The sequence below is a fragment of the Pseudorca crassidens genome, chromosome 14, assembly GCF_039906515.1.
Source record: "Pseudorca crassidens isolate mPseCra1 chromosome 14, mPseCra1.hap1, whole genome shotgun sequence".
NCBI lineage: Eukaryota > Metazoa > Chordata > Mammalia > Artiodactyla > Delphinidae > Pseudorca > Pseudorca crassidens.
In genome coordinates, this window is record NC_090309.1 from 36,599,020 (window position 1) to 36,725,322 (window position 126,303).

Genomic DNA, 126,303 nt, shown 5'->3' on the forward strand with positions numbered 1-126,303 from the left:
CAGGACCAGGTACCAGCCAACACTGTAACCTCCAGTGGCATGAGGAGACCACATCAGTTTCCAGTTAATAGGAGCCATTGCTGTAAGGCTCTGGTGAAAGTATTGCACTTGAATATTTAAATCAGCTGATTTGAGTAAAAGGGAAGCATGAATTTGGGAGGCGAATCATTAGGTATAATCTGAGAGGTGCCACACCCACTTTCACCAGTGAACCAGTTGGTTCACTGACATTTGCATTCTGCTGAGGAAGAAAACTCTATTCGTCCTTGGTTCGGAACATACACTTCACCTAGCAGGACAGTACTACAAACTCTCAGAGTACTGTCTCCTGGCTGGCACTTGAACTGATCTTTTTTTGAAATTACATTCTTATGTTATTAAAGTAATATATGCACGTATTCTTTTTAGAAATCATGTAATACTAGAAGATTAATAAGACAAAGGAGTCCACTGCCCATTCCGCCCCCTTAGTCTCCTTTACTAGAGGCTTTCATTTTCAAAATTTTAGCTTTCTCTATTATCTTCATATTTATAAATAACATACTCATTGTGTTATTATTGATTTATGAATTTGATACCCGATCTGTTGACTTTTTGTTATATGAGAATTTAGCCCTTTCCCATTTTCTCTCATCCACCTTTTGCTATATCACAATCTTTATAATTTAAGATAGACACCATTTGAATAGACACCACTTATATCATTATGACTTTGTAAATATTGTTTACTGCTGAGCCAAGTTCTATACCATAGTTATATTTTATCTTAAAACTTTTATTTTCCCTGGAGTTAATGATTTTTTCCCTGCAGAGATTTCATTGTATCTCTACTTATTTTTTCCATCAACTGTGTCATATTTCTACCATTGTTTTAAAATGCTCACACTCATCACATATTCTTCCATGGCCATTTTCCCCTAGAGATTTTCTTCCTAAGAAATCTTCCTCTCTTCCTTGCTTGCTTGTTTACTTCCAACCTCTTGCTCCAACCTTGACCTATTATTTTACCTTAGGCCTCCTATACTGTAATCTCCCCTCACTAGAAAAACTTGTTATTTCTGGTTCATGAAGATCCAAGACTTTCTGAAATAAACAGAAAACAGCAAACACCATCCATATAAATCAACTATAAGAAGAAAATAACAACCCTTTTCAGCTAATGAAAATACAACCAAAAAATAGGGGGAAACTGCAACACAGCACTCAACATGAATTAAATATCATTTGGTAAGCAACTGCAGCTACAAAGAACATAAAAAATCATACACTGAAAAGCTCAAGATAGAAATGGACACAAAACAGAAAGCTGAGAAATGAGGATTGACTGATTCAGAAAAGAAAAAGAAGAACAAAATAATAATCTTGGGCTTCCCTGGTGGTGCAGTGGTTGAGAGTCCGCCTGCCGATGCAGGGGACATGGGTTTGTACCCCGGTCCAGGAAGATCCCACATGCCACGGAGTGGCTGGGCCCATGAGCCATGGCCGCTGAGCCTGCGCGTCCAGAGCCTGTGCTCTGCAACGGGAGAGGCCACAACAGTGAGAGGCTCGCATACCGCAAAAAATAAATAAATAAATAAATAAATAAATAAATAATAATCTTGAGATATGAAAACTAAATTATATGGTGTCTAAGGACAAATGGGTTAGACTAAGAATTCAGTAAGGAACATTGAGAAAAAAAATTAACACAGGAGAACCAAAAATAAATTTGGAAAAGAAGTAAACAATCAGAGAAAAAGTGAGAAACACAGAAGATAGACAAAGAAGAGCCAACATATGTATCATCAGGGTCCCCAAAAAAGAAAAACAAACAAACAAAAACACCCATGAAACTATAATACAAGACAATTTTCTGGAAATAAAATAAGACATGAATTCCTCCAAGGGACCAAAGGGACCTGGGGAAAAAATGGACTCAATATCATTAGCCTCAGGGAAATGCAAACCAAAATCACAATGAAATATCATTTCACATCCACTAGGTTGGCTATAATAAAAAAGGCAGGTAATAACAAGTGTTGGTGAGGATGTGAAAAAATGGAACTCTCATACACTGCTAGTAGAAATGTAAAATGGTGCAGCCACTTGGGAAAACAGTCTGGCAGCTCCTCAAAAGGTTAAACATAGATTTACCATATGATCCAGCTGTTCCATTCTTAGGTATGTTCCCAAGAGAGCTTACAATATGTTCACATAAACACTTGTACATGAATGTTCATCGCAGCGTTATCCATAATAGTCAAAAAGTGGAAACAACTCAAATGTCCATCAACTGATGAGTGGGTAAATAAAATGTGGTATATCCGTAAGATGGAATGTTATCTGGCAAGAAAAAGAATGAAGTACTGATGTATGCTGCACAACATGGATGAACCCTGAAAACATAGTTGGAAGAAGCCAGTCACAAAAAAACCCACATATTATATGATTCCGTTCATATGACATGCTCAGAATAGGCAAATCTATAGAGGCAGAGAATAGATTAATAGTTGCCTAGGGCTAAGGAACTTGGGGAGAATTAGAAGTGACCACTAATGGGTAACAAGTTTCTTTGTGGAGTGGTGAAATATTCTAAAAGTCATTGTGGTGATGATTGCACAACTCTGTGAATAAACTAAAAACCATGGAATTGTACATTGTAAATGGGTGAGCTGTATGGTAGGTGAATTACATCTCAGTAAAGCTTTAAAAAAAAATGGATACAGGAGTCAGCTTCAAAGAGTTTGTCATTGGCCAAATTTGGAACAATTTGCACATGAAAAAGAATAACGTTAACCAATTATAATAATTTAAAAAATACGTCCATTGTAATTCTTGAACAAACAAAACATAAGAAAAAGGGGAAGAAAAAGAAAAGTTCACCTTTACAAAGTGGTAATTGTACAAGGAATAAGAAAATAGACAATCACCATTTGCAACCCCAAATGTAATAATTAACCAAGTCAAGGATTATTAATGAATGCTAAAACTATTGGGAAAAGTTGTTGGGGAACAGGATATTCACACAGACTCCAAGCATCACCCCACAGATTACTTATTAATTACAAGAGGAAAGTTATGCATTCATAAAGGATAAATCAAGCAGTCATCACCATACCCAAGTGACCAAAATCACTAACAATGGGACTACCAAATTTGTGCCTCCTAAGAAGTATTTTTTCCAAAAATATTTAACCTAACTTCCCACTACAGGAAATACAGTGGATACTTGGACAAGTTTAATACCACCATAAGGAAATAATTGTCTCCAGAATATGGGATGTTCTACAAAACAATTGGCCTAGACTCTCCAGAAATGTCAAAGGTATGAAAAAATAGAAACAGATGGTATCGGGATGAACTGTTCTAGATTAAAAGAGACTAAATAGATTAAACAACCAAAAAACATATGGGAACCTCAACTGAAAACTGGAGCAAAATGAAAAAAGAGCTATAAAAGATTTTAGGGGGAAAGTTGGAGAGAGTTGAATTTGGGCTGATAGTAGATTATATTATAGCACTATTATTAAGATTGTAGTTATATAGGAAAATGTCCTCCTTGTTAGGAGACACATGTTGAAGTAATTAGAGGTAAATGTCTTGATGTCTATAACTTATTTTTGGTTAGCAAAAAAAGTATATGTGTGTACCTATAGCTATATAAAAATAGCAACTGTTAACAATCAATGAATCTGTGGTTGGCAGCCTTTTAGATGGCATGCAATGAATCCTGTCCTTCCCCCGTGAAATTCACACCCTGTGTAATCTCTTTCCTTGAGTATGAGCTAGAGTTAGTGATTGGCTTCTGCATGTGGCAGAAATGATAGGATGTCACTTCTATGCTTGGGTCACAAAAAGACTGCGGCTTCTGTCTTGGACATTCTCTCTCCCTCACTGGCTCGGATTGAAGCTGGCTGCCATGCTGTGAACCACTCCATGGAGAAGTCCACGTGACAAGGAACTTAGGGAGGCCTCCAGCCAACAGCCAGTGAGGACCTGCGACCCTCAGTCCAACAGCCCATGAGGAACAGAATCCGACCAACAACCACATGAGTGAGCTTGAATACAGACCTTTCCCCAGACCAGCCTTCATGGGAGTCTGAAGACCTTGACTGCAGCCTCATGAGAGACCCTGAGCCAGTGACACCCAGCTAAGCAGTGCCTGGGGCCCTGACTCACAGAAACTGTGACATGATAAATATTTGTTCCTTTAAGTAGCTGTTTTGGAGTAATTTGTTTCACAGTGACAGAGAACTAATTCACTAAGTAAAGGATACACCTATTGTACTCTTTTAATATTTCTGAGCATTTGCAGTTTTTCTCACCACAGGGACACTCTGGCCTGCACACTGCTGTTGGCACCATGGCCCTGCATACTGAATCCAGCCACTGCTGACATTTGATGTTCCTACGGTAAATTATTTCTCAACGGATTCACTAGCAGGATCGTCCTGTGCCCAAGCTCAAGCTTCCAGGTGTAGGGCCAGAAACGACCTGGCTTTCTCGGCTTCCACAGTGGGAACTGTGTTCCTGCCTTCTGCCAGGACTCATACAATGGGGGATTCCTCTCAGATGGGAAAGTTATTCAGATGCTGGGTAGACCAAAAAATAATAATGACGGGGAGGTGGAGGAAAAAAAGGGGAAAAGAAAGAAAAGGAGAAAGGAGGGAAAAAAGAAGATAGGTGGGGGGGAGGAGAGAGAGAGGAGAAGAGAAAACACCTCCTGTACTTTCTTCTGCTCCCCAACTGTCTGGAAAGCTTAACTGGAGGTCAGGGCTGGAGGTGAAGATGGGATAATTGATCATATACACATGTAAAAATTAATAAGCAGAAACCTCAATTAAATAATTTGGAGACCAGAATGGGGAGCTCTCACACCCTGCAACCATAGCGGAGCCCAACAGGAAGAAGAAAGACTCCTCTTCTTTCCTGGGAAGGAAAAGCCATGGACTCTGTTTACTACAGCTCTCCCCACTTCCTTTTCCCTTCTATAAAAGTGTTCTCCTTCCCTCGCCGTGGGAAACTTGCACGGCAGGTTTGCAGACCCTGACTTGCAAATTTTGACTGATCCTGAATAAACCCATCTTTGCTGGAGAAAAATCTGGCAGTCTATTTGTTTTAGATCAACAGACGTGATATAGCAAAAGCTACAGACAGGAAAGAGACTTCCACAGGCGTGGAAGAGATTAGAAAGCTGGAAATGCAGAGGGCCACTGCTGTAATAATATCTATTCCTTCAACCATTTTTACCTCTTCCCCTTCCTCAAGCAGGTAGCAGGCTCTGTGTTTACTTTCCTCAGGGGAGGTTTGTGGTGAGATGAAAGAAGTTGCCTAGGAAACATTCCATTCCTGGCTTTGTTTTCAAAAGTCTAGCCCCCCTGAGGTGATTTAGTGCACAGTGGGGAGAGGAGACAGGAAGTGGCTTTACGGGAGCAGAGGCACTGGTGAGGTTTCTTGGGCTTCCCTGTTGGCGCAGTGGTTGAGGGTCCGCCTGCCGATGCAGGGTTCGTGTCCCGGTCCGGGAAGATCCCACATGCCGCGGAGCGGCTGGGCCCGTGAGCCATGGCCTCTGGGCCTGCGCGTCCGGAGCCTGTGCTCCGCAACGGGAGAGGCCACAACAGTGAGAGGCCCGCGTACCGCAAAAAAAAAAAAAAAAAAGATGTCCTCTGGCTGGGGGAAGGGTCCAGGCTCCTGCGACAGCCAGGACCTGTGCCCTGCTCCCTGACAACACCCCAGGGGCTGGGTGACCTCGGAGGGAACAGTGAGGGGTTTCCAACCTCACCAAATCTCCACATGCGCCCAGGGTGACATGTAAGCTAGTGGCTCCTCGAACTGAGGGAACCAGGTAAACTGAGACTGGGGGCCTTGGCAGTGACGAGGGATGACCCATAATGGCAGGGTGTTCCAAGGGCCTCCCAAGGATGGCCTGAGACAGACCTTCCTGTTGTTTGGAGGTGAAATTAACTTGATTTAGATAATTTATTCCATAATGGAGTTTTTAAAAACTTGGAGGGGATTAATGCACTACCTCAATAATACTGCCCTGACCATCTCTGTGCACTTAGTTTTTTCTATCTATGGGATGCTTTTTGAAAGGTAGATTCACAGAAGTAGAAGAATTACTGATTGAAAGGGTATCGACATTTTTAAGGCTCTTGATACATATGACCTAAATGTCCTCCGGAATCTTTGTGACTTTTCAGATTTAGATTTTAAAACTAGGACCTCTCCTCAGTGAGGTTGGGTGGGAAGGGATGGGAAACCTGTTGGGAGGCTCTTGCAGTATTTCATATGAGACATGAGGAAGGGCCAAAGTAATATTATGGCAGTGGGGAAAGAGGAAGGGACAAATTCCAGTGCCATTTAGGAGGTGATGTCAGTAAACCATCTCCGCCTATCGGTGAAGGAGAGAGAGTAATCAAGAGCAACTTACTAATTTCCAGTTTCAAAACTGGGTAGATGAAAATCCTATCAATCAGGAAGCAGTGAGCTTTGGTGGAAAGAGCCTGTGTCATGGATCTAATGGACCTAGCTCAAATCCCAGCCCTCCACCCCCCACTAATTAGCTGTGTGGCCTTGGGCAAGTTACTGAAACTCTCTAAGCCCACACGCCTAGATGTCCTCACTTGTGAAGTGGCCATAGTAACATGTTAGTCTCCTGGGTTACTGTAAGGATTAGATATGAAAATGTTTTTAAAGCGCCTGGCCTATTGTCGCTTTGAAGAAATGAAAGAAAACCTATTATATGGATAGAAGAGGATATAATCACTTGGAGAATAAAGAATATATGTGGTTTGAGAGGAATTGTGTTTAAGATGTCTGCAGGAGGTTCCATGCAGTAGAGTTTATCTTGGTATACTATTTTAAGAGACCCACGTGTATGAGAAGGACTAGAAAAGAGGGGGTGGTGATCCTGCTACCCTTGGGCAATGGTGCAGTTCTCAAGTATGACCACAAGGTGAAGGCCCTTTTGTGCAAAAAGCTCCTTAGACTGTTGACTGGTGGGGTGGGAGCGCCATATTCATCTGCCAAACATCCATGGAGATGTTCTCTGTACTGGGCTCTGCCTTCCAGAAGCTTCCTGACTTGTATAGTGGGGGCTTCAGCTTGGTGGGAGGACAGTGAGTTTCTCTTTTTACCACTGTAGGCTTTTAGACCTTTACCTAATCAGGGAAATTTTCCTTCCAGGTTGGTCACTGATATATCTGACCAGGTGTAGAGTGAACTGCAAAACTGAGTTCCCTAAGCCTGAAGTCCTTTTTTGTTTCTGACAATGCACTTAGAAAAAAGATAACATTTAACAGAACTCAAGAGATTTCCTGGGGCTTTCTACCAAAGCTCTTCCCTACCTTCCAGTCCTTTAAAAAAAAAAAAAAAAAAAAAAAAAAAAAAAAAACTCAGGACACTGACCCATTTGAAAAGTGCAAATCTGACCAAAGGCACAGATCTTCCCTGTAGAGAGTGTTGGGGGACAGTAAACCTCTCCTATCTAGAGAAAATAAAATGCCTTATTAATAGGAAGTACAGTGTTATCAGCATTATTAGTCTAACTGTATGTTGAAGAAGATGGATTTATGAGTTGTAATCCAAACAGCAACTTTAGTTTTAAATCCCATTATCCCTTTTGGGAGTGGGGTGTAAGTAATTTTCCCCCTTCATCTGCATTAAACCCTGCAATCCCCAGTATTATCCTAGTTACTTTAAGTAAAAAGAGGTCATCACTCTACATCATAAACAGGCTCAGTTTAGCCATTGAGATGTCAGTCCTAAAGAATCAGAACTCCAAACATTGTTTTAAGCCTTCTCCCCTCTCCCTACAAGGGCGCGCTATGCAGTGTGTATCGGGGACGGAGGCGTCTGTCTCCTCCTGTCCCCAGCTCCAGGCAAACCCCCTCCACCCCAACTTTCTAACTCTGCTTTTGGACCCTCAGGATTACAGGAGGTGGGAGGGGGCCAGGTACATTTTTACTCAACTGGTACTATAGTAGGATGGCTTCCTGCTCTTCAGGTCTGGAGGTGTTTAAAGCTGATTTTCTCAGGCGGTTCTCTTTCAAGAATCCCAACACTGCTGGTTTCACCTGAGTTCTCTTGACCTGGGAATTCAGCAGTTTCTTTGCTCCCTTCACTGTCCCTAAGAATCCACTTCAGTCTTCTTTTGGCTGAGGTTGCAATGTTCCTCTAGACGGCCCCATTGGTGGTGGTCTAAGACAACCCCAGTGGCTCGCTTTCTCTCTGCTACCATCAGGTCCATGAGACACACTCTCACTCTACGTGGCCTGAGAAACTGGGCATGCAGGTCCATCCCAGGGCAGAGGCAACTCTTCTTCATTCTCCTCCCAAAGCAGCTCGTCAGCCCACCTCTTGCCTCTAGATTTCCTGAGTGCGGGCGAGACACTCATCCGCTCTGCCTCCGTAGCTGCAGGGCACACGGATCCGGGTTTCTAAGGGCTCTGGTTGAAGCCCCTGTCGCTTAGCCTGGGCAAAGGCAGGCACTGCCCTACCCCATCAGTCAGGGTCCAGTCAGGATCAGAAACCACATCTGTTATTTTAATCGAGAGAATTTAACGTGAAGAATTGTTAACGAGGTATTGAAGAACCGAAAAAGCAAAAGAGCGTGAAGATATCATGGAGGTGGCAACGACAGGAAGCCTAAGGCTGGAAGCACAGAGAAGCCGTTGGAATTATTTACCAGGAGAAGCTTGTTGGAGGGGCCAGCAGAGCTGAAACTCAGACCTCTGAGGACGGGGTGCCAGCCAGCTGGTGCTGCATGCCCAAGGGGGTGTGATTAGCTGGATCAGAGGTGGAAAAACTGTACGTTGGAACCAACTGCTGCTACTGGAACGAACTGCTGCTGCCAAGGTGAAGAAGCATCGTTAGGGTGATGGCAACAGAAACAATAAGCAGACGGAGGGGAAGAGCCCTTCCTCCCGCTCCAGCCTTGCGAGCTCCTCTAACGCCCCTATTGGCAGAACCTAAAAGGAGCAGCTGGCAAAGGAGAGTCCCCACCAGGAATCACAAAGCCTAGTGCAGAGGGTGGGTCTGAAGCTGAGAGACCCTAGCTTAAACACTGCCACATCCTTTCTTTGTTACTCTAAAGAAATGCTCCAGAAATTATTCTCATTTCCAACCACCAGTACTCTCTGATACACTTGATCTGGGTAATTTGTCTAATAGATCTCAGTCCTCTACTTTGAAAATCCTACAGATTATTCTAACTCACAACACACATTAGTATCCAAAATCTATTGTATCTTGGTGCCTCCACTGAAACTTCTAATTTAATGTCCATTACAATAATACTAGCTAACATTTCATAGGCATCTACAAGGTACCAAGCAGCACTAAGGAATTTACATATTAATAAATCTCATTTAATCACCAACAGTTTTACTATTATCATTAAATACTATTATTGATCTTCATGTACTTTTTCATCCCCATGTTATAGATGAAGAAACTGAGGCACACAGAGATTAAGTAACGTGCCTAAGACCATACAATAAGTAAGTGATGGAGCCAAGGTTCAAACCCAAGCAACCTGGTTCCACAACCTGCAGTCTTAGTCACTATGTTAATTGTGTTGTAGACTGAATGTATCTGTTCCCCCACCCCCAATTCATATGTTGAAGCCCCACCCCTCAGTGTGGCTGTACTTGGTGAAAGAAAGTGATAACAGTTGAATGGGATAATAAGGATGATCTGATAGGATTAGTGTCCTTATAAGAAGAGACACTGGAGAGTTCTCTCTCTCCCTCTCTCCCTCTCTCCTTCCCTCCCTCCCTCTCTCCCTCCCTCCCTCCCTCCCTCTCTCTCTCTCTCTCTCTCTGGATGCACTAAGGAAGGACCAGATGAGCACACAACAAGAAGGCGACTGTCTACAAGCCAGAAAGAGAACACTTACCAGAAATCAAATTGACCAGTACCTTGATCTTGGACTTCCCAGCCTCCATAATCAGGAAAGTAAATTTCTGTTATTTAAGCCACCCAGTCTGTGCTATTTTGTTATAGCAGCCTGAGGAGACTAACATGGACTGATAGTTTTATTATGTAACTTGAGTTTATTGGTTTCCAAGGGAATAAATGTATTCAAAATAAGGCATCATTAGTAGTCCCCAGCTAATTTCACGTCCCTCATATTTTGATGGTCAGACTGTTTCCTTCCACTCCTGGAATAGCTGAGTCACTGCCAGGAGAAAGGGAGTGTGAGATGAGGTTATGTCCAGACTTCTATGACAGTCTGTTAGGAGCATACAGCTTCCTCAGCACACGGAGTAGCACTCGGATGTGCTGCTGACTGTTGCAGTGATTATTACAGCCAGGTGGGCAACCATTCATGGGAGGACACCGTAAGTGGGAACGGCTTAACCTGGGCAGGAGAGGGGCTTAGCAGGGTGCAGGATCAGATTCCACGGCAGCCACAGAGCCCTCAGCCTACTTCTGCAGGTGAGTCCCATCTAGCCTTTCTCCTGCCTTGTGGTGACTGATCTTTCAAGCTATCAAGTTAATCACAATGACATGTACCAGCCTCAGTGCCCGCCTCTCCACAGCACCCCAAAGAAACCATAAAGAAAATTATTATTATAAGCACATTTCAACTTTTCATGCCTCACCATTGCCAATTGCAGGAGCTCCCAGACCCTTGACCTGGAAGTTCTAGGGCTTTCACTCTATAATCCCAACTGACCTTTCCAGTATCTTCTCCTAATACTTTTCTACTCGACCTCTAGGTTCTAGCCAACTGCCTACCCAAACATAGATCCCTAAACATGTTCCTCATTTTCCTACCTTTGTCTTGCTTATCCTGTTCCCTATTTCTGGAAAGTTCTTTTCCCATGTCTGCTTGTTGAAATCTCAATCATATTCAAAGACTCATTACATCTGGGAGGGCTCTTTATGTTTCAGGTGACACTCAAACAATAAAGGGAATCTATTGGCTCATACAACTGAGAAACACAGAGGTATACGGCTTCAGGTGATGCCTGATCCAGCAACTCAGCACCACAAGTGACGTGGTTTTGCTCTATCCTTCTTTTCTGCCTCTTGCAGGATCAGCTTGTCTTCACACACCCTCTCTTCCCTGTTGGCTCCCCTCTCCCCTCTCCTAGTGGTGGTAGGTGTCCTCCATGTCTTTGGAGGCTGACCTGGATTACATTAGTGGGCTCCTGTGTTCTCTGCCTCCCACTTGGGCTTGGCCAGTGTAGAGCACCAGCAAGGGCTCAGAAGATGGTTGGGGTGTTTATCACACCTCTGTCTTTCATGGGGCACATCCCTCCCTGATGAGGTGACGGTCTCTATACAGTACTCGCTGTCTCTGCATTCCAGTAACCATCCTCTGTGGGTCTAGAGTAGTAACGGCCCCAAGATACTTTACTATTCCTTGAGTTTTCCCTGCACTTTGCTCCTACCTTTGTAAATAGGCCATTAATTAATTGCTTCTCAAACTGCCCCACGGAGTGTGCCTTCTATTTCCTGCTGGGATCTTGACTGATATAGCAGGCTTTCCCCTTCCATGGTAGCAAAATGATTTGCAGCAGTCCCACATCATACATCTTCACCCTGCATGGTTCAAGGGAGGGAGCAGTTCTCGTTTAGCTGCTTCCATAAAAGGAAGATGAAGCTTCTTGCCTGGAAGCCCAGCACATATCTTCATATTCTTTGGCTTCCACTGTACACTCATCCACTCATGAACCAATCACTGTGGTGGTGGTGGTGATGGTGATGAGAACGGAAATGTGCTGATCCAGCTAAACGAATAAGAGTCTTCCCTGGTGCTGAGGTTGGGGTCATTTCAACCCAAACCCTGTGCCTGAAATAGATGAGGGGTGATGCCCTCAAGACAAAACAAAGGTGCGGCTGTCCTACATGGAAAGAGGAGGGGATGCAGCACACTCGCCCCAATGCCATCTCTTTCTTTGAAGCCTGTGATGGTAAAATTTACACGTCAACTTGACTGGGCTGAGGGATGCCCAGAGAGCTGGTAAAGCATTATTTCTGGGTGTGTGTCTAGGAGGGTGTTTATGGAAGAGACCAGCATTTGAATAGGTAGACTGAGTAATACACATTCTATTATCTCCTATTGGTTCTGTTTCTCTGGAGAACTCTGACGAATACAAAGTCTGTCCTTATTTCCCCAAGAGGATATGATGTAATGGCCAGCACGATAGGTGTGGTTCTTGCCCTCATGGAGCTTACAGTGTAGTTAGGGAGACAATTTACATTATGCTAAGTGCCAGAAAGGAAACAAATGAGGTGCTGAGAGAAGAAAAATATTGATGACCTACTTTAGGTGGTGTGGTCAGGGAAAGCTCCTCGGAGGAGGTGACATTAGCCGAGCTGGAGAGTTGAGGAGCCAGCAAGGGCAGGGGGAAGGCAGGAATTCCAGGCATCCTGATGTGCACAGGCTTGTGAGTGGGTAAGTGCCAGGTGCGTGAGGAAACTACACAAGGCCAGGTGGCTGGAGTGAGGTGGGCAAAGGGCACAGCTGCCTGGATGAGACAGGAGAGGTAGCAGGGCTTCCTGAATCAGGGTGTGGATTCCATTCTGGGTGCAGAGAGGAGCCACCGAAGGATTTGAAGCAGGGGTGGGCCTTACTCCAATTCACATCTTAAGATCACTCGAGAAAAAGGGGCACTAATTTGGAACTTGCTGCAATTGTCCAGGTGAAAGATGGCAGAGACCCAGACAGGTGCCAACCGTGGGATGGAGAAACCGAGCGAATCTGAGACCTATTTTAGAGGTAGAATCAGCAATGATCGATTTACCGATGGGTGGGAAGCGGGTGAGTAGGAGGTGAGAGAAGAAGAAAAGTAGAGGGACTCCTCAGTTGCTGGCCTGAATACTGAGTTGTGGTGATGGGGGTGAGAATCAGGAGTGTCCAGCAAAGGCCGCTCCACATCTCAGGTCCTAACCACAAAGTCTGGCAAGAGTCTGATTGGCTCCCTTTGGGTCAAGTGCCCCGCCCTGGTCCACTAGCTACGCTGAGATGGGGGAAGGTATACGGGAATGAGTGTATGAGGGACTGCTTAAATTTGCTAACAATTTTTCCAAAAGGTGAAAATAAGCATACAAATAACTAGGATACAAAGCATTGTAAGGCCTGAGACAGATACCATGTGGGGTATCTTTGCACCCCACCAGCCATTCATTCCCCTTTCTCTACAGTCTGGCCCACCTGCCCTTGGGTAGAGGCCAACTACAGCTGATGGCAGAAAGAGACTCTCCTATGAGAAAACAAAGAACAACAGTAAAATGAAGAACGAGGTGCAGCATGTCTGTAGACACATCTCTGGTTTTGTGTCCAAAGAATTGACAGTTCCAAGATGACTTTTGTCTACTTTGATTTCTCGCTGATTCCAAGTTACCTCATTATTTATATATATATTAATCTACACAGTAGGCTGCTCTTTTTCACATGCCAGGATAACTTTAAAAAATGATTTTCAAGTTATTTTATGGGTCTATTTAAATTTTCTGCCTGCTTTCTGCTCTGCATCCATGGAAACTTCTCCATGAATCCTTGTTTACAAACGATTCAGGACTCCTGAGTATTCTGGGGCACTGATGTCTACCAATTCACTGGTATAAATGGTTTCTCTAACTCTATGTTTTACTAGAGAGAAAGAAATACATGTATAATGTAGGCCTAAAATTTACCCATTTCCTGTTTCTATCTTAAAAGATTATTCACCGCTTTTCAGCTGGGTGACCTTGGACAAATCACTTAACCTTCAATTTTTTGTTTGTAAAATGGCAATAGTGCCAAACTCACTGGGCTGTTCTGAGGATTAAATGGGATAATCTGTGTAAGCCACTTAGCACAGTGCCTGGCACATGGTAAACTAAGCACTCAGTCACAGTTGACAGCTCTCCACATGAAAGGAATAAAGAATATCTCTAAATGCTACCATGGTGTGGTCTCCAGCATGTATTGTGAAGTGAGAAGCAAGGTAGAGAAAAGTGTACAACCGTATTAAATATATAAAATATTAAATATATATACCTATAATTATGCATATACTTATATTTAAAAACCAAATAATGGGAGAATAATCAATAAAATTAAAAAATGGTTACCTATGGGGACAGAGGGAACAGGGTCATGTGGGAGGAGAAAGACAGAGAAGCCAGGCTTCTCTGAACATAACTTCATTTGTAGATATGACTTTGGAGCCATGTAAATAACTTACATAAATATAAAATAACATTCTAAAATTTTAAAGTCATCCCTAAAAGTAAAAACTAAATCAGTTTTGGGGATAACTACCCAGAGAAGGAACTCTACTAAGTTGGCAGGTGGATTCTTTTCTTAAGCTTACTGCAAAACACAGTAAGCTTAAGTGTATATCCCCGGTCCAATATACCCTGAGGACAAAAAAGAACGGCCAAAATGGAAGTATTAAGATGTGTAAAGCAATCATGTTTTTGCTAGCAGAAGTATTTTTCTGATTGTTGTGTTTGTTGCGGTATGATAAAGCAATACAATATGTGACACTGCAATTCTGTCACTCCCAGAGTAAATGAGAGCCAGAATTCTCAGTGTGGGAGAAAGGTGATATGGGTATAAGGCAGAAGAGGTCAAGTAAAATCCCTGTGGTCCTGAATTTGAATAGGAACTATTGGGATGAATTCAGAATGTATTTCTTAGCTCTGTCCATGGAAAAGACCTAGAAATAATGACCAACCCATACCAATAATGAGAACTCCTAGCCTCCAGATTGTGGCATCATGTGTTAAAATGTACCCATTTTATATTAATATTATGATATTATATTAATATTAGGATATTAATTTATGGAGGTGACTGAGCGATGACACAGAGAGGTAATGCCATTGAAAGAATTTATTACTAACATTTTCCAAGAGAGGAGCATGCTACACCACACTGGGCCATGTGGGGAAGCACCAGGTTTCGACAGAAGGCATAAGGAGTGAGGAGACAGCAAGGTCCAGAGCCTTTACTGTGTTTTCTGTGCGAAAGGCCAGGCAGAGCAGGATAAACAGTTTAGGACTGAATAGTCTGCATGATGTTGGTGGGCTCTGGGATGGTCTCTAGCTGTCCGGTACCTGGCCCTGGGTTGATTTGGAGCCAGGGAAATATTGGCTTGGTGTGTGAGAGTTAGATAAAGGCTGTGGTTGGGAGTATGGACTAAGGGTTTGTTGGTTTGCGTATGAAAGGTGCAGTGCAGGTGAGTTGTTTTTTAGGAATTGGCTAGCTCTGCGAGAGTCAGTCTCCTTCCAGTCAGCAAGGCTCCCCAAGATGTCAAAACATCATAGGGGCTTCCCTGGTGGCGCAGTGGTTGAGAATCTGCCTGCCAATGCAGGGGACATGGGTTCGAGCCCTGGTCTGGGAAGATCCCACATGCCGCGGAGCATCTAGGCCCGTGAGCCACAATTACTGAGCCTGCGCATCTGGAGCCTGTGCTCCGAAACGAGAGAGGCCGCAACAGTGAGAGGCCCGCACAGCGCGATGAAGAGTGTGCCCCGCTCACCACAACTAGAGAAAGCCCACGCACAGAAACGAAGACCAAACACAGCCAAAAATAAATAAAAAAATAAAATTTAAAAAAACACACATAAATTTAAAACATGATTAATACATCTCAAAATACCATTTCCCCCTGAAAGGAACCAGTCGCCCTTGGAGAAATTGTTGGCTCCAGGAAATATATGAGATGAGCCTGGAAGGTCTTGTCATACCAGAAAGTAAGGAAGCTTTCAAAGATGACTTGAGTCATCCCAAAAGGACTCAATAGCCAACTTGAGGTGCCTCCCACTGGCCGAAGATGGGATGATTTCAGCCTCAATAAAGATAAAAACTGCAATGGATTAAAACACGTCAAATATATTTAAAGCTACAAGTAACAATGCTACTAAAAAGAAGTATATTGTTCCTGATTGGAGGATGCTAGGAAGTCAACTCAGTGTTTTGAAACCAGTAAATAAAGAAAAAGAATCAAGCATTTATCCTGTTTTTCTGAACTGTGCCACTGGGTAACCAAATAGTAAATGAAGGGTGTTTTCTTTGTTTCAGTGCTATATAAGGAATGGTGGAATTAGACTATCACCATTTGATAAGCCCTAATATATTAAAGGATCTAAGTATTGAGTGTCAACACCTCTTGTCAGAACAAAAAGAGACAGCCAGACAGCCTCCTGCTAGAATATACTACTACTTAGGAAGCCGTTTTACAAAAACATTGAACCTGAATCTGAACGAGCCTACAACCAATTTATAAGAAATTCAAAGGCGAGTGAAACACAATATATGATGCCACCTCAGAGCTGTAATCAGCAAAATCCAGACTATGGGAAATTCTCCAGGCCAAAAGCCCTGTTGTATTCAACAAATTCATTTCAATGAAAAAGTATTAAATGGGGCAGAGGCGAGGGGCGTGAGGATACCTATCAATCGGTATCAGTGCAGACCTGATACAGATCCTAATTCAAATAAACCTTTTAAAAGTTATAATTTTATAAAGTGATTGGAAATTTGATCTCTGACTAGAAATTTGATTACATTAAAGAATTATTGTTAATTTTTTAGATACAGTAATAGAATTTGGGGGACTTTTTTCAGAGTCCTTACTTGTTAGAAATATATACTGAAACATTTATGGCTAATTATATGATGTCTCGTATTTGCTTCAAAATAATGCAGGAAGGAGATGTGGATGGGTATAGATAAAATGGAATTGGTCAGTGGGTAATGAGCACATGAAGGTTCTTTATGCTATTCTGTTACTTTTGTGTGTATTTAAAAATTTCCATAATAAAAAGGCTTTAAAGGAAAGAACACAAGGTGACAACAACAAGTTAGCGATTACCCTCTCTATTCCCAGACCTACACCTCTGGCTAGCCTGTAGCCCATTAATGTGAAAAGATCCAAAGACTAGCCATCTATTGATATTTGGCCAGTCAAGATTTCAGTTTTCAAATTTTTCCTTAATAGAACTTTCCAGGCACATTTGTAATAACATCTTATTAATTCTTTTTTTTGTAATAAATTATTTATTTATTTATTTTTGGCTGCGTTGGGTCTTTGCTGCTGCGCTCGGGCTTTTCTCTAGTTGCGGTGAGGGGGGGCTACTCTTCGTTGTGCTGCATGGGCTTCTCATTGGGGTAGTTTCTCTCGTTGCAGAGCACGGGCTCTAGGTGTGTGGGCTTCAGTAGTTGCAGCATGTGGGCTCAGCAGTTGCGGTGCACGGGCTTAGTTGCTCTGCGGCATGTGGGATCTTCCTGGACCAGGGCTCGAACCCTTGTCCCCTGCATTGGCAGGTGGATTCTTTTTTTTTTTTTTTTTTTTTTTTTGCAGTACGGGGGCCTCTCACTGTTGTGGCCTCTCTCGTTGCAGAACACAGGCTCCGGATGCGCAGGCCCAGCTGCCATGGCTCACGGGCCCAGCTGCTCCGCGGCATGTGGGATCCTCCCGGATCGGGGCACGAACCCGTGTCCCCTGCATCGGCAGGCGGACTCTCAACCACTGTGCCACCAGGGAAGCCCCCCTATTGATTCTTATGAAAGCTAGATAGATTTTGTTAATCATTCAGGCGACTAAAAAATAACCCCTTTATGTTAAATGCTAATTATTTTGATTATACTTTTTTTAATGTCTTGTATCACTGCCTGTCATAGGAAATTGAGTCACTAACAACTTTTTAAAATACATTTTATGACTCAGAATCATTGTTAGGAAACCTCAGGCACTGAGCTGGCTGTAATCTAGCCTAAGGGGCTATGTAATTACCTGCTGTTATTAGTGTTAATTCAAAAGCCCTGAGACTTTGCTTCTCTTCTAGACGGTGATCTTCCGTTTCCTCCTCCTTGCTGCAGTCAGCATATCTGCTCCCCACGTCCCCACCTTGTAACTGTAGTCTGTTCTCTATCCCTCTTACACTCCTCATAGCAGCCTAATAGGGGGCCCTGCTCACAGTAAGCACCCAATAACCATTTACCGAATTGGATTAAACCTGGGAAGAATGGAAGTGTGCCAAAGGAAATCAAATGATTAAGCTTACTAAATCACTAACTTTAATTTTAGACACATCCCTTAAGCCGCTGAGTGAGGTTTGGGAATTCATACCTGAGTTCCAAATGGTTGAGGTAGCCAGGAGTCTGGCTATGGAACTAAATGGGGGATGCGGCTCTAGTATGCATCAAAATGTATGTTTGCGGGTACACGTAACTGCTGCTGATTTGTACCGCAGGAAGAACAACAGTAGCAAATTGATAAAGGAGTTCTAGTTCCACTTCTAATATGAAGAACAGCCCTTGATTACCTTAAGTACAGCCCCTACCTTCATTGTAGATACCAGTGTACGAAAGTATTGTCTGAAATTCCAGGCTACTTGTTGAAATTAAAACACTTTTTTATAAAAGATGATGAAATATTTTGACTAAAACAAAGAATTAGGTAAATTGTATGGAAGGAAAAACCATAATCTCCAGTTTGTCTTTCCTCCTAAAACGTTTGATCTTTAACTATGAGATATATCTTAAGTGTATCTTTAGTAGGCACCTTATTTCTCACTAAACATAGTTTTGTTCAGGCACAAAACCTTAGAGTCATCCTAGATTTCCCTTGGTCTCATCTCACATCCAATCCATCTGTAAATCCTGCTGACCCTACCTTCAAAATCCATCCAGGGTTGAGCTGACACCTCTGCCACTACACCCCAGTCCAGGTCACCTCCTCTCTCCCTCTCCTGAGTTTTGTTTTAGCTCCTTATCTGTCCCCTACTTCCACCACTGTCTGTTCTCTATCTATACCTGGAGTGATTGTTTATGAGAAGACAGTCTTATCCTGTCTCTTCCCGGCTCTGTACTCTCCAGTGGCTCCCATGACACACCACGTCTCATCATGGTCGACTGTCTACACAGCCAGCCCCTGCCTGCCTCTCCAAACTCATTTCTTCCACTCTCCCTGTTGGCGGCTCTGCTCCCATCACATGAGCTTTCTTGCTGCTCTTTAAACATGCAATAAATCTGTGTTGAATGAATGAAATCCAATAGTTGCTGAATGCATGAATTAGTGAATTAAATTCTATAATAATTGTAATCAATATAACAATTAGTACAAGCTGTTACGCTAGCCCGGCCCAGGGAGATGCTTTTTTTTAATCCAACTGGTCTAAACTGGTGGTTCTCAGACTTTACCTGGCATCAGAATCACCTGAAGGGCTTGTTAAAACTCAGGGGATTGGCTCCACCCCTAGAGGGGTTTCAGATTCAGTAGATCTGGGGTGGGTCTAAAAATCTGCATTTCTAATAACTTCCCAGGTGATGCTGATGATTCCGACCCAGGCACATACTTGGGCTTAAATATTCCAGCCTGGAAGGTCAATTGAACATTCTGAGCAGAATTTTGGCAAATTTTGTCCTGGTGTTTGGGCGTGGGGAAAAAAAAACCCGGACCTCATTTTTTTTAATACTAAGCCACAAGGTGGCCCCCTAGCTCCGGTAATGACTCCACTGGCCCCCAATTAAACCAGCTTTTGTTATCTGGAGAAGTTCCCAACCATTTCTTTTGTTTCTTTTCCTTCCTTCCTTCCTCCCTCCCTCCCTCCCTTCCTTCCTCCCTCCCTTCCTTTTTTTTTTGGTGAATTTAGCTGTAGGGCCAGTCGTCTGCTGTTCACAAAAGGCTGTCTCATGGGGGGCGTGCTGGTGGCCTCCTCAGCAATGTAAGCCTCTGTGCTCTGTTAGAAATCACCACTGTCCTTCACATGGAAATGACACAGGGGAAAATAGGTGTGTAAGTGTGAGAAGACACTGTATCAGAAAATGAAAGGAGATTTCACTGGAGCCTACAAGGAAGGAAACACACACAGGACAGACGTCCAGCTCTGTGTAGCCCAAGGCGCCCTGCACACAGTAGACGCCGCATAGGCTGATCAGCCTCTCAACCCCTCACACCCCTCCACCTACCTCCTTACTGTGGGTGAGGAGGGCGCCTTTCCTTCAGCGGCCACCTGCCCTTCCCCGGCGTCTTCACTTCACTCCCAGCCAGCCAAGGGGGCCCTGGACCAGCAGGAGTCGGAGAAAAGGACGGAGGATTGAGAACAGGGCTTATCGCTTTCCTGGGTGAGGTCTTGGTACCAGCGGAGGGGCTGGGCTGGCAGCTGATGGGCCAAAGTGGAGAGTGCTGGGCGGGGCAGCATGCAAGGACTCAGTGTACGGCTCTCCCTCTTCTCCCGTGCACACCTGTTCTCTTGCTTCTCTTTCTTTGTAGACTGAAACATACATACATTTCATACATTCATGGAGCCTGGAAAATGCAGCCAAGTGATAATGTGCAAAAGTTAAAAACAGCCTTCCTGACATAGATAAACTAATATGTATAAAATGGGTAACTAATAAGAATCTGCTGTATAAAAAAATTAAATTACAAAAACTTATAATTAAATAACTTATTTTTTATAAATTAATTTTTATGTATAATATCTAGTTTAGAATTATACAGTATTATCTAAATAAATACTCAGAACTCCAAAAAAACCCCGCAAAACCAAAAACAGCCTTCCACATTACAAGGGGGTTTCCATTCCCAGAAAGGATGTGTTCTTTATATGTTGATCTTTTTGTCACATAAAAGGGTCTCACTGAGGCTACAGGTGGACCTCTTTGGGGACTCCTGGTAATCTTTAGTCTTTGTTTCAGTTTTATTAAATTTATGAGAACTTTGTTTCTTACCACAAATATCATTACTCTCATATCTCTGTTTTCTACTCATTTGAGAGAAAAAAGAACAAGGGGAAGTAAAGTTTCAAATAGCTGTAAAACAGATATTGCTGAACGAAGATGGTGACACCACAGAGACAGACCCACTGGCTAGTGGGCAGCAGCATCACGAGAGGGTTTGCGGTATTTGTTCACTTATGGAGATCTGCAGGCGTCATAATGCAGGCATTTAGGGGAATCCAGACCTTGTCTGGAGTAGCGAGATATATCCTGTAAATGGGAGCTGTAGCAGACCCAGCCGACTGGCCCCTCAAGTCTCAATGTAACTCCCTCAGGAGTAAAGCCTGAAAACCTAGAAACCCCTTTCCCAGACTCCTTCGAAGCTCTGCCGAGCAGAGGCCCCTGTGTGAAACTTAAAAGGTGCACCTGGGAAGGTGCAAGTGAGGAATACAGGGTAGAGCTATACGGGGACGTCGAGATGCAGTAGCTGGGGATGGGGTTCTACTGCCTGGTTCCTTGTATCCAAGGTGTGGGGCAGTGGGCAGTGCCAGCAATGGAACTTCTGTTAGAACAGTTCTTCTAGAACTCAGAACTCTTAGCTGCATTGTTCCTGGCTACTGGCTATTAGTAACCTGTTTCCCTATTATTCTCAGAAATTCTGCTTCTTACTCATACCCGGTAATCGATGCTTCTCGTAACTAGAGTGGATTCTGTTGTCTGTAACTCGGAACTCTTACCAATAGGTTCCTCTGTCTAAATCAAAGCTATTCAGACTGGCTCAAGGAAATGTGACATCATTCTCTTTAAATCCCCTGAAGTTGTAACAAATCTCCTGTTACCCTTTCTTCTAGTTCCTGTTCACAGTTTGGATCTCTTCCTCCCATGCGCTCTGATGCGTATCAGTCAGGGAGGTTCTAGCACTCCCTACCTGACTGCAGATTCTGCTGTTTCCTCATCCAGTTCCCTGAAGGTGTTCATTTTGAAAACCAGCTGACACTCTTCCTTGGCACTTTTGTGGCACCTCCAGCACTGTCACTTGGATGTTTTTTGACAGCTGTTACCATGAGAACATAAACACCACGGAGAAGTGAACACATTGACTTTCATGACTCAAAATGAAGAAACACGGCAAAGTGCTCATCGATCAGGGCTTACAGTACAGGATGCCATGACAGCTCTCGGCCGAGGGCGTATAATACTCCATCTACTTGCTAATGGGTATTGTTAACAAATATATAGATGTTAACCCTAGTCTTCAAAACTGTAATTCCTCATGTGAATGGCACTATCAGCTTTGCATAGAACAATGCTAAACGTAGTATACTTTTATTGTACAAAAAGACACACGGCAGGAAAGTCGAATATAGGGACTGAAGGCCGCCTAGAGATGTTTCATGTCAATAGCACTGACTAGACACTGAGAGAAGGCACCTGTGCTAAGAAAGGACTAAAGTGGCTAGCTCCAACTCTAACAACAAATCCCAGTGTGCAGGTGGGAGGGGGGGTGGGTTTCTCACACCACCAATCAATTCTCCAACACCATCTGGGTGTCCTAAAATTCAGCTCAATTCTGACACTAGCCACCAGGAGAGCACATCAGATTCCACAGGTTAAGGGCTCACTCCCACAAGACTGCCCCCACTTCAGGTGCCAATCGCAAGTCCAGGTTGTCACCTGTGCTTCTGACTGACTGGTTATAAATCAGGGGTTCCCTTTGTCCCCTCTTTGGGTTTGATTAATTTGCTAGGGCTCACAGAAAATACTTACCAGATTACAGGTTTATTATAAAAGGATATAATTCAGCAACAGCCAGATGAAAGAGATGCATAGAGCAAGATATGTGGGAAGGGGCGTGGAGCTTCTGTGCTCTCTGAATGTGCCATTCTCCCCCCAAATCTCCATGTGTTCACCAATCCGGAGGCTCTCCGAACACTGTCCTTTTGGGTTTTCATAGAGGCTTCATCACATACTACCTTGCCAGATATGATTTTTGTAGAGGAAGACGTTTAGATTTCATTAACACCTTTACTGTGATACTGACATACAACAAATGGCATTTATTTAAAGAAAAATGATTAAATCATTGGCCACTGGTGATCAATTCAACCTCCAGCCCGTCTCCCCTCCTTGAAGTTAGGGGGTGGGATTGAAATTTCCAACCTCTGATACCGGTTGATTCCCCGGGCAACCAGCTCCCATCCTTAGGTGCTTTCCAAAAGTCACCTCATTAACATAAACCAAGTTGTAGAAAGGGGCTGGTTATGAACAACAGGACGTTCATTTCACCCTTATGGCTCTGAAGCAACTTCAGGAACTGAGCACAAGAGATCAAATACTGTGACAAAAGATGCTGCCGTGCTCCTAGCACTCAGGGAATTCCAAGCATTTGGGGAGCTGTGAGCCAGGAACTGCGGATGAAGACCAACTCTATATGAGAAGTAGATTTTGGTCACCTGAATGACCAAATCTGTATTTATTATAAATCACTAGCTCAGCAGTTCACAGCCTTGGCTGCACATCAGAATCACCTGGGACTTAAAAAATGAAAATTATTCAGGTCCAAACCTAGACCAATCGAATCAGACTCTTTGAGGGTGGGGCTTAAGCAGCTATTAAGCTCAGGTGATTCTAATGAGAACCCCTGGGTAGGACTTTCTACTTCGCCTCATTTATCCTCATGAATGTGGCTTTTTTCTCCTCTCACTATAGGCATCTGAGGATTTAAGTTTTTCTAGTGAGTAGCACTTGTGGTTGTAGGCCAACTTACGGTTAGAAGACTCGTTCGCAGAGGAGGCCTGCTTGGTGTGGATGGGAGCTCCACCAGGGCATGAAACTCGCAGACAGGGACTGCTGGGGGCCGTCTTGGAGTGTCCCGGAGATACGTGCCTTTGTCTGTCTTCCAGCTAGTAAAACCTGCAACCAGCCAACCAACAAGCCTCAGGCCATTGTCCTAGGGTTGGGGTGGCTGGGCCCTCTTTCCTGGGCTGAACACTACAGCACAGTTTACATGACTTTCCAATTTTCACCAAACCATACCAGTGGCAAATCGGTCAGGAGAGAGGGAACATATTTTCCTCAGAGCAGGGGTTGACAAACTTTTTCCATAAAGGACCAGATGGTAAGTTATTTAGGCTTTCTGGGAGAAAAGCCAAATAGAGGATATAGTGCAGGTTCTTATAGAACAGAAGAGAAAATTCCTGCCCTGCTCCATCCTACGCCATTTGCCTGGGGTGGGCCATTCCCAGGAGTGGATACCTTGACGCCCAGGTGGCATCATCTTGGAGACGTTTTCAGGACAGAGAGCCACTGGCCTGATGGGGAGAGGCTTGATAGATGGGGCGGGAGGCTGGGCTGCCACAGTCTGTTTCATTCTGCCAGTGTCACCTGAGCCTTAGAGCATAAGTCCAGTCATCTCAGCTTGGGCCACTGGCCAGAGGGAGGCAGTTTGCCAAGCTGCCAACACCTGGACTGGGCTTCTACTGCCTGGTCCCCAGCATTTGCCAACAGTGAAGTCCCCAACATGCAGGTGGTGACCAGTGTGGACCCTGGGCAGGGGTAAGATGCAGCCACCAACCAGGGATGCTGGTGCTGGGAGTGGAGGGAGGAACGGGGAGCAGGGCCACACATGCCTTTCTGTCACATGGACCCTTCCACCATAAGCACGTATTAAAGATTATATTTTAGAGCTGTGATTATATTTTATAAACACAAATATAATCCAGGATGGGCTATATGCTTTCCTTCTGATTTTAAAATAAATTATCTTTGTGGGCTCCTACACATATTGTGGGCCCTAGGCCCTGTGTGTACTGTGCCTAATGGGTGAGTTGGCCCCGACCCAGTGGATGGGGCCACTCAAGCTTGGTCTCCACGGCTCACAATGCTTGTCTGTTGGAGCAGTGCCTGAGGGCCACGTGAAAGCAAGAAGCAGGCTGGATTTGACGTGGGGGCCGGTTGGCTGAACCCCTGCTCTAGATGACCAAGATGCAATTAGCTGAGAGCATTTCCCGTGGGCCACAGGACAGCTAAGAAAAGACATGGTCACCCAAAGTAACTGGGACCCCCTACAGAGAGCTGGATCTCCTGTTGGGTCCTGCTACCCACCCCTATTCTTTTTCCTAATGAAGTATTACTCACTTATGGAAAAGTATATAAAATATATGGGGTCAACTTAATTCATTATCACAGAGCAAACACCCGTCCAGATCAAGAACATAGCCAGCACTTCTGGAGGCCTCGTTAGTCCCCCTCTAATCACCACCCCCTCTCTCCACCTGAACAGGCTACTCAACCGACTTCTAACTCTGTAGGTCAGTTTTGTTGGTGTAAATGGAATAACACCACACAGAGCATTGCACGCTTTGGTGTCTGGCCTCTTTCAGTCCTGGCCATTGTTGCTCTTGTGTTTCTGGAAGGACGGAGTGGAGTGGGCCACCACTCACAAGATCCTTTTGTCACGAGATTGCTTCTCTTACATGGGCTTGGCTGGAGGTCAGGAGGGCCTGTGAGCAGCCCAGCCAACCAGCCCAGGGTGCTCTGGCCTAGAGATAAAATGTACATTCATGCTACAAAGTAGCTGGCAACAAACCCTTGTGACAGGCACGCTAACAGGAAAACCAACCTGACCAGGGAAGTTGATTAAGGATGTTCCTCTTAACTTCAGCCTCTTTGCCTCTGAGACTCATTAACCACTACTTATTAAAAGGAAAAAAAAATATTTTTACAGGGCAGACATATTCCACATGCTTTATGTTTGAGCGTGAGTCAAATCTTTTAACTGCAACTCACCTCCCGAGTTCAGGGCTGCCATGTGTAACCATGAAGTCTGCACACTGCATAACTCCAGGGGGCATCGCTGACAAAGAATATGATGTGCCTGGGCATGGAACCACACAGTGCAGGGAGCAGAATGTTAGCAGACTCAGTTGCCTGGATCCAGACCACATTGTAACTTAACATGTGGTCTGGGTACCTAGACCTTTATCAGTTACACATTTGGGGAAAAGTTCTTCAAATTAGTTGTGTTCTGGTTAATCCATTATTATTAATTAATTAATTACTTTATTTATTTTTGGCTGTGTTGGGTCTTCTTTGCTGTGTGCAGGTTTTCTCTAGTTGTGGCGAGCAGGGGCTACTCTTTGTTGCGGTGCACGGGCTTCTCATTGCGGTGGCTTCTCTTGTTGCAGAGCACGGGCTCTAGGCGCGCGGGCTCAGCAGTTGTGGCGCGCGGGCTCAGGAGTTGCGGCGCACGGGCTTAGTGGCTCCGCGGCATGTGGGATCTTCCCAGACCAGGGCTTGAACCCATGTCGAGCATTGGCAGGCTGATTCTTAACGACTGTGCCACCAGGGAAGTCCGTTAATCCATTATTAATCCAGGAATCCACCCCCCACTTTTTTTTTTGCCCCAATAGGCTCAAATGACTGAATCTGTATTTGATGATTAACAAGATCTTACAGGCTCTCCTGTGGGTGTGTGGGGGGAGAGTGGAAATAGTGGGAAGGTGGGCAGTGTTTACATTTTGAGCACCAATTCCCTTTATCTGGGATGTATCTATAAAAGAAGCATTTTGTATCTGCATATACAAAATGTCCAGAGTAGGCAAATCCAGAGACAGAAAGTAGGTAAGTGGCTGTCAGAGGTCCTGGGTTTAGTTTCTGGGCTGATGAAAATCTGGAATTAGATTGTTGATGGTTATACAGCTCTGTGAATATACTAAAAACCACTGAATTGTATACTTTGAAGGGGTGAATTTTATGGTGTGTGGATTATATCTCAATAAAGGTATTATTTTTTTCGAAAGTGAAGAGACACTGAATCTCTACCGACCTCAGGACACTAGCTGAAAAAATTTTTTCAAAGAAGGAACACTTCTGAGGTTGATGTATGGTTTTCTTTTCCCTCTAAAGGTGGAGCTATATTATATGAAGGGCTGCAAATGTCCAGGTAAGACCAGAGATCTCTTCCTTCAGAAGCCCCAGGGTCTGGAAACTAAGGCTGCTAGTGGGAGCTTGTAGGATAATCGTATTATAAGAGGTTTCTAAGTTCCCTAATTGTGCTGGAATGCGGTGTCACTGAAAATGAGATGATATGAAAGAATGGGCTGGGTGTGGTGGCAAGGATGGTAGGCATGGGCAACTGTTTTAGGCAGGGACTTTCTCAGTAATTCTACAGACTGGGGCATTCTTTCAGCTTGGCTCTAGGCTTACAGTAGATGGTCAATTAAGGCCTGTTGACCTACTTGTCCTAACGAGACTTGACTATGGAGGTATGTCGCAAAACCACTCACTGTTTCAAGATCCCTGCTAGTGCTGAGTGGGAGGTGCCCAGGAGCCTGGACGCTCACCACCGCAAGTCACATCAGTGACTGTCCTGCAGCAGCTCTGACACCTGAGTGGCCCGCTAGGCCTCAGGGGGTCGTGCTGGCTAAACGCTACTAGAAAAAATAATCAATTCAGTCACCCCCAGGCCCTCCCCTAGAAGAGCTCCACCAGTAAATACCACTTCAAAACACAAGGGAGGAATAAAGGAACATGCAGATCCTAGTAGAAAGGCTGTATTCATTTCTGAGGACTGCTATGTTTTAAGGCAAGTGTCACACATACAAAACAGTCAGAGATGAACAGTATTTACGACAACATGTTAGAAGCGCAGGGGAGACATCTTCAGACAATGAGAAAGTGGCATTTTCCCCAGCCAGGTCACTCCTGGTCTGATTCTTGTTGCAGACAGAAAAACAGGGAGAAAGCCAAGGGAAGGGGAGCAATCACCATCTGGATTTTACAAGGAAGCACCCTGCCCCAGGCACGGCGCTCCCCTCACCGCAATCCCAGGTCCAGGATAGAGGATGCGCAGTCCCTGAGTCTGATTGTCCAGCTCTACTGTCCATGTTTTGTAAAATTCACCTTTAGAAACAGGAAAATCAGGATGCCAAAGACATGCAACTTGCAGTTAGTCCACCTCTGTCCAAATTCAAACTCGCCTGGACTGGAGCTAAAATATACACACACACATACATATAGATGTTACCCGCATGTATTGCCTCCCACATACATGCTGCATATATGTATGTGTACATACATAGCCATGTATATATGTGGAAGAAGGAAAGATGAGATCTAATGACACCTGAAAGATAGTGAATGTTTGGGATTTGCAGTTTGGGATCCATCAGTGTGATTATTTCCCCTTTGAAAACAGAAGGCATCAGCAACAAGCCAGAGGGTCGAGGCTTCCAGGCTCCTCTCAGCCCAGCTCCTGGTCACCCCTGCTTCACAGGAGACGGGAGTGACTTAGCTGGTTTAAAGAGGGCTGAAGGGAAAAGGGCCAGGTCTGCTCTGTGCCCCTTGGTTCTTCCCCGCCCATTCCGCTCAGGCCCATGCCCCACAATCTTAGTACAGGGGAGCTTCACTCTCTGTCCCCCCTTCCCCCCATTCCAGTTGTGACAAGGGAATGAGCGAGGCTGAAAGTTTGGGAGTTTTAATGGCCAGTGTGCGGTGGCAGAAATGGTGCCTGGGTCTGGGAGTCGCGGGGAGGTCAGGTACCCAGAAGTGTGCTGGGAGGTGGGGTAGTTAATTCACAAAAAGATGAAGGACATCAGGAAGAGGCTGCATTTGATGCTAACAAGAAACTACTAAGAGAACAAGTGACGTGATAACAGTTGCTCCTGCACACAGAACAAAGCCCTGCTCGTAAAAGCTGTCCTCCCCAGAAGAAGGAGCCTCCTGGAGAACTTAGGTATCACTTAGGTAACAGTAAGGAGGGTACGGGGGTGTTAGCACTTGATATCCAAGAAGCAAAATGCGAAATGGTCGTTTTTCGCGGATTCACTCAGTTTGCCTCACCAAATCCCTCTGAGGTAGGTAAGAGGCAGGTGACATCAGCCCCATTGTACTAATGGGGTAAAGTGAGGCTCCAGGACTTGCTGCAGGTTACCCCACAGATACACACCAACAGCCACAGAGAAATAGCAGTCTAGTGCCTTTTAGGTTTTCCTTCCCTATCCCGGGCAATGCTTGTTCTCTCCATAAAGCCCCCTCCCCTAGGCTCAGCTCAAGTCAGTAAGTATCAGGTGGACCATTTAGCTTATAATTTTAAACTGATGTCCTGGAGGGAAAGGAAACCAAGTCTATGGAAATCAGCCAAAGCTAGGGCATCTGGGAACAGTGGTACCTCACTCCAATGAAGGGGTGGGTTTGTGGGGTTTTTAAAATTTTGTTTTTGCTGCAATGCAGCATTTTAGGGAGGGTCTAGTTGGATTAAAATCTGTTGCTAGACCAGCCAGGGCCCTGAATGTGATGACCACATGACACCTCCCCAGAGGAGGGGGGCCCCTCTCTGGCCTGTTGCCAAATCAGAGTAGCTGGGTATAGAGCCACAGTGTTGACATAGGCCCAGGTCATGAAAGCAGAAAACCTCCCCAGGGCTGGGGCCAGAATGGGGACATTAGTGTGTGTGTGTGTGTGTGTATGTCCTGGCCTGATCAGGCTGCTTCCCTTCCCCCTGCAGCCTGTACTCCCCCTCCTTTCTTTGACTTCAGAATGTAATTGTTTACTTAGTGCCACTGACCAGAGACCCTAGCAGTGCTAACACCATGGAGTATTTCTAACTCGACAACGTGCAGCGCCTCCAGCCTAGTGACCCAGAAGCCAGTCAGGCCGATGTGTAGACTCTCGACACCTGAGGCCCAGCTCAGTGAATTCCAGCCGCGGCTATGAATTTGGGAATTCTTCCAATTACTATGGCTCACGAGGCAATGCGACAGATGGCTGCCACCCGTCCAGGTCTGCCCGGAAAGCACCCAAGGCTGAGCTTTCCTGGGTGCAGTGAAGCAACATGTGCATTTTCCAGGCTTTAACCACCAGGTCCTGTGAGCCTGTTACTCCCCCCGCCCGGCAGCTCGAGGGTGTGTTTCCAAACAGAGCTGGGGTGTACACAGTTGCACCTACACATGGTAAGCCAAATGGCAGAGTGTCCTGGTCCTTGGGAACCAGGTCCCGCTGGGAAGCCCAATGCCTGTGCTGAGAAGTAATCCTCAAACCAGTGACTGGGCCAAAGCATTGCACGGGAGGCTAGAAGTCAGTGAAGGCGGTGCCCGGGTCTGCCGACCGGACCGATGGGGCGGGCATCCCCCGCAGGCAAGCTGGAAGCCCAGCCCCCTCACAGAACTGACTCCTTGGACTCGGGGGTGCTGGCCGCAAGGCCGGTGGGGTTTGGGTGTGTCACCAGGGGTGACGTCTCCTCCTCCGACTTGCAGTTGGGGACGGCCTCCACTTTGACCTCACTCAGCTCCTGCTCGCCTCTCTTCGTCGCCTTCTGATTCAGGTGGTGGAGGATGCCTGCACCCAGGGCATCGCCCTCCACGTTCACCACGGTGGTGGTGCGGTCCCTGGGGGGAAGAGAACAGGCAGGCATTACAGCCACCAGGGGGCGGATGTCACCTTGGGCTGAGCCACCAGGAAGCTGTGACACTGAGGGAGAGCAAGCTAGTAAGGGCACAGGGCCTCACTTGATGCTAAAGTGATTTTCTCCAAATACTTTTTATGAAACTAACAGATCCTCAAGAAAACTTGGGAAAAAGAAAAGTACAAAGGAGAAAACAAAAGTCACCCCGCCCCCCCATACTCCGCAACCCTGAGTGAACCAGTATTGACCTCTGGATCTGTTTCCTTCCAGAAATCTTTCAATGTATGCATTTCACGTGTGAGACACCATCGTATAAAAGTTACAGACAGCTGGGATGATCGCACAGATTCCGTCCTGGGTCCAGCTTCTCTCCCACTCACGGTTGCGCTGTGGGAACCTGCCTTCTTGCTCTCACTTTGACACTGCATCTCTACTGAATTGTAACCTCCACATGCTTTCCCTGGCTGGTGGCAAACACCATCTCACAGAGAACAGCACTGTCCCTTCCAGAAGCTTGTCTTCCCAGACCCCCATAACCATCCCCCATCCCTGGGGCTCAGAGGAAGTATTGTGCCCATTCTGAAGAAAGGGGGAAAATGTGACCTTGCCCGCGGCACTGGAGAAGCTGAGGGCTGTGGAATCAGAGGTCGCGGTGGTACAGGGCTCCTGTGACTGCAGGTCTCGCCTGGGCAGCCCGCTTGGCGCCCTGCGTCCCTCGTCCTGGCTAAGTGCCCCTTCGTGCCTGCACTCCCCACGTAGAGGAAACAGCGGGGTGAGGAAGGAGGCAGGGCCTCTGACACGCAGCTCTGGTCCCGTCCAGCTCACCGCAACGTACCATCGCAGGGACTGAGTTCCCTCCCAAGTGCTCTCTAGACAAGGCGGGTCTCCAAGGCACATGTCACATTTCACCCCCGAGGAGCTGTAGGGATTCTGAGAAGCCCCTTCAAGTCTCCAGGGCTTGAAGATTTCCAAACACAAGATTTCCAACCACCATGGGTTGAGCCACGAGCCCAGGGCCAGGCTCCAGTGTTTAGGGTATCCCATGCCCAGCTCTGACTAGCCTGGCCAGGGGCGTCTTTCTTCCCCAGTGTTGACCGAATGCTCCTCCTGCATGTGCCTAGAACCCTTCTACGTGCTGTGCACGTGTTAACGCATTTAGTCTCCACCATAACTCTGGTGTAGGTTCTGTTCTTATCCCCATTTGACGGATGGGCAGACCAAAGCACAGATGGTTCATATCATACAACTAGTAAATGGCAAAGCTGGGATTTGAGCCCAGGTACCTGGGCTCCAGTGTTCATTTTCTTATTCACATGCTCTACTGTCCAACATCAGTACCTCAGCGGACCTTCCCTATAAAACAGGTATTGTTTGTATCTGAGAAAGGTATCATGGGACTCAAGGAAGCAACACTCAGAAACTGTTCTGTGTCTTTATGGGAGCCCAGGTAATGGTCATCTGGATCACAGCTCCTTCCGAACTCCGCTCCTGAGCCCAAGCCATGACATTCGCATTAGCTGGGCTCATCTTTCCTCCCCTTGCAGAAATCACTCCTTGGACATTCCAGGCCAAGGATGATCATTCCCGAAGGCTCGCTGCTCCAATGGCTATGACCCCTATGCAGCCACCAATCTCCATAGACCCTTGGGCCCCTGGCTTTCCTGAATGTCCTGAGCAAGTTCTCAGTAATGACATGTTTTAAGTTTCTCTGCATGCCCCAGGCCAGAGTAGTGCCAAGCTTCTAGGGAGCTCATTACAGACCTTCTTTTATTCGGTGCCCTTAGGACTTGCTACTTACACAATCCAGTCCACAGCCAGGATCAGAGAGAGGTCATGAGTGGGCAGCCCGATGGCCTCCAGGATAATGGCGATGGTGAGGACCCCTCCAGCTGGCACGCCTGCTGCTCCCACACTGGATGCTGTGGCTGTCACTCTAGGGGATGGGACAGCAGGATCAGCCATTAGCCCAGAGGATGAGGGGGCACAGAAACATGCAGAACATGGCAGCCATGGCTTGGAAACTGAAGACCACACAACCCTAGAGTCTGTCAGCTGTGCCCTTCACAGAGGTTCCACTCTCTTCAAGTAATGAATTCACGCTGTTCTCAGTTTACAAATGAGACACCCGAACCATGGTGAGATTGGTATTCATGAAGTTTTTCAAAGGAAATCACAAGAAAAAGACCTCACGTTTTGTACCAGACCTGATGATGAAGGAAAGACTACAGAACTTACAGAATGGTGAAAATCTGGCCTGCTTTCAGCTCCACATTGTTGAGCTGGGCAATGAACACTGCGGCCACACACTGGAAGATGGCTGCGCCGTCCATGTTCACCGTGGCCCCGATGGGGAGGATGAACCTGCCGATCCTCTTGTCTACACCGTTGTTTTCTTCGATGCACTTAATCATAGAGGGAAGGGTTGCAGAGCTGGAAACGCAAACAACCAACCATGAGAATAGTCCTTGCTGCCCAGGCTAACACAGTACTCAGCTCAGACCTGGGAACAGAGCAGTTGGCACCATCCTAGTTTATGGCACTCTCCCCTTGAAATAAGAGAAATATCAGAATTGTTGCAAAGTTTCTGTCACACGTGGGGTTTTGTTAACTCCCAAAGTATTCAAAATTGGACTTCTTAGATTTACCTGTTTTTTTTTTTTACCTGGATACCCCTGTTCCAAATTTCTCAAGAACCACACCTTGTCTCATGGTACAAAATGTGCGTCTCCTCTCTTGAATATTTTTCCTCCCAAAAAGTAAAAGGCAAACTATGATTTTTTTTTTTTTTTCTCTTAGACCAAGAAGCCGAGATGGCTCTGAGAGTTTGGAAAGAGTAACTGTATTCCTAGATTACAAAGAATAAGACCCGCTCTCTCCAGTGGGCTCTGCAGCTTCTGCAGGGTGTGGCTGGCACAGCCAAGAGTAGGCTTGTTTCTGCCTAAGCTGGAGAAACTTACCTCCTTCATTCTTTCCCCCCACGACCTTGTCATATACATAGCCAGTCAGGATGGGAGGAAACATGCAGCAGGGAGGCAAAAACTAAATGTGTGAGTGAAACGATGTGCTGCCATCCTTTGAAAGTTTCCTTTAGTGTATTTGGAAAGCCCAATTTTTTTGTGAAGGATTTCTAATAATGACAAGGTGAGATAATCCCACAATACTGTGGACTCCTAGAGAGCTGAGCATGCATCCCTCACCAAGATGACTTGGTCTTATTTAGGAAATAATTCACCCATCCAAAGGGAGAAAGAATTGGGCAGGTATCATTCTAGAAACTTCCCTGCAATGAGTTTTTCTTTTTTTAAACATCTTTATTGGAGTATAATTGCTTTACAATGGCGTGTTAGTTTCTGCTTTATAACAAAGTGCATCAGTTATACATATACATATGTCCCCATATCTCTTCCCTCTTGCATCTCCCTCCCTCCCACCCTGCCTATCCCACCCCTCTAGGTGGTCACAAAGCATCGAGCTGATCTCCCTGTGCTATGCGGCTGCTTCCCACTAGCTATCTATTTTACGTTTGGTAGTGTATATATGTCCATGCCACTCTCTCTCACTTTGTCACAGCTTACCCTTCCCACTCCCCGTGTCCTCAAGTCCATTCTCTAGTAGGTCTGCATCTTTATTCCCATGCAATGTGTTTTAAGTAGCTGCTTTCTTTCACTTAGGCAGAGGTCTAATTAGGGTGAAGACCCACAGTTGGACTAAGTAATGGTCCAGTTGACCTCTAAGCAGCAAGAAGAAGGGAACGAGGCAATCCCTCATTCTGGCAATCCTAAAAATCCACTTCCAAAGAGCTGTGGGGCTGGTAGTACAAAAAAATCAGATGACACCAATTTAGAGTCTTCAAGAAATTAAAATATGTCAAGGTGATGGTTGTGCCTCCACCACAGGCTCATCTGGTTCCATATTAATACAGCTCAGGGCAGCCAAGGGCACCTGAAACCCACTCACCTGGAGCAGGTGGCAAATGCTGTTGCAAATGGTGTGAGGAGGCCCAGGAGGAACCTGAACGGGTTTTTTCTCGTGAAGACAAAATAAATAAGTGGCAGAACAATTCCTCCGTGAATAAAATGGCCCAATATGGATGTGAAGATATATTTCCCCAGGCTGGTCACCAGCACGATGATGTCCTTCATTTCCACAATCTTGCTTCCAACCAGGAACATGATGCCCACAGGTACGTACCTAGGACATGAGCAAAGGGCACTGGTCAGTAAGGGTGGTGATGCTGGGGCTGAGAGATGTAGGCCTTTCCTGTCACAGAACGCAGGGACTCTCAACTAGGTGGTCTTCACCTCTCCCTAGGATGACCCTAAGGAACAGAAAAGGATGGGGGTATACCGTGCCCATTTTACAGGCCGTGAAACTGAGTAAAATTAACATGATTGCTCATTGTGGGTGACGGAGTCAGGACTAGGACACAGACTTCTTTCCCCTTGGATATTGTATGTTCTTAACAGCTGGATGCAACCAACCATATGGGCTCCCAAGTGGAAAGGCAAGGAACTCTTCAAGAGCAAAGCCTCTGGGGCTGTGAGCTTGACTTTCAGCTTTGCTCAGGATTGTTCTCAGAACTTAGAAACACAAAAGACACCTATTTTGCAGAATTGCTGTGATACAGAATTGAGCCAAAGCTGGGCCTTTTGTGAAGTTTTAAATTCTTTGTGGTTTGGAAAACATGATTCTGTGGGAAAAAGTCATTAACAATGACCCTCTGGGAACACTCTTGGAGCGTGAAGATTTTTTTAATGGCAGGATGGCAGGAAGAAGGAAGGGAAGAAATGAACTATGGGCGCTACAAAGAACAAAAGTCTGCTGTTTTGCATTTAATATAAATTGAGGAAGAATTTTTATAACTATCAACTTTGTTTGTAAATTTTAATTATATACATAATAATGTCACATGGTTCAAATTTTAAAGGGTACAAAAGGGTGAAGTCTGCCTCCCACCTCTGTACCCAAGCACCCATCTTCCTTCCAAGGAGACAGCCAATGTCACTGGTTTCTTGAGTTTTCTTCCCAGAGATATTCTAAGCAGTATTATTATTTTAAAATCCCATAGTAATACATGAAAACATTCTCCTTTCAAAAGAATTAAAACATTATAGATTAGGCCAAAATCCTTAGGGACCATCCTCAAGCCAGCCCCATCCTCTGATAACCACTCCTACTTCCTATGCCTGCATAGGCACTTTTTAGGCAACAGATCTCTCACTGCGGTTAAGACACTCAGCTGGGTCTGCCCTTCCAAATATCTGCTTCTGTAACTAATACATCACATTGAAGGAATGACTGTAAATTGGTTTCCAGATTGAAAACAAATGTCTTAACATATGAACGTCACTTTCTTCCACAGTTTCCTTTAATCCAACCTTTGGGAGGATTTTAGACTAAAAAAATAAGCCAGGAAAAGAACTCGATGTGATGAAAACATGTTTTCCTTTCTGAAAATATTTTTCTCCCTTGAACAACAGCAGTCATATGAAGTGTCATGTTTACAATATAGAGTCAGACTCTGGAATTTTGGGGTGAGCAAGAAAATTTGGTTAAGCAAGATAAACATCACCAGGGGAGGCTCCGAACTTGGCTTCCCACCGAATCTCAAACTTTCTTACCAAATGCCAGGCTTCTCTCCTAAAATCAGTGCAGCTGCCATCCCAATGCCATCTAAGAGAGAGACGTTCTGGGATATTTAAGGGTTGACAATAAGGAAGATGCTTTGTGCACAAAAGGAGAAACTAGTTTCTCAGCAACGAATGGGTAGAAGCTAAAACCCACAAAGTTTGGCTTGAGTAAAACAGCAGGATAAAGCTTACGAGGCATTGGCACTGAAATCGGTATGATTTCTGAGAAGTTACTTTGAGAGATCTTGTCAACTTTTCCCTTGTTAGCCAGAAATCAATCTGATGGTTTTTATTAAACAATTGCCCTTGCATTGATATTACATAAAGAAACATTCACATAAAGGAGAGACCATTCCAAGTTCACATATATGTAATGGAGTGAAGATGGATTTTCCCTCCATGTTGTAAAATACTATAGGAAGGGGCCCTTCTGAAGCTTGAAGTCTATCCTTTAAAGTGAAATGAGCCTTATTTTATACAGCAGATAGCAAATTTATGGAATCCGTTGCCCCACAAGATGATATGGGCATCTCATGGGATATGGGATGGTGGTGGGACTCATAGATAAATCCCCAATGATAAAACCCAGGGGTCATTGTGGGTGATGAGGAAGTGATTGGTAACCATGACACATGCCTGTTTCTCTGAGGTCCTTCACCCCTTGTACCAAGACTGGCCTGTGGTACATCAACCACATGCAGAGCACGGGTCCAGGTGGTCCCATAGGGGTGACCTAGAACAGCTAAGTCAGGTTCTTTTCTGGATGGCAGGAGAAATGAGAGAGAGAGCAGGTGGCAGGGTGACACTCACCACATAATCCACGACACCAGCACCATCGTCGCCTCATTGAGGGCATTGAAAAAACGAATGAGCTCTTCTCCTTCAGAGCCGAGTTTCTTCAGGGCCACTCCTAACACCAGGGCAAAAAGGACCAATCCTAAAATGTTCATACCTTCAATTTCGGTGCCAATGGGGATCTGTAGGATCAGAGGGGACAAAGGGTCTAAGTTTACAACAGATGAGTGAGAATTAAAGAATGCATTTGCTCCGTTGTCTCTGCCAGACTGAAACACTGTGCCCGGAAGGAGGAAAGGCTCAGATTTTCTTTAACCCGCAGTGATTTCACAAATCAAGGGGCAGGAAACTCAAGGGGAGATGGAGTCTGAGGATATGGAAGTCAACAAACAAAATCTTCACCTAGTTGTTAACTCTGAAAGCTGTTCAAAACGGGCATAGGTTGAAGCAGAAAGTAGCGAGCTCATCATCACTGGATAAATTCAGCTAGAGGCTGGACAATCACTTCAAAGGGTTGCTTTTAGAAGAAGAGCTGATTGGTGAAAAGGTCCTTCAGATCAAGAGTCAGTGATTGGAACTCTGCCTCCTAAATGTCAACAAATTCTTTGTTGCTAGGCTCTTACCATAGTCTCCTCACTGACGAATTTCAAAAAAGATGTTCAGAATCAACGTGGGTATTTTCAGGATATTCTTTCTTAAATCACTGACTTAAAATGTACAGGTATAACGTATTCTTTTTTTCCAGCAGTGCTGAATCTCACTACTCTAAGCATATGTTAGAGGAACATTTTATCCCATCACAACACATTATGAAACTCTGAACAGGAAACATGTCAGCGTGGTAAAAACCGAAAGAGCATTTTTACCACTGTTCTAGTCTGAACCCTAGTCCCAGCTCTGATACTGAATAACTTCTCTGAGCTTCAGGTGCTTCATCTGCAGGATGAAGTGAAATGGACTAAACTAATAGCTTTTGACTTTTTTTTAAAAAGTAGGACTTTTCCTTCAATCAAAGAAAGGCTGGTAGGGCTTCCCTGGTGGCGCAGTGGTTGAGAGTCCGCCTGCCGATGCAGGGGACACGGGTTCGTGCCCCGGTCCGGGAAGATCCCACTTGCCGCGGAGCAGCTGGGTCCGTGAGCCATGGCTGCTGAGCCTGCGCGTCCAGAGCCTGTGCTCTGCAACGGGAGAGGCCACAACAGTGAGAGGCCCGTGTACCGCAAAAAAAAAAAAAAAAAAAAAGCCCTAAGGAGGTGTACTAGGGGGTGGGGAAGGGCAAAGTCCCTCCTTCTCCCCATGGCAGCTCCATGGCTGGACTGAATAATTCTTGAGGTCCCTTGTCCCTTCCAGCTATATAGCATGAAGGCTGGGACCTAGCTCAGTGTCTGGTAAACAACAGGTACTCAAAAATACTTGTGAATGAATGATGGTTATAGTGAGTTAAACCCCCAAGACCAATTCTATGTGCAGGGGTAGGTTAAATCACCTATTAATTATATTTCAGAATAGCAGAAGGGGTGTTATAAAATTATTTTTTCTAAGAAAGGGGGCAGTAGTTCCAATTCAATGAAATGGATCCACTAAACATGGTAAATGGCCAAAGGAGCAAACCTAACCCGTGTGTTTCAAACAGCCCATTCAAACCCCAAAGTCTTCAGTCCGGCTGAGAAAAACACGCATCGTGTATGCTCCTTCAGTTATGAAGCATTATTTGTGTTATAAGTATTCGCCACAAGTGATCTCACAAGAAGTTTTACCTTTTCACGGGTTATGTTTCCAGTGCTTGTGTTGTGGGTCACCTCTCTATAGTCGGTTGCATACTGTGAACAAGAGAAAGCAAAACTCCCGTCAGTTCACAGCTGAAGACCACCTGGGGGAACCGAGAGGACTGCTGGGCCTCTGGCTACTCTGTTCTTCATTCCAGGTCTTCTGGGCACTCCTCACTTGGCTGGCCTGACAAGGGCCTCTGAGGACTGTACAAAAGTTACTTAAGACCAAGGCAGCATGCACTCCAGACTTCTGGTTTTTTAGGAAGCCAAGGAAATGGGGAGAATTTCCTATGTCCCCTGGTCGCTGGTTTGGAGAAGGTCTGCACACTTTCAAGCTGATGGTTTGATATCTCCAACAGCTCAGAGTTCACCTTATTTGGGGAAACTTGGAATTCGTTCCACGATGCCGAAGTACACTTTTCGATGTGTTATTTTAGGTTCATTCATTTATTTATGCTCCACTATGTTCCAGAACTTATTTGAGCCTGACTGCTTTTCAGCATCTGTTTCTAATCTGCCTTCAGCCTCCACTCCCCAGAGCAAAGGCTGGAAGGCAAGACAGCATTTTCGGTCTGAGTCTTCTGGGAGACCACTCATCAGAGGTGAAACGTCCCTCCAACTTTGGTCCTGCCAGTTGACTTCACACACTTCTGCCCAACGCACACAGTTGTCTCCCTGGGGCAGTATGCATTATCGTTGAGGGGACTCTGTTATAAGACACCCTTCCTGACCCTTCTAAGGACACCTGGCTTCTGAACTGTTAAGAGGAGCCCCTTAGAGGGTTCAGACCCAGAGGCTTGCTTTGAACCGGCCTTTAAAGAGCTCTGGTCTCTCTCAGCTTTGATTATCAAGCTTTCAGACAGGCAGAGATGTTCAGCTGTCCCATGATTAAGGATGGCAGGGCAAACAAAACCCACCCCACACCTTCTGTGCCAGGCACTGAAAGCCCCGCAAACCTTGTATTTTTCTCCTAGCTCACGTTATACATACAAGCCACAGCTATGTTTATATGCAGGGTTTTTTTTTGTTGTTGTTTGTTTGTTTGTATGTTTGTTTTAAAGAGAGGCTGTAAGTAGAAACAGAATAGTCTTGGCTTGAAAAAGGCAATCAGTTTAGTCCATCTATCTAGACCTTTATATTCTTTCTCTATATAAAGCATGGCTGCAGGGGAGTTACTTGAAGAATTGCTAAAATTAGGGAAAAACTGGAAACCACCATCAACAAGGGACTGGTTGAGTAAAATTATGATACTCTCATACAGTGGAATACAGCCAATAACTTATGCAGAAGGATATTTACCAACATGAGAAAATGTTAACAATAAGAGCAGGTTACAGAACAATATGTGTAGCACGGGTACATACTAACAATGTTATGTAGTATAATTATTTTAAAATCATGTGAGTGTGCACATGTATAGAAAAAACATACTGGAAGGATGTATACCAAAATGTTAATGGGTAGCTCTAGGTAGTGATTATGGGTGATTTTTATTTTCTTCTACTTTTTTCCACTTTATTTTTTGCAAGGAGCATACGTTATCCTTATAATCAGAAAAAAAGATTAAAATGTATTTTTTAAAAATTCTAGGGAATTCCTTGGTAGTCCAGTGGTTAGGATTTGGTGCTTCCACTGCAGGGGGCACAAGTTCAATCCCTGGTCAAGGATCTAAGGTCCCACAAGCCACACAGTACAGCCAAAAAAAAAAAAACCTAAAATATTTAAAAGCTCCCAAAAATGTGATTTGAGGGTATTAGGTGATATGAAAAGATACTGGAACTAGTGGGATATTTCGGAAAAATTTTTGGTTTCTTGTTGTTTTGTTTGTTTTCGCTCCAGGGGTATATCTATAAATTTTAGGCCAATGATACTAAGTGTTGTTAACAACACAACCCTCCCTGTTCCACCTTACCTAACTCTATAGCAGTAATTTATACGTAACCCACCCCTCCCCAAAGTTTCATATTTTTAGCAAAGCATCAAGCTTACCGTACGGAAAGCTGCAACCACAAGATTTGAGGGAAACAGGTTTCTGTTGGAAAAGAAAGCATTTTGTCAGTATTCTTAAAATTCAGCATTCAAAGTGTCCACTTTAAGATGCCCATTCCTGACAGCCTGACACACAGGGTTCCCTCTTTCCCCACGTCCAGCATTTACTGCCATCTTCTGCTTGATCCAAGCACCCAACTGTGCTTCGGCTGCGGGGCCCCAATAGATACTTTGAGTGCACTGATCTTTATCCTCATCTCCCTCGTGGTGCCCCTGGATATTGAGGTAAGCTGTGTCCAAGGAAACCGGAATAATTGCATCACTTTCCTTTCCCCTAGAGGCTAAGCCCTAGTGCAGTGGTTTTCAACGGGGAGTGGCACTGCCCACTAGTGAAATCCAAAGGAGTGTTTTGTTGTTGTAATAACTGGGGGGCATTCCTGGAACTGGGGGAGTGTGTTCAGGGAGAAGTGCCAGGGCCCAGCCATTTGTTCTGCTAAATGTCTGAATGTAAAGCTGTCCCATTAATGGTGACTCTAAACTCGGAAGCAAGCACCTAACCATTTTGGTTTAGAGCATTCACATCCTGACATTATTTTTATTATAAATTACTCTCCTTTAGTATTTTTTCTTTTTTAAAATCTTATAGCATACTTACATTTTTATTTCTATTTTTAAAAATATATAATATCCCCTTCTACTTATTTCTCCCACTCTCCACCCCCGCCTCTGGCAACCACCAAGCTGGTGGGTTTTTATATTACAGTCAAGTCATATTGATGTTTGAAATTATGTGTGTAGGTAAATTCTATTTATGGATTTCATTTCAGGATGAAGGATAGTACAAAATATTTGTTATAAAAGGAGAGCAGTGGAACTGATCCAGTTAAGCTAGATTTTGAAACCAAAATCTATTCACGCACAGTTTTTATTGAGGGCCTCCTTTGGGTCATATATTGTACAGATGCTGGTCATGATATACAAGAAAATCCCACTGATAATCCGTTTGTTCTACCCACTTCCTATAAGAATAAGTCTAGAAGAGTAAAAGACCATCTTTTACAATTTGTGCCAATCTTATCCACTCATTCTTACTTCTGTGGTTGAGTTGTTCATAGCACTAGAATCTCTAGGCAACTATTTGTATGCATTCGGTTTCAGAGGTAGGCAGGTCTGACTGTAGCCCAGCTTGGCAAGCAGAGTCTAAGAGGCCTCCTGGTAGTCACACCTTTGTGTAATACCCTCCCCTTCAGTGTGTGTGTCATGGGGGTGGGGGATGGGTATGACTTGCTTCTAGCCAACAGAATACACCAAAGGTGATGGGATGTCACTTTTGTGATTTGGTTACATAAACTTGTGGCTTCCATCTTGCTAGAAGACTCTTTATTGCTTTCTGGGCTTGCATATTTGATGAAACAAGCTGCCATATTGGAAAGACCTGTATGACAAGACATGGAGGGTGGCCTCTGGCCAACAGCCAACTAGGAACTGAGGCTCCCAGTCTGAACCTCAAGGAACTGAATTCTGCCAACAACCACGAGTCCTCAGAAGTGACTCCTTCCCCAGTCAAGCCTTCAGATGAGACCCTAGCTGCAGCCAACACTTTGACTGCAGCCTGATAAGAGACTCTGAAGCAGAAGACCCAGCTAAGCCGTGCCAGGATTCCTGATACCACAGATACTATGGGATAATAAATATGTGTGATTTTAAGCTGCTAAATTGGTGGTAATTTGTTATACAACAATAGATAATGAACACACCCACCAAAAGGGTTAATGAGACACAAAAATGACTTCATTAGAACACTCAGGAAGCTTCCATAGACAGCCAGCATCTAGAGACTGCAACTCAGCCTTTCCCATCTTGCTTGTCTATGAAACCTGAATTGCTTTTAACATACTTAGAGAATACCCAAAAGTACACGTCTCTATTTAAACAGACAAAATGTGATCTTCTGTTGAATTAACCATTGCAAAATGGTGATCTGAAGTTTGATTCCTATTACAAGCATATTTACATTAAAAGAAAGGCAGAAACAGACTAGGCATTTGTATTGACTATTCTTTAGTGTGTAGATGAATAGCAACTTACATTTGCCTCTTATTTCCATTACAAAGCACCCTTCTCAGTCTTGTAGGAGTACGTTTGGTATCTCATTTCCATTTGCTACACTAGTTAGAAGCAGAAACAGGCCCTGAGCCAAGGTTTCGCCCATTCTGCATCTACCACAGTAGTTCTCAGACTGAGCTGGCCACCTGCTTCTCCCCCTAAGAAGACAGGGAAGTTAAGGAAAGAGCTGGGTTAGAAGCCCTCTGTCTTCTCCATGGGGGACGATTTCCCCTGCAAATACTTCGTATCCTTCAGGAATGAGCTGTTGACCTGCCTGGTGTCTTTAGCATAAGCAATAACCCAATACTGTCTCACCCAGAACGGACCCTAACCCAGAACTTCTAGACCAAACGGCCACCGTTTGGTCAACCTGTTTTCAGACAGTCTACAATATCTAGTCTACAAAATCCAATGGGAACAGAGGGGTATATTCAATACTAGAGTCAAAACAGTGACTCCTGCCAAAAAATCAAGTTCCTAAGATCATGATGTGTTCTGACAGTTTCTTATAAAGTTAAACATACACTTACCATATGAACCAGCAATTCTACTCCTAGACATTTACCCAAGAGAAATGAAAATATATGTCTGCAAAAAGGACCTGTATGAATAACAGCATTATTCATAATAGCTCAAAACTGAATTGTCCATCAACTGATGAGTGGACAAATAACATTATGATAAATCCATACAATGGAATCCTACCTGGCAATAAAAAGGAATCAACCGCTAATATATACAACGTGGATTATCTCAACATCATCGTGCTGAGCAAAAGAAGCCAGACAAAGAAAAGTACATGCTGAGTGATTCCATCACTATGAAACTCTAGAAAAAGCAAAACTAATCCATAGTGATAGAAAGCAAAACTTTCTATCCAAAACCGCCTGAGGCCAGGGATGAAGAGTGGGAATTGCTGAGAAGGGTCATGGGAGACAAAAATGTTCAGTGTCTGGATTGTGGTAGTGATTAAATGGTTTATCTATTTGTCAGAACTCATTGAACTGTACCCCTGAAATGGATGCATCTTTTGTATGTAAATCATATCTCAAAATTGCTTAAAAAGTTAGGACAAAAGATACAGTGCTAACTGCAAAGGAGATCTGACAACCAAAAAAAATACGTACATTCAATGGGATGACTGAACTCTTTTTAGATTACATAACTCAGCTCTCAAATATTGATCCTTTGGAAGGAATCGCCTGCAGGCAGTGAGTTGAACCCACAGAATCATACTCCTTTCCTTCAGTTCCCCTGGTTGCCACAGGCCAGGAGCAGGGGCAGGAACATGCCCCTGCCCCCACCAAGGGGCAAGGATGCGAGGCTGCAGGAGTAAGGCAAAACATTTTTCTCTATTCTTCATGGTTTGTGCCTTTGGTGTTGTATTTAAAAAGTCATTGCCATACCAGAGGTCATTTTATGTTATCTTTCAGGAGTTTTACAGTTTTGTGTGTTACATTTAGATCTTTGATCCACTTTTTTTTCTTTTTTAAGAAGTATTTTTTTTAATTTATTATTTTTGGCTGCATTGGGTCTTCGTTGCTGCGCGGGGGCTTTCTCTAGTTGCGGCAAGCAGGCTTTCTGAGTTGCGGTGCGCAGGCTTCTCACTGCGGTGGCTTCTCTTGTTGCTGAGCATGGGTTCTAGGCGCGCAGGCTCAGTAGTTGTGGTGCATGGGCTTAGTTGCTCCGTGGCATGTGGGATCTTCCCAGACCAGGGATCGAACCCGTGTCCCCTGCATTGGCAGGCGGATTCTCAACCACTGCGCCCCCAGGGAAGCCCTGATCTGTGATCTATTTTGAGTTAATTTCTGTGAATGGTGCAAGGGCTGGGTCTAGATTCATTTTTTTTTTACGTGTGGATGTCCAGCTGTTCCAACACCATTTGTTGAAAAGATTATTCTTGTGCCACTGTATCACCTTTGTTCTTTTGTCAAAGATCAGTTGACCATATTGACGTGGGTCTATTTCTGGGCTCTCTTCTGTTTCGTTGACGTATTTGTCTATTCTTTTGACAACACCACACTGTCTTGATTACTGCAGCTTTGTGGCAAGTCTCACAGTCAGGTGTGTCAGTCCTCTGACTTTGTTCTCTCTGCGTTCTTCTTATCCCTCTTTCCTTTGACTTTTAAACAAGATGCTGCTGTGAATCGGACTTTTTCTTACTCCTGAGCTCTCCTGTATTCAGGGATGAGCTGCTCGTCATGCAAGCAGTTTTGCTCCTCCAGAGCTCTGTCTCCAGGCACTTTTCCCAGCTCCTCACATTGACAGAGCAACCATCTGGGCTTTCAAAATGAGGGACATTTGAGCTGGAAGGGATCTTGGAAGTGATCAAATTCAACCCCTCATTTAGTGCCCAGAGACATCAATTTGCTATATCTCCCATTCATGTTCCATACAGACCAGCACTCTCCAACAGAACTTTCTATATTTATGCTGTCCAATACGGTAGTTGTGTGGCTTTTGAGCACTTGAGATATGGCTAGTGCTACTGAGGGTCTGAATTTTTTTGCCGGGGGGTGGGCCGTGTTGGGTCTTTGTTGCGGTGCGCAGGCTTCTCATTGCAGTGGCTTCTCTTATTGTGGAGCACGGGCTCTAGGCGTGTGGGCTTCAGTAGTTGTGGCACACGGGCTCAGCGGTTGTGGCTCTTGGGCTCTAGAGCGCAGGCTCAGTAGTTGTGGCACATGGGCTTCGTTGCTCCGTGGCATGTGGCATTTTCCCAGACCAGGGATCCAACCCATGCCCCCTGCACTGGCAGGCGGATTCTCATCCACTGCACCACCGGGGAAGTCCCTGAATTTTTAATTTTATTTACATTTAAACTAGTTAAATTTAAACAGCCACTTGTGGCTCGTGTCTATCATATTAGATAGTAGAGATCTGGAGTTGTGAGATCCACAGTCTGGAAATCAGAAGGATCAAATGGTCTTCTCAAGCTTACCTCTGCACAGCACTCAATTTCACTGGGTATTAGGCTGCTTCTAACCATTGAGGCTCTTCATTTTATTTAAATTCTCAAATATGTCATTTTTCTGTTATTTGACCCCGAGAAATTTCCTTGAATTACATAATACCAGGTATACATTAGACCAAAGTTTTTCAAACATTAGTTGGCCATGGAATCAATTTCCTGGCTCTAACCAGCATTTTATAAAAGATGTAATACATTAGACAGAGTAGAAAAGATCAGCATGTATCACACTTAAAATGTTGTTTTGTAGGACTTGTGTTTCAGATTGTATATGTGGGAGTGAAGGTGTCTGTATGTGGATATGCCATTATTTAAAATGTATTTCTCATAGTGGGTCTAAGTCAAAAACGTTTGCAAAAAATGCCAAGACTGTACTACTAAATCCAGAGACCCAAGTCAGACCAAATTGGGAGAGAATGAATGGACGAGCCTTTCCGGTGCTTTAGGAACCTTTGGACACATTACTTAAAGCAAGCAGAAAAACTGGTATGACAGAGTGAAGTAAGTCAGAAAGAGAGAGACAAATACCGTATGCTAACACATATATATGGAATTTAAGAAAAAAAAAATGTCATGAAAAACCTAGGGGTGAAACAGGAATAAAGACACAGACTTACTAGAGAATGGACTTGAGGCTATGGGGAGGGGGAAGGGTAAACGGTGACAAAGCGATAAAGAGGCATGGACACATATACACTACCAAACGTAAGGTAGATAGCTAGTGGGAAGCAGCCGCATAGCACAGGGAGATCAGCTCGGTGCTTTGTGACCGCCTGGAGGGGTGGGATAGGGAGGGTGGGAGGGAGGGAGACGCAAGCGGGAAGAGATATGGGAACATATGTATATATATAACTGATAAAAAAAAAAAAAAAAAAAACTGGTATGAGCTCAGGCTGAAGTTTTGAAATCAGAACTTCTGTTAGTAGTACTGTACAGATTCGTGCAGCTCACACCATGAAAAACTTCAGAAATGTTCCTTCTTCATACATCTGGTGCTATTTGTTCTTCTGATCCTATTGTCAAGGGTGGTATGCATTTCCCTGTTCCATATGAGAAGACTGTAAAACAATTTACTTTGGCTTGGTATATTTTTTCTGTTCCAAAAGTATTTCCTTTCATTTAAGTTCAAAAATTCTTTACCGAATTTATGAAAATTTCAAAGACCCTTCGGAAAAGGATACGACACTCTATGTACACCTGATAAATATTTATTATCCCTAGTGCTTATTGTTACAGGTTCAGTTAACAGGGATGTGCCCCTTCAGATCTTGGTACCCCCTACAAGGCTGGGAGCGGAGGAAGGGCTGGGGGTGACGGGCTCACACTATGGAGACAGTGGGGGGTAGGGGAGTAACCTATCCTCTTTCTGAGGCCCACATCCAGTTTTAGATTCCAGCCTGAAAGGCTAAGGCTGGGACCCTGGGGTGGGGGACGTTTGAGGAAATAAGGCTACGAGCAGTACTCATTCTCTGTATCAAGTAGCCCTCAGCTGTCCGTGAGAGGCTGGGACACACTAGAATATGAGCAACACACTCAAATATTAACTCAGTTAATCCTCGTAACAAGTCTAGGTAGTAGCTACACTATTATTAACCTCATTTTACAGATAAGGCAACTGAGGTACAGAGAGGCTACATGACTTGTCCATACAACTAGTAAGTGGTAGAGCTGGATTCAAAACCGGGCAGCTGATTTCAGTGTCTGTTCTTCATCACTATCCACACTACCTCTCTGGGTTTATGTTCTTTTCCGAACTATTCAGGCATGGTGTCGAGCTAAAGAATTTTTTTTTTAATATCCTAAGCTGCCATTGTTAGTGACTAGTTAGGCTGAGAAACCTCCATTAATTTGGATCCACGTTAGATTCGCTAAGAGTCTTCATCTTGCCTACAGGTTTCTTTGCACCGACTGAAGAAATGTGTTCTTTGCAGCCTGAGACGCGTCATATTCACCCAGTTCTCGGGAAGGAAGGTAAGTCCCTAGCACCACCCTGTGTGAAAGGAAAGGCTCCAAGCACTGTCCACTGTTGAGAAAGTGAGCGCAAGAAAAGCAATAAAGCCTAGAAAACTGGGCGACAGGCAAAATCTCAATTGCCTTTACCAGGCACGTGGTAGCCCCTTCTGCAAGACAGTGGCCCAGGATCATTTTTCTGGCTGCTAGGGCAGACAGTGTCCCGGGCCCAGGAGCTACCTGCCTCGTTGGCAGATAAGCCTCTGGTTTTCCATTTGAAAACCACAAATATTATCACTCAGAGGAATGTCTGAGGTCAGTCGCCTGAATCCTTTCCATTGACAGGTGAAGAAAACCGAGGTCAACTTTGGAGACCAGACACGTGTCATGCAGGGGAAAAAGAAACTGAGATGTTGGGGAGAATATGTGAGGATTTCTGCCCCATTTCAGAATGGAAGGCTCTTCTGTGTTTAGTTTTGATTTTCTCCGTTTTCCAAATCTCCTACAGTGTTGATTATATTAGTCCAAAACATAGTCACTGTTCACCTTTTCTCCAGGCTCCATGTGATTCCCAATATACCTAAAGGCTACACTAGCTTCAAGTCATCTTGAGGTCCCAAACATCCTTTTCTTCCCACTCACTCTCATTTATTTCAGACTATGAAGAGAGAGCCATCCCCATTAACTCACGTGAACCAAAAAAACACAGTTGTTCTGTAACCTTGCCCCATTTATAACACGAGCAAGCCTCTATTGGGTCAGCCCTATTCTTAGATCTTTACAGACATAACTCATTTAACGCTCACCACGATCCTGGGAGGCAGGCACTCTCATGATCCCCATTATAAAGATGAGGAAGCCAAGGCACAGAAAGGTATGGACATGTCCTAGGACCCACAGTCAGTAAACATTGTTAGGGACCAAGAAGTTCCACAATGACTGGGTTCCTGAAGACCTGCTTAGAAGTCACTTTGGGTCACACCCAGTACTGAGTCCCGTACTCTTCCAGGTTCCAAAGCATGGCGCTTGGGCTGCTCAAGAGGAGACCATGACTTTCCCACCTGCCAGCTGCTGTCCACTGTCCTTTCTCAGCTCTCAAAGGGCCTGCTCTAGCCTCACCCCCATGCCCCAGTCTGCTATGCTATTTCTAATACATTGTGTTGGGAGATCAAACCACTTGGTAACGGCATTCTGAATTTCCTAAAAGGCATAATCAGTGTCTATTAGCTTCATTTCTCTCTGACTTGTAGTTCCATCTTGAAAAACTAAATTAGAAAACATGGCAGAGAGATGCAGTGGGAGTTTGGGGGCACTCCACGGTCTGGAAAGGTCGTGGACTTGAGCAAAGCCTTGGCGGCAGCTGCAATCAGTCACCTGAGACTTTCCCCACTCCTTCCAGGCGTTTAGGTTCTAGGCAGTTACCAGGGGCAGGCCTGCGGGATCATCAAGGTGTTTGCCCACAGAATCTCATATTCACTCACTTGCCCACAGGCAGAAAGGACTGCGCCCTGCCTCTGCCAGGGAACATGCCTGGAGTCACATAAAACTGGCATCCGTAAAATTGAAAATTGGCATCCATAAAATTTTATGAAACCATAAAATTGGTTTCTTCGACGGAAGCAATTTTAAAATGTTTACCCAGAGAGTCCCCAGACTCAGGAAGCATTTCCACATGGCTCAGGACTCCATTTCCCCTCAAAAGCTGCTCAGTGTGAGTCCAATCCAACCTGCACGTTCGCTTTCCTTCACTGAAGAGGCTCAACTCCTCTGCTTACAAGAAGTGAGCGTCTGCCCCGAGCCGACTATACCCTTACCTGGTACACTTACATGCGCATCAGAACAAACACTTCTGAGATGGGACTAGGCCGCCAGCATGGCCTCATTTCTATGGCATGTTGACTTGGGGAAGGGAAGAGTGGGAGAAATAGAGCCCTGAACCAGGGGGCATGAGACCCATAGTTCTTCTAATCTCTCTTTTGACAAACCACTCTGTGTCCTTGAGCAAATCACTTAATCTCTGTCTCAGTTTCCTCATACCACCTGCCCTACCTTTATCCATGACCTGCTGGATTAAATAAGTTTGGCTTTTGGAAGCATTATGAAACACTACCTACCCCCAACAAGCTACGACAAATGTTCTCTGGGTCCTTCCCTTCTCGGTGGCCCGAGTCACCGAAAGTCTGTACTTACACTGACTGCTAAGCCATAAGGATGGGTCATTCACTTCAGAAGCAGCAGCTGAAGGGGCTTGTATCTAAAACTAGAAAACCATGATCAGGAAATAAGTCCCTTCTGGGGCTGGTGGAATAAGGTAACCCCTCCTTCACCCCCACCCCCTGCCCCCTGTTTCTTGGCCATTGCCCCTCTCTCGGAGATAAAAGAATGCTACTAGACTCTCTATGGGGTACCACCAGCAGGTCAGAGCATCCACACTCCGAGCCACTAATCCCTGCAAAAAAGACTCCCTTAACCCCACCACCTCCCTCCCTGACTGATACGCTGAAGGCAATAAGCCAAAGGTACTCTCACCCTCAGTAGACTTTTTCAGTACCCACTTAAAAGTTAGTCCTCCAACCTTAAGGATCTTTAAAGACTCCAAATATCAAGCTGCTAAGACACTAGACAAACACTGTAGCTCATCAAAGTTCTAATAGGCCACCTCCACATGCCATTTTGGTAAGAAGTTTTGGTAAGAACTTTTTGGTCCCCCTCATCAGAGAGGTTTGGCTTTTTGATTTTTTCAGTGTAAATTCCTTTGGGTTTTTTGTTGTTGTTGTTGTTGTAATTTTATTTATTTATTTATTTAGCTGCACCACACAGCATATGGGATCTTAGTTCCCTGACCAGGAATTGAACCCGTGCCCCCTGCAGTGGAAGCGCACAGCCCTAACCACTGGACTGCCAGGGAATTCCTGTTGTAATTAAATGAACACTCGCAATCTTAAGTGGCAGACAGTCATCACATTTTCCAGAAGGAGAAATAGAAACAGCAGGGAGTCAAGTCACTTTGCCCAGAGTTTGCTGTTTTTCACAGCCTCAACAATGAGGAGCTTTGCTTCGGTGACTCAAGACAAAACATATGTCCAAGGCTCTGAATCCAGAATTATTGGAAATCTGGAGGGGGAGCCAGCTGAGGTCCTCACTCAGCTGAACCTGGCCATGTCAGTAAATGCCTCTACGCTGCAGTTTTCCCATCTGTGAACTCTGGGCTAATGGAGAAACCAAAAGAGGCTGAGGCTTTGGCCAATCCACAAAGACTACACTACAACTCAAGGGATGAAATGCAACTTCTAAGAGTCACAAAAAGCAGGCAAAGCTAAGTGAAGATGCTTCTTTCTCTCTCCTCTCTAGAATTCACATCTTCCCACAAATAAAGCCCCTTAAAACTCATAATACTCTACAATGTTCCTGACTATGGGGATTGACAGCAATCCGTCCCAAGTTCCCAGGAGAGGCATGTTTCTGGGCAATGAGCCCTGCACAACTATCTCCAGCCTTGTTATCCTTGGGTCCACTGACAACTCTTCAAAAAATTGCCATCTTCCTACCAGCCAAAGGGCTGAAACAGAGGCCACAGATTACAGGCGAGAATGGTCCAACAGGCAAAATTTAACCAATGCTCCCAGAAGCTTTTGGGCACCGTTGGCGGAGAAAATTGGGTGAGGATATTGGGGCGTGGTTGGAACGTTTTCCCTAGTGTGGGCAGCCAGAGAGTGTAAGGAGTAAAGTACAGGTGAGACCGCTGCCTCTTCCCTAACACACTCCCACCTAATGGTAGGACTGGTTCTTCCTAAAAGATGCAGTACCGATCCTTGAGAATGTCAGGTGTGCCCCCCGCTGACGTCTGCAAAGGTGTGGTCAATATGCAAAGCCTCCAGACGTTATTTTGATATTTAAAAAATGTTAAGAGCCACGAGCAGCCAATTAAGAATGAACTCTTAGGAGTATATGAGGGTGTATGAGTATGAACTAGAGTGCATTAGAGAGCTGGAGTCTCCCACTGAGCACTCGGCGAGGTGTTGACTGGCGGGGAAGGGAGGACGTTACCTGGCCAGGTCGAGGAATGAGTCAACTGTCTCTTTGGGGACCGGTGGGGGCCCCGTCTCCTCCAGACCCAGGTCGCTGGACTGAAGGGTCTGCGCGCCAGATCCAGGCTTGATGATGAACGCCAAAGCGACTGCGAGAGCCGAGGCGCCTAGTGTGGTGAGGCCGAAGTAGGCTATGGCGATGCCGCCCAGGCGCCCGAGAGAGCTGGCATCAAGGGAGGCGGCGCCCGATACCAGGCTGCAGACCACCAGCGGCAGGATGATCATGCGCAGCATGCGGAGCAGCATCTCTCCAGGAAAGGCCAGGTAGATGACCTGTGTGCGGTTCAGCTTGAGCCCACGCAGCGCCGCGCCCAGGCCGGCGCCCGCCACCACTCCGGACACTGTGAGCAGCACCAGCGCGTGGCGCCGTAGGAAGCCAGCGCAGCGCCGCGCGCGTCCGGCCGTGCTCCCCCGCGCGCCAGGCCCCGCTGCAGGCCCCGCCTGGGCGCTGTCTAGGTAGCCGTTGGTCTCGTTGCTCTTCTCCATGGCGCTACCCGCGGCTCCGAGCTGGAGGAGGCGGGGGACTGAGGCTCCGGGAAAATACGCGGCTCTCAATGAATGGATCAGGCGGAGCTGCCGAGGTCCGCTAGCTGTGCCTAGCGGGTTCTGGGAGCTAGCCCGCGGGGCTCTCCCGGTCTTGGCCCTGGAGCAGGTGCGGGGAGGGCCAGGAGAGACGCGGGAGAGCGGGCTGGAGCCCCGGGGTGAGTGGATCGCGCCGCGCCCAGTCCTGCACGGCGTCTCCGGTCCGAAGATGATGTAATGAGGGAGCTCGCAGTTGCGGAGGAGAGGGGGAGCTCTGAGAGACCTGGGCCGGCCCCCTTCACACCCACCGCCCCGCCCCCTCGGCTCTGGCCAATCAGCGCCCGAGAGTCTCCTCCGCGAGCCCCTCGCCCGGCTCCTGGCCACCGGCGCGGGGGGAGGGGCGGCCCGGCCCGGGACGCCTACTGAGGCTGCTGGGGTGCGGGTGTAGCCGGCCAGTCCCGGCGCCCGCAGCCTAGGAGGCCCCACTAACCGAGGCCCGCTCCCGGCGACCGCGGGGGTGGCGGGGCCTGATGGACAGCCAGGGCTCGTTGGCACCTGCCGGGGCCGCTCGGGCCGGCCGGGGTCTGGGCCCTCGGGGTCAGAGGGTCGGGGAGAATGTGGAACGCGGTGACGTTCCTTGTCCTGGGGGTTGGGGGAGGGGAGGGGTTGCCAACAAGGTTGGTGCTGTCGCCCCCGCGCGGCCCGTTTTCCGCCGGAGAGCCCGCCCGCCTCTCCTAGGAAGGGTCCTCGCGTGAGGGGATCCTGGGCGCGCTCCTAGGCGCGTGGCTTGGGGCCGCCGGGATAGGCCCTGGGTCGCCAGACAGCTGTCAGCGGTATGTGAGCTGAAGACCAAAACTCTTCGAGAAGAAACAGAGCTCTTACCACCACCACTTCCAGTCGCGTTTCTACTTTGTAACCTCAGCTGAAACACACAAGCCACTGGGTTTTAACCTTTTCCATCCCCTGGGCCCCAGCCATCGTATGAAAATAGTGCAGACAGCAGTTTAGCCAGGCTGAACAGATGGTTCCTTAGAAAATTCCCTGATGGTCCAGTGGTTAGGACTCCGAGCTTTCACTGCTGAGGGCTTGGGTTTGGTCGGGGAGCTAAGATCCCACAAGCCGCGTGTCTTGGCCAAAAAAAGAAAAAAAAAAGTTCCTTAATGTTCACATTAGATTCGTTTACTTTTTATTTCAAATTGTATTTATTTTAACATCTGTTCTGGTCACAGCAGATATGAGAGAAACCTCTGCAGAGTCGTTTTACTGTCACATTTATTAGATTTTCATATTTTTTTCATTCTGCTTTTGAAAGGAATTGTTCTTTTAAGACTTTTGTGAAAGGGAAGGCTTCTTATGTGTGGCCAACCGGAATTAAGGAGGAAGACAATTTACTATAGATCTCTTGCTGAAAAGGAGTCATCTTAAAACATGCCAGCACAGATATTTATGCAAATCAATACGCCTTAGTAAAGAACTTTAAGGAGATGTCCACATTTTGAGACAGTGAGGATTTCATGGCTTGAAGCCAGCCAGCCAGCTGCTGACTGGAGTTTGTAGGGTTTTTTTTGAGGGAGGGGGTACAAATCAGGTGAAGAGCTTACATATTTTTATCTGGTTTTGCAGAGCAAAAGTTTATTTCTTTGTGCACTGAAGAAAGAGGAATTTCTACAGACACACTCTGTGTTTTGCCAACCAGCCCCTCCCTTCATTTTGACTACCACTTTTATGCAAAGGATTTGCCATTTCCAACTGCCTGCTTTACATCTCCACCTGGGTATCCTGCAGGCGTCCCAACTCAACATGTGCAAGACTGAACTCCTGGGGGCCTTCCTCATGCCTGCTCATCCTGCTGATTCCCCTATTTTTGTTACCAGCATCATTGACTTCCCAGTCAACTCTGCTTGAAACCTCAGAATGACCTTTGATTCTTCCTGGTGTCTCCTCTCACCTGACCAATTCCCAAGTCCCACAGACACTCCTTGCGCAATATTTATCCCATACTCCCCTCCCATCCGTTCCCAAAGCTGCCATACTGGCTCAGTTCTTATTTCCACACTTCTTACCTCAACTGTCAAGATCTTCCCACCTCCAGTGCTCATCCTATATTTTGCCTTGCCCCAGGCCTATCTTCCTAATGAATAATATGCTTGTTAGGATTAGGTTGGGCTTCCATCCAGCAGGAAAAAAAAAAAGGCGCAATGCCTTCTCCCTTTGAGAACACTTCTTAAAAGTGGCACACACTATTTCCTTTCTATTTCATTCACCAGAATTCAGTCACATGACCACACCTAGCTGCAAGAGAAGTTAGGAAAGCTAATCTTAATTTGCACAGGCATGAACCCGGTTAAAAACTGGGGCTTCTGTTACCACAGAAGTAGGAAAGAATGATATTGGAGGACAGCTTCAGATCACTTCTTTTTTTAAAAAATTAATTAATTAATTAATTAATTTTTGGCTGTGTTGGGTCTTTGTTGATTGGCTCGGGCTTTCTTTAGTTGCTGTGAGCGGGGGCTACTGTTTGTTGCGGTGCACGGGCTTCTCATTGCGGTGGCTTCTCTTGTTGCGGAGCTCGGGCTCTAGGTGCATGGGCTTCAGTAGTTGTGGCTCGCAGCCTTTAGTAGTTGTGCCTCGCGGGCTCTAGAGCGCAGGCTCAGTAGTTGTGGCGCACGGGCTTAGTTGCTCTGCGGCCTGTGGGATCTTCCAGCACCAGGGCTCGAACCTGTGTCCCCTGCACTGGCAAGCGGATTCTCAACCACTGCGCCACCAGGGAAGCCCCAGATTACTTCTTGTTCAAAAGTTCTCAGGGTTCCCACTGAACTAAAAATATGCTCTTCAACCTGGCATTCAAGATTTACCATGATCAGCTCACTCTCCAGCCTTGTGCCCTCTATACATGCAACAAAAATGAGACTGTGCTGCTTCCACATTTTCTGGCCTCTGCATCCAGTTCCAGTTCAGATACTACTTCTCTCCCAAAGCCTTTCTTAACGCCTCTTTGCTCTAACTCTGCCTGCTGCCCATAGCTTTTTGGGCTGGTCCCACACACTTCACAGCTGCGTTAATAGTTAACCCTCAACTGGGAGTAGGGAACTCCCTGCACTGCTGGTGCTTTCATTGGCTATAAGTATGGTGCTGAGTGGGAGAGCAGTGTTTGGAGGTGCCTTATGCCATGCCAGATGCATCTGTCATTGAATTAGCAAAACCTCTCCTTAAGGAGGAGCTGGTCTCTTGGGACTTCTTTCAGGGACTGGCTGCCCTGTAGCAGTTCCGCCTACATATGAGGCAAACCAAGAAACAGGTGTCTGCTCCTGGCCTCCCCAACAGCTGGTAAAGGGTTTCATTTTCTGCCTTCTTTTTCTCTTTCTTTTTTTTAATCCCTCTCCTTTTGTTCTATTACATTTTCTTTGTCTTTTCATAATTTTACATGCCTCCTGCTTGTAGGGATTTAGTATCAATAAATCATATAAACTGACAAATAATATTTATATTATTAATAGAAACATTATTTATAACATAATAAATAAAATAAATAATTATTGATTCCTATATTTAGACACCTTCCCCCACTACACTCACAAGTGTTCTCTCTGGGTTCTAGATGTATAAGTACCAAATTACAGAAATACCTTAAAACTGGGCCAGTCTGACACCACTCACTATCACCACCACCATCATCTGATGCTTGAATCTCTCAATAGGTTGGAGTACTGTTCAGCGAGTATCTCCTTTCTTCTTCCTCCCATTTGGATGGGCGTGTACTTACCCCTTTGACTTTGAGCTTGACCATGTGACCTACCTGGCCAATAAAATAAGCAGAGGAGTAAAATGTTTTTGCAGAGTTGCACTTGGATTCCTGAATATCCATCACCCAGCGTGCCCCAGGTAGATGCTCCACCTTCATCCTGGCACCAGAACAGAGAGGAGTGTGTCTCAGACCAGCCCACAGAGGTTTGCCTTGCCCAGCCCCCTCACACCCCAGACAATGCACAGCCCCATGAGTCAGAAAAATAAATACTGTTGTTGAAACCCACTGAGTTTTGGAGTCATGCATTATTGTGGCAATAGCCGAGTAATACAAGTCCTCTCTTCAACATCTATCCCAGTTATCTATTACCATAACAAACCACTCCAAATGTTGTGGCATAAAATAACAACCAGTTTCTTATGATCATATATATATTTTAAATTTAATTAATTAATTATTTTTTGGGTGTATTGGGTCTTCGTTGCTACGTGCGGGCTTTCTCTAGTTGCGGTGAGCGGGGCCTACTCTTTGTTGCGGTGCGCGGGCTTCTCGTTGCAGTGTCTTCTTCTTGTTGCAGAGCACGGGCTCTGGGCGCGCGAGCTTCGGTAGTTGTGGCTCGTGGTCTCTAGAGCGCAGGCTCAGTAGTTGTGGCACATGGGCTTAGTTGCTCTGTAGCATGTGGGATCTTCCTGGACCCGGGCTTGAACCCATGTCCCCTGCATTGGCAGGTGGATCCCTAACCACTGTGCCACCAGGGAAGCCCTGTGATCATAATTTTGTAGGCCAGAAATTCAGAGAGAACACAGCAGAGGTCCCCATCTCTGCTGCATGCTGCCTGCAGCCTCAGCTGGGGTGGCTTAATGCCTGGAGGTGCCTGGGATGGCTCAACTGGGGCCATATTCACTGTGATCCTTGGTTCTTTTACACATTGCAACTAATGAGGCTGGACTGTCCAAAATGACTCATTCACACTCCTGGCACCTAGGCTAGTGTGGTTAGAACAGCTGGGGCTGGCTGGATATCTCATTCATCGTGAAGAAGAATCAGTTTCCCTCATTAAAGCAATGATATGGATTTTTTACTTACGCGGTGATAAGAATGGTGTTTTTCCTACCTTGTCAAAGTGACTGTTTATCACTCCCAATATACTTGTGTATCGATGGATATTATACATGAAACCGAGCAGGACCCTGTGAGGCTCCTGGGCAAAAAAGCCTTTCTGTGTCCCCCATTTCTTGATAACAGGAAATAGGCTTCCTTCAGCCTCCATGACCTTCCCTGTGTTCCAAAGGGCAGGTTTAAACAGTTGCTAATTAGGGAAGGGAGGGGATGTGGAGACAAGGGAGGAATAGTCAAGAAACTATAGAGTAGCCTTGGGGCAGGGTCCCGGTTCCCCCTCAAGGGATACACGTAACAATATCTTTGAGCTGCTTTACAGATACTGAAACCTCCACCAGGTGGGAAAAGTTAACAGTATGCTGCCCACAAGCAGGTAGACTCCAGACTGGTTGGAACCAGAAGGTTGATGTTGCCTGACTCCCACTTACCTCACCACCAACCAATCAGAATGTCCACGAGCTGATCACGCCCTCTTTGAGCCATTACTATAAAACTCCTCACTACCCCCTCCAGGTCAGGACTCAGAGTTTTGAGGGCGTTAGCCTGCTGCGGCCCCCTTTGCCTGGCAAAGTAATAAACCTATTCTTTTCTACTTCGCCCAAAACTCTGTCTCCAAGATTTAACTCAGTGTTGGGGTACAGAGGTTGGATTCGGCATCATACACACATGCTGGCTTCTTCTGGTAAAGAGATTATCTCTGTTCTAACTTTATATCTGATGACAGTTTCGTATTTTCCACATTATTTCACTAGAATTGCTAGTGGCATCAAGCATCTGGCAGGAATTATTTTCCGCCAATGAATGGGCTGAAAAAGGAAAATTGTGTCCTTCATCACAGGCAAATTTGGATTCTAGAGTGCTTCTTTACCTTGACTAAGAGACACCAGATATTTTAACTAACGACTATATTAAAAAGGTTAAACTTCAGCTTAACTCTTTCCATGTTAGCAAAACACAGCTTTGCAGAAAATGCAATGTGATTTTCAAAAAAAGAATATTTGCTTTTCACATAGATTACCTAGCAGAGCAAGCAAGGTGAAATTCCAAAATAATAAACAGGTTCTTTTTCTCCCATGATGGACAACTTAGTTCAAAGTGGCATACTGGAATCGAAGTGTGGGTGACTTTACAATCTGTAATCCTCTGGGCTCCCCTCCATATCATCTCTACCCACCAAAAAGAAAAAAGAAAAAAGGGGCCATAAAGATGTCACTAGAACCGAAAGGTCAGGCACAGACTCAGATAAACAATTTGAGTCAACACTAAAAGGGAATTTGGTCAGAGTGGGAGTAAAAGGCAGTGTGAGGCAGAAATAAGATGCCTGTTTCTATGGTTTTAGAGAAAAGCTAAGGCTCTGTGAAGGACATTTTCTACTGAGAGAATTGGTCAAATAGGAGCATTGAAAGAGATGAGTTAAAAGACGGGAAGAAAAGTTCTTTTGCTGTCTGTTTTGTGGGCAAGGGTTCTATAAGCATAGAGGTTTATTTCAATGACATTAACCAGAGGCTTACTGAGTTGCTTACTAAGAGTAAATCACCCTGAAAGGCCCTTAGAATGAAATACAAAAAAAGGGAGTACGGACTACTTAGGGAGCTGACTAAAATGCACATTCCTGAGCCCAGAGGAGGGCCTAGAAATCTGGATTTCAACAAGCCAATCCTTCCCTCCCACATCCCCCTACCCCCACCCCAGATTATTCAATTCAAAAGTATTTATGAGGTCATTGAATTAACAGAATTTGGAATTAAAGGGAAGTCCAAGATAAAGTCTAGGACTGGGCCTTCAAAACCTGCCACTCAAGTTCTTCTGAGTATAATGTTAAGGGGTAAGAAGCAGGTGGGATTAGAGGGGAGGGGCAATGGTTAGGGTACAATTAGAATGAGTTATAGTTCTCCCAGCAATTTATTACTCCTGGCACAAGAATTCCCTGAAATCTGTTTGGGAAAACAGCCATAGACAGGTGAAAAGATAATTAACCTTCCAGGTAGAACTCAGTGATCCCCAAACGTGACTCTCATCAGAGTCATCAGAAAGAGTTTTAAAAGGATAGATTCCTGGGCTCCAACCCTGGAAATTCTGTTTTTTGTAGCTCTAGGGTAAGACCCAGGCATCTATTTTTTATTCTTCCTGTTAATAGATTAATGAGATATAACAACTAAATGCAATGGGATCTGGATTAAAAGATAATTTTCAGACAGTTAGGCAAATTTCATGTAAACTGTATGTTGAACTTAATGTTGAGTTTGTCAGGTGTGACAACAGTGTTCTCAATACTAGGACAATGGCCTCCTTCTTGGGAAAGGATGGAGAATTATTTAGGGGTGAAGTGCCAGGGTGCCTGCCCACCACTCTTGGATGGCTTGGTAGAGGGGAAATGTGTATATAAAGAGAGAATGTATCGATAGTGTGGGAGGCAAGAGGTTAACAGCTGGTAAAACTAGGTGAGGAGCATACGGGTGCTCACTGTTTTGTTCCTGAAACTTTTCTGTAGGCTCAAATTTTTTTCAAATTTACGAAACGTTAATTTTTTTTTTTTTTTTTGCAAGAGAGAATAAACAATGGAAAGGAAAGCCTCCATCCTTCACTTTGTTGCACAACAGATTGAGCAACCTTAGTAGGAAGGCATGGGTTACAGGGGCTTGGAGCAGAGAGGTCACTGTGGGCTAGCACTGTGGTTCTCCACTCATTCTCTGCGGCCACATACATGACAAGTGATGCTTACACACAATGCCCACAGCCACAGGTGCACCTCGACTTTGACGTAGTTCCTGGCTACCAACTTGTAACACAACAGATTTTCCTACTTAAGAAAGAATGCAAGTAAGTGATATTATCCTAGGGATAATTTTGAATTACTCAAATTTATTTTAAAAATAATGTCTGAACTTCTCTACTTTTGTGTGGAAGGTGTTTGAAAATTCAATAAATCACTCTGAAGTACAAAGAAAATGTAGGTTATTTGCTATCTATAACTGATCTAATCTTTGTCATGGGCAGTCACAGCATTGGGTCATTGCAGGGAGGAGAAAATGGCTTTAACTTGACAGTGAATGTAATGGAAATCTTAACCAGTTTAAATAGCCTTGTGTGGATAACTCAGTCTTTTGGTAAATACTCAGAAATGTCAGGCTTCCTTTCTACCAGTAAGTGACTCTACCATGATGTGATTATTTTAAGAGGGGTTACAATTTTAAAAAAAAACTGAAGAGTGGTACTTCATTAATAAGAAAAATGCATGGACACTGTGGTAGATTACAAAAATAGTCCCATTCTTCACCTCTCCTTGTATCCCGACCCTTTGTCACGTTACTTTTCAGGGTTGTACAACTCCATCTGGGCTCAACTACATGATTTTCTTTAACCAGTGGGTATAGCTGACCCTAGGCAAGCACAAATTTGAAATAGGTTTATACATTGGGCTTTTCTCTTGTGCCTGCGCCCTTGCCATCAGAACACACCTGGGCTAGCCTGCTGGAGGATGAGAGATGTGTGGAGTCCAGCTGAGTCCCAAGTCATCTTAGGGGAGGTCATCCTAGATCAACAACCAGCCCGTCAACCCCGGATATGGGAGCAAGCCCAGCCAAGGTCAGCAGAGCCGTCTGGTTAGCAGCCCCGAACCCTGCCCCCAGAAGCACAAACAATAAACTCCTACTGTTGTGTGCCATGGGGGTTTTGTGGTTCTTTGCTACTATGTTACTCCAAGTCCTCTAAGACGCATATGCCAAGCTAGGATAAAATGTACAAGGATTTTATTGTGGAGACACTTCTGAGAGAAAACAGAGAGGGAGCGGAACTAGCAGAGCTGTCAGAGGGCAATGCAAGTCTGACCCCAAGTGAAGGAAAGAGGGAAGGAAGGTTGGGTGGAAACATCCTAGCCTCTCGTGCAGCCAAGAAAGGTCAGCAAGGCTACCAGGGAACCTCAAGGCAAAGTCAGCTGTCAGAGGAGTCTCAAGCCTTCCAGGAACAGGTTGGCCTTAGTATCCCACTGTGCCCAGCCATTGGCTGGAGAAACCTGTGGGACACATGGCCTTGGCATAAACTTGGCAGTGGATTTCAGAGCACACTAATTGGCCAAATAGTCCAATAAGTCTGCAAGGTTTTTTTCCTTGTGCTTGCCACGGTTACACAGCTTTACTGGTTAAGACTTTAATAGAGACACAGAGACTCTAGTTACTTATAGAGCAGCAGTTCTTTTTTTTTTTTTTAACATCTTTATTGGAGTATAATTGCTTTACAATGGTGTGTTAGTTTCTGCTTTATAACAAAGTGAATCAACTATACATATACATATATCTCCATATCTCCTCCCTCTTGCGTCTCCCTCCCAGCCTCCCAATCCCACCCCTCTAGGTGGTCACAAAGCACCGAGCTGATCTCCCTGTGCTATGCAGCTGCTTCCCACTAGCTATCTATTTTACATTTGGTAGTGTATATATGTCCATGCCACTCTCTCACTTTGTCCCAGCTTATCCTTCCCCCTCCCCGGTCCATTCTCTATGTCTGCATCTTTATTCCTGTCCTGCCCCTAGGTTCTTCTGAACCTTTTTTTTTTTTTTTAGATTCCATATATATGTGTTAGCATACGGTATTTGTTTTACTCTTTCTGACTTCACTCTGTATGACAGTCTCTAGGTCCATCCACCTCACTACAAATAACTCAATTTCGTTTCTTTTTATGGCTGAGTAATATTCCATTGTATACATGTGCCACATCTTCATTATCCATTCATCTGTCGATGGACACCTAAGTTAGAGCAGCAGTTCTTAATGTGTGTGGTGCTGCCTCCTAGAGGACATTTAGGAAATGTCTAGGGGCATTCCTTGACTGTCCTCATGACTGAGCAGGTACTACTGGCATTTAGTGGCATGGGATAAAGATGCTAGATGTCTTGCAAATCACTGGATCATCCTGCATGAAAAATCATCCCGTGTGTTCTTCACCAATTTCAATGCTCTATATGGGGAATAATCTGTTTAAAATGATCTGAGCCGGGGCTTCCCTGGTGGCGCAGTGGTTGAGAATCCGCCTGCCAATGCAGGGGACACGGGTTTGAGCCCTGGTCCGGGAAGATCCTACATGCCGCAGAGCAACTGGGCCCGTGCGCCACAACTGCTGAGCCTGTGCTTGAGAGGCCACGAGCCACAACTGCTGGGCCCCGCACGCCCGGAGCCCATACTCTGCAACGGGAGAGGTCACCGCAATGAGAAGCCCGCGCGCCGCAATGAAGAAAAACCCCACTCGCTGCAACTAGAGAAAGCCCATGTGCAGCAACAAAGACCCAATGCGGCCAAAAATAAATAAAATAAATTAACACCCCCCCAAAAAAATGAATAAAAGGAAAAATATTTTTTAAAAAAGATCTGAGCCAAGAACCTAATTCTGTTTTACACAGAAACATCAAGTATTCTTTGTCCAACATAAATATGCACTGCCTTTCTAAGATTACAATTGCCATGACATTGAAAAAAGTTGCTTTGTTTCAAACTTTACTGTGTTGGTTACCCATATTATGAAATCATGCCACCAAGCAACGCTACTTGTGGTATTCAAATCTCCAATGCCATGCTCCTGAGACATTGAACGTTCGTGGCTGTGTCCACCGCGAGCAACGTGCAAACATATGACTATTTTGTTATGTGCTCTGTGTGACTGTTCTCAGGTATTTACTCACAATGAAATAGATACTTTATTATATTGATTTTCCTGAAATTATCTGGTAGACAGGCTATATTACTTATGAACTTCATTTTAGAATGAGAGAAAGTGCTAGGTCTGGCATGTTAAGAGCCACTCATATAGAATGAGGGTCTATAAAAAGATTACAAAAGAGGAGGGAAACGTACACCCATGTTCATAGCAGTATTACTCACAATAGCCAAAAAGGAGGAAGCGACCGATGTCCATTGACAAATGAATGGATAAACAAAATGCTGTGGGTGTGTATACATATATATATAACAGAATATTAGAAAGCCTTAAAAAGGAAGGAAATTCTGACCTGTGCTACGACATGGATGAACGCTGAAGACATTATGCTAAGTGAAATAAGCCATTCACAAAAGGACAAATATTGTATGATTCCACTTCTATGAGGCACCTACGGTAGGCAAATTTGGAAAGACAGAAAGTAGAAGGGTGGTTTCCAGGGGCTGGGAGGAGGGGGGATTGTGAAATATTGTTTAGAGAGTACAGAGTTTCAGTTTTGCAAGCTGAAAAGAGTTCTGGAGATTGGTTGCACAACAGTGCGAATATACCTAACACTATTGAAGTGTACACTTAAAAATGGGGCTTCCCTGGCGGCGCAGTGATTGAGAGTCCGCCTGCCGATGCAGGGGACACGGGTTCGTGCCCCGGTCCGGGAAGATCCCACATGCCGCGGAGGGGCTGGGCCCGTGAGCCATGGCCGCTGAGCCTGCGCGTCCGGAGCCTGTGCTCCGCAACGGCAGAGGCCACAACAGTGAGAGGCCCGCGTACAGCAAAAAAAAAAAAAAAATGGTTAAGACGGTAAATTTTATTTATTTTTTAAATTAATTAATTAATTAATTTATTTTGGCTGCGCCGGGTCTTAGTTGCGGCATGTGAACTCTTAGTTGCGTCATGCATGCGGGATCTAGTTCTCCCACCAGGGATAGAACCTGGGGCCCCTGCATTGGGAGCACGGAGTCTTACCCACTGGACCACCAGGGAAGTCCCAACATGGTAAATTTTATATTATGTACATTTTATCATAATAAAAGACAGAGAGAGAGAGAGAGAGGAAGGGAATGTAATTCCAGCCTAGGTCAGACTCTGAGTAAAATATAAATGGATACTAGTAAGTAATAGTGTCCATTAATGTTATATTGATATTTAAGTACATAGGTTTATATGACAGTGTGTATGTATATATTTGATATATTAAAATTGATAAGAAATGATATGAAATTTGAAGAAACTAGTAACTCAGGAAATATTTTATACTAAAACAAGACTCTTTTTTTAGAAAAGAGGACTTAAAGAAGTTGGAGTTTACACAGATATAGAAAACAAACTTATGGTTACCAAAGGGGAAAGGGGTGAGTGGGAGGGATAAATTAGGAGCTTGGGATTAACAGATACACATTACTATATATAAAATAGATTATAGCACAAGGAACTATATTCAATACCTTGTAATAAAGCATAATGTAAAAGAATATGAAAAAGAATATATCTGAATCACTTTGCTATACGCCAGAAACTAACACAACATTGTAAATCAACTATAATTCAATTTAAAAAAAAAGAAGTTGGAGTTTAATTGGAAGGTCCGGGTGACCTCATGACCTTTGTGCTGGTTATCCACTATTGTGCCCCAGTCCAGGCCACCGTCCTCTCTGTGATGTTCGGGCTGAGCCACCCTTCCCAGGGAAACTGTGGTTCTAGTGGGGACTGGGAGGGTGGAAGAAAGGAAAAGAAGGCTGTTTTCTTGTTCCTGCCTCCTGTCGGGAGATGGCTAGCGGTCCTGGACAGCTCCAGCTCCGCTTCTAGCTTCCTTCCGCCATCCCAGCCCCAGTCTCGCGCAGCCCCTTGGAGGTGCCCCCGTCAGCGGGGCCACGTCTTCCGAGTGATGAGGATGAGCCTCTTCATCCAGGACCCAGCGCACACCTGTGGGCAGAGGCCTGGGTGTCAGGCCTGCCCAGCCCTCCTCTGCAATTCTGGTTTCTGGTAACACCACCCCTTCCCTTCTGATCCCCAGCCCAGTGGCAGTTGTGCCCTCAGTTATTAATCTCTGGTTTACCTCAGCATGCCTTGTTTGCTTTTTCCCCCCAGCTACCTAACACTTTTGTAATTAATCGTCTATCTTATATCTCTCCTACTGGAAATTCCTAGTGTGATTTCTGTTTTCCTGACTGGATGCTGACTAATGAAATCTTTTAAAGATACACCAAATCTACCTGTCAATAAAGTGGTCTAGTAGTGATGCTGTCTCCACCTGTGTTCCTAGGGAGCAATCTGGTATCCATCCCTAAAGCACCCAGATTATGGTCTCTAGTATGACTTTCTGCTAAAAGGAACCAGGGCTCCTTGGAGAGCAGCTGAGTCTATTATTCTATGTTTGGGGCAGAGAAAGCAGAAGTGGGTGAGAAAATCCTACTGTTTTGAAAAAGCACAAATGCTTGCAAAGATCTCTGGGACTCCCATCGGTCAGACTGTGACAACCTGAACATTGAAAAGGAAAAACAAAATTCTGTGCAAAACATGAGTACATAATGACACTTAAAAGGAGCAACTAAAGTATAGTACATTCAAAGAAAGGCAATTAGGAGTTTCAGGTAGTGTTTGCAGAAAAAGCTCTTTATGCTAATGCAAACATACACACGCCACAGTCAGATTTAGTTAGCACCTAAGTAGTACCAGTAAAATTCAGGAAGTTAACAATTTAGCTCAGCCAAAAAATGCTTGGACAAGATTATCCTGGAAAAAGAACTCTGATCCTGTGTTCCAGTCCCAAACAGTAATTCATATGTTTAGTATTTGACCGATTATTTTAATAAACATTTATTGGGTGCCTGTTATGTGCACCATGCCAGGAACCTGGGGTACAACAGTGAAAACAACACAAAAATATCTGTCCTCAGGAAGTTTTACGTTTTAGGTGAGTGAGATCCGTATGCAATAAGCCTAATAAAAAAATAGACTACATAATAGGTTAGAGGGTGGGAAATGCTACGGATAAAAGAAAAAGAACAGGGTAAAAAGAATGAGGAGACCCTGAGGTGGGCAGTTTGCAGGATGAAACAGGTAGGCCTCACTGTGAAAGTGAGATATGATAAAAACTTGGAGGAGATGAGATGGGGAAAGAATATTCTAGGCCAGGAGAATAGCTAGAGCAGAAGCCCTAACTTGGAAATTTACCTAGTGTGTTCAAGGAACAGCAAGGAGGCCAGTGTGGCTGGAGTGAAATGAATAAAGGGGAGACTGATGGAAGCTGTGTTTAGAGAGGTGTGGAAAGAATCACACTGAGTAGGGCCTGGCTGGTCATTATAAAGACCCTGGCTTTTATCTTGAGTGAAATGGAGCGCTGCTGCAGGGTTTGGGGCATGATTTGAATCGTTTAAAATGATCTGCTGCGTTAAGAATAAGACTGTAAGGTGGACTTCCCTGGTGGTCCAGTGGTAAAGAATCTGCCTTCCAACGCAAGGGACGCGGGTGCGATCCCTGGTCGGGGAACTAAGATCCCACATGCCATGGGGCAACAAAGCCCACGCGCCATAACTACTGAGCTCGCGCTCCTCAACTAGAGAGTTGTGTGCCGCAAACTACAGAGCCCATGCACCCCGGAACCCACGCCACAACTAGAGAAGAGAAAACCCGCACGCCACAACTAGAGAGAAGGCCGTGCACTGCAACGAAAAGCCTGCATGCCGCAACGAATAATCCCACATGCCGCAACGAAGATCCTGCGTGCTGCAACAAAAGACCCAATGCAGCCAAATAAATAAATAAATATTAAAAAAAAGAAAAGAAAAGATTGTAAGGGCGCGCTAGAATAGAAGAGGTGAGACCTGTTGGGAGGCTGTTGTAATTATCCAAGTTGAGAGGTGATGGTGACTTAGGTCAGGGTGGTGGCACAGGAGGTGATGAGAAATGGTTCAGTTCTGAATATACTTTGAAGGTAGGGCCGAAGGTGTTTGCTAATGAATTGGACATAGGATGTGAGAGAAAGAGAAGAGACAAGGATAGCTCTGAGGTTTCTGGCCTAAGCAACTAGAAGGACGGAACTGACCTCCCCCTGAGGTGGGGAACGCTGAGTGCAGCACGGTTTTTAGGGGGGAAGTTAAGAAATTCAGTTGTGGGCTTATTAGGTTTGAAATATCTGTCTTGACATCCCAGTGGAGCTGTTGAGTCAGTATCTGGAATCTGTGTCTGGCATTCAGGAGAGAGGTGTGGGCTGATACATATTAGGATGGGCAAGGCTAGGCTGCAGTAACAAAACTCCAAAACCTCACTGGATCAACTCAACAAAAGTTGATGTCTTATGTGTAGGGCTCTGCCCCATGTCATTTTCACTCTGAAAGTCAGACTGATAGAGGCTCTACTTCCTCTTGCTGTGGCAAGAGGAAGAAAAGAGCTGCAGAGTCTCACAGCAGCAATGAAATGCTTCTGCCTTGAAGTGGCCCATAACTCCACTCACATTTCCTTGGCCAAGGCAAGTCCCATAGCCACAGTTAACCTCAAGTTGAGGGTAAGGAAGTACAATTTTCCTGTGTTTCTAGAAAAAGAAGAACCAGAAATAATGAGTGAGCAACATTAATGCCTACCAGAGCTCGAGAAGTACAATAGGGAGTCATCAGCATGTAGATGGCAGTCAAAGCCACAGGACTGGATGAGATGACAAGTAAGTGAGTGCAGAGAGAGAAAATGAGAAGTCCCAGCGCTGAGCCCTGGGGACCTCCAACATCCAGAGTCCATGACCTCAGTTGCTATAACAAGCCTAAGATGGCAATTGTTTTCGCCTTCATTATGTGAGTAATCTGTAACTCCAGGGTGAAGTAATGAATCAACAGCATTGATACCTTAGTGTCCAATTGTGCTTAAGTACAGCAGCAAGTTTTAAAGATTTTGTGCTGCTTGTTCTTTATGATGCTCTAAGTGATTAAGTTAATCTGATTTATTAAATTTGTAAATCTATTTTGATTTATAAGAGTAGCTTGAGTCATTATGAAGATTTTACTTTTAAAATGTATAAGTCTGCCGTTAGATGTTTGAAGTTGTTGAGAGAATCAGATATGTCATGTTGGTGACTGTGGTTTGAAATCTGTAAATGAATTTAATTAGTCAAGTTTGTAAATGTTTAGGGAGAAAGTAATGTCAAACGTATAAGCTTACTGAGATTAAATCAAACAGAAAGAGAAAGTAAGTGTTCCTGGGCATATCCAGAGAAAACTCTAATTTGAAAAGATACATGCAACCCAATATTCATAGCAGCACTATTTACAATAGCCAAAACATGGAAGCAACCTAAATGTCCATCATCAGATGAATGGATAAAGAAGATGTGGGGTATATATATGTGATGATTAGCCATAAAAAAAGGATGAAATAATGCCATATTTGACAACATAGGTGGACCTAGAGATTATCATATTAAGTGAAGTATTAATGAGTCAGGGAAAGGCAAATAGCACATGATACCACTTATATATGGAATCTAAAATACGATACAAATGAATTTATTTACAAAACAGAAGCAGACTCACAGACAGAAAGCCAATTTACGGTTACCAAAGGGGAAAGGAGGGGAGGGATAAATTAGGAGTTTGGGATTAGCAGATACAAAGTACTATATATAAAATAGATAAATAACGAAGATTGTATAGCACAGGGAACTATATTCAATATCTTGTAATAAACTATAATGGAAAAGAATATATATATATATATGTGTATGTATACATACATACATATATATAACTGAATCATCTTGCTGTACACTAATGCAACATTGTAAATAATAAAAAATTTTAAAGAGAGTATTTTTATTTCAACACAAAAATTGCTAGATTTGTAAATAAATAAAATCTGTATGTTGAGCTTAGAGGCTTTAGGAAAAATACAGGCTCACAGGTTTATAAGCTAAAACAATATTAATGAAAACATGAGTAACAGCTGGTGTTCTTTTCCACACACAATAATACTCTGGGGATGCTGAAAACCTAATCAACCCTCCTCCTCCTTCTAGCATTCCTCATGATGGCACTGAGGGGCTCCTAGGTGACTGAGAGCGCCCAAAGGGCCCCTGCTTCTCCGTCTCTGGGGGTTGTCTCAAGGCTAATGTCCAGCCCACCCCAGCCCCTCCACAACTGACAGTGTTCTGTTTGGCCTGTCCTCCATCATGATGGGTGTATGTATTTTCTGATGGGCTGGCACTGAACTAATTTTCGACATTTTGAATACTGTTAGTTATTTGGGATCATGGTCATGTTCCATGCCATTTCCTTTGGTCCCCAAATCATCACATGCTGAAATTCTGTATCCTGATTTGAGGTCTCCTCTAGATAGCCAACTCTTCTAGTACTACAGAGTTGGCTCGTGGGCATGTGGGAACTTCTGGATCCCCTGCGCTTCTGGGGATAAGTGGACCAACAGTGAGATCCTTTTGGCCAGGACCCTGTTTTATTCATCTTCCTACTCTTGGCACTTCGCAAGTTGCTGGGAGCATTGTAGACACTACTGTATAGTATAGGGGCTTGCTGAGCAGGGTAGCAGTAGAGTGGGTGGTTAGTTGAACAGTATAGCAGTGGTGTAGCTGTTTTTGAATAGTATAGTAATATCGTGTAGTGATTTGTTCAACTGTGTAGCAGTATGGAGTGAGAAGTCAGGCTGTATTTATAACCTTCCTGGTCACTTATTAGCTGTGTGATCTTGGGCAAGTTACTTAACTTTTCTGTGTCTCATTTTATCCTCTAGAAAATAGGGCTAACAAACTCATCAGGTTGCTGAGAATTAAATGAGGTATGTACATAAAATAATTAGCACAATTCCTGATGCATTGTAAAATGCTTAATAAACATTAACTAAAATAATAGTTATATAACATACTTTTATTATTTTGTAAAATAATAGTTATATAACATACTTTTATTATATTTTGTGTGATCTAGTTCAGTTACTTGAACTAGTTAATGTGTCAGAATAAAGAGGGGGAAGACAAACAATGCTCCAAATCCTATCTGTACCAATGAAAAACAATTTGATGATACTATATATCGAAAACCCTAAAGACTCCACACAAAAACTACTAGAACTGATAAAGGTATTCAGCAAGGTAGCAGGATACAAGATTAACATACAGAAATCGGTTGCATTTCTTTACACTAACAATGGAATATCAGAAAGGGAATGTAAACAAACAATCCCTTTTAAAATAAAATAAAATAAAATAAAATAAAATAAAATAAAATAAAAAGTTAGAATAAACCTCACCAAGGAGGTGAAAGAATTATATCCTGAGAACTACAAAACATCAATAAAGGAAATTGAAGAAATGGAAAGATATCCCATGCTCTTGGATTGGAAGAATTAATATTGTTAAAATGGCCATGCTACCCAAAGCAAGAGACAGATTTATGGTGATCCCTATCAAATTACCCATGACATTTTTCACAGAACTAAAACAAATAATCCTAAAATATATATGGAACCGTAAAAGACCCAGAATTGCCAAAGCAACCCTGAGGAAAAAGAACAAAGCAAGAGGCATAACCATCCCAGACTTCAGACAATACTACAAAGCTACAGTATTCAAAACAGCATGGTATTGGCACAAACACAGACATATGGATCAATGGAACAGAATAGAGAGCCCAGAAGTAAACCCACACGATTATGGTCAATTAATCTTCAACAAAGGAGACAAGAATATATGACGGGGAAAAGATAGTCTCTTCAGCAAGTAGTGTTTGGAAAGTTGGACAGCCACATGCAAATCAATGAAGTTAGAACACACCCTCTCACCACACACAAAAGTAAACTCAAAATGGCTTAAAGACTTAAATATAAGACATGACACCATAAAACTCCCAGAAGAGAACATAGGCAAAACATTCTCTGACATAAACAGTACCAATGTTTTCTTAGGTCAGTTTTCCAAGGCAATAGAAATAAAGCAAAAATAAATGAATGGGACCTAATCAAACTTACAAGCTTTTGCACAGCAAAGGAAACCATAAACAAAACAAAAAGACAACCTACGGACTGGGGGAAAATATTTGCAAAAGATGCGACAGACAAGGGCTTAATTTCCAAATATACAAACAGCTCATACAACTCAGTAACAAAAAAAACCCCAAACAACCCAATCAAAAAATGGGCAGAAGACCTAAATAGACATTTCTCCAAAGAAGACACACAGATGGCCAATAGGCACATAAAAAGTTGCTCAACATCACTAATTATTAGAGACATGCAAATCAAAACTACAATAAGGTACCACCTCACACCAGTCAGAATAGCCATCATTAAAAAGTCTACAAATAACAAATGCTGGAGAGGGTGTAGAGAAGAGGCACCCTCCTACACTGTTGGTGAGAATGTAAATTGGTGCAGCCACTATGGAGAACAGTATGACAGTTCCTCAAAAAACTAAAAATAGAGTCGCCATATGATCCAGCAATCCCACTCCTGGGCACATATCCACACTCTAATTCAAAAAGATACACACACCCCTATGTTCATAGCAGCACTATTTACAATAGCCAAGACATGAAAACAACCTAAATGTTCATTGACAGATGAATGGATAAAGAAGATGTGGTATCTATATACAATGGAATATTACTCAGCCATAAAAAAGAATGAAACAATGCCATTTGCAGCAACGTGGATGGACCTAGAGATTATCATACTAAGTGAAGTAAGACAGAGAAAGACAAAATACCATATTGATATCACTTATGTGTGGAATCTAAAAGACAACACAAATGAACGTATCTTCAAGGCAGAAACCAACTCACAGACATAGAGAACAGACTTGTGGTTGCCAAGGGGGGTAGGGAGGGAAGAAATGGGAGTTTGGTATTAGCAGATGCACACTATTATATATAGGATAGATAAACAACAAGGTCCTACTGTATAGCACAGGGAACTATATACAATATTCCATGATAAACCATAATGGAAAAAAATATGAAAAAGAGTTTACGTATAACTGAATCACTCTGCAGTAGAGAAGAAACTAACACATTGTAAATCAACTATACTTCAATAAAATTTTTTAAACAAGAATTTATAAAGTGGGAAAAAAAGAGTTTGAATTCTTGTTCATGTTATGCTTGAATAATGTAAGGAAGAGTCCAGCAAAACTACCCAGTGTAACAGAGGGGCAGGTTAGACATTTTCTGGTGAACTTGTCAGATCTAATTCCTTTTGTTCTTTCCTCTTCCCTTTGCATTCTGGCCCAGCTTTTCTGGGCCCTTACTGCCTCTGAGAGTGCTGGGGGGTGAGTCACCACCCACAGAAGGCACTTGCAGAAGCTGCACCGTGAAAGGTCAACATTGGTGGATAGGAAAAGGACTGGGCACTTGGCGCTACTTGGCAGCTGACCTTGGCCCTTGGCAAGCCTCCCTGGTGGGTTTGGCATGTTGTTGAAGCGGGCAGGTCATCCTGAATCCTCTCCACCCTGCACCCTCCTCCCATACTCAGGGCCAGTGTGAAGGTCACATGTTTCTCTTTTGAATCATTTCAGTGTTTAGGCTGCCCAAGTCCAAGCTAACTGTGGACACTGTTACGAACTGGAATCAGATCCCCATCTTGATGTGAAAGGCAGAGGGATTCCATTTGGCCGTATGTGGGGGATGGTTAAATCTGCAAAGCAGCCAAGGTTAATATCAACAGCAATAAGTCATATGGATGATACATACCCTTAATGTGATGTGATGAGGATGACACTTTACTTCTATGGTTCTCCTCTCAAAAACTCACAAACCTGTCTAGTCATGAGAAGAACGTCAGACAAATTCCAATAGAGGGGTATTCTACAAAACACCTGATCAGCACTCCTCAACACTGCCAAGATCATCAAAAACTAGCAAAGCCTGAGAAATTGTCACTGCCGAGAGGGACCTAAAGAGACAGGATGACTAAATGTTGTGTGGTGTCCTGGATGGGATCCTGACCAGAAAAGGACGTTAGGTAAAAACTAAGGAAATCTGAATAAAGTGTCAATATTGGTTTATTAATTGTGACAAATGTACCATACTAGAGTAAGATGTTAAAAACAGGGGAAAGTGGGTGTGTGTATATAGAAACTCTCTGTATTATCTTCACGATTTTTCTGTAAATCTGAGACTATTCTAAAATTAAAGGTTTATTTTTAAAACTTTGTGTAGGAAAGGTCTGCAGGACAACACCTTAGCCTGTTAACCATGGAAAGGGGTGCTGAACCCCTACTGTGTGCAGGGTTAGGGCCTGGAGAGACTGGGGTAGATGAAACGGGCATGACTCTCCCCACAGAGTCTACAGTCCACCAGGGAAGGACTTTGTGCACTTCCATACAATTGGAATTTCTCTCAACGGATGTGACCTACTTTCATAACCTGCTTTGTTATGAATTAAAAAAATACAACAGGACGCTGAATAAAAGTAATAAGTAGTGGGCTCTCTTTACAAGGGTTAATCTGGATTTCCTAGGCCACATCAACTCCTCAACTTCTTGGACTATGATTTTTAAACCTTTTTTTGGTGAGATTAGAGGGATAGTGTTTCCCAAACTTATTTAACTTTGACCATGGAATCCATTAAAAATGATAGTGTATTGACAGAACACTAGCAGGCGTGTATTTGCTACAACGAAAGCTGGTTTGAAAGAAGACGGGGTAAAGGGTCTCACAGATGAATTTCCTTCAGAAAAAAAATTAAAGCAAAACATCTTTTTACTTTACCTGTTCTTATAAAACTTTTAAAGCAGTTTGCACGTATTTCATATCTTTTGTATATTTGTTTTAAAATTTTTGTATATTTTGTGTCTTTCAGATATTTGTGTTTTAAATATTTTTGTGTCTTTTAAAAATCCGGGCTTCCCCGGTGGCGCAGTGGTTGAGAGTCCGCCTGCCGATGCAGGGGACACGGGTTCGTGCCCCAGTCCGGGAAGATCCCACATGCCGCGGAGCGGCTGGGCCCGTGAGCCATGGCCGCTGAGCCTGCGCGTCCGGAGCCTGTGCTCCGCAACGGGAGAGGCCACAACAGTGAGAGGCCCGCGTACCGCAAAAAACAAACAAACAAAAAACCAAGATGTCGCCATTTCATTGAAATATGGGAATAGGATAGAATGAATGCCAGGGTATTGGTTAAGTTAGAAAATGATAACTGGTGGGTGGCAACAAAGGAGGACACAGTAAAATGATCAGAAGCATAAACAAAGGAAAAGGATGTCTGAACCAACACTGCTCTGGGGCCATTTCATGTATGGGAGATAGTTTAATAATCTCACCTCCTGTATTGATGGCATGGATGTTCAAGGTGATGATGCATCCCCATCAACAAGAAACTGAATAAGTTTCTTGTGGCGTGTTTAAGATGGCAAGGAAATAGGCGAGACATTTTAGGGGGAAAAATTCATCCAAAATGACTGGATCTTCTTTTTAAGCTTTAGGGCTTTGTGGGGAGTAAACGTGATCATCCAAATTGCATCTCACATCACATCCCCCTCCAGATGAGGGGCAAATGAGGTGGTGGTGCTGGGGAGGGGGTTTGGTTCAGCACATCAGTGAATTCAGACTCGTTTGGGATTCAAGGCTTATCAAGTTCTTGCTTCAGCCCCAGTGCTCTGTGCTCTGTGGGCCTTCCCTATGCGTGTGTGGCTTCCTGGTTCAGGCAAATGAAGCCTGCCCAGTGATGGGGGGCTTTGTGCAGGAATGGAGAGAAACCTTCCTGTTTTGTGCCTTTTACATAGAGCGTTATCATAATATCAGACTCTCAGATGAGGGGATGTGATTCCAAGTGGAGTGTTATGCTGACCAGGACTTACTTATATTTCCTTACTCAGCAGCTGATGGCATTTTTAGCCAATACGTTTCTGAATTCCACCGTTGACGTTTTGGTTCTTAGCCTCTCTGAGGAATCTCTACTGAACCATTTCTTAAATATTTTTCAACTATTATCCAATTAGTATCCATCATAGTTTTAAGAAGATTTGAATAAAGATCCATCTTAACCTATTTTTCTTTGTTACTTAGTTATCTTACCACATTTGTTATTTCATATTGACATGGTATCCCATAAAACAGCAAACCTTTAAACCCTTAACCATTTTTCCAACATGGCCCACATATCGAAGCTATGAATAATGATGACTAGCTTTCACCAGGTCCTTACAATGTACGAGGGATCAAGTTTTATACGACTTAATTTTCTCAACAATCCTATGTGATAGACACCTTTATGATCATCCTGTTACAGGTGAGAAAATTGAGCCTTGAAGAGATTAATTAACTTGCTCAAATCACAGCAAACAAAGCCCATGGGCCAAATCTAGTCCTCACCAGTGGAGACTGCTAGAGCCAGCTAGCACTGCATCCCCATCTGTTCCTCTCCCCCGTCTACTCCCAGAGCCTGCCTCCCTGGCTGGTGGTCATACCTTGCTGCTCTGGGGTCTGCTGATTACCATCTATATATACTGGGGACTCTACTGCTGGTAACCGCTGGACAACAAGCAGTAGAATTTCAGTTCAGAAGGCAGTGGCTCAGCAAGTTGTCTCATCTCCAGTGTGGTGCCCCCAGGGGACACAGCCAGGCTCTCTGGGAGGCAGGGATGGGGGCAGAGTGAAACTGACAGGGCAGCAGCCCTGCACTCCTTGCCCGAGGCCAGCAGCTCTCCTTCCCTAGAATGTCTCTGCTCACCACTGAGATGGCTCACCCCAGGCAAACCAGGAGGGGTGTGACAGGAATTTGCTCTCTTGTTATATAAGTACCTACATAATATACTCAATTTTGCTTCTTCGTCCCCAAAGCTTAAATATTTACTATCTGGCCCTTTACAAAAAAGTGTGCCTATCCCTGCTTTAAATCATATCAAGGAAGTTCTGCCATTTCACCTTATTGATTGTGGGCAACATTTTGGTCCAGGTTTCAGTCAACTAACAAAGCAAACTGTTAAAACTATTTCTAGCCCCTTGAGCTAACATTGAATCTAGAATCTCTATATACTGAGCCCCTATCAATAAATTCAACCAGATCCAATTGGCAAAATCATGCAGTTCTGTTGGTGTTTATCACCCCTCCCCATGGATCATAATTTCACCTTCTGGGGCTTTGTTTTGTTTTTTGTTTTTTTTGTGGTATGTGGGCCTCTCACTGCTGTGGCCTCTCCCGTTGCAGAGCACAGGCTCCGGAGGCGCAGGCCCAGCGGCCATGGCTCACGGGCCCAGACGCTCCGCGGCATGTGGGATCCTCCCGGACCGGGGCACGAACCCGTGTCCCCTGCCATGCTGGGGAGAGTCCGCCATCGGCAGGCGAACTCTCAACCACTGCGCCACCAGGGAAGCCTCCTTCTGGGGCTTTGAAGACGAGTTTAGTTATAGATCTAAGATGGAATGGTGATGGGGGTAGGTCTTCTGGAGGCTCACTACAAGATCTTCAGGCAAGAGGAGAGTAACCTCTCAGATGGTGAAAAGCCTTCTTCTATGGCAAAGAAGGCTCTGCAGAATGTGGGGTTCAAGGTCCCCAGCTTCACTGGAATCTGCTCATATACCCCCATCCCAGTTCTCAGGGCCCCATTCCATCCCAATCAATGCCTAACTTTAACAAAAGAGGTACTACACTATTGGGGATTCAATTTGTGTTGTAATTCAGCCACCCACAGGATTAGACCTTGGTTTTAGTTTCCTGGCTATAGGAGATTAGGACTTCTTTAAGGGCAGTCATTGGAGCTTCCAGGTTCTTTAATGTGGACCTTGGAGCTGGGAATTTGAAGTCCAAGCTCATCATTTTCTTTTCCTATGTTCTCCAACCCAATTAGAATTATACTCCTTATTTCATTAAAAATGCTCTATGGCATCAAATACTACATCACCCAGAGCCTTGCCTTCTATAGACACCTTTTTTTAAATTTAATTTTTTTAAATTGAAGTATAGCTGATTTACACCTTCTATGGATACTTGATTGCAGGTATCTAAAGGTAATAATTTTACATAACGGTCTTGCCACTGCAGGCCATGGAATATCAGTGCCCAGGGTGACTGAGTGTTACCAGGCCTTCTCCCTGTTTACTCTCCTTCCCTAGAACACCCTGATTTCCTGCTCTAGACTTTGACGAAGTAGTTGAGTCTAAATTCTACCAAATATTGGGTTCTGGAAACATCATTCTTTGTGGGAATATTTTTTAAGCCCAAAGCGTTATAGGTGGTGCTGGAATAATCTCCTGTGTCTTATTAACTTCTAAGGTCCATCCTTGGGAGAGACATCTGAGTCTGGAGTGACTAAGGCCCCAACTCTATCCAGGCATCAAAGACCTCTTTGAATGACCCTGAGCAGAATCTAAAAGTGAGGAGGGATTTATCTGAACTTTGGTTTCATTTCAGGATTTTGGACTTTAATTCACAAGGGCATAATGATTTGGCTTTAGACCCTAATTCCTTTAGAATTTAACTTAATTTTGGACTTAGGTTCACTGGACCGAATTAAGTGAATTAATTTTTAAGAGAATTATTTTTACCCAAGAAATTGATAATGCCAGGAATGTTTAGTTCAAATTTGGGCCCTCTCTATTTTTTGGCATGTAATTATTGCAGCATCTTTTTGTGATTATTTAATCTCATTGCAGAAACAAGGATAGACAGTATTAGAGAGCATGGCTGGACATTTTTAGAGGGGAAATGGAATAAAGAGTGAATTTTCAAGCCGTGGGCACAACTTGACTTTGGAGCATGTAGCAGATTATATTTTATAAAAATGACCCCACAGTGAAGTAAGCCAAATACAAAAGGAAAAATATTGTATGATTCCACCTATACGAGGTATTGAGAATAGTTAAATTTACAGAATAGAGGTTACCAGGGGCTGAAGGAGGAGGGCATGGAGAGTTATTGTTCAATGTGTGCAGAGTTTCAATTTGGAAAAGATGAAAAAGTTCTGAATATGGATGGTAGTTACGGTTCCACAACAATGTGAATGTACTTAATGCTGCTAACTGGAAACTTGAAAGTGGTCAAAAAGATAAATTTTATGTTATGTATATTTAACCACAATAAAAAATAAAAAAAAAAAAAGGGAAAGAAAATGGTCCCGTAACACTATTTCCAGTCCCACGTGCTCTTTCAGAACCTTGCTACTCTCCCATTAAGAGGTGGAGTTTATACATGCCATGCCCTTGAACACTTTGTGTTCCGCCTCGTGACTGCTCTTTTGACTGCCTTGGCCAGAGGACAGCAGAAGTGATGCTGTGCAACTGCCAAGACTCAGTCATAAAAGAGGTTACAGCCTCTGCCCAGTTCTCTTTGTATTTCAACCTGCACCTTTGGAGCCCTAAGTGTTGCCGAAGCCACCCTGCAGGAGAGACCACGTTGTGAGTCACACAGAGATAGAGAGAGATGCCCAAGAAGCCCCAGCTGTGTGAGTCTTCCCAGCACAGATGCCAGACACATGAGTGAGGAAGGCTTTGAGATGACTCTGGCCCCAGCTGTTGCCTGAGAGGGACCCCAAATAAGCACTGCCTGCCAAGCCTCATCAACTCAGAACTGTGGGAGAGAATAGTACTAGATTGTTGGGTTTCGACACTAAATTTGGAATGGTTTATCAGGCAGCAACAGGCGACTGGAATATGGTTGACTTAACGTATTCATCTGACCCATCCCAGAGCATTTGGGGGTAAAATGTACACTGCCTGTCAGCAGTCCTGGGAGGATGCTCAGAGGACCGTGAAGTATCAGAGGTGGGGCATCTAGCTAGTTTGCTGTTTCTTCTTTCCTGCATAAGAAGGGGGTTGTCGGGCTTCCCTGGTGGTGCAGTGGTTGAGAGTCCACCTGCCGATGCAGGGGACATGGGTTCGTGCCCCGGTCCGGGAAGATCCCACATGCCGCGGAGCGGCTGGGTCCGTGAGCCCGCTGAGCCTGCGCGTCCAGAGCCTGTGCTCCACAATGGGAGGCCACAACAGTGAGAGGCCCGCGTACCGCAAAAAAAAAAAAAAAAGAAGGGGGTTGTCACATCCCTAGTTGATGGCAGACTTGATAGAGAAACCCAAAGCATTGGCAGAACAGAGAGCCAGATCTTATTATGGGGGCTTGCAAGTTTCCTGTGCAAGCATCTACCTAGAGCCACACTCCCGGCCTTTCTTCCTCCCACAGTCTTCCTCTCACAAGTGACATCTGGTAGGTGGCTCTGAGAGAAAGCTCTGGGTGTGCTGGCCCCTTCCCTTCCTCTTTTCGGAGACGACTGTGCTCTGGTCGACATCTCTGCTGTGCAGTGTAAAGCATTCACCCCCTGGGCCCCAGACTGGGGAATACGTCTAATTCAGAGGTTAAGCCTTCGTAAACCCACTTGGCCAAAGACCTTAGCCATGTTATCTTAGTGGCTTTATGGATAATAAGAGTGATATTTTCATTTTCATCTGCCAGACTCCTGTGTGTGCATCTCAAATAGTTTAAAACTCAAGTCTAATAGGGAGAAAAGAGGGATATTATTTCTTTGACTTCCTAAAACCCTAATGATCCCTATCTACATGTCAAAGTTTTCTCCATCCTGTAAGGGCCAGACCAAATGCCATCCCTACAACCCCTCCCCCTGAAAGTAGACACGAGCTGACCTTGCTCCAGCCTCTTGCTGTCCTTCCTTGTCTCCCTTTCAGTTACTTGTCAAATTTGGCTTTAGAGTTAGCTGTGTACTTATTACACCTCACTACATAGCATAGGTTGTTCTCAACATTAATGGTTGGGTTTTAAAATACCTAAACTCTTTTCACATGCTAACTGACACTCCCAAACTGAGGTTTATATGCCAAATTCAGACCCTCCTGCATCAGCTGATAAAAACAAACATTTCCAGCTATCACACGGCAGAGTTGCTTCCCAGCCAATTGTTCTGTTCTGCAGTTTCATCATTTTTGTCAGCATGGCAGTTTGGGGACAATTACTTAAATATTTTATTATATTTGCAGTGTTTATTTTATAAAACTAATATAAAGAGTGGGAAAATGAAAATGTTCATCCTGCTGATAAAAAAATAAAGAGCTCAAACTTGATTCAGTTAAGGCAAAGATGGAGATTGTCAGGTATACTGAATGCTAGGAAGAGTTAACCTTGCTGTAGATATTTATTTCTGGTAGTTGACTGTTGTGTTAAACTATGAAGGAAAAGAGAAAAAATGAAAAAAAAAAGTTTAACATGGTATATTAGTCAGCATTCTCCAGAGAAACAGAACCAATGGGATGTATGCATATACATAAAGAGAGATTTATTTTAAGGAATGGCTCATGAGATTATGGAGACAGGCAAATCCAAAATCTGCCATTCAGATGTGAAGGCCATCTGCTGACAGGATTTATTCTTGCTCAAGGAAGTTCAATCATTTGTTCTATTCAGGTCTTCAACTGATTGGATGAGGCCCACCTATATTAGGAAGAGCAATCTGCTTTACTTAACATCCACAGATTTCAATATTAATCTCATCCAACAATACCCTCACAGAAATATCCAGAATAATGTTGACCACATATCTGGGCACATGGCCCAGCCAAGTTGACACATAACATTAACTATCACACATGGTGGGTATATATCCTCAAAATTATGTTCGAAAGACAAGGGATATTATACTTCTCAAACCTCTGAGAATATTTAAATATCATTTTTGTATATTATTTTGAAATTCCTGGAAATATACACATTTTGTATATCTTAGCATAGTTTTAAGGAGAAAAAAATTAAGGAACTGCCTATAAACTCTTTGTTATATAAAATGGGGATCATTTGGGTGTAGATCTAGGTGTAAAACTGTTTGTGATGTTTAGCAAAAGGCTATTAAATCAAAGTGATTGTTAATGAATTTTATCAACAACAAAATTTTTTTAATGAGCACTGGGTTAACCAGAACCTTCAAGTAACCACAATTTTTTTTTCTAAACTCTAAAATTATGGGAAAAAGCAAGTCACCTGACAATAAACTCAATTAGGAATATAACTAAAACAAATGAACCCCAAAGCCAACTCACAGTGCTGGTGTACGTCACCACCTCAGCCTGTGCTCCTCAACTGCGATGATCAACACTTACGTCATAAGGACCCTGATTAAGAAAAGGCAAGAAGTTCTGGAGACGTATGGTGGAGATGATTGTAGAACAGTGTGAATGCACGTAATGCTATAGAACTGTACACTTAAAAATGGCTAAAATGGGGGCTTCCCTGGTGGCGCAGTGGTTGAGAGTCCGCCTGCCAATGCAGGGGACACGGGTTCGTGCCCTGGTCTGGGAAGATCCCACATGCCGCGGAGCGGCTAGGCCCGTGAGCTATGGCCGCTAAGCCTGCGCGTCCGGAGCCTGCGCTCCGCAACGGGAGAGGCCACAACAGTGAGAGGCCCACGTACCGCAAAAAAAAAAAAAAAAAAAAAAAAAATGGCTAAAATGATAAATTTTATGTTATGTATATTTGACCACAATTTTAACAAAAAGAATACGGTGAGTCACTGACTTTCTTGGCTTGGTATGTATTATTCCTGTTTGTTAGTTAAGACTCCTTGGTTGTAAGCTACAGAACCAGTAACAGCTAGCTTGAGGAAAAAAAGGAGAATTGCAAGGATGCAGGGGGTATATCTCAGAACCCAAGGGCAGGAATACTAAGAGATCTCGGAGGACTAGAGTCAGGAACTGGAAGGCCATTGGGACTCTTCCTTGTCTCTGCTTTTCTCCATGATTCTACTTCATCCTCATTCTCTCAATAACCTGGTTTCTCTGTCTCTCTGGCTCACAGGATGGAATATGCTCACTGCCTTCCTCTCTCCATGACTCCCAAGTTGACTTGACCTGTTATACTCCTGTGTTGAGAATAACTTGCAGTCTCTCACTCCTAATTCCCTATTCCCAAGAAAGGGAAGCTGATTGGCACATCCTAGGTCAGGTGACCTCCCCTGGTCCAACCAGCCCTGGTCAAGGGGTGATGTAAACATGGCCGGTTCTGAGAGAGTAGCTGCTGAGCATATACCTCAAACAGTGTCTTAACATTTGGGAATATCCATCCCACTAAACCAGATAATGCTCTTCCCTCAAGCTCTTGGCACACAGTTACATTCAGTTTAGTGAACACAGAAGAATCTACAGTGGTATGAATTACATGGTTGGGAGATGTGTCAGGGTCACTTCCTCCTCTACAGCCAAATCCTCCATCTTGGGAGAGCCTGTTGCCTCACTCACCATGGCCAAAGACATGGATAGTCTTGGAATGTTTTGTTTCCATCCCAGTCTTCTGTCAAGCTCCAGCCCTGAGGGAGCGCAGCAGATGCTCCGTGTTTGACCCTCATGTTCTAAGTCATTGGTCCACAGCCCTGACCGCTTGCCCTACTTTCTCTGAATCTCACAGACCACACACGGCACTGACAGACTTTCCTGTGGTAGAGGGCATCCTTTCCATTTTGCCTGTTCCCCGGGTGTGTCCCTCTTTGTTCCCGGCCAAGGAGAGAGTCTCTTTGCCTCCTCTAAGGGGTTTGTTCTCTGAGTCTCTGCAGGCTCCTTCCCTGTGGCCCTTCCCGCAATGCCTCTGAGTTGCCAGGAAGTTACAGGGTCACATTTATCTATGGTCAAGTCTAATAGGTGTATGTATGGATACCAAGGGGGAAAAGGGAAGGTGGGGTGGGAGGAATTGGGAGATTGGGATTGACACATATACACTCTTGATACTACGTATAAAATAGATAACTAATGAGAACATACTGGATAGCACAGGGGAATCTACTTAATGCACCGTAGTGACCTGAATGGGAAGGAAATCCAAAAATAAGGGGATATATGTGTATGTATAGCTGATTCATTTTGCTGTACAGTAGAAACTAACACAACATTGTAAAGCAACTATACTCCAAAAAAAATTAATTAAAAAGGGGCTTCCCTGGTGGCGCAGTGGTTGGGAGTCCACCTGCCGATGCAGGGGGCGCGGGTTCGTGCCCCGGTCCGGGAGGATCCCGCATGCAGCGGAGTGGCTGGGCCCGTGAGCCGTGGCCGCTGGGCCTGCGCGTCCAGAGCCTGTGCTCCGTGGCGGGAGAGGCCACAGCAGTGAGAGGCCCGCGTACCGCAAAAAACAAACAACAACAGCAAAAGAAATTAATTAAAAAAACAAACAATACTGTATTGCATATTTGAAAGTAGACCTTAAAAGTTCTCACCACAAACATATACAAATGTAACTATGTGAAGTGATAAATGTGTTAACTAACCTTACTGTGGTAATAATTTTGCCATACATATGTATATTAAATCATTACATTGTGCACCTTAAACTTACAAAATGTTATATCTCAATAAAGTTGGGAGAAAAAAAGTCTCATAGGTATAAATTTTCTTCACAACACTCCAGTGTGAAAGCATCATATTTCTTCTTTTTTAAAAAAATCCAATTAATCCATCCAGCTGTGAGACCTGCCTGCCAACTGATGAGAAGCCCAATGTAGCCATTACTGGAGCTGGCCCCCATCTCCACGGGACCAGATGGAGATCCTGGAGCTTATGTGATGCCAAGAAGCTGTGAGGACCCTGATCCTTGGTCCAGGGGAACGGTCGGCAGTACAGTTACCCACTTTGCTGCAGGACACAGCTGCCAAGCTGGTCCCACCCTTGCTAACCTGAGTGGGCTCAGAGAAACTCTTTAGGACTCAACGGGGCTCACAAGGAACCTCCTGCAGGTCTCAAGGCCCTCAGGGCTTTGGAGAGGGTGTATGCAGGCCTCAGTGCTGTGACACCCCTACTTCCCCCCTGGTCCTCCATCTCCAGAGCACTTGTCTCTCCTCTGTTCAGGTCAAATCCACCCTGTAAGCTTTGTAGCCTCACCTCATCCCCCTGTGACCCGAACCTGAGCTTTAGAAAACAAAGGCCTATTAATTGTTTCACAAGGCAAGAGAAGCTTCTAGTTTCAGGATGTAGGCATAGGGGTGTGGGCAGGCAGAAACGTGGGTATGATTTGTTCTTCGATGAATCTTGGAAACTGGACACTATTGATTTCTTCATCAAGAGAAGCTACCAAGAAACGTGCCACTCATCTGCACAGCCTCACAGTTCTCCCACCCTAGAAAGGAGAGAAAGGCGTCCACCCAGATCACAGACCGGTGACTGGGAATGAGGAGACCCCCTCACAGAGTACCTCACCTGCAGCGATCACCGGACAGCAGCAGTGTCAGGGTGAGGACCCCCTCACCATGCAGCTTCCTACACGAAGTGGTGAGCATGGGAGTTATTTTTGGACAAAGTGTCCTAAGTATGCAGTGCATTCTTTATAATCATTGTCTATGATGGTTAAGTATTAAATCGTAGTTAGTACTTGTTTCCACTCATAATAAATGAGAGGTATTACACGGTGCATACAACCTTCCCCAGGACGCAAAAGACTTGAGTTTTCAAAATTTCTCTTCCAACTCCTCTGAACTGTAAGCCCACAAAAGTCAGCGTCCCCAGTCTTAATCACCTCTGTCCTCCCACACTCAGACACCACTACAGGACTCTGTAATGACTCAGTGAATTGACTTCTTTCATTTAAGCACCCAAGTGAAGATAAAAGATAAAACCCTTGCCCACCATATCCCTGTGGACCTGTGGGGAGGATGCACCTGTGATGTTTGTGTCTGAAATGAGGACGGGGGACACACTGCCAGGGGAATTCCATGAACAAGTGGTTGGGGAGTGTCTGTAATCCTTCCAGGGAGTAAAGAGTTAGCTCCTGAAATGAGCCCACTGGACACGGGCAGGTCCAGAATTGAGGCCAGTATCCATCTATCCAATGGAGATGATTTCCTCAAAGAGGGAGACCCATCGTTTCTCTCCACCCTGAGATATCCATCACCATCTGAACTCTCACTCTCCTAGTGTTTGCTATAAAGACTTGGCAACATTTTTACTCAAAATTCACTATCTGAATCAAAAATCATCCCATTATAGAAAAGAATTTGAAAAAGAACATACATAACTGAATGATGAAATATAGACACTCGCTACCCTAAAATCTCCAGCATATTTTTAGGAACAGAATACATTCAGATAATCCACGATGCCTGTGCTGCCAACTTGCAGCCTCCTGGGGAATTTGTTGGGAGCTACCTTCTTGCCCAGCAGGCCCACATTTGGGACTGGACACTTTCTGCTGGGTGATCTGGGCTGGGAGAGAACAGCAGCCTGAAAGGGACTCCACAGCCCTGCAAGGAAAAGATTGAAAAGCCACTGCACTCTCCTGCAAGGCTAAGAAGGCCTTTCATTGCTAATGAAAACAATTTGGAGAACTTGGCCCGGAGCCTGGAGCTGGAGGAACCAGAGCCATGGGTAAGTTATTAAGTGCCCTATAAAAGCCCCACTGGGCAATTTAGAGTCCCTGGCTCAGCTATTGGATGAATCCATGGGGCCTGAGGAGGCATCAGTGCCCCAGCCTGGATGCAGGTTGGTGTCATTGGGGTCAACACCAGGCCAGGGAAAAGGAGAGAAAGAAAAGAAAGTTGAGAGAAAGCCATTTTCAGCTTTAGGCTGTCAAATGGGGTTTCAAACATTTTGGAGAAATGGAGCAGGGTAGAGAGCATTTATCTGCTCAAGGAGTCAGGAATCCTCACCTCTCTTACCCAAGTGTCATTTTCCAGAAGTCATCACCTCCTTCTTGAGTCACGTCTGGAAACTAAGGTTTCTTCTTGGTATTAGTTAGAAGATGTGCACTTTCAAGCTTTCCCAACCCGTGAGAGGAGCTAGATAGAGGTTCTGGGAAATGAGATGGGGGCCTTTCCACCTCTGTGTTTCCTTAAAGGCTGTAGTATTCATGCTGGCGTTCCTTTCTCCTATTTATTAGTGCTTAGTCTTTCCACTTGAAAAATGGGACTAGGAAGACCTGTCCTATCCACTGGCAGGAGGGTGTTGTGGGAATCAATTCAGTCTGAAGGATGAATGAATGACTTGAATATTGATACAGAGTGGGAGTCTGTGTTGTGAGATTCTTTGAATGATTAGCTCCCTGAAGGTAGGGGTTTGTCTGATCCTTCACTGATATCCCCAGCTCTTAGAACAATGGCTGACGCAGCAGGCACTCAAAAGAATGTATTGAACAAATGAATGGGAAAAAAGAAAAAACATGGAACTATAGAGTTTAACAACTGGAGGGATCCCTAGGGTCAACCTCAAATCCTGGTTTATAAGCCTCAGCAAGGTTTATGCTTCTCTTCAAACTATTGTAGCCTCAAGGGTGGAAAAGTCAAGCAGGCCTCCATGATGGAGATTGATCAAGTCTCACATTCAGGTTCTCTTTCTGCTTTGCTGTGACATGAAACTCATTTTGAAAAACAAAACAAAACAAAAATTAAGCCCTAATTATTAGCTCTCTTTTTGGCACAGGAAAAAAAAATTCCAATCCAGCTCTGAGCATAACATGTCTGGTCATATTCACTCTTAAGTTAAAAAACAACAACAACAATAAAGCCCCCCAACTTTCTTGGCATTCCATGTCCTTATCCCAGGTTCATGGAGCAGTCATAAGACACATAACATTTGTGAACATCTTCTTGGTCACAGCGAAAGCCAGCTTGGCCTCCCAAATGTTTCTCCAACATCTGGGACTCACAGGCAGGTCAGCTCTTGGCTAGAACAATCTGGGTGACAACTGTCCATCAGTAAAAGCTGCAGAGGTCTTAAGGTCCCTTTATCACACGGCTCGCCACAGTCCTCCCCCCTGATAATGAGAGACCCTCCCCATGTCCCAGCCCAAGGACACCTACTAGAAAGACCCTGCTCATTAACTGACCTTGGACACAGACCACAGGGCCTGTTGGGAGATGGTGTGGGTGACGAAACTGGCAGGCTGTGGGCTAATGGCCAGGGAAGCTGCACATCTCCCTCTGCATCTCCCTCTGCAGCCTCTGACTGCCCTTCCCCATGCTCAATAGCACGAGGGTCTGTTCGTGTGGCACCCCTGGCTGCTCCATCCTTCCCCTGGCTCTTCCCTCAGCACTGGAGCCCTTGTGTATGTTGTGTGAGCAGAAGCAAAGGTGCAGAAAGATGGTTGTCACCCGTCAACAGTCGTTACCTTGGGCAGTGCTGTAGGGGCGTGGGGCAGATGGAGATGATTAAACTTTTCTTTTAGCCATGTCTGTGTGGCTCGACTTGTTACAACCAGCATCTATTACACATACAATTTTTTAAATCCAGTAAAATTAGAAAGCAAGTTGCAAAAGGATACCTGTCGTATGATATCATCTATATAAAATCCCAAACTACAAAACTATGTACTGCTTATAGAGCTATACCTAGGTAGTAAAAGCCCAAAACCTGCCCAAACACTTCAACCGGCTCTGTGACATCTTGTTTCCTTAAAACAAAAACAAAAACAGAAACCTCAAAACAAATATAGAAGGTTAATGTTCATTGGAGTGGGGCATGGGTACTTGGGTGACTGTTACAGTATTCTTCATAATTTTCCATATGTTTGAAATACTTCAAAGGCTAAAATTTATTTATTTATTTATTTTTTTGCGGTACGTGGGCCTCTCACTGTTGTGGCCTCTCCCGTTGCGGAGCACAGGCTCTGGATGCGCAGGCTCAGCGGCCATGGCTCACGGGCCCAGCCGCTCCGCGGCATGTGGGATCTTCCCAGACTGGGGCACGAACCTGTGTCCCCTGCATCGGCAGGCGGACTCTCAACCACTGCGCCACCAGGGAAGCCCCAAAGGCTAAAATTTTAACTACAATAAAGGGGAAAAAAAGGACTGAGTTTACTTTATTTGTAACTTATCATCTTAGCAAGTCGCTATGCATCCTCCAGATATAAGAAAGAGGGGAAGGAAAGAGGAAGAAGGGATCACAACAAGTCTGGGAGAGCTAGATTGCTCTTCTGATTTTCCTTATTCTTTGTCTTAGTCAGTTTGAGCTGCTGTAACAAAATACTACAGACTGGGGGGCATAAACAACAAATATGTATTTCTCACAATTCTGGAGGTTGGTAAGTCCAAAATCAAGGTGCCAGAATAATCTATGTCTGGTAAGGGTCCTCCTCCTGGTTTTCAGATGGCCACCAACCTACTCTAAGCTCTTCTTATAAGGGCACTAATCCCACCATGGGGGCTCCAACCTCACGATCCCATCTAAACCTAATTACTTCCCCAAAGGCCCACCTCTGATACCATCATATTGAGGATTAGGGCTTCAACATATGACTTTTGGGCGGACACAAACATTCAGTTTATATTATTCTTCTACAGTGTTTTATTTGGCAACAAACAAAGGAGAGAGCCAAAATTAATGTCCTCTGGCTAATTGGCTGGCTGGCTGGCTGGATGGATGGATGGTGGAATCTTGCCTTCATCATGAAGGCTCACAGAGGCCATCCCCCAAGGCTGTGGAACTGCTCACTGCTCACCTCTGGTTCTAATACAATGCATTCATGAAACTGAGCCCCTTGTGCTTTTGCCTGTCAGACCACAAGAACCTACCTGTGCTAATAAGTAGTTGGAAGACAAAGAGCACTTGCTACCGATTACCCTCCTTGTGCGGTGGGGAGGGGGAGGGGTGAATATTCCTTGTCCTTCCCCCGTCCTGAGTGGAGACCTGTAGCTGTGGCTGTAGGGACCCAAGGGGATGGTGGCTCCCCTGCTCTCAGAGGATAGGAAATAATAATGAACTGTGTGGCCATTCCAAATGCACTACCTCGATTTTTTTCCTCCATAACAAACAAAAAAAGTCCCCGAGAAATAGCTGGCAGGGCAGGTGTTCTACATCCCCTTTTCTTGGGGTGGGGGGAGGCATGTAACTTGGATACAGGGAGTTGAGGGCCTGGCTGGGGTCACAGTTAAGAGCGTGTCCCCTGGCTCAGAGAGCAGAGTACCACTGGGCTCTAGAAGCCAGCCTGGAGGGGAAGTGCCCAGCCTACCAGGGCAGCCAATGTTTACTGAGCAGTTCCTATGTTCCAGGTGCTGTGCACATCAGCTGGTGTTTAATTCTTGCAGCAGCTTTGAGTCAGGCGGGCTGTGTGGCTGGGAGGTCAGTTGTGCACATTACGAACGACCCTGCTGAGGGAGGTGGAGACTGGGCTGCAGAGGACCAGACTCCACACTAAGGATCCATCCACTGGGTGAGCCGGAGCTATCTGGGGCTTTTAATACAGCAGTGGCTTAACCCAACTTGATTTTTGGAGAAGTCTCTCTGGCTTCGGGGTGGAGAGTGGATTGGAGGGGGCAGGAGTGGAGGCCGAAAGGCATCTGTGAGGTCGCTGCTGTGGCTGGGAATGAGCAAAGGTGGGGAAGACTAGAGCTGGGACCTTGGCAAAAGGGGATGGCTCCCAGGTCTGGAGTGGGAAGCAGCGTGGAGAATCACTGGGGAAGGGAGCCGGGTAGGAGGCAGCAGCCAGACAAGGAGGAAGAAACCACTGACAGGGAGGGGGTCTTGCGTAGGCTCGGCCACCAACTAGTCTTGGGACTTTGGGCGAGTCACAGCACCCCTTTGGGACTCAGTTTCCACTTCTGTAAAATGATGGGGCTGGATGCAGCCTCTCCCACTGCAATGCCTCTGGGTCCTGGTGCCCTGTGCCGTTGGGAGTGCCAGAGAAACTGCCAGGGTGGCAGGGAGTGGTGGGCACCCAGGAGCCAGTTGGCATCCCGGCAAGCAGAATGGCAATGCTAAGGCAAAGGGCAAGCAAACGCTGCCAGGCTCGCCCGTGTGGCCAGGACACTGAAGTCACCACAGCAGGGTTCCAGCCAGGCATGGGCTGGGCCATGAGCTGCATCCTCTCTTTACATAACTGTCTTCACAACAGCTTGTTCTCTCAGTCGGGTGGTGCCAGGCCTCTGATCGAATGGCTTTTGCAGTTCCTCACTGTCAAGTTTGAGGTTGGGCTAGGGAGCAGGAAAGAGCAAACAGCAAGGTGGCCTTGAAATCAACCCAGCCCTCTGGCTCAGTCTCCTTGTGTGCCAGGGGAGGGGTGGATTTTCTAAAGGTCCTTCCTGACCCTGCAGTTCTAGGAGCCTCTGGTTAGGACCCCGCCTTGGAAATCACTCCGAGCTGGGGGGGCTCCCTGCCTCTGAGCTGAGTGCCTTGGTGTGTTTTTCCGGGCGCTGCCAGAAATGGGAGAGGCTGTCAGGACTGACGGCTAAACACTCCACTTGACAATACACATTTTACATATTTCCAGCTGTATAGCCATGATAAGTGTCTTAAATTCTCTGTGCCTCAGTTTCCTTGTGCCTGCAGAGATAAACGTGGTGGGGCCCATTATGGCCTTCTACACTGGGGATGGTAATGCTACCTACTTTGCTCTTAGGAATATTAAGTGAGAAAATACTAGTAAACCTTTAGCACAGACCTAGGCACACTGAAGTTTGCAGTTACTGATAGCTATGACTATAATTACAGCTTCGTCGTCAGTACTTATGGAGCGCCTGACACCACGCCAGGCTCAGGAGACACAGTGCTAACCTATTAGCCTGGCACGCAGGGCCCCTGCCCTCAGAGTTACTGTCTGGAGGGGAGGCGGACAAGTTAACCCGTATGCATTAACTAGTACAAGTGCACTCTGCTAGGGATGCAGGAAGTGCTGCGGGAGCACATACGAGAGGCTGAACCCCCAGCACTTACTATGGTCTTTTCACTGTTTAGCTCCACCCAGTGGAGAAACAGATACGTGTCACCCAAGGGTGGGGGGTGAGACAACGGGTTTTAGTCTTAGAAGCATGAGGCTGGGAAATTAGTGTTCCCATGATCAAAGGTGGTGGTCCGGGCCAGGGTAGTGGTGTTGGAGTTGGAGAGAGGAGGACAGGGAGAAGGGACAGGACCTAGTAACTGAGTGGACAGTGGGGACAGGGTGTGTGTGTGCTGGTTCTGTGTGTTCACAGGAAGGTCAAGGATGAGGCCGAGGTTTTTGGCTGGCAGGGGAATGGTGAGGCCATTCAGTTCCACTTCCAATCCTCTTCCAGCCCATAAAGTACTGTAGTGATTAATTTCATGTGTCAACTTGACGGTGCTCAGATGGGCCATGGTGTGCCTAGATGTTTGACCAAACATTATTCTGGGTGTGTCTGTGAGGGTGTTTTTGGCTGAGATCGACATTTGAACCAGTTGACTGAGTAAATCAGATTGCCCTCCTAATATGGGTGGGCCTTGCCCAATCAGATGAAGACCTGAATAGAACAAAAAGGCTGACCTTCCCATGAGTAAGAGGGAACTCCTCCTGCCTGACTGATGGAGCTGAGACGGGGATCTTTTCCTGCCTTTGGACTCCAGCTGAAACATCAGCTCTTCTTGGGTCTCCAGCCTGCTGACTTTCAGACTAGAACTTACACCATTAGCTCTCCTGGGTCTCCAACTTGCTGACTGCAACTCTTGGGACTTCTCACTCTCCAAAACTGTGTGAACCAATTCCTTGTAATAAATTTCTTTCTATGTATACATACGCATCCTACTGGTTCTGTTTCTCTGGAGAACACTGACTAATACAGGTACATTTGTGAAATCTAGAAAAAGGGCCCTCTAGGCAGCTGCAACCATTGACAAGGTGAAGGCCTGTGAGCGGAACAGATGGACCGCATCTCCCTCACTCCCTCCTGGCTGGGAGCATGGCACAACCTGCACAGACACACACAATGTTCTGGACACCACTGACTGAAACAGGGGACAGAGAGGCCAGTTGATGTGATGAGTTTTAAACATGTTGGTTTTGAAGTGTCTGAAGGTAATGGTGAGACTGAGAGGTTTTTTTGTTCCTTTTTTTCCTTTTTTTAAATTGGGGTGCAATTCACACAACATGAAATTAACCATTTTAAAGTGTACAATTCGGTGGCATTGAGTACATTCAGAATGTTGCGCAATCAGTGATGTGACAGACAGGGCTTACTTTCCAAAACATAAAAGCAGCTCATACAGCTCAATAACAAAACAAACAAACCAACAAACAACCCAGTCAAAAAACGTGCAGAAGACCTAAATAAACATTTCTCCAAAGAAGATATACGGATAGCCAATAGGCACATGAAAAGATGCTCAACATCATTAATGAAAATCAAATGCAAATCAAAAGTACAATGAGGTATCATCTCACACCTGTCAGAACGGCCATCGTTAAAAAAAAGTCTACAGGGCTCCCCTGGTGGCACAGTGGTTAAGAATCTGCCTGCCAATGCAGGGGACACGGGTTCAAGCCCTGGTGCGGGAAGCTCCCACATGCTGCAGAGCAACTAAGCCCGTGTGCCACAACTACTGAGCCCACGCACCACAACTACTGAAGCCCATGCACCTAGAGCCCATGCTCCACAATAAGAGAAGCCGGTGCAATAAGGAGCCCACGCACCGCAACGAAGAGTAGCCCCTGCTCTCTGCACCTAGAGAAAAGCTCCCATGCAGCAATGAAGACCCAACGCAGCCAAAAATAAAAAAAGATAAATAATAAAATATTTACTAGAAAGTATGTTTAAGAATAAATAAATAAAATAAAATAAAATGCTGTTATGGAGACAAGATGAAAACAAATTCCAACCCATTCAATAAAATTGCTGTATATTTTAAAAAAAAAAAAGTCCACAAATAGGGACTTCCCTGGTGGCGCAGTGGTTAAGAATCTGCCTGCCAATGCAGGGGACACGGGTTCAAGCCCTAGTCTGGGAAGATCCCACATACCGCGGAGCAACTGAGCCCGTGCGCCACAACTACTGAGTCTGCGATCTAGAGCCCACGAGCCACAACTACTGAGCCCGCATACCACAACTACTGAAGCCCGCATGCCTAGAGCCCGTACTCCACACAAAAGAAGCCACCACGATGAGAAGCACACGCACCGCAACGAAGAGTAGCCCCCGGTCTCTGCAACTAGAGAAAGCCCACGTGAAGCAACGAAGACCCAACATAGCCAAAAAATAGATAAATAAATAAATTTATTTTTTAAAATGTCTACAAATAATAAATGCTGGAGAGGGTGTGGAGAAAAGGGAACCCTCCTACACTATTGGTGGGAATGTAAATTGATGCAGCCACTGTGGAAAACAGTTTGGAAGTTCCTTATAAAACTAAAAATAGAGTTACCATATGATCCAGCAATCCCACTCCTGGGCGTATATCCAAAGAAAACCCTAATTTGAAAAGATACATGCACTCCAATGTTCACAGTAGTACTATTTACAATAGCCAAGACACGGAAGCAAGCTAAATGTCCATCGATAGATGAATGGATAAAGAAAATGTGGGATAGATATACAATGGAATACTACTCAGCCATCTAAAATAATAAAATAATGCCATTTGTAGCAACATGGGTGGACCTAGAGATTATCATACTAAATGAAGTAAGTCAGACAAAGACAAATACCATATGATATCACTTATATGTGGGATCTAAAATATGATACAAATGGACTTATTTACAAAACAAACAGACTCACAGACATAGAAAACGAATTTTTGGTTACCAAAGGGGAAAGGGGGGTGTGGGATAAATTAGGAGCTTGGGATTAACAGATACTACTATATATAAAATAAACAATAAGGACCTACTGTATAGCACAGGGAACTATATTCAATATCTTGTAATAACCTATAATGAAAAAGAATATATATATGTGTAAAACTGAATCACTTTGCTGTACACCAGAAACTAACGTAACATTGTAAATCAACTATATTTAAAAAAAAAAAATGTTGTGCAACCATCCCTTCTACCTAGTTCCAAACATTTTCATCACCCACAGAAGTAGTCACTTCCTATTCCCCCCTCTCCTCAGCCCCTGGCATCCATTAATCCACTTTCTGTTTCTATAGATACACCTGTTTTGAATATTTCATGTAAATGGAATCATAGTTTGTGACCTTTTGTGTCTGGTTTCTTTTGTTTAACATCCGTTTGTTTGTTTCTTTTGAAGGCTGAGGAGATGATGGAAAGGGGCCAGCAGAGGTGGGAGATGTTGATAACACAGGAGAGAAAGAGGATATAGCCAATAGAAAGCGACGCTGAGAATGCACTGGAGGGGGTGGGATGAGAGGAGCCCAGCAGGGACTGCCTTCTGCACCAGTGGGGGGACACCTCTGTCATGGAGGGAAGGAGAAGGGCGTGGGGGAAGATGCACGCATGGTCATAACTATAGGTTTAGCAGCAGTGGAGGGGATTTCCATCTGATGGTTTTCTCTGTGAGAGAAGAGGTTGGCCACCTGCTGAGAGGCAGAGAAGTTGGAAGGTTTGAAGAGAATGAGGATGATTTGAAAATATTTGCTATGGGAAAAAGGGAAGATCTTTCTTGGGAAAAAGAAGGACTTTTCCAGGCAATGTTGAGGGACCGGGTGAGGTTGGGGTTAGTGAATTCATAGTGACATTAATCTGTAGTGTTATCTAATTTTATCTACAGATCTCAGCAACCTGGACATGACTGGTGTCTACATGTAACACTTGGAGCTATGGCAGCTATCCTGTAACCATGAGGACACAAGTTTAAGAGCTAAGCCAATACACTGAGGATGGCAGAGCAAAGGTTGGTTGTATCCTCCAGTGTACTCTGCATACAGTAATTGGGATGATTCTGTCCATAAGTCAGATCTTACTGTTTCTCTCCTTAAAGTCCTTTAATGACTTTCTGCTTCTCCAAGAAAAATTCCAAGTTTTTACCTTAGTTTGTAAAGCCCCACATGATCTGGCCCCCTGCTGCCTCCCTTGACTTCATCCTTCCACTCGCTCCCGCTTCCCCTCCATGCCACCCTCTGGCATCCTTGCGGATCCTTGACTTTTTCCAGCACATTCCAGCCTCAGAGCCTTTGCCCTGGCTGTTCTGCTTTGCCTGGGATGCTCTCAGCCCAGATGCCTGGCTTGTTCCCTCATTTCCTTCAGTCCTGTTTAGATGCCACCTCATCAGAGAGGCATTCTCTGGCCACCCTCTGGCACCTTCATCGCTCTATTCTCTTTTCTTGCTTTATTGTTCTTTGGAGCCCATGTTGGCACCTCACACTTCACAGACTTATTTGTTCACTTGTTTATTCACACACACACACACACACACACACACACACACACACACACACACACGAATGTGAGCTTCCTGGGAGCAGGCCTCTGTTCAATCCCCCAGCACCTAGAACAGCGCTCGGCACCTAGTAGTTGTTCAACAAATCTTTACTGAATGAATGAATGAATGAAAAGAAAAGGCCAAGGTCCTTGATGATTAGTATTGAGCCACTGCACTGACCCTGGAGCCACCCAGGCCCACACTTCTCATCACACGAGAGAGTTGCCAACTGCCAGGATGTAGGGGAAAGTGGCCAAGGCTGAGGCAGAAGGGACAGGGCACTGGGGACCGGGGTAAAACTTGCCCACTTCACCATGACCTGGTCTGGCTGGCCAGTCCCAGCCCCCATAGAGAAACTGAAACAGAAATCTAGCTCTTAACCTTGGCACCTCACCTATACGATGATCCGCATACTTGGTTTCAGTAAGAGAGAAGTCTCACACTTCTTCAACCAGGACAAACCCCTGTCCCCAGGTACACCAGTTAGGTTCAGTTGCAAACAACGGGAACATGGAAATTAGTGGCCTACACAAACTGAGGGTTTGAATTTCCTACCATCACAAGTCTAGGCTAGAGAGGCTAGCATGCAGGTCAGGGCGGGTACAGCCACCTTCATGTTCTCAGTGACCCTGGCTCCTTCCGCCTTTCTGTCCCACCATCCTGAGCATGTGGCCCTTAGTCTCATGCTCCCATGATGGCTGCATTCCCTCCAGCATTTGTCCACAGTCCAGGGAGGAAGGGGGAGAAGGGCAATGGAGCAAAGCCACAGGCCAGGAGAGCTTTCCTAGAAACCCCACTCAGTGACTTTAGGTTTGCATCTCACTAGACAGAACTATGTCACATGGTCACCCCAGCTGCAAGACAGTCCACGTACCTGTCACTCCAAACAAAACCAGGATTCTGTCATGAGGAAGAAGATGAGAACAGATGGTGCGTAAGCTGGTGATTTTCAAACTTGAGTGTGCCTCAGGGTCACCTGGAAGGCTTGTTAAAATCCAGATTTTGGGGCTTCCCTCGTGGCACAGTCGTTGAGAATCTGCCTGCCAATTCAGGGGAAACGAGTTCGAGCCCTGGTCTGGGAGGATCCCACATGCCGCGGAGCAACTAGGCCCGTGAGCCACAACTACTGAGCCTGCACGTCTGGAGCCTGTGCTCCGCAACAAGAGAGGCCGCGATAGTGAGAGACCTGCACACTGCGATGAAGAGTGGCCCCCGCTTGCCACAACTAGAGAAAGCCCTCGCACAGAAACGAAGACCCAACACAGCAAAAAAAAATAATTAATTAATAATAAAAAAAATCCAGATCTTTGTCCTTCCCCTCATCCCCAACCAGTTTTCCAGTTGATGCTGGTGACAGGGAACATACTTTGAGAACGGCTGGCACCCCAGCGCATAGCACTGTGAAATACGCAGAGAGCGGTAAGTTCACGCTGAACGCTGACTGGCTTAGTCACAGAGTGGTCACCATGGATTTTCCGGGACAACCTCACTGTGGCTAATGTGTCAGCTGGTTTGGCTTTGCGTTACCTGCCATCCTCCCATTTCCAACAGCCCATCTGCCTTCCCCTGCAGCCCACACAAGAAACTGCCTTCAGAGCCTCCTGGCCAAGCCTGAGTATGTTTGCAAAGACTTTTAGGTGAGGAGGCACTGAATCCAACTCGCAGGTGCCTGGAGAGGTCAGGATGGGCTGCTCCCTGCAGACCTTCCTGAGAGGCTCCAAGCTGCCCTTTTGACAGGCGGGTTCTTCCGGAGAAGTGCCATTTCCCCTGTCATTCACGTCTGCAGAATTCATCGCTACATTTCACCGTCAGCTTCTAGTGACACGGGCCACGTGAATACCTAAACGTCCTGCAGCTAGAAAAGCCTCCCACACAGACGTACCCACCTCTGCTTTTGAGGATGAGGATTTTTATTTTTAATTGAGAAAAAAAAATCACATACCACGCAATTCACCCTTTTAAAATACGGTCTAGTAGCTTTCAGTATATTCACAGAGTTCTGCGGCCATCACCACTAATTCACAGAACATTTTCATCATCCCGTAAAGAAATCCCATTTACTGTCCCCGCCCCCAACTCCTCCCCCCACTCGTCCCCATAGAGACCTTCTGTCTCTAGGGACCTGCCTATTCTGGACATTTCTTTTAAATGAAATCATACAATATGTACTCTTTTGTGCCTGGCTTCTTTCACTTAGCATAATGTTTTCAAGTTTATACGTGTTGTAACATGTATCGGCACTTCATTCTTTTTTTATGGCCAAATAATAATCCATTGTATGGATATATGGCATTTAGTTTATCCATTCATCAGGTGATGGACATTTCAATTTTTTTCTACTTCTTGGCTATTACGACTAATTCTGCCATGAGCATACCTAGGAGTGGAATTGCCGGTTCTAAGAGTAACCCTGTGTTTAACTTATTGAGAAACTGCCTGACTGTTTGCCAAAATTACTGCACTATTTTACATTCGCATAGCAATGTGTGAGGGCTCCAATTTCTCCACATCCTTGCCACCACTTGTTAGTACCTGTCTTTTTGATTACGGACATTCTAGTAGGTGTGAAACCAAGGCCAGATTAAAGTCTCCATTTTTACACAGAAAAACCTAGGCCTGCAAATAAACAGGTCTGTGAACCAGCCACTGACCAGTGAATTGGAATACAAGAACATTATTCATGATTTTATCACCACCAAGTGATGGTGTCCCACGTAGGGGACGTGGACTAGCTTGGTTCTTCTTTTCCATGGAAACAGTCATCCATTGAGTTGCATGGTGTTCCTTCCTTAACATGATGTTTTCAGATGAAAAAGCTCTCGTCTCCTGCAGCGACCCAGAGGTAGGTCTCTTTGATCGGTTTTGCATTGTGTGCTTCCTGTCACACCAGGGTTGAACAAAGACCCAGAAAGCCAGGCTGGGACAAGAGGCTGCCTGAGTCACAGCCCACGTACAGCCCCTCCGGAGGCCAGGCTCCCTTGCAATCTCCAGCCGGCTCTCCTGGTCGACCAGGCTTCTCTGTGAAAAGTTAGAGCACACACAGCCCCGGACAGCATTTGGAGACTAAAGGAAAACACACACAGCGATAGAAATAAAACCTGGCAATGACTGTATGCGGATCTATGTTTCTTAAACTTAAAAAAAGCTATGTCTTCTTTAGAGCAACATAAAAACCTCAAGGCCACTCCCCACCCATGATTCTGATACACTGAGAAGCACCTCTCGTCTGTGTTTCCCCTCTTCCAAGAATATTTTATTGAATTTTATTTTCTGTACTTCTGCTATAAGGATACATTTTCCAAATATAAAATTATGCTCTAAACTTGAACGTTCCTTTAAAAGCACCCATGTTTTTGCACGCATTGGAAGTATTCCCCCCAGGGATAGGAACCCTGAGAACCTTGGAGCTCCAGCATAGACGCTGACCAATGGGTGATTTGGCATATTGATTCAGGGTGAAAATCTGGAGCCCAACAAACATAGTTTCAAATCCGAGTGCTGCCATTCAATAAATGTGTGGTCTTGGGCAACTTCCATAACCTTTCCAGATCTTTCTGTTTTTTCTTCATCTATAAAATGGGAACACCAAGTACAGTACTACCTATTCCACATGGGTCACCAGGAGAAGCTAGATCAGATAATGCATACAGAACACTTAGCACCCGGCACATAAGGCACACTCAAGCAAATGGTAGCCACACCAAAACTTGTTGCCCAGCATAGAATATAACCAGTGACCACATGGAACTGAGAATTTTCACAATGTACTATTTTCACATCTTTCTCTGCTTCCTCTTTTAAAAAAAAGGCCTCACACCCACTTGTTTTTCTAGAAGAGGATGACTGTGGGCCAAAAAGAGGTTAAGAAGTTTTGCAGGAGCTCTTCATGGAAACAAGGCCAGGCCAATAAAATACTGTGTCAGCTGAGTCACAGAACATTGGAATGACAGATCTACAGGACTGGAAGGGACCTCAGAGATCTGTCACTCTCACCTGACTGATGAAGACACTGAGACCCAGAGAGGTGAAGATCCCACCTCCTCAGTCCCAGGGCCAGCAGCCCAGTCTGGGTGAAGAGCTCCTCCCAGAGTTGTGCAGTGCGCGACCACCACCTGTGCAGCCACGTGGCCCTGCACATCCTCCCCGGGCACAGTGACGGAATAAGGTGGTCCAGTCAGAGGGCATCTCAGGACTTCTGGGAATGTTGGCACAATGACTCCCACGCTTTTCCCATTCCCTGGAATAATGAAGCCCAAGAAGCTGCTGGTACTGTCGTACAGCCACAAGGGGAGAGCCTGCCCGAGGTCATCTGGAGGTCAGAGATGAAAGAAGAGAAGATGGCTTGGTTCAGTCCCTACAATCCAACCATGCCTGAATGTAGATCTACCTCATAGACTGCTTTCTGCTCAATTGTTTGAGCCAGTTAGTGTCAGTTGTTCTGCCACTTGCTAACTTGCTATGATTAATAGAGGGGTTCAAAGTGCTGTAAAGATCTAAGGAGGAAGATTTCAGATCACAAAAGCCTTCCCGAGCCACGTTACATCAAAGAAGGATCTGAAAGGAAGAATGGGATGTGGACATGCTGTGAAGGGAGAGTCAATTCCGGGAAGGAAAAGACCTTGAACAGATGCCTGAGATAGACAAGCCTGTGGTGCGGAGCGTTCGGGGAATTAGATTAAGTCAATTTGGCTAGAACGTTGGGTACCCGAAGGGAGTAATGGGAATCAGATTGAAGATGTACGTTCCTACCAGTCTGAAGTTTGTTCTTTTGTGTGCAGATAATTAGGAGTAGAGCAATCAGGGCTGGGTTTCAGAATGAATTCAGTAAAGGAGAGAGATGAGAACGAAAAAAGAGAACTGTTTGGGAGGCTATTTGTAATTGTCGATGCAAGAGAGTCCATGGCTTCTAGGGTGCCCATAGTCCCAATTTGCCCGGAACTAAGGGATTTCCCAGGATGTGGGACTTTTGGTGCTGAAACTGGGACAGAGTCGGGCAAACTGGGATGCTTAATCACCCTAAACCATAAAGGAAAATGTTGATAGATTTCATTGAGTGAAAATAACATAGGACTAAAAAGATAGGAAACAGTCTACATACATCAAAACTTCAGTATTTTTCTCCAGAAGAAAATTAAAATAAATGAAAATCCCTTTTGAGACTTCCTGATTCCTATCATCCAACCTCCCCGTACCCTGGATACCACCAGCACCAGGAACCTCATCACCTCTGAATTCCCAAATTTCAACATCCTACTTTAACCAAAGCCATTCATATTTTCAGCACTCTCTTGTCCTTTCAGAGCCCTCCAGTACCTTCATTGCTCCCCTTTCTCCTTTCTGTCTTCACCCTCTTCTTTATCTAGCCAAGACTACTGCATCAACCAACTCAGTCAATATTATACCTTTTGGTCCTCTGCCCTTGGCAAAACTTTGGACTCTGGGTCAGTTCCACCAATCGATCCCCTTCTACATAAAGACTGTAGATAAACCTTGGATGAAAGCTCAATGCTGCCCACCAATGCTTCTTTCCCTTCCTCTCTCCCACTTCCCCACTCAACTCTTCAAGCCCTGCCCTACCACTGATGTGGCTGTGTGACCTTGGGCCAGTTGTGAGGGTTAAACACATTTACATGTGGAAAAACACTTAGCACAGTGCTTGGCAGGTGATAAGTACCCTGTAAGTGTTAGCTTTTACTCACACAAGGATTTCAACTGCACACTTAGAAGGGTTGAATCAGTGTCTCAAGCAGTGTAGGTCACACCACTGGGGTGTTTGATAAATCAATCACACGGGGCATGAAATCACTGTGCAAAATTTTACTTTTGCAAAGATTTAACCAGACATTTCATCAAGGAAGACAGAAATAAGCTCATGAGAGGCTGCTCAACACCATTAGTCATTAGGGAAATGAAAATTAAAACTACAGTGATCTCCACTACGCACGTATTAGAATGTCTAACATTTTAGAAACCAATCTTAACCAAGGATTGGCAAAGATGTGGAGGAATTAGAACTCTTACGTGCTGCTGGTGGGAATGTAAAATGTTTGAGAAAACAGGTTTACAGTTTTTTTCATTTTGTGGCAATGTCTTAAAATGTTAAATATACACCTACCATAAGACCTAGCCATTCCCCTCCTAGGTATTTAGCCAAGAGAAAAGAAAGCATACGTCCACACAAGATGTGTACACAGATGATCATAGCAACCTTAACTGTAATAGCCCAAGGCTGGAAACAACCCAAATGTCTCTGGACAGGGACATGGCTGGAGAAACAAATTGGGTACATCCATGCTATGGATATAACCCTCAGCAATAAAAAAGAATAAACTATTGATACGACAACATGGATAATTTGCAAAATTATTATGCTGAGTGAAAGAAGCCAGAAGAAAAAAGAGGACATACTGCATGATTCCATTTGTATAAAATTCTAGAAAATGCAAACTAATCTATAATGACAGAAGGCAAGTCAGTGGTCTCTTGGTAAATAGGAGGGAGGTGAAGAGGGACAGAAGTGAGTAATTACAAATGGGCTTGAGAAAACTTCTGAGGGTGATGGATGCGTTATCCTGATTGTGTTGGTGGTTTCATGGGTGTATACATATGTCAAAACTTATCAAATTGCACACTTTAAATATATGTAGTTTATTGTGTGTGAATTATACCTTAACAAAGCTATTTAAAAATTACTTTTGCAGGTGAAGAGTCTCAGCTTTTAGGAACACCAGTTGCAAAAAAGGGAACCTGGGGCTTCCCTGGTGGCGCAGTGGTTGAGAGTCCGCCTGCCGATGCAGGGGACACGGGTTCGTGCCCTGGTCTGGGAAGATCCCACATGCCACGGAGCGGCTGGGCCCATGAGCCATGGCCGCTAAGCCTGTGCATCCAGAGCCTGTGCTCCGCAACGGGAGAGGCCACAGCAGTGAGAGGCCCGCGTACTGCACACACACAAAAAAAGGGAACCTGGCTGACTTAGATGTGAAATGAGTGCCACCTTATTGCTTAAACACCCCAAACTAGTGAAATAAAGAGACTGGACAAAAATCCATAAGAATAAGAATGTACAATTACTGTTTGGAAAATATTTCTTATAAGTTATTTTATAATTGCATCCAGAATAAACCCTTAAGATACATATTTTCCAGTGCTAAAATATTTGCCCTTTGAACAGTCCTGGATGGATTATTAATATTTCCAAACAATGATTATACATTAGTTTAACAATAGGATTAAGAGAAATACATCTCTAAAAGAAAAAAAATGAAACAAGCACATGTTCACAATAGAAATTAGCATTAATTTAGTAAAATTAAGATTAGGATAGTCTATGACTCCTTGAATGGAAGCCATTTCCTGGGGTTTCTGCCCACACTTAAATCTTTGAGTCTGAGGCAAACTCCTCCTTTGATTTAATTCAGCCTTTCACAAAGAGCAGCAGCTGCTAAAGAGCTCCTGGCCGCGTGAGACAAATTGTAAGTAGATGGCTGCTAAGAGACTGTTTTTCCCCAAAGGGGAAAGTGTGCCAAACCTGAGTAGGAGAGGGCGGCCAGGAGGAGAGAATGCTCACCACAGAGCAAAACAACGATAAGGGGGAAGTGCCAGGCCTGAGTGTCCTACAGAGCCCCTGGAAACTGGCACCAATGTTTCCTATAGAAGGAGAGTGAGGGGCAGAGATCACAGTCACCAGCCAGCCCTGTGGCGTCGGGTGAGCCACCTGGCCTTTCCATGCCTCGGCTTCCTTGCCTGTCAAATGGGGACGCTGGCACCCATCTCACAGGGTTGCTGAGATGCTCAAAATTGCCAAGAACTCTGAAAGTTTTTAAAAAGCATTTTACAAATTAGCACCATCTGGGTACCTATCAAAACCAGAGGGAACTTGGAGAAATTAAGTCTATATCAAGCTTCTCCAGCTTTTCAACAATATCCCAGCAACCAAGAAGGCTGAACTTTCATTCTGCCTGTAGCGTTATGAAGAGAAATAGGTATTTGTCTTGTTTCCCAATCATACAAACTCCTGCCCCTCTAGAGACCTCAGTCCACTCCTCTGGTCCCACCCCCATTATGTGTTTAAGTAGATTCTGAGACTGTACTCAAGGACTGAATTGTGGTTGGTGTTAAGGTCTGTCTGGAAACTGGCAGTCCGTAAATTACCCCCTCCTCTCTTTCCTCCCCAGAGCCGAAGTCACAGCGCCCACCTCTGGCCCCCCGCTAACCGCAGCCCTCAGGCCGTCCTGCCCCATCTCTGGCATCTGCCTGTACCAGCATCTGGTATTTTGTTAAGTTAGCAAACAAATCCCTACCCAGTCTCATTTCTGAGTCTCAGTCATCAGAACTTGCCCGGGAGCTCCAGACTCTTAGGACGGGGACTTTGCAACACTTTGATTTCCAGACACTGTTCATTTCTCCTGTTCCGGCCAAGGGAGTGGAGTCTGGCCCTGAATCCTGGCCAAGTGCCCAGGCTGTTGTCCTCTGTGAGCAGGCGTGCCTGGTGAGCCGACGTGACGGTTGAGGACCTCGGGATAAAGCAGGTTTCTCAATCTCAGCACTGTTGACATTTGGGTGCAGATAATTCTTTGTCGGGGGTGGAGGGAGCCTTGCGCGCTGCAGGATGTTTAGCAGCATCCCTGGCCTCTACCCACTAGATGCCACTAGATGCTCCCTTCTCCGGAACTGTGACAACCCCAAATGTCCTCAGACATCGCCCAAATTGTCCCTGATTAGGAACCACAGGGACAAAGCTTCTCTGACCTGCCTCCTGGAGCCCCTGTTACTCTGGGTTAGAGCACCCTATGGCCCCTTGAACACCTTCCACCTCCGGCCAGGGAGCACAGCTCCAGAGTCTGATTGGCTGGCCTTCCGCTCTAAAGGACATTTGTTGAAGTTTTGGCCACCCAGCCTCTGAACTCCCTTCCTGGGTGATCCTATCCAACATGAGGCGGAGGCAAAGATCACATTGTGGAATGCAAAGACCACTGCTGAGGTCATGGCCTCTCCCAGCTTCTCTTGTGGTGAGGACAGTGGCTAAGGCTTGCACCTATCCAGGTCTTCAGAGGATGAAATGCCTTTTTGTTTCAACAATCCTTGTTAAAACCCTTCTAGAACATAGGCAGCTTCCAACTCACAAACAAGGCTTGTAAGGGAGCCTCCGGAGCATAGGCTGCCATGGAAACTTCTGGAGGAGGCATGTGTGTTAGTTTCGCGTGGAGTTTGGAGGACCTGTGGATCCAGAGAGGGAAGAAGGATGGACCTGCTTTACAAGCCCTGACTCCAAAGAAAAACGATTCCTCTCTAGCCCACTGCTGTCTAAGGAGCAATGGAATAAAGGAAGCACAATGGTGGTGGTGGGCAGGGGCATCAGTAGATTTTACTAAACAAAAATGAAGAATGGCTGAACATGAAACAGTGCTTTGAATAAAATGAAACTGTTCATAACCTGAGAAATAGTTGCAATAAATATAACATGCAAAGGTTTGAAGCCTTAAGGTATATAAAGAATTATTCTAAGAAAAACGTCAAAATCTCAATGAAAATAAAGACAAATAACACATCAGCTTATTTGCTGAAACGAACAAACAAAAATACAAATGACTGGTAAACCTAAGAAAAATGCCTAGGTACATGTTGGGCTGCACCCCGCGGGCCTCCAATCCCTGTAGCTCTCTAGCCTCGAGGCTGAAGAAAGAGCCCAGTAACAGAGACATCAGTGATCTGTTGGACGGGGGATCTTACACAAAGGGTCTTGGATCAACACCCCACCATGTGCAGCAGAAGGCGGGCAGGACATGGCAGCAATCTTCACTACTTGGAGAAAAAGCTACCATTGATAGGGGGAATTGATGTCACGGGGGCTCACCAGGTACCAGGAGCTAATTAAGCCCTCTAATCTGAGGATTGAATAGTCATGTGAGTGAAGCAGGGCCTGGTGGAGCAGGGGACGTACAGAGAGCAAGAGAACGCCCTTTTTTTATTTTTTTGCTGTACGCGGGCCTCTCACTGTTGTGGCCTCTCCCATTGCGGAGCACAGGCTCCGGACGCGCAGGCTCAGCGGCCATGGCTCACGGGCCCAGCCGCTCCGGGGCATGTGGGATCTTCCCGGACCGGGGCACGAACCCGTGTCCCCTGCATCGGCAGGCGGACTCTCAACCACTGCGCCACCAGGGAAGCCCAGAACGCCCATTTTGAATGGCGTACCCAGAGGGGGACGACAACAGCATCTCAGTGTAAACTCAGCAATCAGACTCATTTTACAGTGAGGCCACCATTTTGACCCAGTCCACAATCAGATGCCCTTTGCTCAGACTACAGACAAGATGTAAGATGTGTAACAGGCACAACACAGTGAAGATCATGACCATTAAGCAAAATACAAGAAGTAACAGCATTCTGAGATCATACCACCCCTGCCTGTGGTTTACGTCCTGGCCAGCAGTACTATACCACCCATCCACCCTCTGTCCCCACAGCCCGTGCCGGATACTGGAGAGGCGGTATGATATAATGATGCTTTTCTCAAGTAGGGACCTGGGATTAATTACCTTAGTAGTCTTAAGTGGGCCTGCGTAGAAGACAGGTGAAATCTGTTAAGTCCCTTTCTAATCTTATTCCCCATGGGACAGCACCCATGGGCAACAGGATTAGAAACCGAAACCACCGGGGACTTACCTGCCAGTTCCAAGGCCATTTATAATACTTTCCCCTGGGAGTAGATCCTAGGGCAAAGGCAAAAGTGAGTTACTGTCCTGACAGATAGTTGGCAATGGTCCTTCGGTGGTCAACAGTTGAACTCGGATGGTATTGACTAGCTGCCTTTGGGTTAACATGGTGTAGGCACTAGGACAATTGCTCCTGGGATGTCCAGTTATAGTTCGTAGGGTTTGAGTTAGCCTCCTGTCCGCATGTTGACAGAGTTTCTGTTTCCGTTAGTAGTCCATTCGTCCTTTCCATTAGCCTGGCAGCAGTGGGGTTGGAGGGTAGGTGGAAATGCCCGTGTAGATCATTTTTATCAGCCCATTCCTGAGCTTCACGGCCAGTAAAGCGGGTTCCTTGGTTGCTGTTGACGTCCATGGGGGTCCTGTATGTCTCGCACAGCTCTAGACCCTAAATAGTGTGTGTTTGTTTGTTTGTTTGTTTTAGCATTGCTGGACAACTTGGGTAGGCCTTCTGTAACGTCTTCCACCTGTTGTAACACACTGTAGACTGGACATAGCTGTTGTTCCACTATGTAGTTGCTCTGTCCCCTTCCACAGCTGGGACCAGAAGCCCAAAGTTACTTTATTATTATTTGGCCATTGCCACAGGCCCCAACCAAACCCTTCCAGATAACTGGCCATATCCAATGCACAAGCCTGTCCCTGAGTTAATATACCTAAACCTTGTGTCTGTGATTGTTTAGGGGTGGTGAGTCAGGGGCCTGCCTGTCTTTTGTAGATAATCCAGGTCCTTGCATTTGTCTGTATTCACGAGCAATCTGCGTGCAGTCAGAGGAGCCACGAGCCTAGGGCTGCTACTTTGGAACTGGAGAGTCTCTGAGGTTAATAGCATATCATCGATGTAATGGAAGAGGAAGACACCTCTCACAGTAGACAGCTGCCACAGGGCCCCACAGGCTAGTGGACAGCCATCTGGGGATCACCCCTACAACTTGCCATTCCCTGTCCTATTTCCCGACATCTCAGCACTCATGGGAGTTTCCTCAGCCTCCTGGCTCGTTCACCAATTTTTGGGCTGCACCCTGCAGGCCTGCAAGCCTTGTAGTTGCCCAGCCTCAAGACTGAAGAAAGAGCCCAGGGGCAGTGACAGAGACATTAATGATGTGTTGGACAGGGGGATCTTACACAAAGGGTCCTGGAGCGACACCCCACCGTGCGCAGCAGACGGCAGACAGGACATGGCAGCAGTCTTTACCACTCAGGGGAGAGGAGGCTTCCATCTACAGGGGGAATTGACGTCAGGTGGGTTCGTCACTTATCAGGGACTAATTAAGCCCTATCTCACTTTCCCCCTATCACATAGAAAATAAGAACAAATACAGCGCTAAGTGTGGGCCATGCTGGGATGAGTCTGGCCCGGCAACTGTGCAGGAGGAGGGTGAATTGTGCCACTGCCTGGAGAGAGGCTTGAACACATGCATTATGTGTGGCCAGAAGAATGTTCGTGTTCTTTTCATCTGGAAATTCCTCTTCTAGAAAAGGAGGAATAACCAGCAATGCATTTCAACTTAGCACACTGGATTTGAGCACAGGGGCTGCAGCCAGACTAACTAGTTCAAATCCTGGCTCTGCTCTCTCTAGGCCTCAATTTCCCCATCTGTTTACCCAGGGATTGTAAAATGTTTTAGGGCTGTTATCTAGACTAAATATTTGTTAATACTTGCAGAGTACTTACAACAGTGCCTGGCACGTAGTGGGCACTGGGTAAGTATTAGCTATACATGCGGTGTTATCTATGATAGCAACATACACACACAAAGGAAATAAATTAAATATCCCATATTAGGAAAACAAATAAACCATGGTACACTTATACACTAGCATTTTATGAAGGCATCGAAATATCAATAGTATTTTAAAAGAGTATTTCAAGACATGGTGATGATGAAAATAAGTAAGCCTCCCCACCATAATGAAAAGAACTTTATGTCGGATATTAGAAAAGTTAAAAAATTTGAATGAACATCATGATCTCCACCCCATCCTTTTTTTTTTTTGCGGTACGCGGGCCTCTCCCTGTTGTGGCCTCTCCCGTTGCGGGGCACGGGCTCCGGACGCGCAGGCTCAGCGGCCATGGCTCACGGGCCCAGCCGCTCCGCGGCACGTGGGATCTTCCCGGACCGGGGCACGAACCCGTGTCCCCTGCATTGGCAGGCTGACTCTCAGCCACTGCGCCACCAGGGAAGCCCCCATCATTTTTTTAATAGACTTTATTTTTAGAGCACTTTTAGGTTTACAGCAAAATTGAACAGAAAGTACAGAGATTTCCCATATACTCCCCGCCCCCATTCATGCATGGCCTCCTCCACTATCAACATCCCCCACCAGAGCAGTACATTTGTTACAAATGATGAACCTACATTGACACATCATTATTGCCCAAAGTCCATAGTTGACATTAGGGTTCACTCTTGGTGTTGTACAACCTATGGTTCTTTACAAATGTATGATGACGTGTATCCACCATTACAGTATCACACAGAGTAGTTCTGCCACCCTAAAAACCCTCTGTGCTCCTCCTATTCATCCCTCTCTTCCCCCTAGGATCAGGCAACCATTGATCCTGTTACTGTCTCCTTACTTTTCCAAGAACGTCATATCGTTGGAATCTTACACTAAGTAGCGTTTTCCAACTGGCTTCTTTTACTTAATAATATGCATTTAAGATTCCTCCATGTCTCCTCGTGGCTTGATAGCTCAATTTTTTTTAAGTCAAATAATATTCCACTGACTGGAGGCACCACAATTTATTTTATCCATTCACTTACTGAAGGACATCTTGGTTGCTTCCAAGTCTGGGCAATGATGAATAAAGCTGCCATAAATATGTGTGCACTTTTTGTGTAAACCTAAGTTGTCAACTTATTTGGGTAAATACCAAGGAACACAATCACTGGATCAAATGGGAAGAGTATGTTTAGTTTTGTAAGAAACCTCTGAACTGTCTTCCAAAGTGGCTGTACCACTTTGCATTCCCATCAGCAAGGAATGAGAGTTCTTGTTGCTCTACATCCTCACCAATATTTGGTGTTGTCAGCGCTTTGGACTCTAATAGGTGTGTAGTAGTATCTTGTTGTTTTAACTTGCAATTCTCCCATGATCATGATCCCTTTTAAAAATTAAATTTATAATGTATCTCTTAACTTTTTCAGATGTTTGCTTTATTTTGTTTACTGAGATTCTCCTTGTTTTATATAGAATCTCTCTTCAAGAGTATATTTTACCTTGTTTACTATTATTCCACCTGCTTTCAAAATATCTACCTGTCTTTCAAATGTCAAATAAAAGTTTGTTTACTTCTAAGTACAAGACTTCCCTCCTCTGCGAATCCCAACACCATTTCTGGAGGGGTGTCTGTTGAGGGTCTTGGGGGGGACCCTTTATGTAAACGAGGACTCAAAATGTTGGGTTTAAAACTGAGAAAAAGGGGCTTCCCTGGTGGCGCAGTGGCTGAGAGTCAGCCTGCCAATGCAGGGGACACGGGTTCGTGCCCCGGTCCGGGAAGATCCCACATGCTGCGGAGTGGCTGGGCCCGTGAGCCATGGCCGCTGAGCCTGCGCGTCCGGAGCCTGTGCTCTGCAACGGGAGAGGCCACAACAGTGAGAGGCCCGCGTATCACACACACAAAAAATAAAACTGAGAAAAAGTAGTTAGCACTTTTAGGTTGCTGGCTCTTCCATTCACTTCTGCCTGCAGAATTTAGTAAACTGCAAAAGTCACATTTCAAAATATTCTGAGATTATGGTCTTATTTCCGTACAAATTAGAAAATGACAAGTGAAAACAGCACAGAGAGGTAAGTGACTTGTTGGAAGGCCACACACCTGGTTGGCGATGAGTTCCCAGCTGGGCCACCTGCCTTGCCTCAATATATTTGTTCTGAGCCCTGATACCTGGGGTTCAGAGATAAACACAAGACTGATCTCAGGGATCTGGGTTTCTTTCCAGAACCTCCTGCCCTACCAGGCCCTCAATGAGCTGTCAGAACTATCAAACAGTTCAGCTACAACAAGAGTTAAATGGTGTGCTAGGCTGGAAGAATTGACCTGGTTTAAATATTGGCAGGAAGGGCAACAGGGGCTCAGCTAAGGTTGTCTTCCCTTTGTTGACCGCTGACCTAGAAAACAAACAGTGCTGGGCTGTAAAAGTCCTGAGAGCAGCGGGTAGGGTTTTGCTCCCCACTTGCCCAGAGCAGGGATGATCAATATTTGTTAGCTGTTTGAAGGAAGGTAAAATTAGGCACAGGTGTCTTGGCCATGCCTCTTAGCCATTATCTGTGGAGCTGTTAAATAAATAACCCAGTGAAAGGGGCTGAGCCCTGAGACCTAGGGGCTTTGAGACAAAGGCAAGGCTGACCCCACTGGCCCAGAGGTCTTGGTTTCTTTCCAGAAGGTCATGAGTCTCCGGCAGTAGTTCAGGGAAGCTGCTGGCTTCTGTAACTGGGCATTATAGGGAGATCACAGAGGCTGTGACCACTTGAAAGGCTTGGACAACAAAATCAAAACGGGCCCTGTTAGCCAAGATTTCCCAGCAAGGTTCAGCTGTTTACTGGTGCTGAACTAGAAAGAGTTGACAGGAGCCCAGCTGCCCTGCGGGGACGTGGAGGCTGTTGGAAAAACCCATTTAGTAACCACTCAGGGAAGCCCCCCAAGAGAGGGATTTAATTTTCCTTAGGTCTGAGGTCAATGGCTGCCACAGGAAGTAAGGGACAGGATTTAAACAGTAAAATTACTGACTGTACTAAATGGCTACAGATCACCAGGCATTTGCATCTACAGTAATAACCTCCACAACATGTCTGTGAATCCAACAGGGGAAGGTCGTGACTTGCCCAAGGTCACCCAGATGGTCAAATTGAGAGCTGTGATTCCAGGCCATCTGCTCCACTACAGAGCCCAGCTCTTCACGATGCCAACTTCCAATGATGAGAACATGACTTAGACTCTGTATCAAGACAAAGGGAGCTTTAAAAGATAAATGCATAAGAAGACAAAAGGAACACAGCTTCTCAAAGAACAGATTTGAAATATTCTGCTGTGTTCATAACAATTTTCTTCCCCACCTTGGAAGACTGGCATTGGTTCTATCCTCCCTGACAAGAGTTAGCCCCTGCCATGGCTCATCAGGCTCCCCCAAAGATACTCCCACACCCCTCAGTTCTGGGGGGAGGTTTGTGCCTCCCTCCCTATAGCAGATCGACTAGGGAGAATCTAATGAAGTGGGGAGATGGGTTGTTAATTCTACCTTTTCCTAAGTGTTTCCTGATTTGCCTTAGACACAGACTAACTTCTTCCAAGACCAGTGCCACTGGTATAGCATAATCGTTTATGTAACCTTGAAAATGGTGCAGTGGTTTTAAAGTTATGTCCAGTTGTGCTTTGGAGTTAAGCTTTATTTCTTTAAGACCCTCACAACATTGCACAAAAAAGCAGTTGCTGAACCATATATATGGTATAATACCATTTCTATAAAAAAAAATCTCTATATAATTTCATGTATTTTCATAGGAAACAATCTGAGAGGATGCTTAGTAAACTGCAACCACAGTTAGCTTCAGGGAGCAGGTTCACAGCTCTGCTGTGTTCGTGCAAAGGGCCCCTACACTTCTTCCTCCCTGTACTTCTATATCGTTTGACATTTTTATAACAATATGAATTATTATTTTAAAATTTATATACAGTAAAATGCACTCTTTTTGGTGTACAGTTCTATGAGTTTTGACAAACGTGTAGATTTGTGTAACTACCATCACAATCAGAACCACATGATCCAGCATTTTCACTTCTGGGCATTTACCTGAAGAAAACAAAAACACTAATTTGAAAAGTTATACGCAGGGGCTTCCCTGGTGGTGCAGTGGTTGACAGTCCGCCTGCCGATGCAGGGGACATGGGTTCGAGCCCTGGTCTGGGAAGATCCCACATGCTGCGGGGCAACTAAGCCCACGCACCACAACTACTGAACTGAACTACTGAACTACTGAACCTGCGCTCTAGAGCCCGTGAGCCACAACTACTGAGCCCACGTGCCACAACTACTGAAGCCCGCATGCCTAGAGCCTGCGCTCCACAACAAGAGAAGCCACTGCAATGAGAAGGCCGTGCACCGCAACAAAGAGTAGCCCCCGCTCGTCACAACTAGAGAAAGCCCGCATGCAGCAACGAAGATCCAACACAGCCAAAAATAAACAAATAAATAAAATGTATTTTTAAAATAAATAAATAAATAAAAATTTAAAACTAAACAATAAAGAATATAGTCCTATCACCTAAAAAAAAATCCCTTTACAGTCAACCCTCTCTCTATCCCAACCATTGGAACCAGTGAGCGGTTCTCCATCACTCTAGTTGTGCCTTTTCCAGAACGTCATGTCAATGGGATCTTACAGTATGCAGCCTTTTGAGCTTGGCTTCTTTCATTCAACATAACTATTTTGAGGTTCATTCATGCCATTGTGTGTATCACTAGTTCATTCCTTTGACTGCTGAGTAGGATCCCACTGGATGATGTATGCAGTTTGTTTCCCATTCACCTCTTGAAGTATATTAGGCTGGTTCCTTGTTTTTGACAATTATGAATAAAGGAGCTATAAACACTCATGTGCAGGTTTTTACATCAACATAATTTATTTTGGGTAAATACCTAGGAGTAGGATTGCTGGGTCATATATTAAGTATATGTTTAATTTGATAAGAAATTGTCAAACCACTTTCCAAAATGGCTGTACCATCTTACATTATGAAATAAAGAAATGTATGAGCGTTCCAGTAGCTCTGCATCCTCTCCAGAACTTGTACTTGATATGATAAGTGTTTTGGATTGTAACCATTCTGGTAGGTGATAACCTCATTGTGGTTTTAATTTGCATTTCCCTACTGAGTAATGGTATTGAGGATTGTTTCGTGTGCTTCATTTTTTTGCTATCTTTCTTGGTAAAGTGTCTATTCAATTTTTGCACATGTTTTTAGATTGTTTGTTTTGTTATAGTTGAGTTGCATTACTATTTTTAAGAGCTCTATTGATACTAATTGACATACAATATATTGCATGTATTTAAAATGCATAGTTTGATAAATCTGTCATAAGCATACACCCATGAAACCACTGCCACAACCAAGATAATGGACACATCCATCACCCCCCAAAGTTTCCTCATGCCACTTGATAATCCTTTTTCCATTCCTCTTCCTGCCAACACCCACTCCCCAGGCAACCAGTGATCTGTTTTACGAGTTAGTTTGCATTTTCCAGAATTTTATATAAATGGAATCATACAGTATGCACTTTTTAAAATCTGGCTTCTTTCACTTAGCATAATTGTTCTGCGATTCATCCATGTATGTATCAATAGTTCATGCCTGTTTTATTGCTGAGAGTATTATTTCATTGAATTGGATACACCTCAATTTGCTTATACATTCACCTGCTGATGGACATTTTCAACGGTTACCAAAACAGCTGCTATGAACATTCATGTACAAGTCTTTGGGCATATGTTTTCATTTATCTTGGGTAAATATAATACAATAAATACCCAGGAGTGGGATGACTAGGTCATACAGTAAGTGTATGTTTAACATTTTAAGAAACTACTAAACTGTTTTCAAAATACTTGCATCATTTCACATTACTCTCTTAATAAAAGTTTTTTTAAAATGGTTTTACTGGTATTCACTGATCACTGTGTATAAACTTTCCTCAGTCACAGAATTTAGGGTGAGAGTTGAGAGAGAGCTAAGTTCTTTCTCATAATAAAAGGAAAGAATTGGATGGGTGGTGTAGGGTAGGGCCTCCAGATGGAGCTAGGAATTTGGGCCCTGATGGCAGAAACACAGAAGATTAAAAGACCCCGTGACTGTGTAGCCACAGTCAGTTGGGAAGAACACAAATGTCTCCTGTGGGATTTTATGGCTGTGTGAGTTGTAAGCTGTGCTATATAAAGACCTCTTCAGTCATCTGCCATGAAATCTCCAGTGAACTCTGTACTGCTCACCACTGCTTCTGAGTAAGTGAATTCTGTGGGCCAGTGTTTTCCAAACTGCAGATAAACACCTATTCCATGACTATTATTCTTCTCTAAAAGATTCACTTTCACCAATTCATTTCATCTTTGTCTCAATCTTAAACTGATAAAGTTTTTTAAACTACTTAAATTAAAAACATGAGTCCCTGAACTCCTGACTCACCTCATGGGCCACCAGGGGGACTCACTGCACACTCTGTGAAAGGCTGTCTTGGGGTACCGGGGAGGTTAAAAAACCCTTCCCTCTACCCTCTTCGGTTCAATACATTGGTCATTTGAATCAAACTGATTAAAGAGAGATTAATAGGAGAAAAGATTATTTTGCATACATATGAGGGCCTTACAGAAAAAAAGTGAAAACCCCAAAGAAGTGGTTAGACCTGAGAACTTATATACCATTTTAACAAAGAGTAATAAACTGTGGAGAAGTAAGTAGACAAAGGAAGGAATAGGGGTTGGACTTCTAGGGGCATAAGTTGTGGGAAGGTAAATATATGGGGGAAGCTAATGGATTATAATGGATAATAGGGTTATTTAGTAAGGTTTGTTATGTTCAAGTTGGTGCTTTCTCCGCTGAAAAAGCTTCTCCTCTCTGGTGATTGAGTCCTTCTCCTTTTTCTGGTATTTCTGGAAGATTTGTTACCTTAACAAAGGGAAAGTTATGCCCTGCTTTTAGACAGACAGCTAATTGTCTTCAGTTAAAAACAACCCTTGCCAAAGTGGCATATTTTGGGGTGGCATATTCTGATCCCCTTCAAGGGAAACCTGAACAAGGCTCAGAGCCCAGTGGCTGCATGAGGGGTGTCAGCTGCAAGAGATAAGAGGACAACTACTTACATACACTTCTACTTATGTGTGTTCTATTGTGAGTATGTTACCGAATGCAAGTACGTGTGCCCGATGCACAGTGAGGCCAAACAAACCAAAACGTCTGTGTTCGGAGCAGAGTGAGGTTTATCTGAAATTCATCAGAAACCTGCACTTGTCAGAATGTTCCTCCTATGACTCTTCCTGACGGTGAAGCACTTTTGCAAAAGCATCAGAGTACAACGATAACTGTCTATAAACAACCGAAAGACTTTAAAAGACATGGTTAAACACCTGCTTACGATGTAATCGATAAAGAAACGAACTATGACTGTTAGCATTTTATCAGGACATACCAGGTGTTTAGAAATTCCATATCATTTTTAGAACAATCTGTATTAATATCATTTATCCATAGAGTATAACCTGAGAAGGCTTATCATTCATTTGGTAACGCTTTCCGTGTAATTTAACATTACCAAATAATCCTAGTTAACTTAATCTCTCTCTCTCTCAGATGCCTCAAGGTTCCTCTGAAGCATCTCAAAGTTAGCTTCAGGTCAAAAGAAATTCAGTTAGAATCTGATATTTGGGAAGTTTGTCAAAAATATCAAAGAGGTTTCAAAACACTTGGTCAAATAAGATCACAGGTCACTGTGAAACAGTACTTAAATTCACTTAACCAAAGTGGCAAAAGATTTCAAAAGCAAACACAGATCACTTAAAGGCAAAGAACCTCACACAATCTGTTATTGAAAGCAGTATTCCAAGAAAACTTTGCTCTCTTAACAAAGTTCTCTGTCTAGTCTTGCACCAGTCTACTTTTAATAACAAAATTCATTTACCTAATTAAATTTAATCCAATCTTGGCTAATCCTGACCATGTACAAAACTCTTTTCTTAAGGTTCCTTTTCCACAAACTTCCCATCACTTTCTGTATCCACATTATATGTCCCCTTCTCCCACTTTTTTTTTTTTTTTTAACCATCTAGAAACAACCAGGTCTAGGACAAAATTACTTTCTTTTCCCTTAACAAAATGCAGTTCCATTCCTCACACTCTGTTTTACTGAAAACACACATCTTACTTTCCTAACATATTGAAATGTTTCTCTTGTTTTAGTAGATTTAATCACATATAATTTTAACCCTTAGAAACCTTAATCTCCAGCAAAAAACCAAGGAGCAAGTAATTGTGAGCTATCTGTCAAACCAGCATTTCCTGATTAGAAAACTTATGCTTTAGTCTTCCTCTCCTAAGAAGGCAAAGGTAGGTAAACTTACCACCCAGCAATTAATGTTCCAATATTTTATCCTATCTGAAATGACCCAGATAGTCGATGAATTCTCACCATTCAACTTAATTTAGTTTCAAGTTATCAAGTTACCTTCCTTGCTGACAAATTCACAACAGCTAAAATAAGGTCTTATTTGACCTCTAGTAAACCTAGGTACAACAGAAGTACTATACTTAACATTATGACACTAAAGACATGTCAATATTAGTCAAACCAACAAGCTTAAGCTAGCTTCGATACCAGATGTTGATTCAGCACTGAATATCTCCCAGATCACTTGAACCTAAAATTCATTCTGACAAGTTTCTTTTTTATTTCTGAGAATTTATATAAGCACTTAATTTCTTTTAAGCCAATTAAACAGAACTCATCCATGAACCAATCTTGGCAATGCCACTTTGGAGCCAGAGACACCTCGTATCTATAAGGTACATACATATATCTATTTAGACACAGAGATCTTACAATTGTTCTCTGATCACTCATACCTAATTATTCATGGACAAACAGCAAACCAATGCAACGCAGAATTGCAGGTCTCTCAGGGTCACAATTCCCTGGCTCCAGAAAGGGAAATTCCCAACCAGTCCTCTGCCATAGAAAAAGCCAATGCAATAGGAAAGGATACCCTCATGTTGTCAGAGACCAGAGATGTCTCAACCAGCCAACACAAGTACTGATATACACACATAGACAAACAACAAATATCGTCCCACAAACAAAAGATAACACAAGGTGTAGCCCCCAAATTCCACTTCGACTCCGAGATGGAGGCTGCCAGAGTGTCCTGGCTCCCGAAAGAGAATGGGCCCAGAGTGGCTTGCAATGAGCCCTGGATGGCTCACTCCCTGAAAGTGAGATGAGCCCTAGATGGAGCAAGTAGAATTTTCCCGTCCCGCGCAAGCCAGGATGATACACACAAAACCACAAACAACAAATAAGGTATGGTCACACAGAAAATCAGGGGAGGTGTCGTCTAAAAATTCCACTTCCACTCCCAGACAGAGGCCTCCAGATTGGCCCAGCTCTTGAAAGAGAATGAACCCAGAGTGGCTAGCCCAGAGTGGCTCACTTCCCACAAGAGTGAGCCCAGAAGGAGTGGAGAGAATTCCCAGCCTGCATGCATACTGGAGCTACTCACCCCCAAGCGACACCGAAAGTGAACTGTAGCTTAGGACGTTCCTTGGCTCCAAACAGACTTGGGCTGAGGCGGCCAGCGCCTGCCACGGAGAGTCTCTCTGAGTTCCCCAGAGCAAAATGAGCTCCGGCAGCTGCCGGGGATTCGGGGAAAGGGCTGCTCCTGGCCAGGGTCGACTTGCCACAGGCATGAGCTCCTGGGCTGGCTCACCAAAACTGTTACCGAATGCAGGTTTGTATGCCCACCCCACGGTGAGGCCAAACAAACGGAAACGTTGAAATTTGGAGCAGAGAAAGGTTTACTGCAGGGCCAGGCAAGGAGAATGGGTGGCTCATGCTAAAAACCGTGAACTCCCTGATGGTTTTCAGGGAGAAGTTTTTATAGACAAAATTTGGGATGAGGGTTGGCAGGGTGTGTGACTTTCTTCTGATTGGTTGGTGGTGAGGTAACAGGGTAATGCTCAGCCTGAAGTTGCCATCCTCCACCTCAGTGGAGGCCTTAGTTCCTACAGAAGAGCTCAAAGGTATTGTTATGTGTATCCCTTCAGGAGGAACCAGGATCCTGCCCCAGGGTTGCACTATTGTTTCTTGACTGCTCCTTCTTTGTTTCTGCACCCCTCCCATTTCCTAATTAGCAACTGTTTGAATCTGCCCTTTGGAACTCAGGGAAGGTCCAGGAGGCTGAATGAAGCCTATTTCCTACAAACAAGAAATGGGGGACAGGGAAAGGCTTTTGTGTCCAGGAGGGCCCCACAGGGACCTGCTCAGTTTTCAGGATGTGGCCTCCTAGTGGGCACAAGCCCATGACGTTGGACCTTCGGCTTTCCAGCCCATCAAACCTTGGTGCTGAGCTTGGTACATCTCGCGTGCTCTATACACCCTTTTCCAATAAATAGCAGAGCTCACAATTCGTAACCAGGCAGTAAGTGGTCAGTGCCACCTCTGCAGAAGCCCTGGTGCTGGAGGAACTCAGAGGAGGGACCCAGGCTTTTTTCCTATGACTCCTTCTCGTGACATGCACTCCAGTCAGCCCATATCAACCACTGGAGGGGCCCATACGATGTGTCTGCACTTCCTCTATGATATCCAACACTCCCACCAAATCCAGGCCCCTGCCATTTCCACCTATTTCTAGGGGGGGGGAGTGACTCTGCCTTGAACTGGTGGCACCAGGCAAGGAGCATGGTCTCTGCAGGTTTTGTGCTCAAAGTGAGGCTAAGTTTGCTCTGAGCGTCTTAATCACCCTTCTTGGGCCAGCAAGGATTATGAGTTATGGCAAAGGAGGGAGGGGGCCTATCACCTGCGAAGAAACTCTGGCTCCCAGCTAGCCTTCCAGACCACGTTCCGACTAGCAAGTACCTGCCACGGCCTGAGGGTACTTTGAAAGGTTACTGAGACAGCTGAGGCCTCATCGCGGGAAGGGGTGAGGGCAGTGAAGAAGGCAATGGGGGGTGGGGGGTGGCGATTTGGACTAAGTTCCTTTGGAGTCACGTCTTTCTCTAGAACTGGGCTTATATAATTTGTTGCTTGAGAGCTTTTCAAGAGTTTAGAGTCGTGGTTCTCAAAGGGCAGTCTCTGGGTCAGCAGTCTCCGCGCCACCTGGGAACTTGTTTGAAATGCAAATTATCAGGCCACCCCAGACCTCTGGAGGTGGAAGCCAGCCCTCTGCGTTTTCAAAAGCCCTCTGGGTGATTGTGATGTAGGCTGAAGTTTGAGAAACTGTAGAAAGTGACTCCTTAAAAACATTCCCCACCAGCCCACTCCTGATCACCTCGTCTCTCTCTCACACACACGCACGCACGGACGCACTTGACTCGGAAAGAGCCAGAGCGTGCATCTGTGAGATGTGGAGCCCGGGTCGCTCCGAAGCTGACTTAAAGAATCGCAAGGCGTACCTCCCCCTGCTTGCCAACAGGAGCCCTTTGCTTCCGCCACGACTTTCACACAGTCCGTATTCAACTCGCTGTGCCGACCTTGCTTTTGCATTCCAGCGGGGCACAAAGCTGAGGCCTGTTTTCCCATTGTCTGTCAGATGAATGCTTGGATTGGTGTCCGGCTGCCCGCTCGTGCTTGGTAATCCGAAACAGAGACCTGGAAGTCTCGGGGCCAATTCAGGCTTCCTGCCGGGGAGCCAGCTGGAAGCCTGTTGGAGAAGAAAGGACGTTGGTGTCACAGCGCCGCCCTGTGGCGGGGAGGGAAAGAGCCACTCTGCACGGCGGTCTGCATTGGGCTTGGAGTCTGCAGAGACCTTAAACCTCATCAAAACCAAACATAACAAAACGCCCATTTAAAGAGCATTTACTGTGTGTTAAGCACGGTAGTCATTGCCTCAGAGTTTCCTACGCGGTAGATAAGGTCACACAGCTGCTAAAAGTGAGCCAGGCTATGAGTCCCCAAAAGTCTGTAGAGAGGTGACACAACTAAGTACCCATCTGTCCTTTCATGCTCTTCCAAGTTCCAGTGGGGAATGCTCTTTATAGCCCTGCTTCTCAAACCCACAAGTGCAGGCAACACCTGGGGATCTTGTTACAATGCAGATCCTGATTCAGCAGATCTGGGCAGGCACCCAAGATCCTGCATTTCTAAGGGCTCCCAAGTGATGCTGATGCTGGATCACGGACCACACTAAGAGGCAAGACCCAGAGCAGTGCTGTCCGGTAGAACACGGAAGGGTCTAACCCCACGCTGTCCAACACATTGGCCACTAGCCACCTGTGGCCATCGAGCACTTGAAATATGGCTACTGCAACTGAGAAACTAAAATTTTCATTAATTTCAACTACTTTAAAAGTAAATAGCCCCTCTGTGGCTAGTGTATCCCATACTGGACAGAGCAGGGTCCCTCATGAGGGGGGGCTTAGGCTAGCTTGTTATAGAAGAGCCAAAATTCCATGGCAGGTTAAAGCAGGATTATTGATTAACAGATTTTTAGAGCCATGGGAGATTAATAGACTCCAACCTTGAAGATGTGGTATATATATACAATGGAATATTATTCAATCAAAAAAAAGTGAAATAATGCCATGTGCAGCAACATGGATGGACCTAGAGATTATCATACTAAGTAAAGTAAGCCAGACAAAGACAAATATCATATGCTATCGCTTATATGTGGAACCTAAAAAAATGGCACAAATGAACTTATTTATAAAACAGAAATAGATTCACAGACAGAGAAAACAAACTTATGGTTACCAAAGGAGAAAGGGGGTAGGCATAAATTAGGACTTTGGTATTAAAATATACATACCACTATATATAAAATAGATAACCAACAAGGACTTACTGTATAGTACAGGGAACTATACTCAATATCTTGTAATAACCTATAAGGGGAAAGATTCTGACAAAGAATATATATACTCTTCTTCAACATGGCTGTTGCCAGGAGGCCACAGGTGGGCCTCTCGATAGGGCTGCTCATGACAACGTCGCCCCCAAGAGCAAATGATGAGAGAGCAAGAGAGAGGACCTAGAATTGGAAGCTGCAGCCTTTCGTAACCTCAACATGATGTGCTGTACCATCAACCCTGCTGCATTCTGTTGACCACAGAGTAACCCTGTTGCATTGTGGGAAAGGACTGCACAGGTGTGAGTACCCAGAGGTGGGGGCCACTGGGGGTCATTTTGGAGGCTGCTCATCACAAAGATGAAAAAGAAGATAAAACTCACCTGAACCCTCACTCTCCATAAATGATCACTGTAGCACTGAGAGGTAATTCCTGTACGTCACACGTGTATTTGTATGTGTGTGTATGGCAGATTTTTTTTCTGACTCTTAACTCATATATTAGGCTCTGTATTTTTCCTCCATTTCCCTTTCAGCTGGAAATCCAGGCTTTGTTTAACCTCCTTCCTGCATGGAAGATATGCACTCAATTTTTATTATTCTACTGGATACCCTAAATTGCAAACATGCTTATCTGATGCAACAAAATATAAAGTGAATCAATGTCTTTATTCTCCTCCTAAACAATTCAATGATATTAAAACATTAAATCAGATCATTAAGCTCCCATTTTATAATTACTGTTGTCTAGTGTTTTAGTCCTATCTCATTTTTACATATCCTAAATTAGTTTTATAAATTATTATTATTGTTTTTAGATTTACCCCCTGGTTTACCTGTTTCTTTACTCACCAATGCTTCTTTCATCCCAAAGCAAGGTGAAGTCTTGGCACCTGAAGGTTTCTTTCTTTCTTCCTTTCTTTTTTTTTTCTTGAAAGCTCAGCATTTCTAGGAGTTTGTAACAGGAGAATTTTCAAATCATCTAATTCCCATGTTGCTGGTAATCCCTTTATTTAAGTATTGTAGCAGGGCTAGTATACTTCTTCCTTTTGAAAAACTTAAACCCATTGAAGAGATTAGGCATCTGAAGGGGGCAGGCTGGAGAGAGGTCTTGAGGCAGCAGGGAGTTAGGGATGAAGGGAAAAAGGAAAGGCAGGTATTTGAGGAGGGAGGTGGCAAGACCTCAGAGGTGATACTTCAGAGGGTGGGTCTGAGGAAGCCAGTCTCCAGGATTTCCAAGATTCCTGCACCCAGGCCAGGCACTAAAGCCCACAGGGACCGAGTGGGCAGGGGAGGGGAGGGCTGCTGTGGGATCTGTGCGTATATATGGTCAAAAATCACAGAAGCATACTGGGGTTTTGCTGCTGTGGACCACGGATCCCAGCACAACTGTGGTGATGGGGACACCTGAGAATCACTGAAGGCAAATTCCCATCAGGACAAGTGAGGGTTAGGAGGCAGAATTAAATTGAGTAAAAGGAAATAAAGGACTTAAACATTTCTTGCTCATATAGTTTGCAGGCTGAGATTCATACGTGCTACACACACACACACACACACACACATACACACACACATTTAAACTGTAGTCTAGTTGTACTTTTGCATCCTGCCTTTTCACCTAGCTTATATTACAGACATGATGCAATGTGATTATCTACACTCCCCAACCATGTCCACAAAGTTTCCATGGAGAGAGCCATACATCAGGGGATGCCCTGCTTCACTGGCTGTGAGGGCAAAGTGCAAGGTCACATTCCTTTCACTCTTCAAAGACCCAACACCCCAGAGAATCTATCAGGAGAAGCCCTTTCTTCGATCCCCGGGAGTCCTTGGCCCTATTATAACCTACTATAACCCCAGTCCCTCAACCCCGTGTGTCTCAGCCCAGCAGGAGAGGCCTGTTCTGGTGACTCTCACCTGGAGGCTGGGACACCTTCTCCTCCCTGGCTAGTAGGTGGCTGCTTCTTGGCTGTCACAAGATGGCACCAGCGACTTAGCAGGTGGATGCATTTCCTGTCCTTAAGGATGACAGTGCCCCAGGCTATTTCCTCAACCCTGAAATGAAGCTATTAGTTACCATTACAGGTTTTCTGTGAATTCAATGTAAAAAAAAAGGTTAAAAGTATTGTGATGATCACTAAGTCTGACACCCACGTTCTCATTCTCCCCCTTCTGGAAATGTGGTGGAATTGCACTTCCTTACCCTCTAGAGGCCTCTGAGTTTTGGGAGCCCAAGAAGAGTGGGTGAAAGCGACCCATGTCACTTTGACCCTATGAGCCAATCCATAACTTGTCACATTTTCCATCTTCCTACCACTGCTGCTGTCGCCATTCCACATAGTGGCTACTCCATCAGCTGTGGTCCCTGAATGAGGCCCATGGAAGAGAGGCCCCAGCCACCTCAAGATAGGCAGGTGGAATGAATATAAAATAAATCTTTGTTGTTCTGAGCACTGAGATCTGGACATCATTTGTTACCACAGCATAACCTAACCTACCCTAACTGGTTAAATTTTTTTTAAAGGATGAACCTACTCAAGGTTACAGAGGCTTAATATTAAAGCAGAAGAGAGGAGAGGATGCAGACTATCTTAGGGTTCTTCCCCATTCCTCACTCATTGACAGGGGGTTACAGCTGCCTTGAGACGGAACAGCTTCAATGCCTGGACATTGCGTACAACACTCTCCTTTCCACCCCTGGGTGAGTCCAGCTAATTATTTTGAGGACATCTCTGCCAGGCCTCCATCTTGCCTGTGAAATCTATGGCCCTGGTGGAGATCTGGATTCCCATTCTGCCCTTGGGCTTTACGAGGGTCTTGACAGCCTGGGCACCATGCCCGTGGCCTTGGTGGTGTTGACCTGCATCTTCTTTTGATCCTTCTTGCTGTGCTTCTTGGCAAAGTGCATGTTTCTGAGGAACTTGGGTCCATGCCCTTAAGAGATTCAGATCTTTTTGATCAGGGTTTCTTGATGCCATTTCTGTGCTATATGGGGAAGGGTTGTACATGGTGTGGTTCTTGGCCTCAGCCATGTCTGCAAGGAAGCCGAAGGCTCCTGAAGCACCTTGAACCAGAGGAGAAATGTAACTTCTTTTTTAAATTAGGAGGAAAAAAGTGAACTTTTAAGTTGGACAAAATATTTTCATATATAATATTAAAATGATCACTTTTGGGGACTTCCCTGGTGGTCCAGAGGGTAAGACTCCGTACTCCCAATGCAGGGAGTCTGGGTTCCATCCCTGGTTGGGGAACCAGATCCCGCATGAAACTAAGAGCCCACATGCTGCAACTAAAAAAAAAAAAAAAGATCCTGCATGCCACAACTAAGACAGGGCACAGCCAAAATAAATAAATAAATATTTTAAAATAAATAAATAAATAAAATGATCACCTTTATACCAACCCAGTAACCTCCTTCTTCTATAGTAATAGAACCTCTGCGCAGGCTCAGCGGCCATGGCTGGCCACGGGTCCAGCTGCTCCGCGGCATGTGGGATCTTCCCAGACCAGGGTTTGAACCCATGTCCCCTGCATCAGCAGGCGGATTCTTAGCCACCGCACCACCAGGGAAGCCCCAAGCCTACTTTCTAATAATAAAGGGGGAAGAAGGTGCTTCACTTTTTTGTGTGTAATGAATTATGAATGCGTTCCAAGGTCAATCGGAAGAAACCAGGAGAAGGAGAGGTTGAAAGCAAAGAGTGATCCAGGACGATGGTTAAGTGCAAGGGCACTGAGAAGGCAGGACGAAAGGGGGTGCAGAGCCCAGGTGGAGGGGCCTGGCCCTGATGGTGGGAGGGACACCACTCCACTCGGATTAAGGGGAATGGCAGATGAGGGGATCTGCGAGCAGGAGACTTGAGATTTGGGAGCAGGAAGTTGAGGCAGTCCCTTCCTTTTCTCAGGGAAGCAGGAGGGGAGAGAGAAGTAAGAAAGTCAAGCCGGGGGTCTTCCCTGGTGGCGCAGTGGTTGAGAGTCCGCCTGCCGATGCAGGGGACGCGGGTTCGTGCCCCGGTCCGGGAGGATCCCACATGCCGCGGAGCGGCTGGGCCCGTGAGCCATGGCCGCTGAGCCTGCGCGTCCGGAGCCCGTGCTCCGCAACGGGAGAGGCCACAGCAGTGAGAGGCCCGCGTACCGCAAAAAAAAAAGAAAGTCAAGCCGGGAGAGTTTATGTAAGTGTTCAGGGGTGGAAGAGTGGGCCCTGCATCCTCCCCATCGCTGTCGTGTTGCGTTGTCTAAAAGTCAAGAACTAAAAACCAGACACAATTTAACTCAGTCTGTCAAGTACCACACAAGGCCATCCCTGAATAGGACTGGAGAAGTTTTTTCTATGATTCGATCATTAAAAACAGGAATATAGAACAGGTTGGTGGCCTATCCAAAAGTTTCAAGCCAAAATGTATTCATTGTCTGTAGTTATCAAATTAAAATAGATCCTTGTGATAAAAATATCAAATTAAAATAGATCCTTGTGATAAAAATATCAGGATAACTGAGACCCAAATAAAACACACAAGTGTGGCCATTTCAGCTGTGAATCAGGCACGGCCAGACACCACGCTAAGCTTCTCACATGGCTTAGCTGTCGATCCTGTGAAACAGGTATTTTCATCCTTGTTTTATAGATGAGAAAACTGAAGCCAGGAAAGATTAAATAACTGCCCTAAACCATACAGCTACCAAAAGAGGAGGCCAGAATTTGAACCAAGATGGATCTGACTCCAAAACTCCGCTCTTAACCACTGCCCACTGCCTTCTCTTATCCCAGGAGGAGTGTGCCAGGACCTGTCAGTCCCAAAGTCTTGCTGGCCTTCTAGAAAGCTATGGAGACTTTATGGAAACAGAACTTCTGGAGGTTGGCCTGATATCTCAGAGTGGCCAGGTGAGAAATCAGGTTAGACACACCCTCTACTCCCTCACCAGCCCAGCAATTGTGCTACAGTAAAAGTCATCTAGCTGGCCGGCGGCCTTGCACTTTCTTCTAGTGGATGTCATACCTGGTGGCCAAATGAACATCAATAAGTCACGGCTTTTGTCATGTCACTCTGCTACTCCCCACTGACCCACAGGATAAAGTCCAGACTCCTTGACCTGGCACTCAGGGATCCCCCCCCTTCCCCAATAATCTAGGCAGGCTACTGCAGTTAGGAACAAATTCAGCTGTATGTGATAGAAAACCCAAAATAACCATGACGTAAACAAGAAAGAAGTTTCTCCCTAGTACCTAAATGAAAGTCAACAGATTGGCAGTCCAGGGATAGTACAGCAGCTCCACAGTTATAGGGGTTACAGTTTCATCACTACATCATTTCTAAAGTGTGGCCCTTGTAGTCGTTGTCTCAGATAATGCTAGAGGACCAGTCATCACATATATCTCCCAGACATCAAGATGGAGGAAGGGAGGAAGAAGGGTTAAGGAGGAACTTGTTCTATTTTAAGAGGTTTTCCCAGAAGTTTCTACAAAACATTTCTGCTTACATTTCATTGGCCCACACCAAGTCACATGAAAACACATAGCTGAAAGGGAGAGTGGGACAAGTAAGCATTGTTGCAGGAAGGCTTTAACTAAGGAATAGGGTAGAACAGATATAGGGGTTGACCATAGCAGCCTCTGGCATTTCTAGAGCCGCCCCATCACTAGGTGCTTCCTTGGGAACCCTCTCCAGCTGTCTGGTCCATTCCTGTCTCCTAAATATGAGCCATGCAGGGACTCCCTACCCCGGTCCCCTGGGAGCGTCCCTATCCCTACTTCTGTGTGCAGGTCAAGACTTGATCTCTTTCTTAAGCCTTTCCTGGCCACCCTGACTTCCGGTGACCTTCCTCCTTCCTTCTACAGGATCTCTTGGGAAAGGAAGCAGAGCAGTGGAAAGTGCCTAGACTTCAGAGTCTTGTCGTGGCTCTTCTCCCACCCCCTGTGTGATCCTGGGCAGTTTATTTATCTTCCATGAGTCTCAACTATCTCTTCTTAACTTCAACAACCTGGAATAGGGTGCATAGTGAGGTAAGGTCTGAATTAATTTTTAAGTCACTGACTCCTTCTCAGTACAGTTAGGAGAGAGTCATGTTGGAGCAAGGCTTTTTTTTTTTTTTTTTTTTATGAGAGGAGCTGCTATTTGCCCCTTTTAGTTAAAAAATTTTTTTTGGCAAACACAGCCTCCCCTGCCCTGGGTGTAAGATCTTTGTCTTCGACAATTAAAAGGAATAACAGGACTTTTTGCTTGATTTAGCAAGGCAACCCTTCACTAAGACCCCTTGTTAGGCAGAGTTCTGAAAAGGGAGGGACGCATTTGCAAAACCATCTCAGAGTCTTAAAGGAGGGAAGGAACGAAGACCCCTTTACCCCAAGCTCTCTGAGATTTAAACTTACAAAAGCTCGTTGGGATGTCATTGACCAAAGTCTGACAGCAGGAAAGGACACCCGGGGCCACAAAAGGGGAAGTTTGAGGGAGGTTATGGGGATTCAGGGATGGTGACCTTCATACAAATACATAATGGCAATCCAGAGGCAGCCACCCTGGCACAGGGTCAGGCTTTGGGAATACATATGTGTACTTTTTTTTTTTTTCCTTTGTCTGCACTGTGCAGCATGGGGGATCTTAATTCCCAGACCAGGGATTGAACCCACCCCCTGTGCATTGGAAGCACAGAGTCTTAACCACTGGACCAC

At 44.9% G+C, this 126,303-nt stretch overlaps 1 protein-coding gene across 2 annotated transcripts; it reads right to left on the reverse strand.

Annotated features, from left to right (window-relative positions):
* Window positions 1-27,191: 27,191 nt before the first annotated feature.
* SLC1A4 (solute carrier family 1 member 4) lies at window positions 27,192-118,421 on the reverse strand. 2 transcript variants are annotated; one of them, XM_067704889.1, is made up of 9 exons: window positions 118,243-118,421; window positions 55,667-55,772; window positions 40,237-40,279; window positions 38,236-38,298; window positions 36,497-36,663; window positions 34,014-34,247; window positions 32,292-32,486; window positions 31,855-31,989; window positions 27,192-30,039 (listed from the first exon to the last, which is right to left on the reverse strand). In XM_067704889.1, the coding sequence occupies exons 5-9, from the start codon at window positions 36,634-36,636 to the stop codon at window positions 29,811-29,813; spliced, it is 933 nt and encodes a 310-aa protein (XP_067560990.1). In that variant the 5' UTR covers window positions 36,637-36,663; window positions 38,236-38,298; window positions 40,237-40,279; window positions 55,667-55,772; window positions 118,243-118,421; the 3' UTR covers window positions 27,192-29,810. The 2 variants fall into 2 exon arrangements, with proteins under 2 accessions (XP_067560990.1, XP_067560989.1); XM_067704888.1 differs by lacking the exons at window positions 55,667-55,772; window positions 118,243-118,421 and adding an exon at window positions 51,308-52,139.
* Window positions 118,422-126,303: the final 7,882 nt, after the last annotated feature.

What these genes read in the sequence shown, in the direction of transcription:
- SLC1A4 (XM_067704888.1), bottom strand. Translation starts at nt 51,834, where the DNA reads ATGGAGAAGAGCAACGAGACCAACGGCTACCTAGACAGCGCCCAGGCG. An exon ending in TCATTCCTCGACCTGGCCAG is followed by an intron (nt 40,280 to 51,307) that starts GTAACGTCCTCC and finishes CTTTTCCAACAG; the next exon opens with AAACCTGTTTCCCTCAAATC. An exon ending in GCATTTGCCACCTGCTCCAG is followed by an intron (nt 32,487 to 34,013) that starts GTGAGTGGGTTT and finishes TTGCGTTTCCAG; the next exon opens with CTCTGCAACCCTTCCCTCTA.